The following is a 132158-nucleotide window of genomic DNA, read 5'->3' on the forward strand; positions in this document are numbered from 1 at the left end:
TTTACTAAACGGTGTCCCAACGAGAGTATACAATCTAAAATTTAAATAAATCTAATTGAGAAAATATCAACATTTGGCTTTAATCGTAAAGTCGACATGTGGGAAATATTTTTTATTAAATATACATCAGCAGTTTGTTTTCTTTCATAATTGGGGAGTCTTCCCGTAATAGCCAGTAGAGTTTCCAAAACTTAATTTCGAATTCATCTCTTTTTGCTTGAATGTGATATACCCAGGTCAAAATTCTACCTATGTGCTTAATCAGATATTTAACTTGATCTAATGATAAAGGCAATATGCACTGATTTCGATTAATTAACTTTTATTCTCCATTTTATAGCCATTACTCTATAAAGTTCAGGTTTTCTTGTAGATGATGGGATGCATATGCTGGGTCTGCATCAGTTGACAATATTGCGGTAACATCGGCAATAGTTGTAATAGTTGTTCTATCTTTGTTATCTACAGTGAATGATGTATACATAATGGCGGGTCCTAACACGCTTTCTTATGGGACACCTGGCTTCATGTATACAAATTCTAAACAATATCGAACTATGTGAGCACTAGATCAAACCCTGCCATTCCAGACTCTTTGTGGGGAGCTCGATGCGATCCTTGCAGCAAAAGGGCCATTTTTCATGAATAAACAGTCACATGAATAAGGTTCACCATGGACTTCTAGCCAACTCATTGGACAATGACAGTGTTAAGGATAGTGCAGATATAAAATGAAAGGGAATAGTGAAATCGGAGGGCATCAATATACTACTGACGTTAACCTACAAGACGACCGCTGACCAAAGAAAGGTAAAAACTTCCATTTGGAAAGATAAACAACAAAATTAAAGTTCAACGGCCATGAAATTTACTTAATGTTCACAGGAAATGATTATAAAAATAAATACAATACGACATAAATAAAAACTATTTCAAACATATTCACTTGAAATAATCTGTCTGTCAAATATTAATTTGTTCGTTGTTATTTATTAATAACAATTTCAAAGGTCTTTGATATTATAGGAAGTAGTCTATATAATTTTATCTTTGAAAGCCTTGGTTATTAAGATTAAGCTATTTTCCAATGAGAAAGCAAGTATTCACTTCTTAGAACTGCATTGAAGATAACCAGTAGGAACAAGATATTTGCGATAATAGTTATGTCTTGGATGCGTTTATTTTAAGGCGACATTTTATTATGGTTGAGGAACGTCCTATCCTTGAAGATTAAGTATAGAGAATAAAAGAGAGTAGGCGTGTTATTATCCTAATTTATTAATTTTAATCCTTTTGATGTTATAAAACATTAATGATTATTTATAATAAAATCATATAAATAGAGTCAATATTAATAACATATAATTATTATGTGTTTACAAAATACTAAGTTTAAATTCAGCAAATTGATAGAAATGTTTTCAATCTTATTTTTAATAATAAGTACAAATTTTATTGCCCCTTTCTCTTTATTTATATTGTTATTATTAGTATAGTGTATTAACGAACTAGAGACATCCAAGGCGTCTATTAGTCGCATTATTATATAAACATAAACATAAGTATAAAGGAATCTTTACCGTGATTCCAGTTCGATACACTTTAATATAAACAAAGGGGACATTCCCATCGATACTCCTATACCTTTATACCGAATTCAAGTCCTTATTATAAACACATAAAGATCGTTACATGATCGTAATCGATCATCTCATTCATATAAACAAATGCATAGGAATTTGTCTTATAATAAACAAAACCACCGAGGCCGATTCCCGTGGCGCTTACTCATCAATATAAACAAATGCATAGGAATTTGTCTTATAATAAACAAAACCACCGAGGCCGATTCCCGTGGCGCTTACTCATCAATATAAACAAACCCTACTCCCGATCACAACTCCCACCCCGTATTAATAAAAATTAACTTTGGAAGTAGAATAACTATTTAGAATTGTCTCATAAAAACCTAAGACGAGCATAGTCTGAGATGAATCTTAAATCGACCAAGTAACGAATAAAGTTATGTAAAAACAAACGAATTTCATTAAATTTCCAACTATTGACACTCCACAACGACAACACCAGACAATATTCCACTGTGTCCAGAATTCAATCCCTGGGACACGACAATATTACTAGTCCGTTGTTAAATATTATCAATTAACAACAACATATATAATGTTATGTTACAATGAATAATTTCCTGTACAAATTTAGTGTATTTTATAATATTCAAACCGGACTGTAGTGAACCCGGTCTATGCTGTATATAGATTTTCTGAAATACGAACATATTATATTATATTCTCTTTTGTTATGAAATTGATGCCAGTCGAAGCTGTCTCGGATAATTGACAATTTACCTGACTTCTCAATATTTCATGTAGCTGAAATGATTTGAAATATAATAATAAAAAAAATGAGGTCGACGTGTAATTTATTTGTGAATTTGAAATTTAATCTTATGACAGAATATCGAAAAGCATTGATGTCATTATTAATATTAATGAGAGCGCATTAATAAACATACCTATCAGGTTGCTTCTCGATCAAGTTTTATAATATCGAAGAGCGGATCAACATAAAACTGTAATAAAATTGAGTAAATTATGTACATTTATCTTTCAAACTGTGTTGTTATTTATATATTTTTTTTTAGAAAGACACAGATTTATTATTACAATATAAATAAATTATAAATAATTAATTGAGTTAAATTTAATAATTGTAATAAATAATAATAAACATTAATTGTTATACTCCTATTAAAGGATTTGGAAATATTTTTCGTTTTCCCGGAAAAACATTTATAACAATATTTTATTGTATATTTGTAACAATTTATAACTATTGATCATATGGATTTCCGCGATTTGAATGTAATATCAATATCTATATTAATTATGTAATTTACATTGGTTAATGTATTGATTTAATATTATTTACAAGAGAAGTGTATGGAATTATATTAGTTTTAAATTTTCATGTTCAATTAATCAGATAAAGAGCGTAATAACTTCAAATATTTGCTTTAATGATATTTTAAAAAGTCATCTCTAATTAACGCAACTAGCTGCTTGCTTTTGAAGATTGCTCAAAGGCAGAAACTAACCTCTTTGTGAAATAAAGGAAACTGGGTTATAATCGACACGAACAAAAGGACAAATCTTTTGTGAAGTATTTTACTACGGATTTACAACTATTTCATTCCACATCTTCAGAACTAAAATTTAGAAAAAATATGATGTACACGAGTAAAATCAAATGTATGTATAAGTTAAATCAAACATTATAACAAATTAACGTAATTATAGTGGTTGTGAGCTAAATAAATATAAATTAAAAATTGTAGTAAAATGTGTTTTTATATTAAAAAAAAATTATAATTAAAATTTGTTTTCCCTTTCTAAAATTATTTCGAATTGTTCATTTCTTTTTATTTATTTATTTTGCATAATAATTTGTATTTTCTTATTTATTTATATTTAGAGTTATTTAAGGGATATATAACGTGTATTGTCATAAGTAAATTATAACATAAAATGGAAAACATTTGAATATTAACACTTAATAAATTAGTAACTATATAATAGTAACTGTAAACGATCAAGTTCCTGACGTGCTAACAATGTTTCCTACAAACGCAATTTGTCCTTGCTCATGTGAAGAAGTTTGTAATCGTTGCCTCCTTTATGAAGCATCGTCAATTCCATAAACTACTGCAATTTAATGAAAACACGGTTATAATCGTCTCATGCTTTATACATGGCTGCAATGGGTTCATCAATACTGGTCGGGGAAGGGACTCTTTGTGTTTTAATGATTGAATGGTGTTAAAGAATCTCAAATCGAGGACATTGATATCGGTGTTTGGCGAACAGTTTCCTCACCATCAACACTACATTGGTTCTACCACCAATAGGCAATTTTTCATTTATCGTGGGAATTAATTTCTGAGTAATAGTTTGAATATAGACTTTTTGGGTAGTTCATTAAAAAAAATGTAAAATTGAATGATAATCCTAATTTCTCAGTTATTCATACAAGTAATATATATGACACAAAGTTAAAGTTCTTAAATCTAAAGTACTTAAATTGAGTTGAAAATATTTATATTTATATTTAAATAAGATGTATTGTATACATAATAAAGACATGTTGTTCTTTACCGAAGTCTTTTTATGATATTTTATATACACTTTGATAATAAATAGCCCATTAATATTTTCTTTCCGTGTATGTATTTTCTTTGATCTTTTATGTATAATACATTTTTATAAACCTTGGGTAGATTCAATAAGCCCGTAACTCATTGGATATGTAATCCCTACGGGTGTAGGCAATCTCAAAACAAAACTGGAGGTTGACAGCACTGTGGTATACAATGTACTATAGTAAATAATAATATGTGTGTTGCATAGTGCGCCCTTGGCTCTACAAGCGTACAGAATTGTTTGCTTTAAAATGTATAATTCGTTGTTTGATTTAAGAGAAATATAAATTCAAAAAAATACAAATATTCTATTTTATATTTCTTTATAAGTTTAAATATTTTTAAGAATTTTAGATTCATGTTATGTGTATTATTTTATATTGTTATCAGTTTATACTATAAATGTTTTTTTTTATGATTTTAACTTATTTATTATAAATTGATTTCTTTTATAGGGTAGTTCATCGTGTACACCGCATTTAAATTTCCTTTAATTTTTTGTATTTAAGTTGGCAATTAATGTTTGACATTTGTCGTCTGCTATTATTGAGGAACAACGTATTGTGATTGTTAAAATACATTACAAAGTTGGCCAAGTTTTGGGGACTGTTCGAAATATTTTTTAATTTTTTTCAATGTAAATCCTCGAGTTATTAATGAAAAACGATGAACCCATAGTATCAGTTTGTTGCGAATTATGGGCTGGAGGTGTAATTGGACCGTTATTTTTCTTAAGAATGATCTATCTTTTTGTGGAATCATGGACATCGAAGAAATGTGATTTTATGCCATACAGCAAGAGATACCATCAATTTGTGAAGATAACATTTTCATGATCGTGTGATTTTCTGAAATGATGACGCCTAGATCTTGCGACTTGACGCCTTGCGATTTTTTTTGGGGTTTTGTAAGGTCTATATTAGGGGTGGCCAAACTATGGCTCGCGAGCTCTTCAAGAGTCTTGTTGTGGCTCAACTAGCCATAACAAAACACAAATATTATATATATTTTATATTATGACTGAGATTTTTTAAAATTATTATAGCAAAAAGTTTAGGTGCGGGTCTTGCTGCAAAAATTCTGGCCACCCCTGGTCTATACTAACTAACCACAAATAATTCCTGAACTGAAAACAGAAATCCAGCGCGTTATTTCTGAAATTGAGCCAACTGCCTTGTAAAAAGACTTCGAAAATGTTATCAAAATGGTCAGGGTATGCCAGCACAGCCGAGGCGGCATTGTATTCTATAATTAATATCAACATGTCTACTATGTCTATAATAATTTACTGTGTTTCTTTGCAAAATTAAAACCGGCGTATTCGATGGGCCACCCTGTATATTGTTTAAAATTTGAATAGTTAAAATAAATAATTAGTACATTCTTTTCTGTACTGTGAAACATTCAGAATAGGAAAAAGACAGAAGTAGGTTGAAATTGAAATAAGGAATGGTACAGAGGAGAATATTTTTCGGAGTGTTTTTATAGTATTTGAAGTGAGAATCGTTACATCTCAAAACTCTTTGATAACCCATTTCAGACGTTCATGGATCATTGAACTTCGAAATAGATATGACTATAGAAAGAATTGGTAATTCTTGTTGAATGATTTAATTTTGTATTCACAAAAGGGTAACTTTCCTGAATTTCTATAAATAATTAATAGCATTTTTTTTGTTTCAATTTGGTTTCACAATTTTTATGAAGCAAAACTTACAATTATATTTTGTTCCAAACTGTAATTTCTATAGATAATTTATTCATTATACATTTTTTTTACAATTATCCAATATTTAATTTTGTTACTCACAGTCTCACAGACTCAACTTCAATCAATGCAAAGTAAATCCAAATATTGTGCATGACTGTTTTAATCTCTGTGGTTTTAAAATCCTCAGTTAGTGCGGTTTCAAACAGGATATTAGAGAAACTGATTACCTGCAGAATATTGCTAACAATATTAAAGAGAAAATATTTCAAATTAAATAAAGTAAAAATATAATTACATAGTTTCTGAATAAAAGAGACTACATTTCAGTTGCAGCAAAATACAAAGTTAAAATGAATGCGGATCAGAGATGGAGCCGTCACATTTCTAATTATTTGTGACAGCATCCACCGACATGAATGACATATGAAACTGTAACCGCTACAGACTGATGCTTTTACAACTGCAATATCATCAGTTATTTTTTTATATGAAACATTTATTACAAATGCAGTAAAGGAATGAATTAATATTACAAATTTCTTCTTTTATTTAAACATATTCAAAAAACACAATTTGGACAAAATTATAAACATTTTTTCTTGAAAATGTTGTGGACTTTAAACCTGCACAAATATATTAAATATATATAAAAAACAATGTCTACATTTTTTTTGGAATTTATTTTTATTTTGTTCAATTCAAATTTAGTTTAATTAAAAAAAAATCCGGAATGATTGAATGCGCACTATGCAAAGTATTGATAAATAATATATTGGCTACATTTTATACTTGCTATAATTATTTGTGTTATTGTATAAATATCGCAATTAATATTGATTTTATCAATAATAATCGATATGATATTTAAAACGCGTAACAAAGCAAAAAGTATTTGGATTGAAACCTGAGTAGTATGTCTTGTATATTTGATGTCCGCATTGAGTATAGTGCTTCACTTATTTGAGAACGAAAGTCTTTTATCGATAGTTTTCTGGAAAGCTCAAACATCATTTTAATTTCTAAGTAGGTACAAAAGATATAAGAATTGCGAAAGGTAGCGGTTCACTAAAAGCACGGAATTCGATTTGCAACATAGCCGTCTCCTAGAACGGTCGACTGTGGTGTAAAAAATGTGGTGTACGCTTCTTGGAATACCGAATTCCTCAACATGGGGGGCTTATTTTAATAGGCTTAATAGCTGCCTGTGCAAACTGTGCTTAAGCATATAAACTGCCTGGAATTAATGTGGAGCTGATGAAAAGATAAATTTACCACTAATTTTCATCTGCATCCCGGACGGAAATTGTTTGCTTGCATTTCTAAAACAAAGCTGCTCACTGCAGCAATTTTTTTCTTTTACTTTTTTTTCTCATGCCCATCATTTCTCTCCTTGCTATAAAGTACTTCGCATTTTAAAGAAAACGCTGACTACATGGTTACTCAAACTTAAATTACCACATCAATTATACTAAATTAAAAAGCATAGACCAGACTAATTAGTACTATTTATTATATTAAAAAATATATAAGAATGTTACTCAAATAATGTGTATGTTGTTTTGAATAAAACAAATGTTAAATCTTTAATTACTTATAATGGGGACGAAAAGTACTGGTCAATATCCTTTTGAAACACTTATATATTTTTATATTTGTGTTATTATATTTCACATTTTTATTTATAACTATATTTTTTGTTGTAAGCTAATGTTTTTATAAAACAAGTTTTCTGGCAAATGGCATGTGTGCATCATTATTAATAATTAATAAATTCAATAATTGTTATAAAAATATTAAAATATAGTGATCTAAGAAATTATTACTTAATAGTCTCTATAGAGACTAGTCTATTTGAGAGGTTTAGTTTTTTTTATGTATTTAGATCCTTGAATAATGGTGACGATAAACTATATATTACTGTATCTTGACTTATGACATATTTTATCAAATATCTTTGATATTTTATAAGAAGTTTACTTTATAAAATTACTAACACACTTTAGCTTAGGGTGACTAATAGCCATATACATATATTATATTTTCTTATACATTTTTTTACTAATGTTTAAACAGTTTTTAACAATTGTAAGAAATCTGTCTCACATTTTATTTTATAAAGTATGCATACATTATGTCACAATATCACATATTATTCTTAATTGCTTTAAGAATTATTAAAATAAGTATAAGAAAAGTATTGGTGATTAAAGTTTGTAATTGACCTAATATATTTCAGTCAAAAACTCAGTGGCGTGCATAGCCATAAATCTATTATACTAAATTAATAACCCATCGGTGGGCCATGTCATTGTCAACGTCTTAAAATATACCAGTTCTCGTTATCATAATTCTACCTGGTATCTAGGAACCACAATATGTTCAATGTCACCTGCGATTTTTTTTCAAAATTGCTTAGGCCTCATAGATTACTTAAAAATTCTTGCGCACAATTTGATATAGATTTATTAATAATAAACCATAAAAATAAGAGATAATCTTAAATACAATTACATTATTAATTGTTATAATTTATTGTTAACAACAATGTATTACCATTGTATTTGTTTTGACAACTAAATAAATATTCGAATAAGTTTGTTGGATTTTACAATAGTTACATTTGCAATAACAAACTATTTTGTGTTATTGGTGCGCAATAGATGATCGGGCCAGCAAAATAAATCGAGAGTGTTTGGAACGGAAATTTCTCACGTAAATTAGGATGCGCGATTCCAAATCGTTTCCGTCATCCATCAACTACCCGATTCCGCCCACGTCAATCCAAAAACAACTCCAGTAACTCACATTACATAACTAATGTATTTACTATGTTCTTTGTTATTTAATTTAACTAATATATCATCCATGATTTATATTAATAATCTTTAGTCATCATTTACGTTTTCTATTTTAACCAAATTCATAGTATTTAGATAATCTGCACCAAACATCATAAATTATAATTATACTCAATGATAACAATTATTATGTTATATAAGAAAATATGAAAAAAGATACGTATTATTTTATACAATTTTTGTACAAACTATTGGTTTGTCCAGAAAGTTCGTGCCGAATTTCACTAATTACCATTGACTATAAACTAAATACATCAGAACTCTGAAAAACAATGAACTTGTGTATATATTCTAAAGTGAGATTTCAACCGCCTTGAGAACTAAGTTTTATTCTGATCAAATGTAATTGACAACTAAATGTGTCAATTACCCTCATGAAGATGGAAGAAAACAAAGTGCATTTTAGGCTTTGATACTTTTCTATTACTGTAAATCCAAAAATGCTAGTAAATCAATAATTAAGATATATTCTGTTTACGGAAAAGTTTATTTAACTAAATGAGGAATATAATTCTCTAAATTTAGAGCTGATGATTTCAGCCTTAAAGTTCTACTAGTAATAATGATGAAATCAAGTTTTGATAAAAATTCTTATGTAATAATAGAAAATAGCAAAATGGAAATGAATCTCTTTATACAGTTTTCTTAGACTATTATTGTAATTGTTGAATTAGTTAGATAAACGGGATTTAACAGATTATATGTTGACGAGGAAAATAATAAACTGCCTCTAGGTATTTACACTTGGTGCCAAAAGAGCGAGGAATTCCTTGCCAATTTTCTCCAATTTACTCTTGGTGTTTGTGAGTAAGCAACGTTCGGTGCAAAAAAAAATAGAAGATTTCTAAGGTGTATTTATAAACGCAGAGTAAACCACAAAAAAAATAAATCAAAGAAAAATAGCTTCGCAGTGATTGAATGCAGAATAACATTAGTTTCGATTAATGCACACCTTCAAATGTGATTTATTATTTATTTTTTCTTTCACCAATAAATTCCACACTTTATTCTTTCAACTTATTTCAATTATTCCAATAATATTTTTATTGGCATCTTATTGTTGAAATGTCCAAAAACTATTCGAATTCATTTTAGTTTTATAAAATATTTTTCTAAGATTATTGTTGTTTTCTGAAACATTTTCTATTTTTGGGTAATCCTAGATTTTCTTATTTTTTTTATATACATTAGATATAGTAAACATCAGAATAGAAGTAGACGGTTACAACTGTTTCACCTCAATCACATGCCATGTATACATTTACTTTCACTATGTATCCAAGATACATTAATCGTTTTCAGGATTATTTCCAAAATTAAATTTTCTTTTATAAAATTATAATCTTTCATTTATAATTAGTTTCATTATTTACAAACTTAAATACAATATTTCCTCTATTTTCGAACAATTCGGTTCCCTAACAAAAATTCGAAGAAATAAATATATTAGAATGGTTTAGAAATGCCTTTTAGTATATGAAAATGTCCATTATTTAAAACAAACATTTTATTTGAAGTATTTTTAATCATTTTTGGAACAACTTTTGTTTCAAATAAACAATAATCTGAACTTTGAAAATGTATTATGTTTGACATCAGTATTCCATTAGAATATGAAAAAAATAACATTAAATCAACGATAAAAATGAAGAAATGTTACAAATATAACAATAAATCTGTTATTCTCATATTATGTTTCACAATTTCCATATTTTTTTTTACATATTCCAAATATAAATATTTATAATCATACATAAAATACATAGCAAATTCTTAGACATGTGATCTCCAAAATTATTCAGAGAGGGATAAAGTTATAGTACATTGGGGAGCAATTTAGGTAGACAAATGATGTAGGAGTAGTGAAGCTAGAAAAGTTATGGGTCACATGTAGAATCCCTATGCATTTTAATAGTTCTTTTAAAAAGCTCATTTTCAAACATGAAACTATATCTTGTTAGCTGTTACAGCTATTGTTTGCATTTATTATCATGGGTACGTTAAGTCTAATTATATTATAGAAATTAATGTTTATAAATTACACAATTTGCATTATAAAATGATTTTTTGTATGTTTGTATTTCAAACAATATTTACGAATATATTTACATTAAAATATTTATTAAATTATATGATATATATAATTTATTATTGCCAATTAATTGATATAAATATAAAATAATAATATTGCAATAGTCAAACAAAAATAAGCAGTTAACAAACTTTCGTATTACGAACATACCGGACAACGAACATTTTCGTATTTTTTTATGATTTGACACAAATCAAATGTTCGGAAATTTAATAAAAAGAAAAATAAAAAAAGGACACTATAATAACTTAATGAAGAGATGATACAGCAACCCTACTTCAAATATACAATAATTATTTATGCACTTGCAAACATTGATTTATTGATTATTAAAATCGGTTGGGTAAATCTTGCGGTTTAAACCTCTTCAGTCTTTGACGATGATCTACAGCAGTGATTCCCAAAGTGGTTTATATCGACCCCCAGGGGTCTATGACAACCTGCAAGGGGTCATGATAGTGTATCTCAACATACACTGATAGTACCTATTACTATCTATTATACTATCTTATAATATAAAGATATATACATTATTTATAAAAGTAATTATGAAGTAAAAAATGTATTATATATGTTTATAAAATTGTGTAAGTTGTAGGATGTAGGCATTTGCTTTGTGGTTGCAATACATTTTGAACTTGTAAAAACCTGCATATAATGATATACCAGTATCATCTTGTTACAAACATACGCAGTCTCAGAGCAAAGATCTTAATATCAGGTAAGTAGGGGGTCTACCCAAAACCGAAAAACATGACAAGGGGTCTACGACACAAAAAAGTTTGGGAACCTCTGATCTACAGTATGCATCAGCTCCGTAGCCAGTTAGTTTGGTTGATTCTCTAGCCGATTATAGTATCTTGTGCTAGCCTTTGCTATTATTATTTAATAGGACTGGAAGATAGGTCTGTCGACGCATAGTAAACGTCACATGCATCGACTTAGCCTAGTTGGCTATAGTTCTCCACAGTTTTCGATGTTAATAAGGCGATGCCAGGATTGCAGTGTCATCAGCGAACGTGGCCACAGTGACTTGTTGAGATGTAGGCAAGTCCGCCGTGAAAAGGAGATATATCAAGGGGCCCGAAACGCTTCCCTGAGGGACTCCAGAGCTGATCGGTCGTAGAGTAGTCATTTCGTCATTGTGTTTAACCTGAAAGTGCCCACCCGTTAAGTATGATTTAAAGATGGAATAGTATACGTGAGGAATCAATGAATCAATAATCATATAAAAAATATTTTGTTGAAGGACTTTGATCTATTAATTTAATTATTGGAATAAAAGCTTCCTTTGTATAGAACATACATCTAAAATTATAAAATATTAATTAAAATAAGTGCTGCATGAAACGTTTATTATTAATAAATTTGCTTTTCCATTTTCCTTTATTTGATTTAAAATCAATTTTTATTACTTAACTGAAAAAAAAATGCAATGAATATTTAATGTATTTGATAATTTTGATATAGTAAATTAGTATGTGCGATTGATCGGTGCATTATTTTTTATCCATATCTGCGGATGACGTCAAGTGTCACCATTCATACAATTCAATTTAATATTATAAAAGGCTTATATAAAATTGAAGATATTTATATAGGCATTGCTAACTTGAAAATGTGAACATCAAAAGTTTTTTTTTTGACAGAAACAAACATATGATGCATATACCCTACTTTCGAATCGAGTTCAATCTAACATCTCAACGGAAATAGAAAGTCAATTTTGTACAGATCATTGAAAAATATCTCAAAACTTCTTCTATATTTATATATTATACAACAACGTAAATTTACATTATATATTTATTATGTAATATACATAAATAGACAAGAAAAACTGAATTGGTAGATTCAAATAAATAGTCTAACATATGTTTTCATTATTTCATTATTCTTAATTGAATTTAAATTAAACCTTAAATATTTAGGGAAATTGTTATTCATCTAAACAATGTTATTTAAATTTAAAAACATAATTTGAAATTATTTTTTCTTTACTTGCTAGTTGTTTAATAATTATTATAGAAAGTGTAAAGTATCTAATTGACAAATATTTTTAGTATAACTTTTCTTTTATAAAAAATAATTGTTAACACATTTAGGATCAGATGACTATTATATTTCTTTAATCCAATGTTTGAGTCAATTTAAATTAATATTTGGATGCAACTGAATAAAGATCTGCAATAATGAATAAACATAATACAAATGCAATTTATTGCATGTAAGCTTAAAACAGCAGCAATTAAGGGAATAAACGAAGTGAATGTAGAACACAGTTCTTGCCAAAATATCCATAATTGACTGCGAGATCAAACGCGAGATCAAACAAACCATTTAAATTTCACACAGGTTCACGTTTCAGTCGATTCGAAGATGTTGGAAGCTGACATTACAAAGCTCACAAACAGATGTTGATAGTGGTTTATTAGATGTATCTAAGAAAGAGATAGTATAATTTATAGATGTTGAATAATAAATATTAATTTCAAATAGTGAATTCAGTAAATGTCAACATAGTTAATAAATGCAATTAATTAAAATCCATACAATGATTCTATTCCAAATTGTCATGAATTTTGTTCTTGTTAACTAAACTATCATTCGTGTTTTTCAAGTCATTTAAACTGTCATTTGTATCATTCATACTGCCAAGTATGACATAGATTATCCTTTGTACTGTTGTTACAATCAAATTAAAATGTATTAGAGCATTTGATAAATTAATGTTGTTGAAGGACAGAAGCAGATTGTAAATATTGATTTTATCATGATGTATTTACATTAAGATTCAATATATCAAAAAGTATGTTGTGCTTAAAAAAAATGATTTTAAAACCATTAATACCGACAAAGAATATATGTTTGCAAAAGTAGGTAGAATATGGTGGTTGACAGAGTGTTTTCAAGTTGAGCTCTTCTAGTTTGAGGTGGAGTTTCTGGTGGAGATTTGTGCTGTAAGAGGTTTGGCCTGTTTATATTTACCTTTCAAATGGATTAGAATTGTTGAAATTGTAACGTCAAACCTTCCTCTTAATTCACGTGTAGTTTGAGATGTTTCCACTGCAGTTTTCGGCTTACCATGTTGGTTTATTTTAAATATCAAAATTGCCAAATCTAAACTTCTCAAACCATCGACGTGCTGTGTGTTTATTAGCCTAATACTTCGTTGACACTTCGAGTTGTAAGCACTGCATTAGTTTAGCAATGGAACTTATATTCAAAAATAAAAATTAATCGAAAAAAGGCAATTTGACAGATAATCACAAACAAAAACGTGCATCTGAAAGAAGTATCTTCAAAAGAAAATAAATTAAATATCAAAGGTATAAAAGTTGCTACTTGAGGTACATTTCATACTTCCTTAGTTTATATTTACTTAGTATTATCAATAATAAATATATACCGCATTTTTATATTCTACTTGACAGCTTAACAGCAAATGTCCATATGACATGCACGATGAAAACATATTTATGTGAACACATTTTACAAGAAACCTGAGTAAAATGCAAGACGTTTTAAATTGGACGTTAACAATGGCACATGCTAGCAGTTTGGATATATGCCGAGCCGCGTGTCGTTTATTAGATTCAAAATAGTCACAAGTAAAAAGAGCAAAACTATTCAAGATGGTAAATATAGGTCAGTGTGCGGAGCTACTTCATCTCTTTCGTTTGATATTTCAACATATCCGACTTTCATATAAACATCAAAATACACAATTGAAAACAACTGTTCAACTGCTGATATTATTACACCAATATTTGTATAGTGCGAGTTATTGGTTCCGCCAATATTTCGAACTAATCGAAGACATATTTTATTTTAAATTTTCAAACCTGATTCAAATGAATACGGACTGATCGAAGCCGCACAATGCATCCACATTAAGGTTGTTGTGGGCCCTAAGCGCCAGTTAAGTAGATTCAAATTTAAATATGTTTGATGGATCCGTGATTGAATCCGTGATGAAGCGTGGGCTAGATAATTTTGATTTAAATGTTTTTATGGATAAATATTTATTTAGATGCTTTCCTCATCATTTCAATTAAATTCTAATTCAACTATTTTATATCTTTCGTAATCCTCCAAATGTCTTGTAGGCCTTAGGCCTATATGATAAGATGTCCCAAGCTGAATAACTAAATACTTGTTTTGATATATTCTCAGTATTACAAATTATGTTGAGATGCCTCTGCTTGATATTAGTGCTGTAATTGTTGATTTTAGTAATGTGCCACGTGATATATTGACTTATATGAGGATGTGTCACCTACGTAAGCGGAAGTCGGGCGAACAGTTTGCTAATTAATCTTATTTAGCAGGTAGTGAAGCTGTGCTAAAATAGCCGCAGGATGCTTTAAAGTAAAGTTTACCTAGAGGATGAAAATCCTGAGTCTTGGTGTATACCCGAAGTATTCTACAGTGAATGTAATTTCTCCATGTACAAAGCGTGTTAGTGTGAGATCATTAATTTTCCTACCGAAAATAAATGCTTTTGTGTCCGTTTGAGTGTATGTGCGCAGGAATCAGGCCATTTGAAATATTAATAAAGTCAACAAGAATAATTCCCACGACGTGCAATGCGATTAGTTCGTGTCTCATTACTTACAGCTCCTTTCACCGATACAACTATAAATTAATTTTCTTTTCGCTGCACATTCAGTTAAGAAAACCGTTACCATCTTCACTATAAAAAAACTCAGATTTGTTTAGCGGATAATACACATTCTTGTATTATAATTAACTGTTTCAAATTACTGCGACTAGTATAATTTATAGTTTAGATAATATACGTTTTTCAATTAAGTATAGTGGACATTCATTGAGGTTGTTTAAAGGTGGACAAATGACTTCCCCATTGTTGAAAGCATATATGTTAAACAATGGTGGCTAACTCGTATGAAAATTTAATTGTCGGTCAAGGATATGGCAGTATAGTTGACCTATATACATACAAGATGAGGTACGAATATAATTTTGATGAAAATAAACTTTTTTTTTGTAAATAATATTTTTTTATAAGAAACTAAAAATATATTTACAGAAATCCAATTATTTTTCATTAATCCTAATCTTTGGTTTTATTTTTTAACATCATTGTCCTTTAATATACATTAGTAAGATTACATTTGTAATAATGCTCAGTATTATAACATTATTATAAAACTGCAGATGCATCATGAGTTATTAACCGAAAAAAGTATTAGAATTATTAAGAAAATGCACTAGCTTGATACAGAAAATCTGTGGTTTATTGGTTCCGTCAATATCCCTGACTGTTGGTATTCGCACTAATCGAGGACTTTAAAACCGCATAAAGTAAACTGCACAAAACGAGACTTAACTCTACAGTAAAACTTTGTTTGTGCGGTAGTGCGGGAGTGCATAAAAAAAATCGCACAAAAAAAATTTGAATTTTTCATAAATTATTACATATAACAAATGACATAATATAATACATTAGAGAAACTTTTTTTGCGGTGCATAAAAAAAAATCGCACTTAGAAAATACGTCAAAGATTTACGAAAATAAGAAAGTGCATCCAATCAAAATAAATAATTAAATTGCACATGGAAACATTTAATTTATCATTGTATATATGGAGAAATTTTCAAAATGCATATACATAATTCACTGCTAGTCGTATTAATCCAAAACGAGCATCTTCTTGTGATGAATTGGTTCCAAATCGACTAACAGAATCGTTTGAGTAGATTGTACACTGAGAGAAAACATTACAATGACGCCGTTGGAATTTGTTGGATTTCATATACCGCATAAAAAAGGACCGCACAAAAACTGTATAAATTGAAAAACGTGTACTATTATTTTTTTATACAATTTAAATTGAATTTAGTTTGTTGTTTAAGTCATTTTTGTTTCTTTTTTTGTAAAAAAAAACTAATATCTGAGGGCTATGGACAGAGGCAAAAGTCCATACCAATCTCACTAGTTTTAAAAAGTTTTATATACTTATTTAAAGTTATAAAAATTGATTAAAATGAAAATGAAAAAAAATAGTTTGTTTTGTAATTTTCAAACCTTTAGCAGTGAATCGGGGACGATCTAAGGCGGTTTATGCGAGGTATTGCTGTGGTAAAAAAATGTATGCAGTATTACTATATCGCATAGTCCTGTTTAATAACATTTGCATCTTTACTATATAACACCGAACTGTTTGAGAAATTGAATTAATTTTGGATACATATTCGGAACAAATATTCGCTATTCACTATTCCTATACAACATTTATTGCCTTTTGCAATAACGTAATGAACTTCAAATATACTCTTACGTATTCCAAGTGTGAATACAAATTAGTAAAGTGTATTCAACAAGAGAAGTCTCATTTATTTTAGAATTTTAATGATCAAAAAAATATTTATAATAAAATGATAAGAATATACAATACTAACAAATTATTGAATCAATTATAATTTAAAATAATATATTATGCAAAATCTATGTCTGCAGATAGATTTTATTTGATTTTTTTTTCATATACTGTTTTGTAGAAAGTTTGGCGAATTGTAATGCTACGCTCAATATTGACACCAACTTTTGTAATATATTCTGATAAAGTTTCAACCAGGAAAATTACTTTAAAATGTTTGGTCTCGCGTCATTACAAGCTCGTTGTTAATTTATTCTAATAAGAGTTTAATTAACTAGTTTTTATATACAACACACACAATTAGGCCTATATTATAAAATAACCTATTTTAAATATTATCAATATTAATGTAATACTTTATATTTTATTTTATAAAATTATAAAACAAATTAAATAATATTTGGAAACTGTTAGGTTTTGTTATAATATTTTTGAAATATACACACGTTTTGTAATTATTATTACTCAATACAATTACAAATAAATAATTTAAATTCAATATTTTCCACCCGAAATATATTTGTGATGATATTTTGAAATTTAATCGAAAAACAAAAATAAGAATATACGTAATACCAACATAATAAAACAGTACGTTAATGGCCATGAAATTATTTACATGACCTAGAATAGAAACTCCAATAGTAGTAACATGATGTTAGGCTCAAGGTTCATGGGCATGTTAAATATTGAAAATATTATATAAATAATTATATTACAAGAAGTCTAGGTATAATTATTTTATTTTATACCTTAAATTTTTAATAGTATTAATAGTGATAATACTTAAACAATCAATATCTCCGAAAGATCAAAAATTGACAAAAAGTTATTGAAATTATTTTATGATTACATAAAATTCCTGCAACATTAACTATTCAAGTAAATTTTTTGTTTACTATATTTCTTTAATGAAGATGTATAACTCAACAGTATCCATCTGTATAGATTAGTATAATGTCATTTAATTAATTCTATGTTGTAATTCTTGAATTTTGCACTTTTTAAGTCTGTATGTTGGAATTACTAGTAGATATTCCGCTAGATTATTGGGATGTGATTGTAGTTTTCACAAAGTTATACACTTTTACATTTTCACAATTTTAATAAACTAAATTTAATACAAAACAAAAATTCAATTATTTTTATTCTTTTATAGTATTAATCTACTTAAATAACTTGAAGACATTTATTGACTTATTATATTCTATTATTCAAAAATTATGTTAACTGTAGAAAGATCAATTAATACTGTTGAGAAGCTACAAGTGTATTTTGAACCAAAAATTTCATTAATAGAGAAATGAAACCTGAATACCTAAATATGACTTACACTTTTGTTGGTATGAGATACAAAATTAGTGTGGTCCAAAATCACAATTTAAGAAAGGATTATACAAGACTGAACCTGAAGTAACAATTTCCCCAAATCTTCTAGTTGAAGTTTTTGACATTTTTATTATTTCTTAATAAAAAAATGAATTTAATTAAAATAATTGAGTAATTTACTAATAAACATTATAAGAAATGAAATAAAAATAGATTATATAAAAAAAAACAATAATTATAAATGTAAAAAGGCCTTTGCAGCAGCTAATTAATTTAAATTTATTATAATTTTAGGAATATGTTCATTGTAATATATAAATACATTGTTTTTATATGTATTTATTTAATTTATTTAAGACAAATAAAATGTTGCTTCTTTGATTCAATCAAGTAGAGCGCCAATTGTATGTATTTCTTTCTATTATTTTCTCTTCGATTGAATCCGACAATGCAGTGAAAGTGGCTACATAAATAGGTCAAACTACTAAAAGAATCCACCTTTACTTTTACAAATATTACACGTTTATTTGTACCACAATCCTATTTTTAGATCTATGTTGAATGAAATAAATATTGATTATTTTACACTTTAATTGATTATACAATACTTGCAAAGAGTCAAATTTTAAACATTAATGATGAAATTGAATAGCTACACCGATATAATCGGAAATAATGTAATAAAAAACACAAGTCTTAAAACATTTTTTTTAAATTTACATTGTGTTGCTACTTTTATACGTATTTAGTAAATTAATTTTAAACGAATCATTAATGTTTTTAAATGATTAGAATTGCATATGCATATGGCAATCAATGTTGTGATTGAAATTCGGAGCAAGAAATACCAAACGTAACCGAATTGGGTCTTGAATTATTGATATTGGAATTGGAGAGCGGATTGGAACAGAGATAGATACCATAATTACCGATCGACTAATCATTTACTGCTGCTGGATTTCCGTTTGAATTTACCCAAATATTAATTAACTGGCGTGCTGCGATTGGGGATTTCACTTTCTTTAGTTGGTGATGAATGTGAACCGAGAATCCTTCTTTTTTCTACTTCTTCCGTCCAATTTGGCAGGATCTCTGGGGAGCCTTGAGGTCAATACACACGGCATTAAATCCTAGCTCTTCTGAAAGTGGATTAAGCTGCTCAGATACTCAGGGACGCTCTAAGAATGTAAATTTCTCTCAAATAAGATTTATTAACTTAATCCATCTGCGCTCCATCAGTACGCAAGGGATTCGTCCCGCTATGTTCGCCTGTTTCCCTGTCGAATAATGTTTCCAACACAATTGTTGCGAAACGGAATTTAAGCTTATGATAACTATTGCGGATTCTAAATTTAAATACTTTATTCGCTATTAAACTTTTAACGATCATCTTTATGGCTTGATTTACAATTCTATTCATGCATTCTACATACTGAAATACATTTTATTGATTTTTTTTTTTAATTTAGTTTGATTATATAAAAATCAATTTAGATACTATCAAGAATTTAGCTTGCAACTTCATTTATTTTAAATTTTAAGTAAAAAAATATATAAATACAAATAAAATACTTGGATAAAAAAAAAATGTGCACGTTTTAACGATCGACTGTTTGCCTTGTGGATTATTTGTGGTCGTAAAATCAAGTTATTAATCCAAAAGTTAAAACATTTATTTGTAACTTAAATAAACTTAGTTATTTGCTTAGTTATTGTAAATAAAATAATTTAATTTTTTGAAAGAAGAAAGTTGCCGAAAATGGACCTCTTAAAAAAATATTTAAAATATATGTAAATTTTAGTAATTAAAGAGTGTAAATCAAATATTGCTTTTTATCTAATTAGAATTTTTTTCTTTGAACAATTGGCAATTTAATTGGATATATAGAATGTTCTAACAGTTATAATGAAGTGGATATAATTCTGATTGGTTTCAAATAAATTTAATACTTATCAATATCTTAATAAAAATGAAAGTAATTCTTATGTTTAAAATAATTATAGTTTAAAAAAGTTTCTAAGACGTAATAAAATAAAACTTTAGTTAAATATCTTGTATAATCCGGCTTTGATTTGTCTAGATTCACTATAGTCCGGTTTGAATGTTTAAAAACAAACTAAATAATAATTGATCCAAAAAATATTCGTAAAAGTTAGTATACTAATTTATGTGGTTTTAAAATACTCTATTTCAAACAGTTCCAGATATTGACAGAACCGATTACCCGGACTATGCGAGGTAATTCTGTACTTCCTAAAAAGAAGCTAAAGTTTTAGTAATAAAAGTCTATAAAAGTAATGACATTTTTGCTAAATATAAATCTAAATATATACTTTAGCTTTAATAAATGTTGCAAATGAAGATACTAAAGAATGAATTTATAACATTAGTGAAAAGCTAAACTTGAATTTACAAACGTTATCTTACAAGTATTGATTAAAATGCTTTTGAAATGCTAGTACTACCTATGGGTCAAAATGAACCATTTTTAATATTTCAAAAATACAACAAATTATATACAAAGATACCTGAATATATAGAACTTTACCAGTCGCTCTGACCCATCCGTAGTACTTACAGGTTAATTTATTCTTTTGGAAACAGTGATGTAGATCAATTTTAATAGCATCGTCAATACAATTTGATTTTTTTTTAAATGGACCTAAAAAAAATCAGAAATCTAATAATCGAATACATGAATGAAAAGTGGTATTTTAGAATTTTAATATCGTATTCATGAATCGCGTGCGTGAAAATTGCATTATTCAGAAATGTATTCACAATCTCTTATAATTAAAGCCCATCTAAAGCTGCGGGAAAAATAGCGCAAAAAAAGGTGACGCTCCATTAATAGAGGAAGCCCATTTTTTTTATTATTATTATGCAACGATTTCCATAAATCGGGAATTCTCGACACGGAAATCAAATATTTACGTTATTTCCTTCGCGCGATTCCTCGACACTATTGAGAATGTTTTTACTTCGATCCTTACGTAGCGCAGCATGTAGTGGAAAATATTCCGTATAATATAAATGCAAAAAAGGATACATTTAATATCCCTATCCTCGTTTGAATTTCAAATTTGAAACGCGGTAATAATAGAATCTTTTGAGGCTGAAGACCATTTTCAAGTTCAAACAACGCGGCGGCGAGTGCATAAAGCGATCGCGTGAAAAAATAAACTTTCACTGCCGTAAATATTTTGCATAATTTTAGACTAAGTTCATGCTTACAAACTGAACTAGAATCTAGACAGTTTAGAATTTATTTCTATAAATGTAAATAAGAAGTTCTCTTTTTATGTACTTTTAAAAAATGTTTGTGTAATTTTTTCAACTATTTTATTAATATTTAAAAGTTATACAACTATTATTTCCATAATTCAATTTAGTTTCATATTGACTTTTAATATTAAGTACATGAGAATCTAAGATTAATTGCTATTCAATGACTATTTTTCGAGAAATAAGACAACATAAATCAAGAATATATTTGATTTTTTTTTTCGAAAATAATCTATTTTATAATAATTTAAAATCATTTTTTTTATTCCGTAGAATTATGAACCAGAGCAAATTTTGGGTAACATTTCAGCAAGGAATTGGTGAAATACTATTAGCAATTGGGTCGTTGTACAACTACAAACAAATATTTTAGGTCGCACGGCTAAAAGATTGAGATACGCGGTCATGGACATGTCTATATGTCCATGACTTTAATGCAGTGATTCCCAATGTTTTTTTGTGCAATGTCCCACCAAAGCTTTTATAAAATTCTTATGTCCCCTATAATACGTCATATGGTTAAACTATGTGAAAAATGCGCCCTTTAAGAATTAAATTGCCCCTCTTTGGGGCGTGGGCCGCACGTAGGGAAACACTGCTTTAATGTCAACTATACGCATCATATACACAACTGTAGGACAGATAATCTAGAAGAACTAATTATCCATCTTAGTTTGTTTTGAATTCAGTTATAAATTCTTCTCTAAATAGTGTGGATAGAAGTACTCAAATATTAAGCAATATTCTTCTAAAAAATATTAGACTAAAGAATACTTTATAGTGTTATACAACGAACTATGTATTTTACAATTTATATAAATTGTTGTTTTTCAATGATTACCAGAAAATTCAAAGAAAATTGCATTCATTTTTCTATTCAGAACAATGTCGTAATACAAAATAATTATTTCCTCTTCCTTATATTATATTTATGGAAGAAAACACGAGTTAGGGCGTTCGCCACGAGTGGATTACCTAAATTGCAACCCTGATGGACGAAATCCATAAATTCTCGTGACAAAATCCTCGGGAAGTGTGCATATGTGCAAGCTGTCATATCAATTACGAAGAACGGTCGCATAAAATCGATTTACATCCGAATATAACTTGAAATTCACAAATACTATTTTGCACTGTCTATAATTATTTTATATTTAGTAATAATTTGTTTACTTATGGAATATACTTCAAAATAAATATATAATAATAATAAAGTGAGCAAAATTAAATTTTTAACATTAGAACAATTTTGTATAAAACAATGTTAATGTTATGAAATATATAAAATTGTGAAATTTTTATAAAAAAAAAATCTTATAGAATATTTTAAACCAATATTATGTAAAACTATATATAATAACAAAAAACTAGAATAATTTCAAAAATGAATTGATGACAAAATAAGTAATTTTTTTATTCTATCAAAACCAATTATTTTGACTATTTAAATTTGAAATTCATATAAACATTACCAATATTAATTTTTATCAAATATAAAACATTTTTTGTCTATATGGATTAATAAAATTGTCATTAATAACAACAATGATATGTCTATAAATTGAATCGTCGAAAAACGTTTAAATCGTTAAATTTATTTTTTTTAACTTACATAATTCCATGTTTCCAGAAGGTAATCTATCGAATACGAAATAATTAACTTTGCTTTGCGTCTGACAACTTTGATAGGTTCTGACAGGCTAATATTATTTCGTGATGTAATCAAATTAAAAGGACACCCTTGACGTTGATATAAAATAAATTGATTTTAAATGAACACGTGATAATTATAATCAATACCAAAAACAATTTTTAATTTATAAAATGATATTAATTTATAGCCTAGTAAGATTATTAACAAATTGAATTATATAGTTGTTTAATTTATTAGAACAAATGAAAATTATTATTATTATAAAGCAAAAATCTATTAAAAAATGAGATTATAATATAGTTCAAAATTTCAAAATAATATTTTTTGTGCCTTGCACTTCTTTCAGCTATGGAGAAACTGTTGGTATATCCTGGTAATTTTATTTCAAATTAGTTTTTTTGTGTTGTGTAATGCATGTAAATGAAATTTACAAAGTTCAACTACTAAAAGAGTTTCAGGAAGAGAAGTAATACGTGTTAAAAACAGGATAAGCCAGATATCATCATAACATTTAGACGAAAAATGTCGACCCAAATCAACCTCCACACAGGATGTTGTGTGGAATACACTTGAACGTGAATGCGTCCTGGCAGTTTCGGAAATATGTTACATAATTAATGAATGTCGTGAGAGACATGTAAGCGGTTTCATTTTAGATAATTTCAGTGATGTTTATATGTCTAGACACGCTATACTGATTTTTTTTTTAATATGATGAATTAAATAAGAAATTGATATTATAAGAAGTTTTATATACTTTCATAAATTTAATTATATTACATTATATAAAAATAATTCAAGAAATTATTTAATTGAAGGACAATGTGTAATTGAATACTACTTTTTTCTAAAATGCAGTATATTGATCCATATTCATATTACTAAAAGCATTAAGTGAGGTCCGCCATCAGTTTGAAGACAATTTGTAATTTAATATCGATACTTAGCACTATAAAGTTAGTTTGAGATATGAGAGGTCTTCCGGTATTTCGAAGTTATGACACATTATATAACTTTGAGCATATTTATCTTAAACAAATACGCGAATTTGGTTAATATAATTTATGTGTTTTCTAAATTAATCAAATTCAGTTATTGAAAAATATATTATTTCAAGTAAAAAAATATGAATAGCCTCTTTTTGCAAGAATCATGCAGAGGAGTAGTCGTGGTACTGTCGAATTATTACCGACTAAAACCATTCTACTTCATCATGAGTATTTTGGTCATTTTCAGCTTCTTTTCATAATCATCTTCCTTAATCGAGAGCACCCCTGATAATTATCTTGTTATGATGTCCTACTTCTCTTGACTCTTCAGCATTTCCCCAACGAACGCCTCTGTTTCTTACACTTCTCCAAGATTTGCTTCCGCTCATACATCATCTAAATAACGTCCTTTTTCATCCTCCTTCTTCTATATAAAGTTCAGGTACTTGTCGAAGCATCGATTTACGGTTCAGGTGGAAATTTGTTTCATCGTGTTTTCTGGAATTGGAGGATCCTATTTCTGGGATTATATGCCATCATGCAGATCATTATTGCTCCCCTACGCCAGATCATTGAACTTCTGTAGCTCTGCAACTTCATTGCTTCTTTCCATACAGGAGCAGCGTACAACGTTATAAACTATGCCACTACATCGAGCAAACTTTTCTTGCTTGAATTCGAACCACCGTTGTTTAGCATCAGTCTGGTTACAGCTATAGTTGCCTCTGCTGCTGCGATGGTCTCTGATGTGCTGGACAAAGGACAGTCTGCTATGGATGGATACCCCCGATAATTTATGATTTTCTTTGCTTGATTACTGTGCCCGATATTCTGAATTTTGTTGTTGACGTATAGCCTAGTGCGAGTAATCGATTTTCGTTGTTATTTTATTGAGAATCTAATTACATTCATTTATAAATGAAGTTAGATTAACTTCAATTAAATAATTTATAAAATATATTACAATAGTCTACAACAATTTCCAACAATTGTCTATAGCGAATTTCCTGACTGCTCAAATAGATTAGATAATTAATTAATATTTAATTAAATACTTAACGTAGTGTAATCTACAATTAATTAATTAAAATATGTAATGTGATGTTTTCAATTAATTGACATTTAAAATAAACAGAGCTTTCATTATCGAACCCCATAAAATAATCAACGAGTACTTAAATAATTAAATGAATACGAAACGTTATTTCCGATAAATGTTGCATCTGTATATATAGTGCATGATATTTTTAATAAATATTAAATATGAATTTTGTTTTGTTTACATTTAATTTAAATAAATTTCATAGCGCAATCGCTTTTCCATGTTTTGAAATGATTTAAAAAAATGTTTACCAGCGACATCTTCGATAAACACACTTGAAAAAAAAAATCAATATAGAAAAATACAGGTTATAAAGTGCTATAGACAGTGAAGTCTATCATATAGTTATAAATAACCCATATGTAATTATGTGTAAAAAAGTGGACTATCGATTGAACGAAAAGCATGGTTGGCATGAATTACTGATGGATTATAGGCTAAATTGTATTTGTGTTATGGAATTGATCTGATTGATTTTCGGTCAAATATAATATTAATTCCGAGTGACATTCACATATAATCATCATTATCCAAAACCAGACGAAATCATTCTAATTCCATTATTCAAGTCCGCAACATTGCTCATCGCATATGTCAATAGTATTGAAATTCTCTAAATCTTTAGATATATTTTCAGGTATATTAGTTTTCCTTCGATGTAGCAACAAGTGAGATTTATTTTACAGTATTATTTACAACAGTGGCGGTTCGTGTGTTAGCTACAGCTGCAGTCCATCCATAGTGGATGGACTGAAGTTTAACTAAAATCAACTTAATGTTACCGCTATTGTCTTATTTATTATATGTAATATACAAACTGTTTGAGCTGATAGATTTTCAGTTCAAGATACGTTGCTATTATATAAATAACTCAAAGTAACTTATGTGTTGTTATTATGCAAGATACATATTTTATTAGTTTAAATATTTCTTAGATCCTAAACAGTAGAGAAAAAATGGATAAAATTATAATGGAGTTTTCGGTTCAGAAGCACTAATAATTGTACAAAAGTGGACGTAATGCATTTTTTAAATAATTTGGGGCTGGTTGTATTGTATTGTAACTGCGACCATTGATAGTGTACATAGTTACACAACTATTGATGATGTATAATATATACTTATTGTAATAATTCTAATAAATTTGTGTAATCAGTGTAATTTTTTATCGTACAATTTAGAATCATAATATTGTAGCCCCAATATTTTGATTCAGTGCTACAAATTCTTACGATCCGCTATTGATGTACACGTATTTGTATATACTTATTACATTTATTGTGTCAATGCACATTTCTTATCGTGCTTTTTGGGCTTTTATCATCAACAGCTTTAAAATATTATAAATTGCTCATAGTTATTGCCATAATAAATATAGGTTTGTACTGCTTTATATTTTTTAACATGCTGCTGTGGCTGATACTTTACTCTTTAAAATCCTATGAACCGCCACTGAAGTACACATAATATACATAGATTTGTATAGGTGCACATTGCTTATCGTGCCAATTGGGCTCAAATCATTGCAGTCCAATATTTTACTTATAATGCTACAATACCAATGTTTTTAAAAAATCTGCTTTAATAAATACAACAATTTCCACCAATATCCCGGACTATTTCAAACCGGACTAATCGAGGAACTATATACATACAGAAAATTAACCACATATAAAGAGATTTGATTGTATAATAACTAGTATCTAGTCTCATATGAACCTAGTAACAAACTTAGAACCTATGCTTCTTAGCAACTGGAATTTAAACTAAGACCAACTTCACCTTTTAACTCCACTAGGAATCCATAACGACCTAACTACGAGAAATTCCACAGTGTCCCGAGCCATTACTATATTGATATATACATTATTATTAGTTTAAATTTATTATCTTGCTGAATAACTACAAAAAAATCTTACGAGTCGCTTCTGAACTGCACGTATTCATATATAGTTATTACTGTGTGACACATGGATTTGCAGCTGCGCAAATTTGTTAACATGCAAATTTGCAGAGATGTTTGAGCGCGTTAATTCAATATCCATAGCATTTATTACAATCGACGTTGGCTGGATTGAATTGGGATTTATTGTAAATATCGTCCTGACCTGCGATCGATAAGCCGCACGAGTCACACACACAGGATCACGTGAACTTTGATCCGATAATCAACTTAAACCCGTTGACACGATCGCACCTACAGCATTTGCATCGCAGTCTATTTTCGGAATCCAAATTAAGCCAATATTTAACACACCTATCTTCACGATTTATCAAACTCCTCCGGAGTACACATGTCTACGTACCTATTAGAAAGGGGAAAGCGAATAAAAAAAATAACGCACGTGCTTCTCTAGCTATCATCGCACAGACTGGAAATTAACTTGATTTTCCATACTCGGATCTGAACAATTTATAACAAAAGAGAAACGGTTCATTCGCGTGAGAACTGAAGAAGCAATATTATATTTCTGCACGTAAATCATATCGATTTTTTGTTATTCAAACATCATTTTATGAAAGATTTTTTATACTAAGAAAAATAGTATAAAATTTGTTTATAAATAAAAGAGATTATATGTAAATTAAAAGTCATTATTAAAAAAATAAAATAAATTATAATATCAAAAAAAGAAACCAGATAGCTAAAAAGTTAAGCTAAAATCATCAACTTTAAAATTACCTTAGAAATTATCTATGTATTAGGTTGTGTAATAAGTTTTGCGCTTTTTGTTTTTTTATTTTTTCCCCAGTTTTGTGTAGACTAAACTGAGTCTACATTTTAAACCATTTTTTAACTTTTGTATATATTAGAAATTAGAACAATGTTGTTAGTTAATTGTTTTTATTGTTAAAATTAATATTTATTTATATTAGGTAATTGGTAATTCTGCTCAGTCTTATATTTTGTTACAGTTTCAAAAGTATTTACTCGTTGCCAGCAATCGAGAGTTTGTATTTAAAAAAATATATAAATATATATATTAAAAAAAAAACTTTGGGCAAAAAGACTTTGTCCCTTTGTATATATATTATTTTTATGTATAGAATAAATTTTAGTTACTGTTGGTAAACTTTAGCATGCATGAAATTATAAGTTGTAAAATTCGCTTTTCCTTACAGATTCACTCCTTCAATATGCTACATATTTTAGGCAAGACTTCATATTTAATATCTCGCTTGCAATGTAAGCACATATATTGAGATGACATGGCTGCATAATATTTTCTTATTACATAATACCAGCAAAATAATATGGTATTTTTTTTGTAAATCTTATATGAATTGTTATTATATAATATAAAATGTTAAATAATTTGAAATAATTAAGTTTATGTTATCACTTCTTATGTTTATAAATTAAAAAAAAAAAGAAGAAAATAAATGATGGAATAATGATATATAAGAAATTATAAAGAATTTGTTTTATATAATATGAAAATAATAATAATTATCAAATATAAATACGTATTTATAACTTAAATTGACCAACATTTTATTATATTATTATTTGTTCATAATATACAAATTAATTTAATCTGAGTTTATCCTTTATCTTTTTAATAAATATTAGTAACCATATGTCTTTTATTAATTCAATTCATTAATTCTGATAATTAAAAAAATAGAAAAAAAAAATATATAACATAACTAATTTATTTGATTCAACAAAGAGCCTTGAAAATAGAATTTGAGCACATAAAGAAAAATCTGTATGATTTTAAATTGTAGTTATAGCTATTATATTAGAAGTCTGCACAAAAAGAATGAGCGATACATTAGTATGAATGGATTCAATGAACCAGAAAATTTTGCGAGATAAGTTGGTAAAGTGATGAATAGACAGTAATGAGAACACTCAATTCTTTGAAAAAGAGGTGATAGGAAGAAATATAGTTTCGATAAATATTGAGCTTTTCTTTTAAAGACAATTTTTCTTACTGAAAAATATTAAAAGTTCATTTTGAAGACTATAATAAATGCAAAGAAATATCATTTATTACTTTATTTTATTATATAAGTAAAAATGTTTATATATCGACTTGAATAATGACATTGCATACTATGTGTCTATGCACATTTGTGCTATGAAATAAGAAACAAAAAGAGACTAAAATGTTACTAACCCGGCGCATTCGCCATAAGACGAATACTTCACCTGGGCAAAAAGACTTTGTCGAAATTAGAATAAACAAAAATATAAAAAAAATACATATTCTAAGTTGTATTTTGAATATTTTTATCTAACATTATTACATATTTATAACAACAGAAGAAATTATATTAAATGTAATGAATAAGTGCCGGAAATGAGGTAAATATGATGAAAATAAATATAAGGCATCATAAAGAAGATTAATGGCATACTTACATAAACACAGTGCACACAGCTGTAGTTTCTTCCATGTAAACATGCAAATGCCACTGAAGAAAAAAAGTGTAAATGCATCGCAAATATCAATCACTCATTTTAAATGATATATTTCCTTGTGTGTAATTATCTTTGAATATTAATCATTAAAGTAAAGCTACATTAGATACGTATATACAATAGTATTAAGCGTATAGTTACAATTACAGTAACACATCAAATAGTACGGCTTCGATCAGTCCCCATTAATTGTACCTTAACCTTCCCACGTCACGGACTCAGGCCCAAGCCGGCTGAAGATTTGTATAATCTTGTTTTTTGTACACGGGCGCTGTCGTGTTACAATTATGATTCATAGCAAACATTATTCTGACAATAGCAGCTTTTAAGGAATTTTTAGTGTTATGGGAGTGTTCATTGACCTCTTCCCCAAAAAATCCAAGGGATTGAGAGTTAGTGACCTCATTGATTTCCCGAGATCGTGATCAATAGTTTGTTTGCAGTGAGTGGGGGATCGTAGAAAAATTGATGACAGAGTAATCTGGGATGTTTTTCTACACATAACCATACTGAATTCCTTGAGCAAATGCTGGCGTTCTAGTTTTGTCAGATCGTTTAGCATTTAAACACTTCCGATATGTTGCCATCTTTGTTCTCCAACTACTTACAAACTTACTAGTCATTTGGAGATCTGCCATTACTCTTAAATTACTAACATGGTACCTAGAATTTACTAGAATGCAGTACAACCATTAAAAAGGCTGTGATCAAATACCTTATGCACCCTGTAATATATTTCTTACATTAAACATATAAATCCACATGTTTTTTTTCAGTTAATATTATATATTAATAAAATTAGCCAAATATATTTATGCCCAACAACCTATTATGACAGATTTATTATGTAATTATTTTATCATTCATCCATCATCCATCCGAACCAGCTACAAAGGTCCAGGAAACGTACGTAACCTCGTAAAAGAGAAACGAAGGCTGAGGAAGATTTAGCAAACCACCCACCATCCGGATGATAAAACTCGCCTGAATAGAGCCAATAATCAACTCAGGAACTTATTAGAGAGCCAGAGCAACGAGGCGCTGCACGAGTATCTTGATGGTCTGTCTCCTACTAGAACTAGAACTAACAAACACTCACTGTGGAAGGACCAAGCATACGAAACAACTGAAACAGAGCGAGTCGCCTCTTCGACAACCGGATGGTAGCTGGGCGCGGAGTGACAAAGAGGCGGAGGTGTTTGTTGACCATATGACAAACGTGTTTCAACCTTTCCCGGCATGACTTGCAGGGGAAGAGGAAAACGAGATAATGGAATTTCTGGGGTCTCCATACCAAATGTCACTTCCCATTGCTCAATTTAATGTGAGGCAAGTTAAGCTAACTAAACTAGAGTTAAAGCTAAAAAAAGCGCCAGGATATGACCTGATTACAGCAGAGGTCTTGAGGCAGCTCCCCAGTATCGTCATTAAGGTAATAACGCTTATCTTCAACGCAATCCTGAGACTCGGTATATTTCGATCACAGAGGAAGGTAGTCCAAATCATACTCATCGCCAAACGTGGAAAACCGCCGCGTACGTTGGTTTTCCACGTCTTAATATATACCCATCATCTTCCTGCCGGTACTGTCTAAACTGTTCGAGAAGCTGTTGCTGCGAAGACTGAAGCCCTGGCTGTTGGATAGTCATCTCATTCAAGAACACCAGTTCGGATTTCGTGAACGACATGGTACTGCCGCTTTCTTCGATATCTCACAGGCGTTCGACCGAGTATGGCATGGAGGATTGCTATATAAAATTAAAAAGTGTCTCCCACATGAATATTACGTCATATTCAAATCGTACTTGACTGGGAGGCACTTCTACCAACTCCTCAGCACGCCAGTATAGCCACATTTGCTGATGACACCGTTGTTCTAGCATCCACCAAAACCGAACTACGGCCTCACAGATACTCCAGAGAAGTCTGAATAGCATAGAACATTGGTTCAGAAAGTGGAGAATGAAGGCTAATAAAACTAAGTCGGTTCATGTAACGTATACAATGCGTCGACGTTTGATGATGCGACAGGTTGATGATGCTAAGAATCTTGGCATGCATCTGAATCGTCGACTCACCTGGAAAAAAGCATATTACGATAAAAAGAAAACAGCTGGGACTGACAGTAAAAAGATTGCATTGGCTGATGGATTACAACTATTGGGATCTGCTTGTAATACAAATATTGACATCATACATCATAGTGGTTCCAGTCAAAAACGCTCAGAGCAATTGCCAATGCTCCCTGGTTCGAATACATTCATCAATACACTGGAGTCCGATTTGTGAAGGATGAGATAACGGAACTCAGCAGAAAATACTAACATCGACTGGAGGACCATCCAAACCATGTTTCCTTCATATTTTTATATGTAACTTATGTATTTATGGTTGTTCCAATATTAACATAAATTTTGTATAGAAAGCATTATTTTTATTATTTACATAATTTATATCATAACTTTATAATTTATTTTAATTGCTTAAAATTTTGTTGATTATATTCAATTTGGATTTTTTTTTCAATTACACAACTTATCTCGAAAAATTTTATATTTTCTCTAGTTTATAAAGAACCAAGTACTATAAAAATTCGTCGAAATATGATCGTTTTATGTTATAATAAAAATAGACCTCGAAAAGGGCTTTATGAAATATAAATAATAAAATTATTTATCGCATAATAATTTATTTCCGATCGTAAATTGTGCAAATATTTACTTCTACTAGTTATAATTAGCACCATTAAAATCGATTTGGGACTACAAAGAGCAGGGATAAAGTGTCGTATAATACCGTCGGTTCAACGAGAGTGGGAGACAGTTAATTGCAGCACATGGATGTGCGTTCCCTCAGTTACATAATAAGCTCTACTATTGTAAAAAAAAAACTTTGACTTTGACTGGTGGCTATATACCCATTAAATATTTAATGCCCCAATTCCCCACTTTTTCTCTCGTAGAAAATCAATCGAAGAAGAAATTTCGTCCATAAAATATATAAAAATGTTGCCTAATTCGTTCAGAAACCCATTAGGCAAATTCCCGTATAGAACTTTAATAATAATAAAAAAAATAAACGCGAATGACCTCTTTCCTTGATTTCCAAGAAAAACTAATCAAGTAATTAGACGCTCTGCGAAAGCAAACAATTTCCTGGCAGATTGTAATTGAGGTTGGGAATTGTTCAAGATTTCGATCTTTGTAACAATTGAAATGAAAATTACATAGATTAATCTAGTGAATTAGTATCATAAATAACGTGATAAAAATAACAATTTATACATGTTTGTGTTTGAACAAATGTGTATGGGAATGTGATTAATTAATTAATGGGAATCATTTTGTGGAACGTTGCAATGCGTAAACACTATATTTAATATTTGGTATGGTTGGAAATTTCGTTATAATATTGTGAAAGTGAAGCCGTTTCATACATGTAAAATGTATGCGCTTTTCACGAAAGTAGTTCATGCGATTTTCAGATAAGATTTATCTTGAGCAGAAGAGACGCAATTTGTTTGACTATGTTTCACGTAATAATTCATGCAAGGTATATAAACGTTGGACTTGCTCACGTCTCTAAATAGGAAATATGTTTTTTTTTCGATTGCAAAATTTAGTAACATTTTGTGCAAAACATGCTATGTTTTGTAAATTTAAAATGGAAAAGCTTAATATAATGGTGGTATTTTCATATTTTCAAACATTTTATTTTTAATTAACTCGAAAACTATAAAACATTTTTTATATTTTATGTCTATATATTTTCATATAATACTTTTTTTCCCAACTTTTGTATTTTTTTTTATTACAAATCAATTTTCTAATAACAAAGAAAGTTACAAGAAAATGATACTTGAAAATTAATAAATTTGTAAATTTTTTAATGGTAATCTTTATTTAAAATAATGATGATTAAGTTTTAATTTATAAATTGATGATTTAAAATTTTCTACTTATATGATTTTTCAATGTTCTTCTATGTTTAATAGAACCTATCAAAAACTAATGTTATTACACTCAAAATCATTATATGCTGATCAAATTATTAATGACATTTTGCATGCATTTAATCTGATCTAATACAGTCGTATGGTAATTTCATTAAAATCGTACTTTGAAACCATATTTATGTAAAATTTTAATGGAAATTACTAAGTTGATTTAATGAAAATGCTATTATTTTGCAGTAAGTATATAGGAACGAAATTCAATATTAATTAACTTTTGATGGAATTTATAATAGACAAATTTAAATACCTCATTAACAAGGGCTTATGTATATAAATTACGTAATGTTTATTTGAAACAGTGCGGCTAGTCATTGAGTTAAGTAAGTCTCTTATGTGCTATGATGTTCTTCTTTAACATAAAGTTCATTGATCAAAATGGAACATATATTATTGAATAAAGTACACGGCGCATGCTGATAATTCGGTTTCCAAATAAAACTAATATTTAAAAATACATTGGTTTACATAAATAATTTTGATTCCTGAATGATTATAATGAAGTTACTCTACTTCTTCTTCCACATTTTCCATTTACTCCATCAACTCACCTAAGGCCACGTGAACGTGAAGTATCATTTTCATTATATTTATTTTTGTGTGATACGAGGGGTTACTATACAAAATTATCATGACCGTTGCTGTATGTATTTTCTTTTGACGGTGGATCTGCCTACATCTCAACAAGTCACTATGGCCAACTTTTGCAGTCCTGGCATTGCACATTGGCCCAACAACTGCTTCACAAATGCTCCAAGCCATCCTTATTAACATCAAAGACTGGGATTTGTTATTGGGAAGAAAATCATGCATCTCGACAGAAAACAATGTGCTAGTGTATAATGTGCTTAAAACCGATATTGACCTACGGCATTAATATTTGAAGATCTGCCTGTAACACCAGCATTGATATTATACAGAGATTCCAGACAACAACTGGAGATATTACAATGGTTCTACACAAATGATGACATCCACAAGTAAACTAACATCAGTTTCGTTAAGCTAATACCAGCACAAGATACCACCACCGGCTAGAGAACCACCCAATGCAATTATCTACGGAATTGATGAATACAGCAAATCATCGCCGAACACTAAAAAGATTCAAACCGCAAGATTTACCCAACAGATTTAGATGCAACTAAAGAATCATTGCTCGTGACTGCATAAATATTTATTATATATGTGAAGTGGGTTGCTAGATCATCTCTTGATTATATCCAATTAATTGTCCTTTTTTTTCTTATTAATCCATTTGGGCTGTTATAATGACATGAAATTATATATATGTATATTAATTCTTATGTATAAAAGGATTTTGGATTTTCATCAAAACGTTAAAAATTTGTTCGACAATTGAGAGTGCACATAATAATAAAATAATCATGCGATTGGGATATGATAAAGATTGTTTTTTAACTAATTCTTATTTGTATAAAGATTTCAGTTTTTGAACAACCCTTAGGAATGAATTTATGATTTAAAATTTAAAAACTGTAATGAAATGAAAATTAGACTTGGAAAACTTTTAACTACTTTCCTTCTATAATAAATTTAGTTATTTTAAAGTGTATAGTATAATTAGCAAAGAGATAATATTAAAATCAATATTACAAAAACGCATTTACCATGTATAAACATGTTTGTAGATTTTATGTGAAGTTTATATTTAAATATCAACGATGTAGGATATTGTAGGAAATATTAACTGCTATCGCGACATTACAACTCTCATCAATCAACATTATGGTAGACTGAGGATGTTCCATTACATGAATTGCTAAGGCCTCTGTTTGGTATTATTACACAAGTGCTTCTCATTGTGTTCGACTTGCATATAAGAATAAATACTTGTATATAAGAATTACAAATAAATATATATAAATATGTATATTTATTATTTATATTTATATAATTGTAAAACAAATTAAATATTAAATAATGAAAAATAAAATTTTAATTATTTAAATTAAGCATTTTTAGTTTAAAAAAATATAAAGATACACATCAACAATACCACAAAACCACAAAATGAAATTACATTCTAAATTATGAATCCAAAGTTAATTGTTTCTTTTTTATTCATTCATTTAACTATTGCTTATACGAAGTTATTACTTTTAGTACTGTTATTTCATTTAAGAACGTTTTTAATATCAATTAAACAACTTTTTAAATCTTTGGTAGTTGATATTTTTTCGGCAGGAACTTAGTTAATTTCGTTTTTATTATTTTTTGTTTGTTACGACATTATAGTAGACTGAGGATGTTTCAATATATGAATTGTAAAAGACTGTACTTAGTATTTTTATACAAATGCTTTCCATTATGTACGACTTGATACTAAGAACGAATATTTAAGTACTACAAATATTTCAACACTTGCATATTTTATATTTATACATATAAATTGACTCTATATCGAAATCCAGAAAATCAAATTCCCAACATTCGAAATCTCAACACTAAGAAATAATCTAAAATTGCTATCAACCTAGGTCTTTCCCTTCGGAATTTATTTTAATTTATTTTTTATGTTATATTATATTTTTTTCATATAAATAAATGCAAGGGGGACGAATAATAATCAAAACCACCCCGATCGAATTCCGAGAAAACGCTTAAATATCATTATAAAGAAAGCCGTACTCCTAATCACAACACCCATAAATAATAATAGCTTTGCAAGTAGATCATTTTGATACTGGTTGATGGTTGTCGGGATTTCGAATGACACCGATATAAATTTCGTCTTCGTTGCGACGACTGATTTTTTTTTATCAAAACTTCATTATCAGAGGTAACGTTAACCGAGGTACGACTATATTTTATATTCTATTAGAAATATGGTAGACGTTATTAGAAATCTTTAAACATTTTTATTTTCCTTATTTTTGACCAAAGTTCTTCTTGTCCAAATATATTTATTAGTAAAAATCATTTTATTTTATAATTATACACATCCAAATTCATATATTATATTTCAGTTTGTTATTACTTGGTAAGAAATTTTACGCATATTTCATGAATTGGAGAACGATAAATCAATAACAACTATACAAAAAGCATTTGAGTCATGCAACATTTTTGACATGATCAAGTTTTAAATTATTTCGATGTGCAATGTATGCAATTGGATCGCTGCCAGATTACAATTCGTAATTTATTAAACGTTTTGAACATAAATTACATACACGTGATTCTGTTTCTCTGAAACAAGTATAATTCGCCCAGAGAATATTATTTTCAAAACCTTTAAACCTATTTATTAATTTTTCCACGTTAAACGTATATTTTGGTATACTATAAAAAAAACAATATAACAGTTGTATTAACATTAATAAGATATGTAAATCAAAAGAAATATGATATTCAAAATTGATTTCTGAATAATATTATAATAATTTTGATCTAATAATTCGATGGAATTTATAAAATTATTAATAGCATTTCAATTTAAAATTACGTTCGCAAATATCGTTGATCAAATAGATTTATATTTACCAGTTTTCGATGTTATCAATAAATTACATTTCAATAATCGTACGATTTATAACACTGTTTGGTTTTTCAAAAATAATAAACTTTAATTTAATAACATGAAGATTTTCAATTCTACATTTAATTCTAGATTTAAAGTTTATGTGTTTAGATGTCATTAATAGGTCTTTATGTTCCTATAGATTTTATTATTATATATATTTAACTAATACATTAAGACCTCGTTTAGCGTTTTAAAAACATAGCGCTAAACGAAACAGCGTTAAGGAGGTCATTTTAATAAATAGGGAAGCGGGAAAACGCGACCAAAAATAAACAAACTTTTAAGTTGTATTTATAGTAATTTGCATTATAATATATGTTTTATATAACACAAACATTTGTACACAGAAATATTAAGTTTTTTTTGTGATTAACGTCCTGGCTCTTCTAATATTTTTCATTTTTTGGAGATAAAATCGTCTAGAGTCATTTGTCACTTTCATTAAGCAAATGTTGGTAGCAGACGATCGCACCCATAACTCTTGTTCTTGCTTTTGAACTCCTGTTAAAATTTGGATTATTCGCTACAATTAGGTTATTTGTTAAGAAAATATGTAACAAGTTCTTTTAGTTTATCGTCTTGAAAAATACTATTTTCGCGTTCTTCAATTAATTGTTTTGCTAGTTCTTGAAGGTCGTCATTGATAAAGCCATCACCAGAAACATGCAGAAACTCCTTAATATCCTGCTCATCTATAACGTAAAGAAGCATAGATTCTGGGGAAGCATAGTGCTATGTGTTCAGAAATAATATACCAATTAATGAAATGCCGCAATAATTTGATTCCGGGTATATTTTTCAATTATTTTTAACAAACCGCTTTATAAATAATATAAGATACAGTTGCATTCGGGAAAACCGAGCTTCCTGGGAAATAGCATTAACATAAGAAGCCGCATGTTATTTACTACCCTCGTTTTCTCATAAACTATTTGAAAGAAACTTCTTATATAATATACAATATTTTAATACTACGTATTTTTATATCCTTCAATCTTAGAGATACTTAGAGAATCGTTCTTAGATACTAGCTTTTTAGGTATTACATACCCTAATAAATTCTTTTGTAAGTCAATAGATATATTATCTATTTATATCATTTTTTATTAATGTTTATATAATTATATTTACACATTTTTATTGGCCATAATTTGGATCTATTAACCTAAATCTTTCTGCATACGCCTATTGTAACAGTTCATTATTTTTTCTACGGTTTTGACTGTATAAATAAATTAATATTATATAAAAGGCTTATAGAAAACACCAAAAAAATATTTAAAATATATATGAGAAGGTTGATTTTATAGAAAAAACATGTTAATTAAATACAATAATTATATTAAAATAACGACTAGAATATAAGTTAATCCCACAAAGGTTTCATACAATTCAACTACAAACGTATTTAAATAAGAAGATTAGTTAATAATCCTATTTTCTGCAATTTATTACAATGCATATAATGATCATATTATATGAAATCCTACCCTCCAGAGAATACCGATGTACCAGTCATAAATAATCTCTCTAAATGAAAACATTTCTCCTCTCTCCCATTGAAAAATATACAATGTGAATGCTGCCACACCCAAAACTGTGAATGCCGGTATTAGTTGTAAACTCATTATTGGGAATCTCTGGTAAACGATAAAAACTTAAATCCTGGACATAAATCAAGATAACTGTTAACATGTGATATGTAGAACAATGAAGTGTTTTGCACTCCTACTTTCTGTTGTCGATTGTATTGAGGTTGGGTTGATTGTCGTGCAACTCTGAAAGATTGAAACAATTTGCAAATGATACGGGTATTCCGGAATATAAAATGGACCTTTATATTCCGGAATACCCGTATCATTTGCAAATTGTTTTTTCATAGTATTGAGTACAGCTTAAAAGGTTATAGTGTGTATTATATTTTGCTGATGATACTAAAGTTTTGTATAAAATTTTATAACTATTAATACCGTCAGACCTCGTCATTTTTCTTGTCTTTATTACTACCAAAGTTTTCTAAATATTTCTTTGAAAAACCATCAACATTTACATTCAATAAATTTCTTCATCTACATTTTCTTCATATCTAATTTCATAAATCTCAGTAAAACTATTGGAAATATTTTGCTTGATAACGAGAACTTCATTATATCAAAACTTTGTTATCAAAGGTAACTTTAATTCTTGTTATACAAACTGTGTAATTTATCATTTTTTCTACATTTAATTTAGATTGATTTTATTTTTCTATTATTACTATCAATTGATGCTATTAACATTGTTATTATTAATAATTACTTGTTAATATGATACTCAATAGAAAATTATTATGTAAAATGCAGTCAAAAATATGTACTTTATTATTAATTGATATGTAGTTGGCATTGTATTTTGTAGTTCGATCAATATTAAATAATAGATTTAAACCGCCAATACCATGCTTTATTACACATTAATAGGCAGAATCAAACATATATAGAATATGCATACTAGTAATTATGAGCCGTATAAAGCAGAAAAGCTCAAACCTTCTTAATATTTTATATACATTAATTTAATATTCTAGTTTTATATCTAATATAATGAAAAAATAAAATGTTTATAATTTAACATTTCATTTTATTATTATACTAGAACAATATACAATTATTATACACGAATAATTCTCATAGTGCGGGCAGTCAGTTATATCAATTTTCCGTACTGTTTGAAGCAGAGGAATAATCGAGCACTTTAAAACCGCATAGAAATAAATAGAACAAAAAACAGACCGTGTAGACAATAATGATAAATAAAAATAATTTTGTGTACTATTTTTTTAATGTATTTTTATTTTGTTTAATCCACTGATAGAAGCCGCACTATGCGAGGTATTTTTATATATAAAATACTTTTCTTTCTTATGTCTCATATATTCTACCTACTATAATTGTTACTGTTCATCCTACAAGATTCATAAGTAAAGGATATAAAAGTTATGATGTATATAATAATAGCACAGCCATCCAGTTTATTGGTAGCTCTATTAATACATATAAGTTAATCAACGACCTACATTTCTATTCCCTATTTCCATTATTTATTATTTAGAAATCATTTTTAAAATGAACAACATGTATAAAAATATAATAGATCTAAGTGTCTCATATATTAATTTAACGAAATGCGGACAAATCGATTTGTATTGTCTTTAAATTATAAAACATCATTTTTATACAACTACAAAAAATATTCATGAAACAGACTAAAATAATTTATTGAATTACTTTAAAGATAATAAAGATATTTATATTTAATTGATTTATTTATCAAAATCTTATAGAATAACTTATATGAACTATGAATAAGAACAAATTATTAAAATATAAATTTTTAAATATAAAAAGTGTATATACTTTCAGAAATATAATCATAAATTTCATTTTACAACAATCTTCTGATTTATAAAGTCGTTATTAAATTACTGCGGTTGTTTGGAATGCATTTGTGGAGAAATTCCAACATGGAAATACTTCAGTCATTCCAATCGTAAACAATGCGAACAATCGCCGACGCAACATGATATGTACATATGGGACATCAATCAATAAAATCTTATTACATTTCTATTAATAATTGAATTCATTTTCTATAGAGCGAACTTTGCTGAAAAGTTTTCAAAACAATATCAAACTAAATTTGTTGACAATTTCTTAGACAAAATATATATAAAAAAAAGAAAGGGTTATCAATATTTATGAGTTAATAAAAAATGTTTATTACATATATAAAAATACACACAAAGACCTAGAAAAATATTTAATGTTAATTGTAGATTTTTTTGTTTTCAATCGTCTTTGAAATATTTAAAATAAATTACTATAAATTAACCATTTGCGAACGGATATTTTTTAAGGTCGCATTTTTAACGGGTTTATGTTTAAGTACTGTGTATTATTATGTTGCGGCATTTGTTGGTAACACAAGTGTCCACTTTTCAAGACTTTTTTTTCATCCATCTATTCCACAGAAAACAATATCGGGTTTGTATGTGGTGCAGTGTCGTCGGCGAAAGTAGACGATATAATAAGTTCCCCGAAACACTACCCCGAGGTACACCGAAGAAAATCGGACGTAGCGATGTTATCACCTCATTCAGCTTAACCTGGTATACGCTTGGGAGGCACCTCAGTTTCTAGAGCAGCCCTTCTTGCCACACTCTGATAAAGGCCTGGGAGATGTGAAGGAAAGCGGTGAGGTAATATTTTTTTTCTCCTACCAATCACGTCTATTACCTGCTCCACGGTACCATGGAAAGCTAAATTGGTGATACGAATGTTGTTTTCCGTCAGCCAAGGTCTCAGTTTGCGTAAAAATAATTTTTCAAAAAGTTTCGACATAATTGGCAGGAAGCTGATGGGTCTTTAGAACTAACGTCAAAAGTTGTCCGTCTGAAAAATACTTCTCGCTTAGAACTATAATTCTATTACTGCGCCAGTGCAGTGACCTTGAATTCATTTTTGCACTATGTCACTTACCCTTTGGCTAGTTTGTTTTCTATTTATATTTAGAATGTTTCCTTTTCGCCAATAAATTATGATTATTATAACAATAATATTTATTAATTAAGAAAAAAATAAGTATAATTAAACTTTAATTAAGCGCGTTTTAATGAATAATTAATACTGTTTAATAAATCTGGTTTGATAAAACCATAATACTATATGGTGCGGTTTTATAATTAATTTCAAAAATAAATTGCACCAAATACCTCGTGAGGCGTAGACCAGTTTCATTATTTTTTTTTGTTATTTTGAAATTCTTGCATATATCGTTCCACTTTGATTTTACACGCAGATTCAGAGCACATTTAATTTCGTCGGCATGCAAATTAGGAATTCCACCTTATTAAATAAAACTGGCCTCCGGTTCTCGATATTCGGAATTTCACTACTCTTCCACGTCATAAAGGCTTTAAAATATAAATAGTCTGCACTTCGCCTAGTCAATTTGCATCCCAGATTAGTGATCCGTCACATTCAATAATTCATTGAATTATAAATGCTAATAGTTGAATATGCATTTCACTGCCTCTTGTTTTGCATATTATATTCACTGATTTAAAGCAAATAAGCCGCATAGATTTTTGTTAAATATGCATGCCATTTTTTAATATCATTTATAGAAATTGAAATATATTTATTAACGTTACACAAATGCACTAAAACATTTATGAAATTGTTTTTCTCATATATATTTATTTAAAACAAATATGTTTTATTTCGATATTAATATTTGCCAAAATTTCCACATATAAACTAATGTAATATACGACAATGCGTTGCATTTTGGAGTCATTTTTCTTACAATTTATTTTGCTTGTTAATCAAAATGCTCGTTATGCGAGGTGCTCGTTAAGCGAGGTTCCACTGTATTAAATTATTATTATTTGTACAATAATAAATATATGTTTATATTATGCTGACATACACTAATATAACTTAATTACGTCTATGTATGAAAAGAAAAGTAATAAAAACATTTAAAAAAATCTATAGTAAATAATTAATAAAATCTTTTTTTTATCAAAAAACTGTGAATATGATCGAAATATTTAAAGCAGAGAAAGTTCAGTAATAATAAATTATTAAATTTAAAAAAAAGAAACTAAGATTTGAATTATATATTGAATGACTATTTTAATTTATATGTAATAAAATTTCATAGAGATAATATAGCTATTTTTGTTATATTAGATCTAAACTCATTCAACTTATTCGAATGTATTTTTTACATAACCCATTTTTCTCATTTTTTGGTATTTATAGTTTATAATAAATGTGATTTATTCTTTACTATAAAAATGACATAAATCGTTAGTTTTGGTAAAGTTTAATTGGATTTTGTTTAATATATAAATTAAAATGCCATTTAATCCGTAAATACTGAGGATGGGTCAGAGTGACCCATATGATATCAATTTTCATTCGCATTCTCTTGTAATTTATAGGGGTTGATCTTCTAGCTATTCTAGTGCACCTTTCATTAGGAGCAAATCAGTACTTATTTTATTATAGAGTGAATTTTGGGTCAAAGTGGATTTCAAAGTGAAATAACTTTGGTTTCCCAAGTACCAAAACTGGGAAACTTTATAATTATTTAACTACGGATGCGCCTGAGTTACCGACCTGATAATTGTTTACATTCTACTGTATTTGTCTATATTTGTCTATAGCAAATACTTTCTTGAAATATCTTCAATATGAAATAATGTTGGATTCCCATGTACCAAAAAAACTTAATAAGTTTTCTATAATGAGACTAAAGTAGGTATGGATGCATTTGATGAACAATTTTTCAATATTTCATTCTATATTCAATATCGCTTGTATCAACAGTAGAGTTTATATATGAAACTTCACTATAGGAAAAGAAGAATTCTACGTATTCATTGATAAAACAAGTAGACAATGCGATGCAAGCAACAGATTCCCCGAAATCTTAGAATTCTAATTGCAAATATCATGCAGGTTAAAATGCCTGTTAAAGTTCAACCTAATGAACGTATTCCTACATCAAAAAGGAAGAGGTCTTTGTCCAAGCAAGAGCGTCAAGAAAACATCAATGTTTTGTGATATATGCAAAATATCAATTTGTTCTACTTACTCAAAAAAAGTTGCTTATATTCATTTGTCCGAAGTACTTATGGATTAAACCTGAAAATATACTCTGTTTTCTTTCGAGTATTTTATGTTAAAAGTTTGACAGATAACCAGAAATTCAACATAGTAGTATTTTCTTCTGGAGCTTTATTGATTAGAATAAAAACTCCATAAATTGAAATAAAAATTATATTTTATAATCGTTTTAGACTGAACTTAAATTTTGTTCATAATAAAGATTATGATATAATCTTCAATGGTGCGCATGCTACGTAATTAAACGTCGATTGATAATTATACGGTCATTTTTTTTTGTATTCACCACGGTTCAGTTCGAAATGTTTGCGCACAGTTCTATTAATAATTTAATGGGCAATTAGAAGTACTAAAAATAAGGTTCTAATGAGAAAGGATAGAGACGTGGAATTGGATCATAACAGAGCAGAAAACGCCGATATATCGATTCCCGTTGTAGTATGGAATAAAAAAAGGGCACGAATAAATATGTAAGCAAACATGCGGCTCGAATGGAATAATTTCAATGGAAGGCAGGTTTTCTATTTTATTCAGTACCAAATGCAATTTCTGTTGAAATTAATGCTTGCTTGATTTCACAGTCAATATACTGATATTTACATTTCGCAGATGTAAATGTAAACTCACAAATTATATAACTATTACGTATTGATCGTTTGAAAAATATTTATTTATAATTTATTATACTTAAATTATTATACTTAAACTCGTAATGCATTTTTTTTCTTTAAATTCAATATTTAAATATTTGCGATTTGTAGCTTCCAATATGAATTAACAAATTATGCAATTTTACCTTATATTCATATTTATTAATTTAGAAATGTTTCCATCATTTAATATTATATTTTGATTTCAGATTGTTTCGTCCAGTATATACTTCTAATTTATATAAAATAAATTGTATAACAATAATAATGGAATTAATTAATTCAATTGAATCTTAATTTTTAGGTACGATAGAAAAAAAAATGTAAAATTAAATTATCATGTAATTGCTTTAAGCTTTCCATTAGTCATAGAATTGTTAGGGCCTCAAGCTACTCCTTGTATTTACTAGATGAACTTGTAACCTCTCAGACAATTCCAGCTAAAAGTTTTTAGAGTGGTTTTAATGGTAATATTTTAGCTCAACAAGACATCTTTCAATGTTGATTTTCAAAATATATCTGTATTTTATTTACATTTTTGAAATTTAATTTATTGAAATTACACAATATAAAAATTGTATTTTATTTTTCTAAAAACATATAATATTTTCTTATATATTTTTATTAATAATTTATTTATTATTCAACAATTTAATAAATATTTGTATTAAATAAAAAAGTTTTATAAAGTTCTCTAAATCGTTAGGTATTTTATAATTCTAGTACTTAACGGAATTTTCTCTCTTATTATAAAATTGAAATGTATATATTTACCAAGTTAAAATGTAAATAATGTTGGAAATGAAGAATTAAAATTATAAATTATTACATATTTTTAATTATCCTTTTAATAAAGTGAAAAAAAATTTATATATAACTCCAGTTATAATATTCATTCAATACAAATTTCGTATTTGTTTTTTGATAGAATATTTTACAACAGATTTTTTTTTGTAATTTTAATCATTCACAATTTTGGCAACGAGTTGAAAACAGAAAACAAAATAAATAGGCATGGAGCGGAACGATTTTCCAGTTTTTTTTTTATAAAACATGAAGTTCAATTTTTAAGTCAAAAAACATATTATATTGACTTATAATATTATATTGTAAGTATATATTAATCTAAAATATCACAGCTTGAGTTATCCAGAACATCACCGCAAATAATTTATAATAATTACTTGAAAATAAATGTCTACGTAAGCAATCCACAATTGAACAATACAGCCCGAAATACTAAGAATCGACATAGAAAATGCAGTTTTATACAAAGTAGAAAATGGAGGTTACCAACGTGATATAATTTTTGCCAATTGATTTATGTCATTTTTGTGTTTAAATCAATAATTTAGAAGTTATAAGGTGAACAAACAAGTTCGCGACTTCTGTATCACCCTCTAGATGAAAATACCTATAGCACAGATTTGATATTTTAGAGTTAAAATTATCTATAGAAAGATAAAATAAATATAAGCAAAAATATCTCAATTTCTGCTATAGATAAAATTAGACATATTCTCAAAGTTTAGCATTTCAGTATGTATTTCATTGGTATGAAAAAACAATCCCTTTTATTTCACTGATATTTTATTAGGTACTTCATCATGTTTTAAGATACTCATAGTCATATTCATATTCAGTGTTATTTATTTCAGATTAATAATTAATAAATTAAATCAATACATTTATAAAACATTTAATCATATCGCATAAAGCGCATCGTTATTATTAATAGTATATAATGGACATATAAATGATTCATGATAAATTTATCTGTGTAGAAATATGAATATAACCAAAACCAATTTAATCCGTCGATGATCAGAAAAAATATATAAATATTTTTGTACAAAAAAACGCCCTTATGTAATTTATTTTTTAATTAGTTTTGTATAATAATTTAATTCTATATACTTTTTACTATTAATTTGATATAGTAACAAAGATTTTGAATATTAGTTTATTAAATGTAATGTAATTGAGAAATGTTAGAATAAATTGCAAATATTAAGAAGCGTGTGATTTTTTTTAAATATTTTATGTAATTATCTTTGTAGTGGTTACGTGATAATCTTTAAAAGGTATAAAAACTATTTAAAATAATTTAAAAACTAATAGAGCATTATGTGACCTCGGAGAAAATAAAAACGTTATTGGTGTTTCTTTTCTCTTTACTTCACTGCAATAAACCTAAGGGTTGTGAATTTGCAGTGTTTTAAAGTTGGTCGCCGGAGTTTGGAAATCATGCGGCATAATTACTGAAACGAATTCCCTGTTCGAGGGAAAACTCCCTTCGCCATTCTCGAGAAACAAAGAGAAATGGAATGAAGGAAAAAAAAATATGTAAGCGGCACTCCTATCCTCGTTCTCAAACTTCAGTGAGATTCCTTCGGAAACTTCGCAATTATTTTGGAGAAATTATGAATACATACAATTTCTCATCCCTCTGAATATGATATATATTAAGCAGAAACCTATAAAGAAAAAAAACAATAATTCCCTTAGGAATTGCATGAAATGAAAGCAGAACTGGAAAGTTTTTTTTTAATTTTATTTTTTATTATGAAATCCTGATTTTTCATTGTAATTCTAAAGAAATTACATCAAGATTGCATTTGTACAACACCATAAAATAGAAAAATCCTCGATCGTTAGCCCTTTGGCCAGTCTATAAATATATATTTATGTTAGAATTTATTTATGTATAGAATGTACTTTTTTTTCTTATGTATTGATGTTTGGCTAATAAATTATTATTATTATTAGAAAAATCCAACTGAAAAGACATTAGAAATTGACAGTTTTAATATTTCGTTTCCAAATATTTTATGTTTCGAAATTATTTCACCTTTTCACGGATTAAACTAAACCTATGAAATATATTGATCATTGGAATGAGTAATCTTTAAGGGTATAACTTTAAAAAAATATCTCACTTTTTCATTAACCTTATTGAAATCAAATGAATAAATTTAACAAATTTGTAGTTGCTAATAGTTCATCGCTTTGACACATGGTGACAGCTGTCATTTTTTGACGTATTAAAAACAACCAATTTTGGGTCGAGTCGCGTTTGAGATGGATATATTACTTGATGTAAAAAGTTTTATTCCAAAAAAGTAAATAATTTTACAAATAAATATATTTATTCAAAAACTATGAAATTGCAAAGTGTATTAAGAGTTTTAATTCAATATGCTTTTGTAGATTACAAGATTAACAGGTGTCACCAGCTACTCATCCCCGCGTTTTGCATTAATCCTATTTTTCAGTATTTTCAGTACTGGAAATAACAATGAAGATATTGATTTCCTTTCTATCGAGGGTAGTGATGGAACAAAAAAGACGCAATAGACACGGCTGGAATGGATTGTAAAGGGAGGGAATATAGAGACTGGTGGGAGTTGTGTACTCCACAGAGGAAGCACGTACTTCTCTTATAATTGGATTAGTCGTTTATATACAGCCGCATTTGATTTCAACTAATTTTCAATAATGAATGTTTTTAATGTTATTAAACTTACCCTAAAACTTCATTGAATTTACAAGGATTCCTCCCATTTCCAAAAGAGCATTTCCTAAAAAGAACATAATAATTCAATATTTAAATTAACAAATAAGATAAAAATATCAGAAAAAATATTTTATATTAATATCCGTATCGTTTTTGATGTATAAATCAAATAAAAATGGTTAAAAATTGTCGCAAAATTATTTTAAAAAAAGTCTAGAAGTAAAAATTAATAATATATTTTTTTTAATATATTGTATATATCTTTTTATAATAATAATAATTAATAATAATAATTTATTGGCCAAACATCAATAGATAAGAAAAAAAGTACATTCTATACATAAATAAATTCAAACATAAATATATATTAATTGACTGGCCTCTAGTTATGTTATGTTGTGTTATCAAACAATGTCGATCACCCATCATTGCTTAACTTTAGATAACTTTCAAATAATATATTTGTTTAAATAACTCATATTTAACATTATTGGATGAAAATAACAATAACAACCGTAAAATTATGCATACAAAAAATCAAATAAAAATAACCACAGGAATCATAGCATAAGATATTTCCTTTAATTGTATATAATAAAGGAATTGTATAATATAAGATGTATAATTTTAATAAAAGTAATATTTTTGCTATACGTATAAATAATTAGGGACAAAAACTGAAGGAGAATGAAAACAAACTGAAATAATGATATTTTTCAGTTATTTTCAACATGTTTGGAAAAATTATTGAATGGCACGTAAAGCAAACAATGCACATATTTTACATTTAAAATTTCATTTCTCGTTTGCAATTGAAATTTCAGTTTGATTTGAAATTTTATAATTTTATTTGAATTACTGAAAGCAATTATAAGTTTTCATAAAAATAAGAATAATATTTTTAAGTAAAATAAATGTTTCATAAATAATCAACAGTAAATTTGAAAATGAATATACTGAGATAGAACCACATAAAAACTTTTAAAGATATATTTGATTTGCCCCTATAAGAAATTTAAAACTTCAGTAAATAAACCAAAGTTTATAGCCGTTATTTATATTAAATTGGGGCGAAGGTTAAATCTTACATAATTTAATTATCAAAGGGAAGCGATGGGAACTTTACGAGTGTTTTAAAGGTCTTCACTATACGAGTTAATATGAGAAGTAAGAAAAACGTAAATGAAATTCAGCTTAGATCAAAAAACAAGAAGCTGTAAAATGTTTATTCTATGTCGACGATCAAGCACATCATTCGTTTAATTTAAATTGTTTGCTAAACGTTTATTAAACACATGTCGCATTTCGCAAATTGATCGGAATGTTGACAGTCTGCAACTGATATAGAAATAGTTTTGGAAAGTTGCAAAGCAAATAAGAGGAATTCTCTCCCGGGAGAAAATTTCTATGGCTATTTTAAACTTCGACAGAAAAACTTTTCTGTTCGCGGTCCACAAAAGGCATTCAAACAAACGTAAACTTCAAATACTCAATTCAAATAATAAATATAAAAGACAACATAAAGTTTCCAGTAAGTTTAACTTGAAAATATAATTAATGAATCATTAAATTTTGGAAAAAATAATATTGAAAAATCAATTACATTTCAAAGTAATTGATCAGGAATTGATATTGAATTTTGACCGGAACCTCGAAGAGACCAATATAATTTTCGAGAGAGTTGTCTAATTTGGACCGGAGCTTAGATTCTACCATGTCAGTGGTCTAAGTTTCAATCTTGACAAAATGTAATCCGCATAGATAAATATAGTGAGTGAAAGAAACAACGAGTATTTTTATTGAAATAATAATAAATTAATATACTGGTCCATTCTGGGAAACTAATAATTTTGAAAAAAACAATGGCAAATTTGAATTGAAATAGTACACTTTGATCTGAAGACAAGTATTAATTAATCCAGGTTGGACCACTAATATATTGGAGATATATGACGATTTGAACCAAAGCCTAGGTTGGACTACTGTTGTTTTGGGAGGAAAGTTGTTGATTTTAGACCGGAGCCTAGATTGGACCACTGTCATAACTTTGAATTGAAATATCAATCTTTTGTTTATACTGTGTACTGAAATGAGTGTAAACACCAAAAATACTTTTTCTAAAATTATACTTAAGAAAACTGAAATGAATCAAAATTTGTATTCTCATTAATTTTTTCTATAAACAATATTTTTTATTAAATAACATTTTTATGTGGTCCGAATTAGGCAAACCTCAATATATTTTTTTTATTATTTATATACAATTTTACACTTTTTTAGTTATTTTTGAAATTCAGTAATAATAACAGTAAATAGGTTAAGGATTTGTGTTAAATTATGTTAATTATAGAAGTGTTGTTACACAAATCGATGCTTTAATTGCAATCAGTTTGATTCAATTAAACTCGATGACACATCACGAACATCGAACATCGGAATTCGATTTAAATTTAACGAGTCTCATTAACGTCAGCTTTATAAATATTTCATCCTCAATATTTCAATAACAATAATGGGTTTAAAACTTCCAGTTTAATCCAGATATTAAACAAATACATTACATATCTGGTTTAAAATGACCAACTCTAAGCCAAAACCTTTCTATATACGTTTAAAAATAATACAAAGTTGAAACGCACTGAAACAATTTAACGTTGTGGCCTATTTAAGATCTGAAATTTGCGTCTTAAACCTGCAAACGAACACTCCTGAAATAGTTTTTAAAAAATGTATATATTTATAAGACGATTTTATTAATGCCATTAAAGTATTTCGGGATGTCACCACACTTTCCAAACTCTTAAATTAACGCGAATACTTAAACGAACTTCGTAAATTGGATTTCGCAATAATATCTCCCGAATCTAATTAGCAAACTGCGCGTAAATTGTTAGAAATCTAATTTGGAGAATATGAAATTATTAAATTATTTTCTGTAACTTAATGAATTACACTAAATGCATTACCTAAGTAAAATTTACGGACACATTTTTATGCAATTTATATATAAATTATATATATTAATTAATTTGCAATTTATTAAGGATGAATATAAATTATATTTATATATATTAGTAAAACTTAATTTTGTATTCAATAAAAATGAAGTGTTTTGTTAATGAAAGCGAAATGACTTTGATCAAGGAAAGTTTGTAAATTAAATATGAATGAAAAATCATGAAATCAGTATTTGTATTCTATTATTTTGATAATTTACAAAAGTAAAACTAGTTGAATTTAATTAATTCTATGGATTTTACAGAAATAGTCAAAATTAAGGTCCTTAAAGTGTAATTCTCTAGATTAAACAATCGAGTTTATTGTTTTGAGTGAATGTAAAAGTTTTATTCCGGTTCAAAAATAATACCCAAATCTCATTCATGTTAGAATATATGGAAGTGAGTGGTAATAAAATACTACGGATATAGTTTAGATTTAGGTATTCAAATTTATGAAAGGATTTGGACTATTAAAATAATAAGCTAAAAGTAATATATAGTGTATCTTTGGATTTTGAAAAACTCAATTGGCGAACATACAAAACAGTCTCGTTTTCTAAGCAGAATTTCAAATACCTCTCAGAATGTCGATCAAAATTGCAATTAGGAACTTGAGATGTAAATAACTTTCCTTCTCATATATACTTGCGTCATTAACTCCCTTCCTATATTAATTATTATAAAGGTTTCGGTTTTCGAACAACATTTGGAAATGAATTTCCACTGAACGCCAAATGATTTTTTCTATAATGTGCACGCCAGAAATAACCATTAGTTAAATAAATTGTTAATTTTATTAATGAAAGCAGAGATAGAGTTTATATAATAAAATTCATTTAAAACTGGAAGTACAAATATTGAGTGGCAGCGAAATTGGTTGAGACAAGACTTCAAATTTGTAAATGTTAATGAAATTATGATAATTTGACCCATTTTATAAAACTCCTACAGTATATTTATGTAGCTAAAATACATTGACCCAAATTTCAATACGTTCATAACTTTACAATAAGATAAAACAGAAAGGGTGAATATCAATTGTGTGGATTGATTGGTCGAAGGAAGTGAATTTTTCTTAAAAAAAAGACGTTTTTAAGTGGAAGCAGCAAAGATACTTCAAGGCAAGGCTTCTCAAAGATCCACTTTCGTAAAAGCTCTAGAGTATATATTATTTAACTAAGATTAAATTAACAATATTTTATGAAATATAAACTATATATTTTATATAATAAATTTCTTTAAATCCGTATTGCTAGATACCAAAGATATAATGTTCAGCAATACTTCGCACAATGCGGCTTTGATCAGTGCGGATTCACTATTACACGGTTTGGAAATTTCATAAAACAAACTAAATTTTAAGTAAGCAAAATAAAAATAATTCTAGAATATACAAAATTATGATTTTTAAACATAAATTACATTTTTATTTGTCTTTTATACAGTTTGTGCTAATAATGTTTATTTGTTTTTAAAGTCCTCGATTTATCTAGTTTCAAACGGTACGCAATATTGCTGTATATGTATATATTTAATGGTATAGATTACATACATATTTTATATGTAAATTTACACATAGGAATAGATTTATATTTAAATTATATTTTATTGTATACAAGACATATTTTTTTGTAAACATTGTTTCTTAATTTTTAGTGCGTCTTATATTGTATAATCTAATATAATATACAACTAATTTGTTTGACCTTTAAACTGGCAATTATATTTGACAAGATTATACATTATTAATTAAGCCCTTGACATATGTGCTTACATCGAATTTATAGAATATTCAATTCTAGATTTCAAAAGTAGATATTGAAATGTTAGTTGTATCGAAAATGTACAAACTTATTCATGCAGATATAGTTTCGTGCTTCAAAGAAATAATAATTTCCTGTCTTCTATATCCGTATCAAACGGAAACTTTTATCGAACGCACATACAAAAATTTAAACTTCATTTGCTCAACAAAAGAGCAGATATACCGTATTTCTATTGTTAACTATTGATTGAAATATAACGAATATCACCTAAATTAATATTTTATTATTTTAATTCATCCGAAAATAAAAATTGTATTTTTATGTTTCATAAATTAAAAAAAAAAAACATAATACATATATAAAACTATTATTTATTGCAATAAAAATCACATATTTTTTTTAATAATTTGCATACTGTACATAAATTAAAAATAAAAAGCTCGGTTTTCGAACATAATTTGAAGTACTGAAATATTGTTCGAAAACAGAAAAAAAATGTATTTATACATTTGCAACCGCATTTACATTTAAGTTTATCAAAAATATTTTTTTAAATAATAAAAATAGTTTCTATTGCAACAATAATAATACAATAAAAACATAATATGATAATAAAAATAAAATGTCAACTGCTGCAAAGGGCTTTTCTATCCTATTTTTAAATATATTAAAATACATTGTTATTTTTATTATGTCCAAAATTATAGAAACAAAGTAATTGTTCATTAACCTATTTCATCTTTATATCCCAAAAGTTACGAACGTTATGTTAATATATCAGAATTTTCACTATTTGCCTCTGTAGTACAATTTAGAAACCTTTGCATTAACCAAGCACTCACTGTATATATACTTATTTTATTTGAATTTAAAATTATACTGTTCCTCTACCTTTCTTTATAATTATATTTATTTAGATTAAAAGATAACATGTTATTCAAATTAAATTAATTCTCAAGCCGTAAGTACTTCGAAAGGGTCAGAATGACACATAATACTTGTTTTCATTCGCATTCTATTATAATTTAATTAACCATCTAGCTACTCTAGAATTTTCTAATGCACTTCTCAGTAAGAGCAAAAGAGTAGCAGGTAATTATTTTATTGTAGAGTGCTAAATATAGCAAATGCGTTCTTGAAATATCATCAATATTTGGATTTCAATGTGCAACCTAAAGATTCTGATTGCAAATATCATGCAGGTTAATATGTCTGTTGAAACACAACCTAATGAACAGATTTCTGCATCCAAAAGAAAGAGCTGTTTTTTTTGTCCAAGCAAGAGCGACAAGAAAACAGCAACATTTTGTGATATTTGCAAAAGACAAATTTGTTCTACTTGCAATTTGTTTACTGGCTGCTCGGCAGAAATTCACACATCTTAGATGAAAATAAGATCTTAATATTTAAAGTTGTAATAAAACCCATATGGACATACGGAATTCAATTATGAGGATCTGCATGTAACTCTACGATTGATGTGATCCAAATATTCCAATCAAAGTCGCTGAAAATGGTCACCGGTTCACCGTGGTATATCACCAATACAAAACTAGTTAAGGAAACTCAGCATTAATTACCGATACCGGTTGGATACCCTTTTGCTGTGGGCCTAACTAACACAGAGAACCAACGTCAAAGATTAAAGTGTTTCAAGCCCCAATAAACAGTTCGTGAGTGAGTGTCTTGATTGTGCCTTGATTACGTTAAGGTTGGTTACTGAACCAATCCCTTGACTTCTTTTATATTTTTTATTTGTTTTAATTGTCACAAGTTCTGTTTATTATTTTATGTAAAATAGATTGCTCAAATAAAAAAAAACTTGCACAAAAATGCCCAGACTATTTTGAAAAATATAATCTATTTTAAATGATGTTAAATTCATCATAACAAGAAGAATTAATCTGTGTTTGTTGTATAAATTAATAATTTGCTGTATTTTTTAATATTCATTAAACGAGTCTTTTTGACCCAAAGTTAATACTTGTGTTTAATTTATTTGTTTTTATTTGTAATATTACTTTTCCTTACCTTGAAATGTAATAGTCAATTAATGTGTTCAAAATAATAGAAATAAAATAACTATTAAAAAAAATTGAAGACTAATATGAATAAAACACATAAAAAAATGCCATGTAATAACCATAAGCACATTCTCTATATATTATTTACGCAGTTAAAAATGTCTGAAGGCACAAATTTTGGCGTACGAAATGGAATTAAACTTCATAAATAAGAGTGACTGCATAGACACTTTCTTTTTATTGTTATCTGCGATGTTCTCCCCCATTGAATTTTAGCTTTTACATCTTTTAAGTGGATTTTGTGTGTTGTAATAACGCAATATTTTAGTGGCAAAAGTTAAAGGACCTGAGAAAATTAGGAAACTCAATATCTGGTGGGTTCTTTGTGAGCTCGAACAAAACACATCAGAATTCGGCCTAAAATTCATTTTAAACGTGAGTTAATTCTCTGATTAAAAATAAAGCTTATTATGTGCTGGATTTATCATTGTTTAAGCATATAGTAGATTATAATTTCACATTAATTTTGTTAATAATCTTATTTTTATTTTATAGTAATAGTAAAATTCTAAAAACGGAATCAATACTCTCTCATATAAAGAAGAAACTTTTAGGAAATATTAAACAATTATGTTAAAGTAGCTTTTCGGATTATTACCAGGATGCAACAAAGAAATGCAGTATATTGTTAGATATTTAGTTCTAACTAAACTTAAAAAAATACACACCATCTACTCTCGTACTGTTTCTGAGAAACAGGAAAGTGAATAGAATGTATGTAACTTATATATAATTTAGGTAATTTGGTAAACATTTATTAATCATATTTGTAATTTAATCTTAATTTGATTTTGTTAAATATAAAAATACTGGAATTGAATAATTTATAAATATAATGAAGATAGATTATTTTTTAAGAAAAAATGTACGATAATAATAAAACTCTCAGACATTTTATGAGACAAATTTATTTGTAATTTCATTACAAACTTAAAGTCCTTAAATTAATAGGAAACTGTAATAAAGGTTTAAATTACATGAACATAGTTAATTTAAAAAAAAAAAATTCTTTGCATTTTTTTTTAAACACTTTAAAGTTAAGTTGCTTATATTTTTTTATTAAATTTCAGCAATATTTTCAAACAATAAATTATGTAGTACTTTTTGGTAAAGTCAAGCAATTTTAAGCTTAAATAAGTGAATTATAGTGACTTAGATTACAAATACGGATCAATTTTCATATATTATTTCAAATATTATTTTATATTGCTATGCAATTTTTATTACTTGAATGTAGGTTTGTACTCACTTGGTACTTCCAATTGCAAAACAAATGTTTTTTTTATATAATATAAAGATTACATTAGAGTGTCAATAAGGAATTTGTTCTGTTTCACGTCTCTTTATAATTTAAATAGACGACAAACGGTTAAAAATTATATATTTCCTCGATGATTGTACTGTGTTTAATATTAAAAATTATTTTTTGATAGCATTATATGGAAATGTATTGAAGATTCTCAAATAATTAATTAATTAGAAATTGTTAAAAAATGAATGGAATATAAAGGAATTTAAAGAAACTGAAATACGTGATTTATAAACCGGACTCGTTATTCGGAAAACGTACAATTCACGGATTTTTCGATTTTCTGAATTAAATTATATAAATTGTACTGTTTGAACCGGACTATAAAAGGTATAGCTGTATATATTCATAATAAAATATATAGAAAATTTGTTTTTCTCAATAATAAATAATGAAACAACAGACAATTGTTTTAATATATAATTAATTTCGACTATTTTATTACATTAATAAACTCAGATTATTATTATCGAAAATAACTTAAATGTTTTGTTGGAAAATGTGCAAGTAAATATTCGTGGATTTATGTTCTTTTAACACCGACCGAAATGGCACACTTATTTCACCGAATAAATAGACCAGAGCTAAATAATTACTAAAACTTGGAAAGAAAAATAATAGAACAAATTATCTATTTTTTTTTAGTAGGCCGTTTTACGTTTGGAAACCATCCAATTCGAAGCAATTAAGTTGCCAATTTACATACAATTTTTTTTTAATCTGCCGATAATGCTACGAAAATTGCAAATATATTGTAATATGCAATTTTCGTGGACTAAATAATATTTTACTTATAAAAAAAACTTTTTTTAGAAATGTATACTTTTTTTCGAGTATTTCATTTAACGACCATCTTTTTTCAAATAAAAATTCAAAAAATGCAAATAAAACAATATTGACCTTTACTCATTTTGTGTACGTACGTTTTATTATTTTTTTTATGAAATAATATTTACTGTAGTCGCATATATTTGAGCATTTCATTAAATAATAATAAATGTATAAATAATATTCACATCCCGTCGACAAAAAAAACCTTTCATTTAATACTTTATTGATACAAATAATGCGTAATTACATGCGTAAATTAACTGCATGTAATCTATTATGAATGATAACATATATATTTATATATATTTACTATGTAAAATAATTGTACTATGCGTATAGAACCAGAATTCAAATTTCATCAATTGAAATTTAGTACTACAATAAACATACATTAATGTACGCACTTTGAACTGAATTAATGTATTTTAATTCATTTTTAAATTATATCACCAAAAATAGTCTTTTCGTCAGATTTTTTTTTTTTTAAATATTTATCATCTTAATTTTAATCATTTTTAATTAATATAATTAAATTATTAATTTAAACTACATTAATAAATACAATCAACTTACATGCAAATTTAATGTGATTGTTATGTAATTCAGAACATGCTAAAACTAAAATTTATTGTATTCGAAGCGAAGTTTTGCGGTAAACTTTTTTTGGCGCGATACGTGTACTGCCGGAGCGTCGCGACGCTGGTGTTTTGCGCGGCGTCGGGGTGACTACTGAGCGCTCGCAGGCGTCGCGGCGCGCGTCCTCAGAACCCATCGTTTTCCGCCCATTCACTACCCCAATAAATTTCTTCCAACGGAAACCTCAAGCCACGAATGAAGGTACAAAGAGAGATAAAGAAAGGAAAATGCGGAAATCGGGGCGGTGTTTTTCATTCTGGCAAATCTTCAAGAGCAACAGAAATAAGTAAAAAAAATCGCATAGCATAGATTCAACATCTGCAAACTATTTATTTTCCGTTGATGAGATGCATATTTTTTAACTAAATGCACGGCGACATTTGCTGCACAAATGCTGACCGTTGCATAAAGCGTAAAATATTTAATCTGTTTATATATAGATTTTACTGGAATATGTTTCAACTGAAAGTGCACTTTTTTCTGTGTTTTATAATACTGATTCTATGAAATTTAGTAGTAAACTGTAAAATAGATATATATTTGTTTTTGTTTGTGTTTGCTGGAACGCAGTGTAGTGTCAAATGCAAACATGTGTCAATCTGATAATCAGATACACTTCGACCTAAAAAGACTATGTAGGTATACCTCTGTTATATTTATAGTAAGTAATCGTTACCTCTGTTTGCATAGCGTCCGACTATCTTCTGGTAGAAGACACCGGACAGGTAGAGTCCACATGGATTTGCTTCCGGAAGAACGTGTCGCTCAGCCCGGAAGTGCTGAATAATTATATAACGGATATTTTAAAGTGCTGCCTGACTCATAGCGTGGATTCCTACAAAATTCATTTGAACCGAACGAAAGGTACATTTAACTGGGAATGATACGTAATACGATGTGCAACCAGTTGTGTTGCAGGTGCGAAACTAATCAAGAAAGTCGCGAATAGAAGCAATTACACTGATTTAGCAATTCCACAAATTATAGGATTAATATGGTCAGCCTTGAGTGTAGTTCATCATTTTCACATACGGATAATCCCTGGAAATTCGTACACATCTTGGGCAAGAAGGTATCAACTTTAGTAAATATATTATTCCTAATTTATTAACGCTGAAACATATTTTTCTTGAAATATGATAAATCTTATTAATATTTTGGGTATTTATTAGAAAACATTACAAGAATGCTATCTCAATCTACGAAAAATTGCTACTAATGCTATTACCAAATCTATTCACTACAGTCATTCAAGCTCTGATCACGTTCTTCAACGAATCCAAAATTTGGGAATTGGAATCATTAATTGCGATTTTACTAAAAAAAGTTCTGGAGATCTCCAAAGACAATGAGAATGTAATCAAGAATTTAATAGGTGAATGTGCTTGTGTGCAATATGCAGATTGTTTAATTCATTTGATTTGATAAGATATTGTTGTAGAAAGCGATAACATCTTGGACGCTCGATGCGTGTTGAGAGTAATATACAGTTTACTTTGTTACATCGATTGGATGGAAATGGATGATTCAATGGTGCCAAGAATGTTGGACCTCTACAAGTTATGCACGGTGAACGAGTATTACTTCGATCTCCGTAGCGGTTACGAGGTGTGCCTGAGGACGCTGTTCAACAAGATGATGCGAAGGGATATTCTGAAGGCTGTAAATGGTCGATTGATGTAATATACCACAGGTGATTAATACCGTTGCAGATTCACATAATGCTTGAGTGGACGTTTACAATGGATACCAACGATACTGATGTTATTGAGTATGCTAGTCTCTTGGAATACGCTGCCAATTTACGAGACGACGCCGAGGAATATAATCACAGGATTACGGACGAAATTTTCCCACTCCTCCTCGAATTGATTTCCTCCGTTAATGTTTACTTAAATCTACTAGGATGTAGGGTCTTATTTTTTCTGCTCAATAGGAATAATAACATTATACAACTTATGCATCCAAGGTATGTATATACATTATACAGGTAATCCTCATTTTACGACCTAGTTCTGAACGAAACGATTGATAAGCGAGAAGCATGGACAGGTATATAGGCTCATTGTAAAATTATAAAAATATGCAACAAAATTCAAATGTATTCATAATACAGATTGAAAATTTATTGGTCGTAAAGTGAGGTGTACCTGTATACAGTATATAAATTAGTATTAGTAAGTACAGTAATGTACGTTCTTTTTGTTCGCACAAACGTACTGTTCATATGAATAGAAATTTTAATTTAATAATTCGTTCTTTAGGAAATTTCTACGTTAATATGGTCAGTTATGTAAATAATGTACATTAAATGAAAGTTTACTACATTACAGATTATGAAAAGAATTAGATATTTATTTATTCTTCTTAGTTAAAGTATATTGCATAAAGTATATTTTTGTTTTAAATTTTAGTTGTTACATTCAATTTGTTGAATTTAAGCCAAAACTGTTTTAGTTCAAATAGATGATGAAAACTAAATAAAACTACAATAATTTTATTAAATAATCTAAATAGATTTGGAACGTAAATATAAAAGCAAAATAAAGAAATGTTACCTCAGTTTAAATCGTGAAAGAAATTAAAAACAAGTACTTCTATTTTAGAATGAACAGATGTATAATTGTTTCAACAACATCTTACATGTGTTTATGCGTTCAATACTATAATTCGTGAATTTGATAAGCGTCGATTTCTTTATGAAATTTCTAAAATTATAATTTAATTTAAGCTTCATGAGTATTTCATTTTAAAAGAAAGCAGAAATACAGGCACGTTCAAGAAATGATTTTTATAAGAGCTTAAATATCAATAAACAATGTTCAATATTTGGACTTTCTACCTTTACCAAATTGGTTAACGTACATCACCGAGTATCAGTGACAGGTTTTCGCACAGGCGCAGGTGGCGACTCTTAAATCAAGTGGGCCTCACATCTTAAAATGGTAGTATTTGGGGATAACCCAAATACTGACCTTCGAGAACGGACACTCCACCTCTTTTCACCATTATTTAACTATTTAATAAAAAAAATATTTAAAATAGAAATATTTTGAAGGCTTCAATATTAACATGCGCCTGTGGCCTCAAGTGTTTAATCCGTTACTGCTGTTTATGTAATAACTTTGGTACTAAAGAGCTATTGTACAAATCCCAAATGATCAGAGGATAACTAAATATCACAATTAGTTTAAAAGTTATATGGACTGCGGAAAAGAATATAGTAACATTTCATATAATAATTAAAATTATTTCCGCTTTAGGCCATTTTTTAAAGATGTTATAGTGGATATAAACATAGGACAATACAGAGTGAGCGATAAAAGATTCCTGCAGCGGTACCACTCGCCCCTTCACAATAGTCTGATGAAAGCAGTAATAAACCACGGAAGCAGCAAGATCAATTTGGAATGCACCTTTGCGTGTATAGCCTTAATTATCGTCGAGGTGCCTTGCGGTTACACGGCCTCTGCGACTGTGTGCCTAGCTATGGCCCTACAGGAATACGCCCTAATGCTAGACTGTTGCCAGAAGTCATATAACATCCACGCTTGCGTCATGTTCATTATGACTTTAGTTTGTTACGTCCACAAAGCTCATGTACATGAACAAACACATTAATTGCCAATTGCCGATCATTCATCTATTTCCAGGTGTTTTACGATTACGTGAATACAATTTTATCGAGACGCGCCCAGGTCGCACCGTTTTTAAATCCGCCGTTAAGCGTCATCAATCGCAACGATTCAAACTATTTCAGTTATAAACAGGAATTGTTCTTCGAAGATTGGGAAGCGCGATACGGGCTTTGGAAGTGCTTCATAGCAAAAGAACAGGATTCCGAATAATTATACACGTTTTTTTTTAAATAAAATATATTTATTCAATAACCATGGCTTCGCCTTTAACAACTCTTTCATTGTCCAATTTCATGTTAGGATACAGTTTCACTTTGAGACTATCCGGGTCCCTTCCATAAAAGTCTGATCGCGGTTTAACCTTTGATTCTTGATTTGCAAATATGTCGAATAGTGATTTCTGGGAGTAAATGCTTCCTGATCCACGCGTGGATCGAGAAATTGGAGAGACTATACTTGCAAGAGGAGGGGGCGACATAGGGGAATCCGTTGTTGCTCTTATCACTGAGGCTCTTTGATGGTCAGGTTCTATAAAATAATGTTTATATAATCGCAATTCAAGTAATACAAAATTATCTCCTTACCTAATTGATCTAATTCCCTTAAAGCTTGATCTAGTTCAACTTTGTCACTCAGTTTATCTTCTGCACGGTATTTGTGGCAATCCTTCAAACAAATGTACACGGACGTGTGGTTCTCAGTGTGCTGATTACTCTTTAACAATGTTTCTAATTCTTTCCACATTATTTTGTACTGATCTTCCCGCTTTTGCCCTTTGATCCTTTGGCCCGCATTAGGTATAGGCAGAATCTCGTGTTTAGACTCCAAACTAAACAATTTGTAAACCACTTGTTTGCATTGTCGCACCTCCTCATCGTTCAGTTTATCTTTCGTGATTGCCGTCCACAAAGGATCAATGAACTAAACACAAATAAAATATTAATTATTTTGAATGTTAGGATTATTTAGGATTTAATACCCCTTTCAGATTGAAGATTAACGTTGAACTAATGGTTAAAGGCCAGTATTTAGTATGTCTGGTAAGACGCTCAACCATCTTACTAGTGGGCGGTTCATTTTGATATTGATTTTTTAATGGAAACAGCCTATTTTGTTTCATCAGGTCACCAAAATCTGTTATTCTGTAATCCGTTACTCGACCTCCACATCCTTCTGAAATCGACGGTGGATCCTCCAAAACAGATCTAAAAACAAATATATTAGTTTATCAATTTAATCCATCTTTTCGTTTGTACAAACGTACATGACGTTCATACGAACAAATATGTATTATATACATAATAATATTAAATATGTACGTTAAGTGAGCTCTAGTAGCTTTCAAGTCTTACCTAGCAGTGCAAAGTGTATGTATGAATATTTCACCACCATGTGCAGCCAATAGATGACTGGTAATTTTCCCGCCACTTTTCCTCGCCATCTCCAACATTACAGACCGACCATTTAACAGGAAATTGATTAAACAAAGAGATGGCCTTGAGTTTACATCAACTGGGGTTATCCTATGCATAGAAGTGCAATTCTGCATTTCTGATGCGCTGCAACTCCTTGGAGTGCACCATTTTAAAGTCACCTACAAAACATATTTAGAATTCGTTTTTTTTTCATATTTTTGATCATATTCAATTTACAGTTTCGTATTCCAATCCTTCTTTGATTGTCCTGATTCCAGCGACATCTGCGGCATTTCCTTTGAGCATCGCCGTATGTGCAACACTCGCATGGTATATTTCAACATCATAGTTTGCAGATGAACTCGCATTCTGCTCTTCTTTCATTGGAATACCAGTTACTGTAGTACTAGCTAAATTGTAATGTTGCAGAATTAAGGTACTCAATTTTAATGATATAAGTGTACATTTAACTGAATGCACTTCAGTTGTTAAAATTGGAGACCACTAAAACATATTTATATTAGGATTGGAAAAAAATATAAAAGCACTTTAATACTTACAACTTTTGGTGGATGATTATTTACATGTGATTCAATTGAAATTGGAAAAGTGTTTATAATAACTAAATGGCAGTGATCAATATGTATGCATCTAAAAAATATTATCTTAATAAATTGCATTAACGATTTTCTGTAATAATTACGTGTCATTAATTGCTGTTTTGTTGTGTTGTTGCAGTACATTGTGGAATATTTCTTCCAGTCTTTTCATACTGTCATCATCTCTAGCTGAGGTAATACAAACTACTCTGCAACGATTTATAAATTTAGTTGATCCATTGGCTGATGAATTGGCCATTTTCTCCACTTGCAACTCTGTTATTTCACTTAAGGCATCAATAGCTGTTCTTAAACCATGAATTATGGTAAATTCAGGAGTATTAACAGTTCTTGGTGGTGGAGGTACACCAATTAATGACATGCCATTCATAATCTACAAAATTAAAAATGTTCACTGATTGATTCCATAATGTATTAATTATTTACTTACATGATTTAAATTTTGTTGAGTTGTTACCCATGTGTTTAAGATGTGAGCAACTGCATCACTTGCAATAAATCGAATCTACAAAAATATTAGCAATAAATAAAATTCTTTATAGAAATGTCACTTATTAAATGCAATATTTAAGGCAAATTTGTATTTACCAATTTTCCTGTAGGAAATAGATCCCAAACTATGCGACAGTACTCTATAGAAGCTTCAACACTGCATGTCCAAAGAGATTTTGAGATTGGAGGCACTTGCAGAAAGCCAGGAGCCCTAGATTTTATGAAATCAAACTCAATGTGCTGTTCACTTGATATCCCAAAGTATGGGGTATGATCCAAAACAAACACAGTTTTGTGATTTGCAGGATATAAATTTGCATTTGGAAACATTTTGGTTTTGTTCTCTCAAACTGATGTATCGAAAGAAACAATTCAACAAAATTCGCTTCACTGAGGATTCACCATCATTCACCATCCTTTTATAGGTTATATTTACATCTTAATCATAAAACCATAATAAACTTTGCAGTGATACCACAACAAAATAGTATGTGTATTTGGTTGCCTAATATATATAGTTGTGTTTTGATGAAGAAGAAGAAGAAGAAAAAGCAGATGGTGACCCGACCAAAACGTGCACTAACAAAATTGCGCAGAACAAAAGCGCTTTTGTTATTGTGTTGAAGTAGATACAGGTAGATTATATTACCTCTACTTACATCAATTTATAGTTACAATCAATTTACATGAAACAGAGTTTTATTTGAAACGTTTAAAGGTATAATTGAAAACATACACACTATTATCAATTAAAGCAATTTATAATAAATATTTCTTTCTTATTGATCAATTGATATTATAAACTATGATAGGAATGATCTATGAGGTGAAATTACTTAATTTAAAATATCAAGACATTTTTGTATCAATTATATATTGTTAAATAAAATAAAAGTATTGAAAATATTAAATAATTAACAATATTTTAATATTTACGTATATTCAATGAAGAAGAATTTAGAGGAGAAGTTAAACTATTCCATACAAAGGAGGAATGTTCAGATTCTCTTTTAATTTTACTTCTCGATAGTTGTAAACTGCAGAAATAATAAATTTAAAATATTCACCATTAAATATTATTAGATTAATTATTATGAAAGGTATATCAAATAAACGCAATATTAAATGATGCAAGTCTAAATAGAAATATATTTATTTTAGGAATTTAGTGTTCATTATTAATATAATAGTAAAATTACAGAATATAATGTTGAACATTTTTACATGGTAAAAGGTTCGATCAACAAATCAAAGCAAAATCTAAAAAGAAATATATTTATTTTAAGATTATTTGAGGACATCGAACATCTCACAATACAATACAATGAGAGACGATCAACAAAACGTTTAAAAATTAACCAATATGTACACATGCTTGATATTGTTATGCCTGATAAATATTTCTGATATGAAATCAATTGTTTTAAGTTATTATATTTACAGAGTATATATTTAATTATACTGTTATCCTTTTGATTATCGTCTGTTTTATTGCGTTAGTCCTTCAGAAGTCCGACGTTGATGGCAAACTGCTTGCATTTAGCAGCAACTTCATCGTGGACGAGGCTGAAGCACATTGCAACGATGACGAGTCCAAGAAACAAGTACAGACAGCACGCAAAGAGTTGCATCTGCGAGCTCAGATCTGGACTCTGAGGAATCCTATCGCCTAAACCTATTGTCGTAAGTGCAATAAAACAGAAGTATGCGGAATCCAGGAAGCTCCAGCCGCTGGTTGTTGCGAAAGCTGCAGCGCCTAGGCATATGTATCCTACGAATATGAATATGACTAGGGATGATGGCACAGTAGGCACTGATGATGTCATGTGTGAGATTTGATTGGATACTGATTCAGGTCTATAGATCAGAGGGACTCTAGATGGAGTATCATGTATGCATGTCCTGCAATCAACATAATTTTAATAGTACATTTTATAGATATTTCGTGTGAAATTGAATACCCATGGTCATTTTCATCTCCTTCCTCGTTTTCATCGATATCTGAACTTGCTATTAGACCCATAGTGTTTCTCGTAGGAGTACCATGTGCATGCGCCGGGCACATCTGGGGATCGGCCAACATTTGTCTCACCTGCAATTGCCTGCATCTCCCACGGGTATGACTTGCTCGAACAGTTGCCAGCAACGTCTTCTTTTGGGGTTCTTCATGATGTTCGACAACATGCATTGGCTTATAACAATTATTTTGATTCGGGTTTGTAATCTGAATAACACATTCTAGAAACAAATATAGAATTAATATTTAGTAATAGTTATGTGTATTTCTTGATTTAAACTAGAGAAAGATGTTTAGAAAAAGTATCTTATTTTATCTATATTCAATGATATTTTTGACATTGTTTATAAAATAATTATAATTTAAACTACTAAAAGTTATTATATTATATTGTTCAAGGTCGAACGAGTAAGACATATTAAATGAATAATCAATACTATTTCTTAGTTTCATAAGCAGAGCCATCTAATCCATTAGTCACAGAGCCTAGGGTCTAATATGTTTTTGTGGACCTACGAAAGTTTTGGGAGCCCAAAAATAGGTTAAATCGGAATTCATATTTTTGATAAGTATCGATAAAGGTAGCAGAAAAAGAGTTATTAACATTAAGAAAACATTTATCTTGATATGAATCGTAATGTTTGTTATTAATTTACCTTCATGGGTTCTACAAGAAGCATGTTTCGTTTGATTGTTCGTTGGTGGTCGGTGGTAACCAACAATCGAATTATTTGGCACTTTATGCTTGCAGCAAAGCTTCGAATATCCTTTACGCGCGCCTCCGGCTAAGAGAGAACCAAGGGCGGAGAGGAGAACTAGCATAAGAGGTACACCTATTAGGGCGTAAACGATGGCAACCACTTTTCCGATTGCAGTCCTCGGAGATAATTTCCCATAGCCTAAGCAATAATATTCCGTTAGTTCGAACATAATTATATACGGCAGAAAGAGCAGCCGAAGGGCTCAAACTCCAAAACTTACCGATGGTTGTTAGGAGTGTTAAGGAATAAAGCAGAGCACCTCCGAACGTCCAATGAGGAGAATGGGCCGAACTTGGAGTGCCGTCTGTTCTGCCGGATTCAACGACCGCCCTTTCAAACCTCTTCAACTGCTCAGTCACCAGCTGAGTCCAATTCTTCTCGTACAAAACGTTTAGCCTCTCTGCGAAAATAAAAAAGAACATCCATCATTAGAACTTCGCACTTTTTATTTGCTAAACATAAACTTCTAGACTTCCCGATTCGGCCGGAAATATTAAGGCGTTTGATCGATGAGGGGAAAAAGACACGGCTCCCTCTTTTTTTTTATTCCGATAAAATTGCATTTTCTCGCGAAGTAATCGCGATCTGTTATTTCTTGCTTCAAGTCACGTAGAACTTTCCTTTTTCGTATGACATGCCAGGGATTTACCTTTTTTTCTTTTTCCACGGCTCCGACTGCCTTTTCCGTGCGTGCAAGATCCTAACATCCGATGGAAGGGCTTATAAAACATTTAGCACTAATGCCGCGTGGTATAAAATACAGACCCGAAAATAAGTCTGAACTTATCCAAGCGGGAATTAATATTTTTACGCACCGTAAAATTTCATATATTTTTATGACCTGTATACTTCAGATTTTTTAGCAAGGATATTATGGTAGGAAGATTTGCTTCAATTATCTGCTCGTTCGCTTATACATATTTTAAGACAACCTCTTATAAATATGTATATAGCATCAAAGAAACAAATATGATTAGGGTGTTTCTCTTTTGAAGAAGGTAAAACGAAAGTTTCCAATTTTAATTCGAGCAAATATTTATTTCCGGTTTATATGGAAATACTTCATCCCTGACGGCATCTCGAATGTATCACATTTTCATACACATTGCTTTTTTTTAAGTGAAACTTCAAAGAGCACGGAAATGGTAAACATTCGTACACAAATGAGTTTATTCCACTCTAGTAATATTCAAGAAAAGAAATAAACATTACGTGTAAATAAATTCAATGTTTTTTTTTATTATAAATGTAACTAACATATTACATATAGTTAATATTAATTTAAAAAATTTACTACGAATACATACATAATCCTAAGCTATGAAATTTCATGAAATATCATTTGGTCATTAATTCTTAGAATATTTATTTTATTTGACAGGTTCTTCAACCTGTGTTCCACAGAACCTTTGGGTTCCGGGAAATTTCTGAAGAAAGGTTCAAAAAGCAATAAAATATTGAATAAACCTGTTTTAGTTTATTATTTACAGAGATATTTACAGAGATTGCAGACGCTATAATATAATTTACAAAATAGTTGTAATAGTATAGCAAACTATTTCATACTTTAACTATTTCTAATAGGTACTTTCTTTAAATAACTGTTCTATTTATAAATTAGCAAATTTACTAGAAAACAAACTGATATTTCATTAATTTGTACAGAAAAAAATGTATACAAATATAAGATTTATTGGATATTACAGATTATACGAAAGGTACATTTGTACAACTTTATTGTACTTCATTTTAATGGATTCGAATAGGTTGAATAAAATATTAACACTATAAAAAATTAAAAATGTCTTCTTCGTGTTCAATGGTCATGTGACAAGAAAACATTTACGTATCCAAATGCTGCTATTCTTTGTACAAACATAAATGGATATTAAAGATGAAAGATCAAGTTAAACGTATTCGAAGAGTAAAGTAGCAATATTGGATTCACATAGAATATACAATAAGCACGAACTGTAGAGGAAAATACGAGAATTGGAATCATATGATGCAAAATAAAAGTATAGCAATGCGAAAGATACGGTTCAGAAATATGATACATCATTAAATGGATCTGCGAAAATATCAGATTTATGTGGATATTATAAAGAAAACCATGTACCAAGATTAAGTTATATGATAATCAAAATAAAATCATATTTTAACAATAGTAAAGACTAAAAAGGTACAACATCCTTGATCTCCCTTATAGATTTTAAAATTAGAAGAATGTTTTTAGTTATTTGTTTTTATTGTTGAAATTAATATTTATTTATATTATATTAGATATTTACAAGGTTTTAAATGGAAAACTATTTCGCTCAGTGGTATATTCTGTTGCAGGTCCAAAAATATTTACTCGTTGCCAGAGTTTGGCAGATTGTGAATAATATATTTATTAAAAAAAAATATTTAAAAAAAATCAAATTTAATTAGTGACATTAGTTTGTCAAATATTTACTGTTGTAATGTTCGCTCACGAAAAATTTAAATTTAATATATTTATTCATTAGAGTTTATACGAAAATTGATTTAAACCCGGTTTAACCGGTTTTCTAATTATCACTTAAAAATTCTAACAATATAAAATTTACATCATAGAAAAACGAATATCAATAAATAAGTATAAAATATTATTTTATTTCTTATTTTTATCTCAGAAAATATGATTCTAAAAAGGAAAGAATGTCTTCAGACTATTGCTCAAAAAACGGTTTTATAGTTGGAGAAACCCAGTTTTCGAATTTTAAAAGATTCTTAAAAAAAACGGGTTTTAAAAACCAACAAACCCTATTATTCATAGTAAATAGTGGCGTTTCCCTAAAATAAATAAGATATCTAGAAATTATAGAAATTTAAAAAAAATAGTCAATCAAAAGAACATTAGCCTTCCGCTATGAATTACATATTTTACAAATGATTTTTTAAAATTATGTAAATCTAGTGAAGAAAACAATTAAAAATTGAAAACATATAGACTGTATGACAGATAAATATATTTGTCAGGTGTAAGTTGTAATAGTTAGTATCTTACGAATACAAATATTTATTTTATAAACATAAATTATAAAATAATTTCAACATTTGATAACATATTTGATATTTTCCTTCTTTTTAGAAGTATTTATAATATTTGTGTAGTACTATTATTGATCAGAATATACATCAGAATAAAAATATGTTTTCATTTTGAAATTTCCAAAGTATCATTTCACAATGTCTCTACATCTTTTCATTTCATACAAATATGCACATTTAACGAGTTTTAAATCCCTCGTCGGAAGTAATGCTGTATATATTTTGCAAAAGAAACCGCAAAACCGATTTCCCTCCTGCATATTATTTCGCGGTTGTCAATCACAAAAAGCTTGGATGTGGGGTCCATTAATATTCAACGAGCAAAGCTTCGATTTGTGCAGAATCTTTCTCTCTCTTTCTCGCACATACGTTTATACGAACACGTACACCAACAGTCTTCTTTTTCTCTTATTCGGATGAATGGGTAAATAAAAATATGCACGTCGGTCTTGGCTCACACAGGAATTTATTAAATTATCCTCAATTCCCCGATTCCACCAAAGCTATTTCGCGTCGTTTTCTCCACACCTCGTCTTCTACTCTTTTTTTTCACATTCTTTTCTTTTTTGGAATACCAAAATCAATGCAACTCAGATCAATAATCTGCATATTAATGAATTAAAATTATTTATAATCAATAATGTAATTGTACTTGGATTACAATTACTACAGTATATATTCTAATCAAAACTTTGTAAGCTGTAAAGCTCAAGTAAATGCATTACTACTCCCATTAAAAGTTGTGTCGATAATAACATACATCTTTATAATATAATACGTGTATACAAGTTCCTGAGGTTTTGCATTTAATGAGCATTTGGAAATAGCAAAAACATAATTTAAACTACACTTAACTTTTTCGTTAATTGAATTCCCCGTGCACAACAAATTGATTGAATTATAATATATAATACTTCTTTTCTTTAGTTAAAATAAGGACATAACGTAGTAATACCTTGTTGAGTCGTTAGGATGCGTTCTTAACCCACGAACCAGCATTTAACAAAGTTACATTAACATATTGTAAATCGATACATTTACAGGTTTTTTAGGCATCGAGTAGAACGGATTATATCGAATTAGCGTTAATAGAGAAGCGCTAAGAGAGGTTCTGCAACTAAAATTAGAAAAATAATTATTTTATTAAAACTCGACATAGAAAACAAAATTAAGATCATACGTTCACTGAAATTAAATTCAAATATATATTTGTTGATAGCAAAATGTACGTTTTAGATCAGTTATTCTCAAAGTGGTCTATATTGACCCCAGGAGTCTATGAGAACCTGCATGGGGTCTACGTCAGCGAAAAAAAAAATTGGGGGTCCATGAAATGAAAATGGGGGTCCACGATACTGGATCTCAACATACACTCATAGTACCTATTTACTTACATTATACTATCTTAGAATATAAAGACATATACATTATTTATAAAAGTACCTATGAAGTAAAAACATTATTATATATGTTTATAAAATTGTGAAAGTTGTAGGATATGGGCATTCGCTTTGGGGTCGCAAAACATTTTGAACTTGTAAAAACCTGGAATATAGCGAATTATGGAATTTAGCGAGGAAATTTTTAATTTCCTTTCCATCGTAATACCTAGTGGTAATGGGGTTCAGCGCTGTTACCAATCTCCTAACAAAAAAACGCAACAGACTGCACATCATTAGCCGAGGAGATTTAAGATTAAACCTTACAGAATTGACGCCAAATGTTGATAATTTATTATTTTGTTAGTTTATTTTATGTTACGTATATTTTATATAAAAGATAATTTTTTTTATTTTGAGTAGTTTTAATTTAAATTCAATTAACAAATGTATAAAACTTAACATGTGTTTTTACTTTAAGTTTTTAACACTAAACTTCACTACAGTTAGAAATATATCTGTTCTGTTTCTGTTAAAATTAAAGTTAAAAATTTACAAAAATACAATATCAGGTAAGTAGGGCGAAAACATGGCAAGGGCTCTACGACACAAAAAAGTTTGGGAACCTCTGTTTTAGATCATCGAGTACGTTCTCGCCTAAACAAAGAGAATAAAAGTTTGTGAATGTATTTTGTAATTTTTAACGTTAACTCGTTTAAAAAAAAATAATATCATGGTCTCACTAAAATTAAATTGAAATATTCACGCTCATTCACGTTTATTGAATATCGAGTAAGTTCAGAATAACAAAGAGATATGTATGTACAAACACTGTAAATGCATATATGTTAATTATATATACTTTTTATAAATAGATTAGCTTACATCTTCTTAACGTACTACATATCGTGTACGTTGACTGGGCTGAATGAATAAGTGAAATTGTTAAAACTCTATTGATACAATTTTACCATCATATTACATTAAATTCAACTATAGTACGACACAATCAACATCACAGTCTCACTGAAATCAAATTCAAATATGTATATTATAGCTGTGTTTGACAGTTTGTTTGCTGAATAAAAATTTGTATTTTTTACCGTTCAATAAATTGTATACACTGACTGTGATGATTTTGTATGTAGAATTATTAAAACTCGTTGTAAAAAAAAAATATGGTCTCAATACAATCAAATTGAAAATTTGTATATTAAACCTGAATTTCACAGCAATGTGTACGTTCATTGAACATTGAGTATCTTCAGGTTAATAAAGACTAACTGTGTTCGGCAACAAAGTATAGGTTCATTGAATATAGAGTACGTTTAAGCGAACAAAGAGAAATGTATATATAAAAATTGTAAACACATATATTTATATATAACTTTCGCTTAGCGTACGCTACGCTGATTGGACCAATCAATAATATATCTAAATTTTTAAAGATGAAAATTACAAATCCTTTTAGGGAAGACTAAGAAAGCTATGATAATTATTGTGATAAAGACATAAGTATTTTAATATGAATATGTCTATAATAAATATCTGTAAATGCACATTTGAATTATTGTTAATATTATATATTAAATTTACTTAATGAAATATTATAATTATGCATGGAACCAGTGTGTTTAATTATTCTGATGGATGAAATAAAATTATGCATACGCCATTAATAATAATTATATAACACTTTAAATCGTATCAGATGTTACGTTGTTTATTATTACTTTTCGTTTTTAGTGCAGTCAAAATTTTCCAACGTTAATTATCTCCGATCTGTATTATCGTGCATCGTACCTAAATTTACAAATTGCCGAAAGCGGAAAATACGCGGATGCAAATCCGAGTCCATGATTGGCGCTGCAAATTGATTAACATTTCCGAACATCAATGCTCTTACATTGATGAAGATGCGATTAAGTGAGGAGATTCTACGAGCAGCCACTCTTTCAATCTCTCCACTTTTTTAAAATTCTATCCTCGATTCAATCCATTTCTTTATGTCATTTTTTCTCTCTCTCTGGATTCTTTCATTCTCTCTCGTCCCATTCTACTTACTTTTCCGTTCCAAATAATCCAATTGTGCACATCCACTACCAATTTAACTTTCCTAATCGAATTTAAAATAAACTAAGATATATCTAGTTTAACGTGCACTCGTTATCTATAATAAAATATGTGTTTCGTTAATATTTTTTTTATAATAGTTCAAATTACAATTTTATGAAATAATAAAAATTTATCTAAAATAAATTTTACTTTACTTAACTACATATTATAAATGTCACAGATATTATACAAACTGTATAACAGTTGAAAAGCTTAACTTGAAAGTTGTCCAAATTATTATGTACATACAATAAATATTGAAAATGATGTATCTTTATAGTATTTCAGATAATGTAACGTATATTTTAGCTGAATAACAGTTAAACATTTTTATTTAATTATTAATTATGCATAAAATATTATTAATATTATTTCCGAAAAGATTTACAGATATTTTAATTTAATCAGTCCGGATTCAATATAGTCCAGTTTGAAGATTTCAAAACAAACTCAATTATATTTTAGCAAAATAAGAATAAATTAAAAAAAAATACTACACAAAATTATTTCTATACCTAAAGTTTTAAAGTCCTCGATTAATCCGGTAAACAGTTCCGATAATATCCCGGACCATGCGATGTATTGCTGTATTTATCTATATCACAATTATTTATTTATTGGTATATAAATAAAAACGACTAAATTATTTCTTTTCGTGAGTATTTTTGTTGTAAAACAAAACATGTTATCTAAATCCTTTGTATGTGAACTTTAGCTGTTCCAATGAAGTTAGTTTAAGCGGATTTAGCTTGCATTACTTTTGTTTGATGCGGATATTAAATATTCAAGCAGGGGAATAGAACAGACTAGTCCTATTTTTGTATATAGGCATGCATTTTTATGATGACTTACAATAATGTATAAATAATAACAATACATTTTTAAATTAAAATCTAAAGATAGATTCATTATATTTTCATTATACTTTCGTTGATATTTGCTTTTTAAGTTATGTTTTATATCTGACCATAAGTTTAATATTCCTCCACATCAATATTTAAGATTTTCAACCCTAAAATTAACTTAATTAATTTGTATTAATATTGAACTTTCCCTTTATATCTTGTATTAATAATAATAAAATAATTATATTTACAGCATATTGATTTTATATGTTTTTTACATACAATAATTTTACGGTTTTATATACAATTTTTATCTTTTATAATCAATTCCATTTTGGGACTTATTGAAAAAATGTAATTTTAATGCTAGAATTTATGTTGGAAGTGTTTCATGAAAATTGTGTTATTTCATGAATCCCATGTATTCCCATACGAATCAAAATTTGAATACGTATTGTCTCAAATAATAATAATTTGTATAAATATGAATATTGAATTTTCTGTTTATATCTTATATTAATAATAAAATTATTATCATCATAATATTCAATATCCTAAGTAAATGCAGATATATAATACAATATGGAACGACGATATTATTTTATACTCAGCAACAACGGCTATTTGATGGAGACAACTTGAATGTTCTCTTATATATCAATTTTGAATTCAATTTGGTGATTTCTTCTCTAAGTTATTTTTTCGTTATACTGTTTAAAGCAGCACTAATTTAGGATTTTAAAACCATATAAAAATAACGAACATAATAAGAGATTTGACTCTATAGAGCAGCAATTTTCAAACTGTGACGCGGACTAATTTCAAAAGAGACGCGTAATGTAAATTTCAACAGTTATCTGAATCGCCAAAATTAGATTAAAAAAAACAATCATTTATTTATAAAAATAATTTTGCGTACTAATTTTATAGAGATTACTTTTTTGATCAATTAAAATTTATTTTCTTTCATAATTTTGGAACCGTACATAGTCCAACCATAGTCATTATATTTTGAAAAAAAAAAAGATTATTTTTTAGAAATAACAATATGAAAATATCATAATTTCAAATCAAATTATTTTAAAAGTTTATTTAAATTTTATAATAATTACTTGAGAAATTATATAAATAATCATATTTACATATTTCCTTCAATTTATGCTTTATTTTAGAGAATAAATTTAATCTATGATAACAAAATTCAAATTAGGAATTTTTTGGTAAAGAACGATTTGTATGTTTTTCTTTCAATATTTTTGAGAAATATATTTATTTTTAACATATTACTAAATAATTCTAAAATAACTCAATTATTATTATGATGTAACAAATTATTGTTGAAAATTCTCACCATGTTACGTAGAGTAAATGAAAGTATTTTTCGTTTGCCTTTCTGGTTAAGCTACGATATTAAAACCCACAGTGGAAAATGTGTGTAATATTAAGTTGGAAAATTATGTATGGAATTTTTTTCCTCCTTTTTGCCCGAAGCCAACTCGACGTAGGGGGCTGCCAGTTCCGTGAATGAAAGTATTATAATAAAACGTCGGCTTTCCGCATTTTTTCCCCTTACTTTGGTATTACGTATAAGTGTGAGTGTGTGCATACATGTATGACTTAAAGGAAATATTTTGATGCTGGTGATAAGATTGTGAATTCCTTGCGCAATTGTTTAATTATGCAAAAGGAGAGAAGGCGGGGGCTCCACCCAGGAATTTCTAATCTGAAAGTACTTTTCGGAGTCGACGATGTCCCACGTAATTTTCGTGCATTTTCCTTGCTGCCATCCGACCCCTTTCTGTTAAAATATTAAGATGCGGAAAAAAAATATATAGATATACGCTATGAGCACGGTATATATTGAAAAGAATCAATCATATTTTATTCACGCTCTGAAATCATGGTCCTGTCACTATCAGATATAAATATCGGAAATATATGTTTTTTTTTCAGCATCGGAGAGAAATCTCTCGTATATTGGAAAAAATTCCGAGAACGGCTGCAAATTTAACTAAAAACAAAAGTCTACGCTTAATCCATAAGCAGTTTGTAGGCACTATGAAATATGCAATTACGACAAAATTAAAATCATGCACAACGCGTTGCTCTTTATGTTCCGTATATAATATAATGGTTTTTACAGCATAATGATTTTATATGTATTTTTTATATAAAAGAATTTTACGATTTTATATACAAATTTTATTTTTTTGTAATGAATTCCATTTTGTCACAAATTTGTTTGTTTATTGAAAAAACGTAATTATACTTTTTAATGCTAGATTTTATGTTTGAAATGTTATTTCATTAATCCTTTATATTTCCATATTTCCATGGCATCAAATATTTTACTTTTTAGTATAAAATTAAAAAATATTATACGTATTTTCTCAAATACAACAATTTTCCTATTTCTACTTTGCTTATATTACCAAAAATTATTGTGACAATGTCATCATAGAATTTAAATTTGGTTTTTAAAACCGACGACACCTAAAAACCAAGGTCGTGACCTATCGGTTGGGAATTAGTGCATCATATGTGCCTCATTATATGTCTAAGGATTTTTAAGCAAATTTGCACAACTGTGGTTTTATAAATTTATATAATTATTACAATTAAATGGAAAGAATATACATGTAAAAAAATATATGAATTTGCGAATCTACATAATATAAAACAAATATACTAAAAAATATCGAAGAAATTAGAAAGAGAGGTCTTTATTGAAATATTCTATTGCTATTAGGTTTTGTATACTTCCTATAATGAAGTCCATGAAATATCTATTTGCATTAGTATTTACTTAATGTAAAACATTCTTGAAAATCTAAAATAATAGGAGATAGAACTACTTGTAACCTTCCTTCTAGTGTAATATCCGTCCAGTTTTGTGATTTTCCACATAAAATTGAAGATCAAACGTCTGATATTGGAATTAACTAATTGCATCTGTTTCTGAAGGAAAGTGTGGTTCAAATATTATGAAAATTATATGATGATATTTGGATGAATTCAACGAAAAGATGTTCACTCTTGTACAGGAAAGACTGTTATTATGTGCTGTAAATGATGAACATTCGTTAGTGATTACCTGAAATGGTTTAATTTCTCAAAACATTCTAATTTTATGGTGCTTGCCATAAAACTCCCTATATTTTTTAAATTACCTGCGTTACAGCAATTGTTTATTTATTATTGCATAAAGGTTTTATTTTGCATTTTTTCATTGTTGCAATAGATGTTATTAGTTAGTTACTGATAATTAAACAGTTCTAATTTGTTATTTTTATTGGTCCTAATTTGGGTCAAAATAATAACGACTAATATTTTTCTGTCCGATACATTTATGCAAATTAAATGATTTTCTACCATATTCACTGTCAAAAGTAAAATTAAGTTTAATATAATTATTCTTCAATTTATATAGAATAAATAGATTTAATTTAATTATAAATATTCTTCGTTGCATGTTATATGCATATGTCCAACTTTTTAATTTTATTGTTGTTGCAGATTATAAAGAATTTTAAAACATTCAGTGCAAGAACGGGTCTAAAAATACCGTGCACAATTTATTGTACAAACAGCTCCCAGTGGAAACACGATTAGAAACAATCATTTTTATGAACGGGATACAGTATGTATGGATGTCATCAACGATGAAATATTCATCGACCTGTTCGCAATGAAGAAGCTGTGGTGGCTGTACGACAAAGTGTCAACTTTGATCCATTTGTGTCCTCTCGTGGAAGTGCCTAAGTTGGGCATCTCTAGAATATCGCTAAAACGAATATTGAAACTTGATTTGAAGATGTTTCTGTACAATTCAATTGGCACAAAAATTGTTAGCACGGAATTCTGTACAATGCCTTAGATATGCCAATAAATTATGTGATCGAATTATTTCGAAAAATTCAGATTTCGCTTGGATCCTCGTTTTCCCGATATAACTTGATTACTTTTTGTGGGGAGGGCTTACCAGAATATACCACTAATAATAAACCAGCTTAAATAAAATATTCCTAAATAAATACAAATTTGGAGCCAGAAATACATTAGAAAGAGTTATTACGTGTCAACAAGAAAAAGAGATTTAAAAGAGATTATTTTCCACAGGTATATCAGAAAAATTCGAATAAACTATACTTTCATCGAAAACAAAAATCTAAAAAAAAATACACAAGTTATATCTATTTTACATCAGTGAGTGAAAGTTGGCCTACCTTGTAGAACAAAATTTATAAAGATCTTCAAAATATCAAAATTAAATGTCTAATTAAGTTTAAATAAATAAACCAGGATAAAGTGCATATGCATATTAATTTTGTGAAAATATATATTATTTTGGTTAATGACATAAAAGAAGAATTGTCCTAAATTTTTTATTTACTTTTAGTTTATGTAATTGTATTATAGTGCTGTTTTATATATTAACAATTTTATTTTTTTTAATGTACAATTTTGAGAAGGTCAGTTTTCCGAAAAATATTCAGTTTTATTGTTATCGGCAATAGATAGTTTTATTATTTTATTTCTCTTTTTATAATTGGTACAGGTTTTATTTTTTTAAGTTTTATTGCAGCCACCATAAAATTAGAAACTTTTGGGAAATTCTCGGAATTCAAGAAAGAAAATATTCATCCTTAATCCAGACATAATTAAAGTCTTTTCATCCTGTACAAGAGTAAACATCTGGTTTATTTTTTCTCTTTATCTTAATAAATATTTAAATTTATTACATTTTTATTATTGTAATGTAAATTTTAAAATAAATACAATAATAAATTTTATTTGAAGAATATAACTTACATTTTAGTTTACTATTTATTTTCAAGACCCGACCATTTCATGGAGTTTATATACTACTTTTTGTAACATAATATTCCTTTATATTTTTCTTGTTATGTAGTGTATTCGTAAAATATATCCTTCTCTCCAAAGTTTCAGCAGAAGCTATTATATTGCATGTCTCCGGTACATATTTCTCAACACCTGGTCAAACGCTTTTTTGTTGCAATACTCTAATAAACTGTATAACTTAACTAAATTTATTTGTTATATAACAACACATATATTATACTATTACATAACGTTTAATGTTTATTAATACATATTTATATTTTGATTATTGCAAATAAATGCTTATATTTAAAATAGAAGAAAGATAATAAAATACACCCCAAGTTTAAATTAATTACAGTATGTAATATATGATAGTAATATTATGTAATGCGGTAAACGTATACATAAAGTAAATTTTATGTGACAACTAAAGGGTAACTTTTCCGGATTATCTTTTTCTGTTTCCGGGAAATGGAAAATATTAATCTTAAATATTCAATCTATTTCAAAATTCCTAAACATTAAACATTAAATTGTAATTTATTTTTATGTTATATAAATTGGGACAATATATAATGTAAAATTTGTATTTAGAAATATATATAAACTAATTATTTATGTCTACAGAAAAAATATGATTATATGATATGATATATGATATTTTGTAATCTCAATAATTGGCTACTTCATATATAATAGGTAGATGATCCTCTTGTTGTACATGTTTGCATTTGAAACATTTACATAGTGTTATGGCGGGCTCTGTCGTAGGTGACTATTCTTGATTGGAGTAAATCCACTTTGTGTCAATATAACTTAATAGTTAATTATATTGTAGCATTATTAAATAATATTAATTGTTTTATAAACAAATATTTATAATTTAATATTATTTACACATTTTAGTGATTCCACTTTGGAACTAAGGTCTATCAACCTTTATGTATACCTAATAACTATATCTATTAATATAAATGTTAAAATAATTTTAAAATTGAAAGAAAAAATTAAAAAAAAAAATCAAATTTCACATGAGTTTTTTGAAGACAAATCTCACATTAACGTTCTTTTATATTTCATTCTAATACATGACATTGATAAGGTTACATTTATAGACAAATTTTTGTTGTGATCAATGGTTTGAGGAATTGAAACTTTTGTATTTTTATTATATGTTCGTTAATAATAATAATACCTTTAAACATTACAAATTATAATTAATATTAACTTTGTTAATTTGTTTTACTCTTTGTTAAAATAATAAATAATAAAATTAATTTATTTCATGATTGCGTAAATAAATATAAAGAATAATTTTTATTAATATTTAAAATATAATTGTTTTAAATAAAATATTGAATGACAGCGGAAATTCTGTTATTATTAATTTGAATGAACAACTGAAATGCAAAAAATACAAATGCATAAATCCAATTTAAAAAAAAAACAGAAAATGTGTATTAAAATATAAACTTGAAAATTGACTATTTATATTACAATGAAACCTTGCTTAATGAGCAAAATAAATTGTAACAGTCTCGGATTATGTACCTGCTACAAAACTTGTGTACAATATCATAGTTTATAGCGGACTATACTTTGCAAATATAGTTTGTGTTTGTTGTAAAAGCAAAACCATTATGTATTGTGTCCAGCCATTATATACATTATAGTATATAAAGAAACTATGTACGGTTTTTTTTATAAAAATAAATATAAAAAGTACAGGCGTAAACTCACTTGATTTGATTTGAATTAGAGAAAACCATAAAACACTAAACAACAGTTAAAAAAATGATGACGGGGGTGGATTGTCGGTTTATGTTAAACTATTATATTTTGATATATAATAGCAGGGTTTCTCAAAGTTTTTCACAAACACCTTGTTTATTTTATATTATAGGTAATATCACATAATCAATAAAATTAAAACAAAATGAGAAAAAATATTCATTGTTTATTTGGTAATTATTCTCATTCCAGGTTTTCAGGGAATACCTAATAACTTTTCGAGGAACATAGTTTGGGAAACCCAGTATTAAAGTAATATATTATATAGTATAATATATGTACAAATATTTCAATAATTAAGCATGAATGTTTCAATAACTTAGGAGCTAAAAGACAACGTAAAAATGCAACGCAAAACATTATTGCCTTTTTAAGAGCTTCAGGAGAAATCATGATTGTGAGATGGGAAATGAAGAAGATAATATCATTTTTAATAATACACAGCCAGCCAGCCATGAAGGCAGTTGAACAAAATATATTTTTTTAGAGATTTCATTAAGGATTCTTTTGTCTCCTATAAAAACACTATGTCACTGCAAAATATAGAACATCAAATAATATGTTTATATAGAGTGTTCCATAAGGGGGTGAACGATTTGTTTTTTTAATAAAATAATAAAGAATTGTAATAATTAATATTTAATATAAAAATATATTGATTTTTTCTATTTTTTTTTTCTCGCAATTTATGAAAATACAAAATAATTTTGTGTATTGTTTTTATAGAATTGGTATTTAATTTGATCAATTCAAATTTACTTTACTTTGAGATTTTCAAACCGTACGAGGCATTTCTGTATTTATAATTGTTAAAGAATCTTCAGAAATGATTTCTAATCTAGTATTGGTATTAATATATTAAATCTTAACGTTAAATATATACTTTTACAAAACATTATAAATCAAATGATTGATTTAATTAGTGAATTTTTAGAATTAAACGTTGTAAAACTAAAATCTTAGTATAAAGTAATAAATTTATCTTAATGCCTTTGATGTTTTTTTTAGAAATGGAACTGTAGATGACCTCGAAAATGTAATCATTTAAGAAAAGATGGAAATTGCAGAGTCATAATTTTGTTGTTACTATTTAAGGTTACGGAGAATTTTAGGATGTTGTATTATTTTTATTATGGTGTCTATACACTTACCATAATAAGCGAACGTGTATTCTGTCGTGTAATCAAATATTTGCACATTCTAAAATGCATTACAAGTGCACAAGATGTTTGTTTGCTAAGACTTTGTTAAAAAAAGTTGAACTTAAAAAGTCGTATCGAGTGCTAAGATTTGTTTGACATTTACATCTCATCGTATATTATCGTATAAATGATAAATTACCATTTCATCTAGAACTTTCTAACAAATCAACCAGGAGATAATTTATTTAATGATTTAAAGCTCCAATTGATATACGGTATTAAAACTGTACTAAAACTAACCTATCTTCATTATAATATACAGAGTACATACTGATGCATGAATATGACAATTTAATATCCTATACTTCTTACTATGCTATCAAAATGTAGATCCCGTTAAATCCAGTTAATGACAAATCGGTATGCGGTTTTGCTCATGGAATAGGTGCAGCGCGAATAGGTTTTGTTTCGTTGGAATAGTTGGTTTCAGGGTAAGAGGGTAGTTTATACGGCGCATACAGTGTAAGTGAACAATGGCAGGGGGGCCTAGATAACATAATTCATGGTTATTAACAAGGGGTCACCGAGGAATTGAACCCGCACTTCCTTGTGACACGATTTCGCCCTTAGGAATTGTACAATAAATTCCGTCCGCACACTTATACACATTTGCATTGCGTCACACTATGATAATATGTATATGTGAATATATCTAAACGCGCATACATATGTGGTATGTAAAACGGGAATTAATGTATATATAAAATATAAAATGCGATTCGGAAACGATGAAAAGTGTTTAGGGATGAAATGTGCATTAAATTGTACGTGTCTGGAATAAATGTTTCGCCAGTGACAAAAGAAAGACCGGGGTATGCAAAAAAAGAAATGTGGGTTGGGATGCAGAGAAAAATAGTAAAGCATACGGAAAGAGGAAGGTAAAACAACAGCGAAACACTGGGAACGGGTGGATACATGTGTGTGTTCTCTAAAATCGATATTGGTGTGGGTGCATATTTCCTTTCGAATCTCGAACCAAACTTCAATTCAGAATTTAATCAGACCTGTATTTTCTTACCTATTACTTCTTATTTTCTTAAATACTTTACTCAACGAACATTTTAGAAAATATTTCCTGCTGAAACATTTATTGAATTTTCTGAAAACTAATACTACCGTAAAGATTGTTCATATTAATTTTTTTTAAAGAAATTATTACACAATTTACTTTAATTAAATTTTAATTCGAATGAAGAAAAACATTATTTTACTTATTTTAAATATAGAATAATAAATACAAGAAATTGCATATATTTTTTCCACAGAAAGAAGAAAGATAACTTATTTTATAGACATATAAATATTTTTATCATTATACAATAAATAATGTAGTTATCATTTATTTTGGAAAGTTATAATTTTTTATATTGTTTGTTAGATATTATTAACTTTATCAATTTTTAATATTGATCAATAATGGTATTTATTTTTATCTAACGCATAACAAATACATAATTTGAAGTCAAATATACAAAGTAAATGATATGAGCAGTCACCAGACATTATAACATTGTACGTTTGAATGCATATTTGTAGATTACATAGGTCATCAATAATCATAGATGTATTGTGGAGTGTAAGGTAAACTGGTTAATTGAACTCTGATTGTACATGAATATTGACATACTATTAAGGAATTAAATTAGTTTAATAAGTAACTTCTTTCTAAAGAAGTACTATGTATTCACTGGTCTGCTCTCAACGATTCAAAGTCAAAAATGTTGATCTCAAATTGTCTGAATTAAGAACAATTAATAAAGGCATATTGTAAGAGATCTTAATTGTGCTTGGAGAAGTTTGTGGTAGTTCGTGATGACGGTTTGGCCTAATTAGTGAAAACTTTCAGGCAAAGACAATTTCGTCATTCTGCGGGGTGCATTAGGCGGCAATTTCGGTTCCATCTAGCGGTTGTACACGCAGCATTCGGAGCAGACATATCGCAAAATTAAATTTACGGTGCATATCAAAACCGTTTCGAACCATCAAAGGGTCGTTCCTGCGTGGAACTACCGAGACTAACTATAAATTTGAATCAGGAACCGGAACTACAATTTGGACGAATGTTTTTTGATGGGAAAAAATATCCAATTAGGGATTAGGGGGCCACCGGCGGTAAAACAACTTTATATCGTCTATAAAACTGTTGCTCCACCAGGACGGGAATTAAATACCAATTTTATGGCACATGATCACACTTTTTATATTTTCTTATGGGAAAATTTTTCTAATTCGCACGGAAATAAGTTTATTACACAGTTTATTAATCTAAAAAGACAAATATTTACAAAATTAAAAAAATACGAAAGATCTATGATCAATTGGCATTTGTAGCTTTATTTTAGTTCTTTATTTATATTACATTTTTTTTATAACCAACTTCATATGTATTCCATAAATATTTTACATTTATTATCAAAGATCATTTAAATTCGCTTACAGTTATCCATTACACCATGTGTTTACACTGCATAATAAAGTGGTATTCCCTTAAATAGAACAGAGCAATCTACAGGTGTAGTTATGAATACTGTCTATTAATTATTGAAGAGTATTTGAAGTATATGTAAGGAAATTCTATAGCAAAATTTGATTTTTTTATTTATTCAACATTAATTTCCAAATTTATACAAGATAATATTTTAATTTAAAATGTATGGTATTTAAAAAAGTTATTTTTTTATGCAAACAAAAGTTATAGTAAGAAATTTTGAAAAACAATTGATATAGTTGTTATTTTTTTATTATATGAAATTCTTTCTTATAAAATTAATTGAATTCTGTTGAAAGTTATGTGAATAATGGAGAATGGTTACCTTAAATGAGTTATTTTCTGTATCGAGTAGAGTAATTTATTTGAAGGATTAAGGAGATGGTTAAAGGGGTGTCTGATTTTGGTGAGCAGGGTTTCGGTACTGAGGAAGGATAAGGAAGCCACAGTCAAGGATCGAACACCAGAAGGATTTATTAATGAACATGTTAACGTTGATGAATCTTAAAATTTAAATGTTTGGAATTAAGTTTTAGATCGATGAGGATTCCATGGAATTTTCAAGAAGCTTTATAATTAGATTTTAAAAAGTATTTTAAGAAAATAATTTTTTTTGTTGTATTTTGAAATATTAAGAAATTTTGTTAAACTATATAAAAATATATTAGTCAGTTCAACAATATTTACATCTGCACAATTAATCTAAAAATATAAATTTTTCCATTATTAAAATTAAAATTGAATTTGCTTTGAAATTTTAAAACCGGACAGTAGTGAATCAGAATTGATCGAATTCGCACTATGTGAGGTATTGCTGTACTAGTAAAAAAAATATATAGATTTAATTAAATAAAAATAATATTACAGTATTCTCCAGTTTTTCTTAATTTTATTTAATTTCAGTGTAATTTTTTTATGACTGTATCTAAGTTTTCTTTCATAAATTAAAAGACTTCAAGTAGACTGCGTTACGAAATAGCGTTATTTAAAGAAACGCTAAACGCGGTCTTACTGTATTAGATATTATGCAAATATTATTCCAATCCATAAAAATATAATTGTACATAATAAGAATGAGATTTCATTGAGTAAAATGAATAAAGTAAAGCAAAATCTTATTATTGCATTTACATAATTGATTTTCTTATTAAATGATATTTCGCTATGCTTTTTGCATACATGATTTCGTTATCGTATGTTGATGTTATTATTATGTTGTTGGCGGTTAGTAAATGGTGAAGCGTGCAGTCAATTTGTTCAACTGTTGATGGTTTCGGTGGAGCAGAGGCACGCAAGAAGTCGATTTATCATAAAACGAAATCGAAAACAAATGGAATAAGTTTCATATAAAGGAAAATAATGCCTATACCCACTGAACAATGCGAAGAAAAATAGGCTAAAGTATATATACATACACACAGGAATCAAGCTTTATTATATTTACAAAACATATCATTTGATAAAGATTAGTATGTTTTTATATATATAAAGCGATAACCTGCACAACTATGTTAATTTCTTATTTTCTATGCATTCTTTTTTGTTATCATATTTTTTTGTTATCAAACCGCATTTTGTGCATAACATTGTAATTAAATTAATTTATTCAAAGGGCTTGAATTTGATTTTAATAACTATAATTTTATTCTTTTTTTTTATTTAATTCTGTATAAAACTTACCTACCATTATTTATATTATCAAATAAAACATATTTTATTAACAATAACTGCTATATGCACTGTTTGAGACCGTACTAATTGAAACTTTAAAACTACAAAATGAAAATAATCAGCATATAAAATATTTTTTTTGTAATTTATTTTGGATTAGCTCAACTTGTAGTTACTTATTTAATTGGAAATTTTCAATCCGAACTATAATAAATCCGCACTAACCGCACAATTCGAGACATTGCTACATTATGTATAGCTTACTATATAAAAATATTAGACTATTATTTTATATATTATCTAGTTAATATATAACAACTTGATCCGTTAATCAATAGTTCGGTCAATGAACAAATTGGACAAAGAACAAATCCGATTTTTATATTCGGATAACAAATACGTTACCAACGGATTGACGGAAGAACGTATTTGAAGGGATTATGTTTTTTAACTAAATACCTACTATATAGAATAATGCCAATCCAACCAAAAATATTATATTCTTAACCACTCGCGTGGCGTATGAGAAACTGCTTTAAATCTAACGTTAGTATAATTATATAATTGATTATATTGAGGGAAAAACATATTAGAAGGTTCTAAGCATCACTACTATTATTTGTCTCTAATTGTTTGTCTTGTTCATATTCTGGATCAAAAACTTTTTTTAACGATTATTAATTTTAATTTCATTATATATACTTAAATTACTAAAACTTACTAAAGTAAAATATTATAAAACCACTAATCGCGTGGCATTACTGTAAAATGGGGTGATGTGCTTTTACAAATCGTCAGTCAGTATGAAGAAGGTACATAAGTCGGGTTTTCCCCACATTTCTAGTTTTAAAAGTTATGGTTGGTGTGAACAAACTATCGTCTCACAGACGCTAGTGACGGATTCAAGCAATCCTATTTTATTACACACTTTATCTAAATTTCAATTTCTATTATATATAATAACTAGATAAAGTATAGAATAGTAAATTATTTCATATTTTAACTGTTTCTAAATAATATTCCATAAAATAACTATTTATTATATTGTAATTAAAATATTATTTGTAAATATAAATAGAAGCATAAATAGAAGAATAGTTTTCTTTAAAAACACTTTTATAGAAAGAAAATCTTTTTGAAATGATTAAAATTTAATTTAAATGTACATAATAAGAATGAGTCATTATTGCGATGAAGGTAACGAATAAGGAAGTTTCTCTGCTCAATATTTGTTTGCTCGGTTTGTTTGTACGTATATGAAAATGTCTGAATCGGTTGCAACTATTTGGAGCGTTCGAAACTAATTTAAATTAAGTCCAACTAATATGTAAAGTTGCGCATTCATTAAATTCCAATTAAAATTAAATCTCGGAAGAGCAACACAAAGAAATCTGCTCGACGTTAGCAAATGTTTCTGCAGAAACGCATTGTTGGAAATCCCACCTTGTTTTTATATGTCTATAATCTGGTATGGAATAAGTATGAACTCGAGTACGGATTTTCAGTTAAAACATTCTCTCCATGCACCTAACAAATCCTTTTTAATACTTATTAAGCTAAGAATGCTTGAGATGGATTCGTTTAAAGTTGAAAGGATTAATACATATTTAATTCGGTTTTGCATTTCATTACATTGAATATTTTATGAATGTAATTAATTAATTAACGCAATTAGTTTTACTTCTTATATACAGTATTTAAAGCTTTCTATTATTTATTGATAAATTGTAATAATTACATTTTAATTATGTATGTATATATGAATAAGATATTTATAAAACCTATTACCATAATATGCGAGGTATTGCTGTACAAATTAATGAATATATCTCAAGACTTTCTCAGCACTACTTGTAGCAATTGTCACTTATCCAACACGATTGCGATTGCACCTTTATAGTCAAATAATAATTGATATAATTATATTAGTATTATTTTGGAGACATAATCAATTAGTTATTCATAAAAAAATATATAAAATATGTTGATTCAATTTAAACTCATTTAAATTGTGTGTTTGTACTGACCAAAGTATAACATTTCTAATGGAAGGATGATGGTGAGCAATAAATTGTAAATGCAGCATAGTGATTGTGAGTGTGGATGATGTTCAAAGTGGCTTGAAATTCATGGCCTGACAGGTAATAGAACTTGCCAAGTTTCCAGCATGTAAACATATATTACATGATAATTTCGATTCGTGCTCTTGCTTTCCTATTCAGACCTCTCGAACGTAATATCGAGATGCTATTAAGTGTATTTTCCTTGCCTACCCTCCAACTAACCATCACTTTCCATATGCGAACATGGGTCAGGGTCGCAATTAGTATTTTTATTAAAATTAAAACATGTTTTTAATAACAATTTCATCAGATTTCAGTTAATTATAAAAAAGGGATAATAAGATTATTTTTTTTTGTAATTTTGTACAGTGGGATTATTATTTTTTGATAATACAAAAGCTCAAATATTTAGTTTAGTCTAGATCTTTACTCCTACTATACGAGGTATTATGATTTTTATTATATATCAGTAAAATTGTTAGCATAAGAAGTATATAGCATTTCTTATTTTCACTAAATAAACAGTTTTAGTATAAATTAGACAGAAATGTTTAGATCGATAGTCATTTGACCAGTCGATGTAAATAAATAAATAATTTATTAATTTAATTAAGTATTTACAGAACTTTTAGTAATAATTCCAAAATTATTCTGATAATAATAATTATCATAGCAAAAATATATTATCTTTCTAAAGATACAGATTCGTTACTAAAGAATTTTTATTTAATTTAATTATGTTCTTATTTATATATTAGCATAAAAGTAAATTCTTTTATTATAGCTGCAAATTATTTTGGAACAAACAATCTTACATACTTTCTATGTTTCATAGATTCTAGATAAAATTGTCGATTACAATTATTTCCATTCTTCTAAAATGTACTTTATAGAGGAACATATTAATGAATACAATGGTAATTCACTAAGTACCATTGGCGATGCCTAAATTATCAAATAGCAAAAAATAATGAATTTGTGAATATATTCTAAAAAGTGAGATTCCAACAGTCTTGAGACCTAAGTTTGATTCGGCTCAAATGAAACTGACACAATTTAGACTTTGATACTTTTCTAGTATTATAGAGACAAGATTGCCAATAATTAAGATATATTCTGCTTACGCAGAAGTTTCTTCAGATAAATGAACTGTAGGAATATAATTCAGCTTTAAAGTTTTGCTAGTAATAATGATTAAATCAAGATATTGATCAAAACGTGAATGAGCAGAGATATTAAAAATATCAAAAACAGATATCAACGAATGTTTTTGAAGTTTTTTTTTTACATAAATTGTTAACTGACAAAAATCACTACTTATAAAGAACTATAAGTAGTGATTGTTGAAGTCGGATAGAGTTGTATTTGTGTACCAGTAGTATTCACCAGACAATGCACTTTTCAATAAATTTCGTTTTTTTACAAAAATCTATTAACTGCAAGAACGATTAATTTTTCACACCCGAAGAAGTTATTTAAAAAAAAAACCTAATAAATTCTAAAAGGATGTAATGTTTAAATTGCGTGAGAGATGAAGAAAGGTTTATAGACCACCACCATTTTTGATAAAAATTTATATGTATTTATAAAAGTTTTGATTTATAATTTTTATAAAAAATCGGCACAATATTTCCGGACGAATTAATTATATCAATACAATTTTGAAAATATCCATTACATACAATATGTTTTGAACGCAAGAACACACTTTTATTCGAATTAGAATAGTAATGCATCATATAGTCTTGTCTATTACAAATATTTTTCGTTATTTAAGTCGAAAAAGTAGTAAATTTTCAAAAGTAAAGAATATTAATTACTATCAATATTTATATAATGTATGTATATTTATATTCAGTATCAGGTGATTTATTTTATAAATTTTCAGTTAATAGAGAAAATTGCTAGTAGTAAATAAAAAATTATCATGAGAATAATTATTATTAAAGATTATATTCGTATTTTTGTGAAGTGAAGGAAAGAAGTTCTCATGTAAATATTTTATACTTCGTTATTTAATTTTAACTTATATTGTTCTCTAGAGTTTTCTGATTATTTCGTTCATTTTAATAAAAGTGATCAAATCAACTTTGATGTATAAAGGGAGTTAATAGTGGTCCAATCTAGGCGCTAGTCAAAATTCGGCCAACCTACGCGTATGTGATAAGAAGTGTAAAATAAATAAAACAAATATGAGAGCACCTGATGTATGAGTTTTCACGTAAATATGTTTAGAACAGCGTTCCATTTTATGCTCGGTGATTTTATTTCCGTGCATGCTGCAAAGTGCAAAGGATTTGGTTTGACACGTGTCGGCGGTGTGGTTTTACGACATCGAAACAAGTCGATGTGTGTATCGATGCACGTCTTTCTTCATCCAGAAGGTTCTGCAAAATCCCATCCGTTTCGGTGCGTCAAAAGTGGATTGATAGCGTCATCAAGATCATACGTGTCTGTCGGCATTCGAATGGTATTTATTTGTAAAGCCAAACCTCGCATACGAGTTCCTAGCTGCATTTATGTGTTGTATATATATGTACATAGAGATATAATTTATGTATTCGCGATTCAGAATGTCCTTTTCGGAGGAGTTTCGCTCCGTCAGTTTGTAACGAATTAACAAGAAAGCGGGGCGACCAGTTTTGGCGGTGGACATAAATTCGGGGCGTCTGGATTATATATGCTCCAGTTCGGAAGGTAAATCCTTTATCCTCCAGGCTCACTTAACCCACCCTCCTTTTGCGATGAACCCGGAGCTCTCGGATCGAAGCAACAAGAAGTAATGAGAAAAAAACGCGACCACATAATCACACACACAAATCTGGCGATCGGGGAGCTTCTCCGGTTTCGATCCGAAATTCAACCTCATGTTTTTGCAATGTTCTGTTATTGTTTTGGTTAGCTCTGTTCACCCACAGTTGCCACTATTATTTTACAAAACATTATTAGTAATTCTCACATATAATAATAACATGTAATATTATTATTACAAAACAATCCTTTTAATTACAAATAAATTATAATATATAAATAATTTCTTCAAACAAAATGAAAAAAAAAATAGTTTGTCTAATTCAACATATTAAGAAAGAAAGATTAAGTATTTAAAAGATATAAAATATAAAATAGTGTAAACAATATATAATTAATTGACAAATAATAAATATTTTAAATTAAATACATTTTTTTTAATACAAAAATAGCTCTTTGTAGCATTTCAATTTGGTTTTATTTTTCTTATTATGTTATTTTGTTCAGTTTGTATTATATATACAATAAATATTATTATTTTTAATAATAATTGAAATAAATAAACATACTATAAAGTAAAACCTTTAAATGTTAAAAGGGCGTTATTACTAAATTTGAACATATAATTACGTTAATATACGGCAGAAATCGATAGCAGTTTCGTCAAAAGGACTAACATATTTTCGTATTACATTATAATTTTTAATATAGCTAAATAGTTATTTATTTAATTCATTATATATTGTAACTATAAATAATTGAATTGTTATTTATATAAATATATAATAGATAGACATTTATAATAATACTCATATAAAATTTCTATCTTTTGCTAATGTAATTATTTGTATAATTATTACAATAAACATTGTTATTATTATTAGATTGGCAATGAAATACAATAATGTATACAATATGCAATTAGGTCGAAACACAATTATTTTGTAAACGTACAATATCCGCGAATAGCAGTATCGAATATTGATATCAAATGCGCATACCAATATCGCTCGAAAACGAGTTTATGTAGGATGCAGAATATTAAATTTACATGAATCAAAATTAAAAAAAAAATATTGACATAAATCTATTAAGGTACGAACATTTAATTTAATGACACTAAATACATCTTATTTTACCGGAGTTTGAATACAAGAATAATAGTCGAGTCGAATAAGAAAATAAGAAAAATAATTGGCTTACAATGACAAAAGATGTTATACGGAGGGAAATAATAATATTCTTTTGTTAGTCTATTATTCCCTAACAATGCACGACGGAAATTTTATAAAATATATATGTGAATACATGATATAAAATTAAAATTTTATTATTATAATATTATATTATATTTTATATTATAATAATGATGATATTATTTATTGTTAATTCGAGAAGCGAAAAGTAACAACTTTTAATATATTTTAAAATGCAAGAAGTTTTAGTTATTAATGTCATTAAAAAAAATACATATATAGATTATATAATAGATCAATACCTCCTGATTCACTACAGTCCGCTTAAATGATCGATTTTCATTCGTTATATAGCCAAGTTCCTTTTTGTGCGGTTTATTTCTGTATGTATTTAGTTCTTCGAGTAGTCCGATTTCAAACAGATAAATAAATTGAATTTTATTTAAAATTCATATATGATTAATAAATATTAAATAAAAATTACAAATGAATAAGCATATTTAGTAACAAATTTACTTCAAATAATTTTATTTGAATAGATCAAAGAACGTTCATTTTTTTAGTAAACTGCAGCAATTTAAATAAAGTTCGATTTATTTCAGATTATTTTTTACTTTTGCTGTCACAATTTTTTTAATGTATTCAATATTTAAGAAATTTCATACATGTAGATGAATATATTTATTTCATATTTGCAATTCGATATAAGGTCGATTTGAATATATTATTTGGCGCGAAAAAAAGCATTATTTATTTATCATCGCGCGTGTGTTGTATGCAGGGAAAAGCGAGGTTTCACTGGATTTTGTCGCATTCCCTCGGGAGCTTTGCATCTCAGCCTCAACAAAAGGACACGCGTCGTCCAGGTAGCCATTGCTTTAAGGACCCTTTAAATTATGTATGCCGCGTTTCAGGCACGTGAAAATATTCATCCGACACGAGCATTCTCAAAAACGAACCCAATAACAGTAATTGCTTCTTAGGACAAGAGAAAGAGGAAGAGAGAGACCTATTCAATGCGGAACGTAGTGTGAAAAAGTCATGCATTGCGAGCATTTTTCTCAAATAGATACTTTGTTTTGGATATGATACTTCAACATCAGTTGAATCTGTTATTAAACTAATGATGTTATATTCAACTATGTTAATAATAGTGTATTATAATTCAAATTGACGTAAAGATTAAATAATATTAAAAAATTTGGAACAGTTATTCAAAAATATAATTTTGTAAAAATATAAATAATTATTATTTAGAGGAAGCAATTTATTGATAGTTCGAAAATAATTATTGATTTTTTTAATGTTCAAATTATTATTATATATTAATAATATAATATATATATATGTATATATATATATATATATAGTATAAATGTACTACATATTTACAACTAAATCATATTGGTTTTTAAACCAAGAAAATTATCAAAAAATTTCTTAACACTTCTATTATATTTAACTGTATTAATAAAATATTAGAAAAACTAATTATTAAGAAAAGCTTAATAACAAAATTATTTAAATACTATAATATTTATTTATTTAATTAATTAATTATAGAAATAATATATTTAGTATAAACTAATTCATTGCTGAAAATAGTATAAAAGATTAGACTATTACATATAGCAGAATTTCTCAAACTTTTCCTGCAAACACTTCGAAAATCCGGAAATGTACACGAAACACTTTTTTTATTTTGTAGAGTAGATAATAAAACATAATCTATTAAAAATATTCATTATTTATTTAATAATTATTTCTTTAAAAATTCACAACAAACTGAATTTTAATTGAAGAAAATAAAAATAAGTTCAAAAAAATAGTACTAAAAATATTTTAGTATACAAATTTTATAAGTATTTAATTCCTGGATTAGTGGATTTGAAACGCAAGATGAACTCAAATTATATTAAAAATAATATGTATTGCTGTGTTTTGGCAAAGGTTATAGTCAATTTTAGATCAAATATCCTAACTTATTAATTCGAATATGTCAATTGCTGGCTTCTATCAAAAAGTTGGATATTTTCCATTTAGTAGAACAATTTCTAATAGGAACTATGCTTTATGAAACATAATAAAAATTATATTCATACAAGAATCAACAATAAAAATTGTTATGGTATACTTATTTTTTTCAAGAGTTGATTAGTGATTATTCAACAATATATAAATGACACTGTAATTCCACACATGTCAATCTGATATGATCCATTAATAATATCAAGATATCTAGATTTATTTCAATTTATTTACAGAATATTGATTTTGATATAAAACAAAAAATATATACAGTTAAGGAACTTAATATTTATTCACAATATATTGGAACAACTCTAAATGAAAAATTATATTTTCAAAGTAAATTTATAATTAAATATTTAATTTATTTATTAATATAATACTTCGGTATATACATATACAAATTTTCTGTACAAATTTACCTCAATGTTATATTTTTATGTAACTTTTGCTATTTTAATTTCATTTCATAATTTGTTTATAATAAAATATCATAATTATAATGAATACCAAACGCAAATTAGCATTGACGAGATGTTATTTATATATATATTTTTAATAATTCATAGTGTATTTATTTCTTTTTATAATAAATTTTATTTATGTTATATTTAGTTCAATATATTATTATCGTTATATATATATTTATTTTAAATAATGAATATCTCTCTAAAATATTAATTTTCTTATGAATGAGCAAGTATTCACTATTTCATGTTATTTCTTTACTTGCTATTTAATTTTCACGGCTTCTCCTTGTGATTTGTATTTATTTTTGTAATTATTCCCAATTACATGCAATGATTGTCGAACATTTCCAAAGAATACTCTCATTGAGTTCCTGTCTCATCGGAAGTCGAGTGTTCTGTGCAGTTAATGAGAAATCGATCGATATATTTATCTAAATCCAAGCCATTAAAATGTGTTTCTTTGTTGCATGCAATAATACTTTCAGGAATATTCTCTGTATTTACGACTTTTCCGTTCGTGTATTTACATTTTCGATTCCCTTCGTTTATTTTAACTACGAAACAAGTTTATTCATTTAGTTCTATATATTTTTTTCTATATTTGTTTTATATAATTAGTTTTATTTCTTTAGATTTAGTTCAATTATGATTACTGTAATTTATAAATTGCTTTATTTATATATTAAAATATAAGTTTTTCCAAAATGTAAAAATATTTTCATATATTTAATATGTTGTAAGGATTCAAATTTATTTGTTTGGTAAATATGAATAAATATATAGCTTTGTTTTAAAATAGATAAATTGATTAGGTAACGAGGAATAAACGAAGCAACTTATCTTCAATGAAATATGAACATTAGAAACATTAACCTAATTAGATTTTGATTTCGCCTGGATTATCATTTGAATTTCTGCCCACATGGAATGCCATAAATTTAAACGGGGATCAAGATATGCGGGATGATTGCCAAAATTAATTTCGAACAAGCGAGATTATTAATTTCGCGTTTGTAATGCGACTCACAATAAACATTTCCCATATAAATGTTAAACATTAACATTTATTGTAAAACTTTATAATAACCATTCAAAGTTAAAAGTCTGTACCAGAATTTTCACATATTAATTATTATCATAAAATCTGTAAGTTTCCTAATACAACTGAATTAACTATTGCTTTTATGTTTTGAAAAGTAATGATGGTGTAAAGATTGAAACTTGTTATGAGTAAGACTTCTTATATGAAAAATGTATGTTGTGTCAAGAAATTTGGTTTTCAAACGTCAGGGTTTCCGAACTACAACTTTTCGAACTACTTGGTTCTTGATTAAAAATAAATAAGAAATTTCTTTTTAAATAAGTGATACAATATATAAGAGAATCGAAATAGAGTTTTCTTGATTTTAACATTAGTAGAATATCAGTTTTCACGCGCCTTCAGTTTCCGAAAAAAAGTTGTTTCTTTCAAGTGAAAAATAAAAAAATGTCTGTTTTGCATTTAGAGTAAAATTTAGTTTCTGTAACGTTCCCGAATATTTATTTAGTGTCCTAATAATTTTATTTATAATCTTTTCAATACAAACAATAAAAAAAATAACTACTGTTGACATTATATGGATAAACTTATGATAATGAATTTAATAATAATAATTTAAATCTATATACAAGATAGTTGTTTGCAACACTTAATACTATTTGTATAAGAGATTAATATGTGATTCCAGTCTATCTTTATATCTAACAAAATATTGGTATTGTATATGCTAGCATATCTATATGGATATCTACGTATATTTGTTTATTCTTGACGAACCACGGAGCCCTTAGGCATTTTCATTGGAATGATACGTTCATACTAGTTTCAGAATAAAAATAAGGATTCGTCGTTTTAATAAATATGAGAAATAAAATTAATTTTTCTTGAATTTAAAAAATTCACGAAAAAATAATGAATCAAAATAGAATTTAAACTAGAATTTTGGTTCTTGAATGTCTCGGTTCCAAAATAAAATTGTCGTTTTAATTTGAAAAAAATCAAAGAGAAACAAAATTTACTTTTGTAAAATTTGAAGTACTAATTCGGTTCTCGAACACCTAGGGTCCCATACAAAAAGGTTTCGTCGTTTTCAATTGTAAAATATGAGAAACAAAATTGACTTTTTTTAAATTTACAGTACAATTTGTGTTGCCAAATAATAAAAGAATTTGTCGTTTAAACTTGATAAATAACAGAAAGAAAAAGAACTTCTTTGAATTTTGGTCATCATTTGATAAATGAAACAAAAATGAACAAATTAAACATTTAAGGCAAAAACTACCAGATATCATATTTCCTGCAATAAATCTTATTGAAATTAATTATTTATATTTGTAGTATTTTCTTGTAATTGTTATAGATATGCAACAATTAAAGTATATAACAAATCATTAACAATATTAGCATTTGCATCTGAACGGAATAATAAAGTTTACAAAAAAATCACTGTCTTATATTATTATGATATACATTTTTCTCTCAACATTTCTGCAGTTCTCAAGTGGGATGGACGTGAGCTCTTCAAATGGGATTAAGTCCATGCCAGGAATGATAAATGAATGCCGATGATTCAATTTAAAAAAAAATACATCATAAATCAAATTGCAACAATTATTTCCATTGCATGCTTATGTAATTTTGTTTATTTGATAAATTGCCGGAGGCGAGTTCATAAAACTCCGACGTTGGTGGGATTGGCTAGAAAACATAAATTATGTTTCGGATTCGAGTCGGGGCAGGAGAGGCGAGGGATGAAATGCCATAAGCGCTGCAGGATCAAGTAAAAAGGAAACGCAATCTATTTAATGCGTCGAGAACGGTATAAAATACTGAGAAAATGTTGCTGGAGATGGCATGAATGTTTCATACTTTACGGCCTAGGTGTTAAAATTGATTTCACTTAACATGGAGCTTAATGCTCAAGTCTTCGGCAAATTAGCGGTGCGGTAAATGCATGTAGGCAGAAATTGAACGCTCCTAAGAGATTCCCACTCAAGATATCTGCCATTCAGTGGAAGAAGATTTCCCAGAGGGCGAACGTTCGCAAAATGACGAGCCTCATCCTCCTTCATCTCTCCTCTCTATTATTCCACGCAAAAGATTTTTAACCGGATTACATCACCTTATCAATTCCACCCCGTATTTTTTTTTTAATAACAACGTTTCCTTCCTTTCATTTCATACTCACTGTTGATGGCAACGTTAACCGTTAGAATATGGGCGTTAATTGGTGCCCATTAATTGGTTCACTAATTGGGCGCAGCCTGACGTTCCGTAACACCCCTTGAGGGAGGAAATGACGTCAAGAAATCGACAAATTTATTTTATTAATGTGGAAAAGGAAAACAAATCAGAAACGACCAAAAAACCCCTCGATTTCGATGGCTTGGGGACAATTGGAGAAGGTTCATTAGCCCATAAATTCCGCTGAGAGTTCTCGAGCGCCCTTCAAATTCAGACCTTTTCCTGCTGCACGTTTTTACCCCTCGACTAAGATAGAATCATCTCGAATTAACATACTTAAAATATAATAAACCCGCGCTTCCCTTTTCAACGGCATTACGTAATTAACACAGTATTACTTACATTTATTTCATGTACACTTTTATATTCTATGTTAAATCTATGTTAATACAATACAACATTTCTAAATCTTTAAAAATATTAATATTGGTTTGCTGCATAATTATCAGGCGTTTTTTAAACAATATGTATTATAAAGTTAGACCACTATCATACCTTGATATGTATTTATTTACAATTTATTAGAACCAACTGAGGTTGCTTAGATGTAAATCATGGACAGATCGAAAATGAAGTTTTTGTCTTCTGGCTGTTACAAATTAAATATTATAGTTGGGTTGGCCTAAAGTAGTTAGCAAAATATATCATTATATATTTATAAAGTAAACTTATGTACTAAAGGATTTTGCATAATATTTTTGAAAATAAGGTTTAACTGAAATATATTGATGTTTATAAAAGTTGGCTAAATTGGACCGGTCTAATTGACTCTCGATCTTATTTTTATACATTTGTTGTAGAATAAATTGTACGATTGAACTTCATCATTATTTATTAAATTTTCTTATTATTTGACACCCAAGAAAGTAAGTCGAAAAGTGATGACATGGTTATGAAAAAAAAGTAATTATGACATAAAAAAAAGCAGAAAATAAGTCAAGGCTATTTCAAAACATTAATTATGTTCTGAATTAATATAAAAAATGTCATTTAATTTTTTGTAATAAATTGTTTTACATTCTATATTCTGTAGTAAATTATTATTATCATTGTCATGCTTGAGAAAACAGAAATAACGAAAGTTATAATAAAGAAAAAAAAACTATAAACATTGTAAATCAGTTTTATTGTCTTTGTTAAGAAAATGACTTTCTCTTTGGGGAGGCGACCATCAATTAAACTGGAAGTTTATGTACTTCCAGTTGAAAAGGCGAAAATTTTTGCATAGACGCTCGTAAAAGTGGCAGATTTACACGCGTGCAAACCTACTTAGAATAAAATAGACTCCATTTACTTGTTAAATGTTTTTACCACGGACTTTCGCCCCTATTTATTTTGTCCTTCACAGTGTATCTTTTTTACGGGCGAAACACGGACGTAAATTCACATGAAAACGTAACCGGATTTTCACGTAAGCGCCATTATTTCAATTGATAATTGCTTTAATTTAGTTACAAAAGTATACATCTATTTTGTGTTACTATTCTTGTACTACAATACAAAATCCACATTTAAAGAAAATATATGACTTATTAAGAAATATTAATATATTTCCATCAAAGTTCGGTAATCATTAGTATTAAATTGGTAAAATCTTAATAATTAAAATATTTATTAATTTTTATGTAACCAAAGGGCTAACGACCTAAGACTTTATCAATGATTTATATTTATTTATTTAATAATATTTATTGAAATAGTTCAACCTAACATTTTCTTTATTTTTTAGAAATTCCTGAAATTCTCTAAACTTTGGTGAATGTATACAAAAGTTGATTTTTTTAATATGTTAGTTAGATTGCAAATTTTTATTAATTGCAATTTAGTACAAATGGAGTCAATAAAAATTGTTAAACAGTAAATAAAAAAATATCAGTTTAATAAATATAATAAATAGTAATTAAAAAAATATAAAAATTCAAATAGAATAACACTTACAAATAGAATGAAATATAGTTGTTGTTGTTACATAATATTTATTGTTTTATTTCTTTAACATTGAGATCGTCGTCGGTTAGTTGCAGTTGAGGCATTTCGGCAGATGATATCGATTGTGAATTAGCATGGCTGATTGCAAGTTTGTCGACTAATTACGCATCTAGATGCCATTCAGATTTTGAGTTGTGATGGCTATTGCAGGACGATTCATCATAATTAAACAATCCATCCCTGCATGAAATTCGACTCGGTCCATGTCGAATACAAAACCAGGCCTCTAACCCAAAACATATATGCACATACATAGAATAATGACTCGCCCACATCACTGTCCAGGACCTCCATTATTTTCTATACCAACTAGATCAAAAAAATATGAATAGTGAAATTGCATCATTTAATTTATGAATTGCATTAAATTTAAGAAGTACTTCAGACATTATTAATAATAGGAAACAACAGTTCCCTCAGTTGAATTTGCGATATTGTTTTTCTAATATTTTTAAAGTCATTGTATAATTATTGTAATAGTTTCAATAGTCATATTATTGAGTCAATTTAATACAATGAGAAAAGCCTTTGTGAAATAGCTTTCTTGCTGGAATGCGTGCTAGTACCTATTTGTAAGCTTATGTTGACTCTACACACGCTGGGAAAATGTGGAGCTTACATTAGATTATTTAAAGAGTTTGTTACCAGATTCTTATATATGCAAAAGTATAAGGAAATGTTCAAAACATTTTTCATTGCCTATTCGAAGGAAATAAGGTTGATTTTTATCAGAAATTCATCCTCGAAGATAAATTTCCAAAATTAAAACGACTGGAAATGTGCATTATAGCAGCATTTGTAAATACGTATTGCTGCGAATCGACCTTTTTCAAAAATAAATGTAGTAAAAACGAAGTGCCGCAGCAGGTTGCTTGATGAAAATACTACCAATCAACTGCGATGCGAATCGACTAAATTAGCAGTTCATATGAAAAAGATATCAAACAAAATGTTAGGTTGTGTAATAAGTTCCCGGGTTTTTTTATTTTATTTTTTCCCCGCACTTCTGTGTTTTGTTAGGTAAAGTATATACAGTGGAACCTCGCTTAACAAGTTTAATCCGTTCCAAAATTTTCGATTTTTTATTCGTGTACTGAAATACACATAATATGTGCACAGAAGTTTTAAAAATGATGTAGCAGGCGCGAAATCTGGGACTTACCTTCTCATCGTCGCTCGTTATGCAAAACGTCGCTCGTTAAGCGAAATGCTCTTTATGCGAGGTGCTTGTTAAGCGAGGTTCAACTGTATATGCATGCCCAAGTATTTTCTTGCTCTACATACCTATCTGCTTCAATATTTCGAATTAATTAATTTCGAATTATTTAACTTTAGGCAGCACGAAGTTCATTAATATTACAATTGGTAGCACAGGACTTTTTCAGTTGAAGGTCGCTTTTTTGACAGAACATGACAAGCTATGAAGCAATAAGTTACTTCAACAGCTGTTCCATATCGATGCTGAACTCGCGCGTGTACAGATATATGCTGATATGTTGCTTTCTAGTATACATTTTGCATAGTAATGTTCTTTGGTGTCGACTGATGCACAAAAGCCGTTAACAACTCCACATTGTTTTCTCAGCGATGAGATGTTTTGTTTATCTTGTTTGATGTTTACGTTCACGTTGGATCTTATGATGGTATATCTTGGGCGCAGTCGCCACATGGCTTAGCAAGTTCACGCCACATAATACTATTCCATTAAGTTTTAACGTTCGCTAAATTAATCCATAATATTTAAGAAGTTTATCCAACAATTATTATTATATTTATAAATTAGTTTACCAACTATTATTAATATTAGATTTATTAGGGCAGATAGACCTATGGTCAATAGCCTTTTGTATCGTTTAACTTTTTTGAAATTATATATATTTATTTTGTTCTTTTTATTTCTGTATATGTCGTAATGATGCAATTAACATTATTATTATTATTTTATTAGATTTATATAATTTACGGTTTAGTAGTGAAATATATATATAAAAGAAGTGACATTTTAAATTTGCAATCACCCAAAGTACAGATTATTAAATGCTGTCATTAGTTATGGGAAATTCCACGAACAAGACATAGAAATTGTAAAAAAGTACGTAAAAATATGAACTAACCGCCAAGATCATATGACACCGTTAGACTTCTTTGGAATTAGACTTATCTTAAAGATAGAGTGTACATCAATAAACCAAAAACTACTGAGGTCTTCATGGATGAAAATCGAGACAACATTTCCAAAATTTCACAGCAATTATATCAACACTTTATGGAAAATTGCATCAAAAGAGTGCTTGTTTTGCGATTATTTGTCAGATATTTTGTATCACACATTACCTCGATGTCTCTACTTTCTAATAAATATAAAGTATTGTTAATTATTAAATAAAAAATGTGTTTTATTAAAAAAATAAAATATCACTTCATTTTGGGACATCTTTTATTAATATGGAAACAAACTTTGTAAAAAGTTTCAATAAATTGAATTGTTGTCAAATATTGCTTTATCTATATTTTGGTAGGGGTCAGCAAATTGCGACTCGCACGGTACTTGAGACTCTTTGGGATTAATATGTGGCACTAAAAAAAAAATTAGCTCTACCATCTCAGATGTTTACCGACCTCTAGTGTAGGTTAATTTTGTATTTAATACCTAATTTAGCGGATAGCTTAGTATGTTAAATTTAGAACAATAATCCTGATTAATTTTCAAATAATTCATACATTTGAATATCTCAATTAATCAATGAAAATATTATTGTCTGTTATATATAAGACTTATAAAAGTTAAATTTATGTCTAACTACAAAAAAATAATGGGAAAAATGTATGTGGATTAGTGAAAATTGTTTAATCGAATTATATCCGACAGAGGATGCACTAGGACCGTAACTTAAAGAGCCATTTTGTCATCCTTTTGAGCCATATAATAAATGATACATAAATTAACCAACCCTTTTAGGAGTATTTAGAATAGAGAAAGATCATCAATTATTTCAGGTTTTTCTACGGTCGATTCCTCTATTATCTCTACTTTCAATAAACTAGTTACAAATAATTACCGGTAAGTACATAATTGCAAGTTTCAAAAAGATCCTTGTATTATTTTTATTCATATAGTTTTTGTTGATTTATACATTGTTATTAAATAAACAGAGGCAAATGTATGAAAATATAATTTACTTATAATATCATATTGCTATCAAATATGTTATCTCTTATGTATACTTACACAGTTCTTAATGCATTCTTAACATGCAAACTTGTATTTGAACAATGTGACATAATGAAGAATATTAATTGTCTCCAAATAAATTAATTTCATTTATTTATGTTATGATAGTATATACTATATGTAATTTCTTTAATTATAATTATATACTGAAGGTAAATCAGTTTGTTATAATTTGTTTATATTCTTTATCAGTCTTTTTTCTATTATTTGTGACTGTTTCCATAATTGTTATTAATAAACTATATTGTTCAATAAGTTAATTCGTACATAAATTGTATTAAAAATTATGCAAAATTAAATTTTACACAATAAATTTATATTTGTGTTAATCATTTAGTTCAATTTCAATACAATATTTACTAGTTATGATAACCACATTTATATTAAGTAATTCTATTTTCATTTATAAAAAATAATTGATTAATCTAAACTGAATGTAAAATCTATGCAAGAATTTCAAGTAACGAGTAACAATTATATATAAACATTTAAAATTAAACTAATTAAGGTGAGTAGTTATAACCACTGATTAGTATTTGCTAATAATAACAAACAAAAAGCAACCGACAATAACTTCTGAAAATCGTATGCTTTTGTATTTGTTTTTCGCTTTTTCTTTGTCGTTGCACTGAAATAATGATTTTGTATGTAAAATGTAAGCATGGAAAGGAAACGCAAGGACCGACATATAATTATGTTGGAAAGAGCTGGTTTGTATGGGATTCGAAATAAAAACTTTTGAAATGTGGGCCGCATTGCAACATAGTACGTATGTGTTGTGTGTTGTATGTGGATGTGCGCTTTTGTGTAGTGCAATTTTTCACAATTACTGCGATTTTATGGATGCAACCGGCGTGTTACAGAGGGAGGGGGTCCTTCCCTTTTCAGGAATGAGTTTCGTGTCGTCGCGCTATTTACGTCGAGATAATGTCGCACTTATTTCCCAAACTATCTTCTGACATACCCACATACAGATGCACGCACACACAGAAGCACAATCCTACACACTCACTCACTAGTCCTGCAGAAAGTCTCTCTGATTCATCTTAAAGGAAGGACGACACGTTCTTCCCATTTCAGCTTCTTCGACTTTTTTGTTCTCTTTCTGTTCTATTATCTGATATAAACTAATATCCATTTCGTTCTATTCAATTTAAAAAGGATGCAACAATATCTCTTCAAATTGTTAAATAGATACAGTATCCCAGATTTATAAACTTATGTATATACAGTAAAACGTAACGTTTAATAAGTTCCAGCGTTAAACGAAGTAAATGTCTTACGTAAAAATAACGTTGAGTGTAACGCGCAACAAAATCGTGTGCGATTTCCGTGATTCCAATTCTACCGAGTTATACTGAAACAGCGTTAACCAAAGCAGCGATAAGCGGGGTCTTACTGTACTTAATTATCAAGAAACTCAATATAAACGATTATATCTCAATAAATCTATTATCTAATATACAAATAATTTTATACATCTTTTTAAAGTTAAAAATAATCTTCTTATTATTTATTATTAAATGAACCACCTAAGTTAGTAGTGGTTGGTTTATATCTTAGTTGTTTAGTGCTTCTGATCGCTCTATTTGAAAAGTCCTTGTCGTGGTCAAATTTGTGGAGGCGCTTGGCTTCGCAGTCGAACGCCTTCTACTACTCCGCATTATTGCAATAAATGTAGTCCTTGTGGATTTATATAAAAAAGTTCATCTTCGTCTGATTTAGATTGATAACTTCTAGTAAATATTATATTTAAATTAAACAAATATTATTTATTATGTTAATGAAATATTTAGATTACTATTCTTATTACTACACCAAAACTTGCTAATTACGGTTTTTATATCTATAAATATTATGTCATTAATTGATGCTATAATGTTATTTTTTTATAATTATGTATGTTTCAAGGACATTATTACATTTACACTCAAATTATTATAGATATATTAAATTGTTATGATTATTGTTGTGTCTAACTCTTTTAAATTAATATATCAAAATAACGTAAAAAAACATTTAGAAGAAATGCAGAAGATGATGAATTTTCAGTGGAATATTTAGTAAACCCTGCGAGAAACGACAAAAAATATGTTAAAACTGAGTACGTTCCAAAAAGTTGGTAAATATTTCAAGTTATTAACCGTTATTTAATTAATTTAAATACTATACCTTTAAATAATAGATATCAAAACATTGCATAGTAAATCAAAAAATTGCATAAAAAATTGCTATTTATGCTATTCCAATTTGAAAAATGCTTTAATAGTTCTGTTAATACAGATTTAATTGAACTTTAGTTGAATATATTTAATCATATTGATTGGTCTTTCAAAATTTTTATGATACAGTACTCACCGGGCGGAGTACAGTATCATAAAAAAAAGTTGAAAATTATACAAAAAAATGCTTCCTATAGCTCATAGCTGTAGCTTGAAATGTTTAGTTTCTATTTTGGTTACATCAAAAAATATTATCCACAAAGAAAAAGTAAAATTACAAATATATACTGTAAAAATTTTCATCATTACGATTACGTATATTTTAAAAAATAAATTGATTAATAATAAATGAACTGTTAGGAAATGAAATTTCATTATAAAATAATGAAATTTATAGGCTAATGTATAAAATATGGTATCATTAAGTTTCCAAGTATATAATGAAATGTTTTTTTTTCGTAATGATAGATGTGACACCAAATTTATCAATGCAATAATGTAAGTCAACATTAATGTGGATATAAGTAGGGAGGAACGAAAAGTAGGACGTTTATTTATGAAATAGTGTTTATGGTGAAAGCAGGTCGAGCTGATATAAACAGACCCAGAACGAAGGCATAAATATCAATAAAATTGTATTGGATAAAACCCCATATATCTCACAATATAAGGACCAATATCTTCGTCTTCATTTCACATGACTTTAAACACATTTTTGTATGAGTCAATAAAACAATTTAATAAGAAAATATTGAGGATCTATGGTCGTTCTAACGATTCTTGTGTTTTTCTTTGTTTGATTCATGTTACATAATTTTGAGTTTCTTATGATAAAACTTGCAATAATTGATTTCTTTTAATAAATCGAGGAATTAAATATTATATAAATAAAGTTTTTTATATTTATCACCAACATAATTGGAAGTAAATAAATAGATAAATAAATTGTTTATGAATGTAATTTTTATTCTTACTAATGTGCGTCCAGATTCTAAGGCAATTGAACTGAGACTGATGTATATGATATGTGTTATCGATTTGCAAGGACTGTAATACAACACAGATACTGATGCAGTGATGCATGCTCTACAATTGGAATTTAAATCATTGAAATACCAGCTTTGGACGTATTCTGGGATTATTCAATTTGTATGCAGACGATGACGCTCTTTTTTCAGCTTTAAATCTAGGAAAAGGATATTTCTCACACATATAAATACGTTCATATTAGAATCCATTTTTTATATAACGATATCGTAATTTTTTCCAATAAATTATTGTTATTATTAAATTGAATAAATGATACATTTTCATGTTAATAAATTTTCACGTAGTAATAATTTAAAATATTTAGTGAAGAGTCTTCATGTAATTAAATCGAATTAATTAAATTAGTCTTGATTTTTTGTTTTAAATTTTAATTCTATGATAATCATCTTTTATAAAAGAATTTTATAAATTTGTTTTTAATTATGAATTTAATTACGTTTTGTCGTTATCGCATATTTAAAGCCTTTTTCTTTCAATTTAATTAATATAATTTTATAAAAAAATATCCTACCATTATCAAATATGTTCGTATAAATTAAATTAATATAATTATTATAATGTACATACATTATTAAATTATTTATGGTTTTAAACTATTACATAATAATAAACTAAAATATAAAACGTCCGATATAATAAAATAAACAGTTTTTCTGTGTAATAAAATAAAAGTGGAAACTGTTTACATGTCTGTCATTTTCAGATAGTACGAGAAAATGTCCGTCTGTGTTTGCTGAACGGCAAACAGTTGCATTTTTTCGAAGGACATATTTGAGAAGGGTATAGGTAAACATCTTTATTCTGAAGGTGAGGGATGAGGATAAACTTAGGTTCAGGGTGTTACCTCATGCAAATGCAGATAGAATGCAAATGACAGGTGTGTTTATCCATAGGGCACTAAATAAATACGAACGCGGAGAATTATCTTGCACAGCACAATGGATTGTATTAATTTATACGAGTCAGGATATAAAATGTCCTTGCAAAACGCAAAAAAATTATTCTTCTGTCATCCTGTTTTGTTGTGACCGTCCGCATATTTTATTAAAAATAAAAGTACACACATTGTAATAGATATTTACTGTAGCACATTTTTCATGTCGTGCATATGAATTATTGTGTAGGTTGAACTCTGACAGAAACAGAGTTCAACAAATATTTGAATTATAAATAATTTCGTTTTATTTGTTTTGTATAGTAATTCTAGAATTAATTTAAATGAAATCAATTATTTTATCTTCTATAAAGTATACCTTTTGTTTAAATAATATATATTTCATATCAGTATTTAAATAAAATTAAGAAATGTAGATATTAAGAAAAATGTATAAAAGCATATTTATATTTTGTAATAATTGTAAAATATAGCTGTACCCACTAGATTAAACAAAAATATGAAGATTCTTTATATTTATTTATTTGCAGAAAAACTATAATATTTTTAAATAAATTTTATTTTTATCATTTTGTTGAAACTATATGCATTTTGTACGTATTTTATTATTTACTATATGAAATTGTTTCTGAACTAAAAATAAGTTTAAATGGGTAGTTTCAAGACAGAAAATCTGTTTACAACTTGAGTAATAGGTTTTATTGTAAATGTCTGTAAATGGGTTTCTAAATTGAATAGTGAACTGTTAAATTATCTCAATTCAGTGATTTAATAGGAAATTAATTGCTTTCGCAATTGGCAACACTAAACTCTAATCCGTAACACACATGACTTCAGCTTCTAAGTGTATGATGTTGATGCACTATTCAGTTGATATAGAAATTCTTATATAATCCCAAAAGTGTAATATGTCCGCATTGAAATTTTGATAAATTATTATGGAATTCATGTAACATTACATAGGGGGAAATAAATGTTGTTACATAAGGTTCACTGATTACTGCAAGAAATTTAATTATTAAATATGTATATAAGATTTGAAGCAAAAAGGAAATACAAATATATACTGAGATTGTTTCAATTTTTCCAGATAGAAATGTTACTCAATAGTTTCAAAGCAAAAGACAGAATAATTAATGTTCAAATTAATTGGTTTTAAGCTTAGGTCTTATATGCTGCAATGAATTGAAGAAAGTATAAATTACGTTGATAAAGAGATTTAATTTACTTGGCGAAAACATAAATAAAATTATGGAAAGAGTATGGATTTTGTTTGGAGAAATCAAACGAGGTTGAAATGAGTTCGGAAATTAATTGTTGTGCCATCAAGTTTAAACAAAACTTGTTGAATAAATCAGGGTCGGGCGCGAAAGACACCGTTTTCAGAAAGGTAAATTGGAAACAGTTCCGTGGAAATTCAATTAGAAATTTAAAACGTAGAAATTGATTGTTGAAAGTTTTAAACGAAACTCGCGTCGCTGCGAAGGGAGTGGGGTTATTGTTTGGTATAGGTAGAGAGTTTTGGATTTGAAGATTGGATAAGCATATTAATTAATATTGGCCGCGGTTCAGGAATTGCCTATGTTTAAATTACGAGCGTAGTTCCAGCTAATCCTGCGGAACAAAAGGGGTGGGTGGATCCTTTGTGTTCCTGCAAATGCCCAGTAGGCCCAGCACACCTGTGGATGTTAATGGCCAACGACACCGCAAATCCCCGGTGCGATCGAAGCCATGAATAATTTCCACTGATATTTCCTTCGGGCTTTACAATTTTTTCCCTTGCTTTCCAACGCGCAGCACAAACAGGCACGGACACAAGTCCTTTCCATCGTTTTTCCCCCTTTTTCTTTTGCGAATCTATAGATTCCTGGATCCGTGCCAGGACCACGTGTCATGATGACTTACGGCTTCACAGTATATAGGCATTTTATGTCAATAATTCCACAACCTTTAGGGACCATTGTCTCCAGTTCTGCCCTGATTTATTCACGCGTCTTGCCTCGCGATCCAGAGCTCACCTGTCAGAAGCCAATTATGCATCCCTTGAAATCAACAACAACAACCATCGAATCCCAAAACTGATCGTAAATACATCAACGGCAGGACACGGATTCAAGATTTATTTGCATTTCACGAAATAATAATGTCACAATTATTACTCAACAATTAACTATTAAACCATACATCAAACATAATATAATTATCGGAATGTCAATTGAATGTTCATGGAATAGTGGAATTTAAAGAAAAAAAAACACAAAATACTTATTATTTGGCGGAAATGATCAGAATGTTGCCTATTGGCAAAAAATGATCGAGAACAGAGGATATTTTTGCAAAATTTGATTTTTGTTCGAGAATCGAATTTAAGTATTAATGTTTTTAGGCAAAATATATAATATCATTTGGTAATAATCAAATGTTTTGAAAAATTAAATAAAATCTGTTTGAAAATTTATTGTAACTGTATTTTTTAAAATAAAAAAATCAGTTACATATTTTGTCCGACAATACATTGGATTTTTTTATTTAGTAATCGAGTTTCAAATTCGAAATCTTTGTCCTATTTTATTGCATGTTCGTCGACTTAGACTAATATGCTATATGCCAATAATTGTATTTGTTAGTTTTTCTCTTAACTAGTAAATCGAATTGTAGGACTTTCAGTCATGTAAACTTATTTGTCTCTTAGGAGTTTTAATGCTTTTTAGATTTTATTTCTTACATGAAAGTAAGTAACAAATACTATTGTCGCTGCAATGTTATTTTGTTACACTATAAGTGTAAAGAAATAAAGCAAATATATTGAAACCATAATTGATTACATAGATAAGCGGTCGAGAAACTTTTTTACTACAAAATATATTTATTATGTCGACGCCGACATTACAAGTCATATTACAATTTGCAGACTATCTTCGGGGTACCATTAATTTTTCTGCATTATTTTTATTTCCATTAGAGTGAAAAATCCTTGTTTTAAAAAATCCAGGTTCTTGGAAAAGGCAACAACTGAATATTTTGATTGGTAAATGTTCTCATTACCCTCATGACTTTACTTCTTTACCGCTGATATAGATTAACGATAAAGATTTGAATATAGATTCAGAAGAATAAAGCCCTAGTATACGACATAACTTATATTTTTTTATAATGTGTAAATATTTAGAATGATAAAATTTACATTTAAGATTTTTACATTTTGTATGAAATATTATGCTAAAGATCATATTCGCGAATAATGCTCGGTGTACATTGAACTATATATATTGTATTATGGTAATCTTCCTATTCCCATTAATCTTCGTATACCCGAACTTTACCTTCCTTCGTTCAATCCCGAAACATGACAGTCTTAAATAAAGACATAATTCCTGGAATTACTAAATTATCCCATTCGAACTCTAATCAAAATCCGGGGACTTAACCCTTCCTGTAATTAAGTGTCATATTGTTTGATTGTATTGCATAACACTACAACTTAAAATAAAGTTTAAATTACTTGTACAATATTAAAATATAGGTTACACAAATTTAGTGTGTCAATATGTTAATTATCTTATTTTTTGAAAATATATAGAAATAATATAAATTTAAAAATAAGTAACAATCACCGGATTTAGTTTATTTATGAAAAAAAAACTAAAATCCGGTACTTGAATTTTAATGTTCACAAAAATATTGGATTTCTGGTTAATCATTAATGTAACCATGAAAAAATTTAGAAGTAATTATCTGTTGTAATCGGAAACGATAATTGAAAACGGATGACAACATCGTTATTATTAGTTTTAAAAAATTAATATCTATGTATTGATCTATAAATACACATTTTTAATTATTTTAAAAAACAGTTTATAATTTTTATTATTTTCAGTTTACTAAATGGAAGATTTGCAGAGACAATTTTATTAGTTACCTTATAAAATAAGTAAACACTAAGACGGCCGCAATCCGCAACCCGCAATAAATAAATTGAGACCCAGATAATTGACGTTTTACTGTATGACATAACATTTATAAATTGAAATAATAAAAAGCACCAAGATTATATTTTTTAACTTAAAGTTTGGAAACCACTGCCCTATATAATGTATGAAATATAATTGTAGTATTATTTTTTTTAGTCATATTTGTTTTTTAATTTATTGCTTCAAGAAGATCATGCTTCAACAATTAATGAAATTGGAAGAAGCAATAATCCTCAAACATCTTTGGTAACTCTTGGAAAGTTATTACAACTTGGTTACTTTCCAACCTAGTTACAATAATTTTCCACATCACCCATATAGCCCAGACGTTGGACCATCAGAATACAATATAGATGTTTTCAATACTCTTTGAATGGTAAAATTTTCGCCATTGATTCGCACTTGATTTAGTTTTTTGTGTTGGTAAGGATGTATACAAAACGTGTAAAATAATATACTAAAAAACTATATTAATTTGTTGCTGATCCTATACATTTAGGGATATTCTTTCTCAAATTTAGAATCAATATATCAATAATTTGTATTTTATATTTTTGTATTATTGACTATTGTAATAAATATTACTATGTTTATGATAGTTGGTACATAGTTTGATATACAAATTATAGAAGATGGGTCTATGCCATGTGTAAATGCACATGAATAAACTCTGGAATAAAGCTGGAAATAAAAGATACATTATTGCGTTACAAGTATGAAAATAGACACGTGCCAGTTTAGCATGGATAATAAGAATAAGGAAATGTAACATACGACATGAATGAAATAGGGGAATCGGTGTTGACGTTTGACGTTTAAAGTGAATTGTTTGGCGACTTTTATGTTATCGTTGCGTTGCATAGGATTTAGCGTGTCAGGTTTAAAATGTAATCACCCTCCCAACCCACCATAAAGAGATCACAAATAACGGTTTTTTATTTGTACTGAAAAGCATTTCACGATTGAATATTTATTATAAACTCGATATTGACGAGTCCTATTGACACAAACATATATGAACGACATCATCTTGTTTCGATGCAACTTCCAATACTCGATCTCAATTCCATTTTAGCAGAAAGATGCGGTGAAACGAAACACGAACTCCTACTTTCTTTCCATGGAAACATCGCATGGAATACACGTATACATGCATTTTTTGTTTTTTGTTCAGAGCTCGACCATCCCCGCTGACAAATCGATTCGTTTGATTGTTTGGAAATGGAACGCTGGTAGGATTTTAATTGAATGAATAGGAAATCGCGCTCTTCTGTTTGTTTGACACTAATGTCCGTTCAAGAATAGATAAAAAGATAAAAAATTCAATTACAAAAACTATTTTATTACTCTTTATACCGAAAAATATAAAATTTTATTATTACATTTTTATTATTACATTACATTCAAGTAAATAAATTTTATAAAATAAAATAAATTAATTCAGTAATAACAATTAGTACTTTTAAACACTTAAAGTACAAATATAATCAAGAACAGTATAAATTTAAGATAGGAGACACATATTTTTCAATTTCATGTTTTGACTCTCAAATTTGATTATAACATAATTGATAAATATATATTATAAGGTATCAACAAAAGTACCAGAAAAATACAAATGTACTAGTAAAAGTATCTAAATAAGTACCAATAAGATTACCAGGTACCTACCAAAGTAAGAGTAAAAGTATCTACATAAGTACCAAGGAGATTATCTGCACAAATGCAAGTAAATACTAATACCAGTGAATTTCTGTACACAAGTACCAGTAAAAGAACATTAATAAATACAAGTAAATTTACTTACACAAATACCAGTAAAATTACATGCAAAAGTACCAGTAAAAAAATCTGCACATGTAATAGTAGAAATACATTTACAATATCTATGCTAGTACAAATAGAATAGAACTAAAATGTATTGTTTGTATATAAATTCGTATAGTGGCTATTGATCGTAGTTTTAATAAATTCTAAATGCAACACAAGGCAAATGATGAAATTAAAATATAATGAACCTATGTTCATATTAAATAATTGTAATCAGTTAGCAATAATTTGGAGAAGGTAATAAGATTTTAAAATTGTTGTACCGTGTTTTTTCTTTATACGTTTTTGTATAAATTTTATCTATATGTATTGTTGATATAAGAGTATTTCATTTTATGCTTCTGCTTCTGCAATATCCCGTTAAAAGTTTGTATCTTCAGCATTTGCAGCACCCAGCTATTTGGTTGTATATATTTATGTATTCTTTTTCAGTTCGTTTAAGCTGTGAAAACTTGCTGATGCAAATGGAGCAATTAGTCAAATGGCAATCAGAACGGCAATCGGATGTTGAGATAAAGCGCGAGCGTTTCCTGTTACAGGAGTGGGGAAAATGGGCTACTCGGGACGAAAGTGGAGTTCGGGGATACGTCGAGGCGATAATGCGAAAAGATAACAATACTAAATTAAAGTCTCTGCATGATGCGGCCCTTAAGGAAGACATAAACAGTTTACGCTGTGTATTTCTTGCAGGGGACCCAACGAGGGGAACATTCTTGGATGAGATGTCTCGCGCAACTTGGTAATGTAAAGTTATTAGCGCCTCCGAGCACAGACTCACCCGCTCCTTGTCCTCATCCTTCTCATCCTCTTCGTCCTCCTCTAATGGCTTAATTTCATTTCCTCCTCCGCCAGCCCCAGACACGTCCAACGCACTCCATCGGTAATAAATATATGGTGAAAAAATATAAATATACCTCTGATCGAAACACAGCAAAAACAATTTTCACTTTTTCACGATTTTAAGTTCATTAAGGACAATATTTCCCGAACAAGTATTGTGAGTTTCTTAATTATAAAAAAAATCCACAAGTAAATTAAAGCAGACCATTGTCATCAGATTCATTTAAAATTCCTTAGAATATAAATCATTGTTTTCAAACTTTAGAATATTTACTTATTTTCTCTATAAGATTAAAAATAAATAATAAAATTATATAACTTCCTATACCATAAAAATGAATACACTATAAATTATTTTGATCGCCGGAAAGACGTATGAATCATGAGGTCGTGTTTTCTCATTTTTTGTACTTTTAGTAAATTTTATATTTCAATAAGTATAATTATATGTTGTAAGCAAAATTACGATGGTTCATGTGTTTTTTTTTATATAATATCTTTTTGTCTGTAATTATTTATATAATTATCACAATAGTTTCTGTTTAAATAACAGGTGCGCTGAATTGAATAATGGCATGTCCATACTATCCCCAATATATTTTACGTATTATTAAAGTTTACTTATATTTTGATTTGGTGAATCCTATTTATCGCTAATCTAAATAAACTCTTTAAACGCTAAATATAATAGAGTTAAATACTTATAAATAAATCTGAATAAAAGTGATTACTAAAATTTATATTGAAAAATAAAGCTATGTATCTTTAACATAGGGACAATTTGGAAATCATCCGATACTTTTATATTATTTCCCCAAGGCTAAAGAACTATATCAATAGGTCATGAAAAAGATTCTCTAAAGTGCATTCTCTGGATCAGTTTTCTAACGTAGGAAGCAACGATCGTTCGAATTTACAGTAACCCAATATTGAAAGCTTGTATGTTATATTTTATACTATCACTATCAAATATTGTCAATTAAATACTACCTTAGATTAATAGTGACTATAACTTATTAATAGTTTAGAATGTTGAAAGTTTATTTGCTCAAATGTATGTGATTATATTTACAACAAATATGCCAATTAATACTTCCAAATGATCTGCAATTTATACAAGTACATTTTTTTGTCTACATTTGACAAAAGTATTTAATATAAATTATAAGTTTTCACAAAGATAAGTAACTTAAATATTGATGTTTGTTAAGTAGATTTGTTGTAATATTTTAAAACTTTTAACATCAAAAGTTACAACGAAAACTAATTCCTCTATTTCATTATAATTAATTTTGAAAAATATTAAGGAACTACAAGTGAACAACAATACTGAAATGTATATAATTATGGCTACGCAGTGTAGTTGAAATTGCACAAAATAAAGCAAATACGCGAAAATAAGTTTTTTTTAATAATTTAAATGTTACTACTACATTGTTTGAAAACCTGTTTTTATAACTATGATCTAATATGTATAATATTAATAGTTACTTTACAACTTCTAATACCTTTCAGTAAGAAATTATACCCGACCTGCCTAGGTAGATTACTTTTCCTTAATTGGTAACAGATTTATAAATAACAAGACTTCTTATAAAAGTGAAGTAAAGTTTCATGCTGATAGACGTTGGAAGGATGACTGGTTATTTTGTCATTTCTAAGAAAATTATATTTTATAGTATACATTTAGAAATAATACGACTCTTTTTAAAAGTGAGGCAAAGTTTCTAGCTGATAGTGTTGACTGGTTCTTTTGTCAAGTCTAAGAAAATGACTCTATATAGTACAAATTTAGAAATTATACGATAGAAATTACATGGGTGACTGGTTCCTTTGTCAACTCTAAGAAAATGGTAATTTATAAAACAGATTTAAAACAATACGACTTTATAAAAATGAAGCAAAGTTTCTTGCTAATAGTAGCTAGATGGATGATCTTTTGTCAACTCTAAGAAAATAACACTTTATAGTTTAGTTGCAGACATAGTATGAATCCTTATAAAAGTGTAGAAAAGTTAGTTGCTCAAGGTGGTTAGATGGATGACTGTTTTTTGTTAACTCTAAAAAAATGACTCTTTATAGTACAGATTTAGAAATAATATGACTCCTCTTAAAAATGAAACGTTATAGAGGTTGCATGGATGACTGCTTCTTTTGTCAACTAATTTTATTTAATTTATTTATTTTCTCACAAACATACTTTTATATATTAATATTTTTCATTTAAATATTTCAAAACATTTTCTATCAACGTCAAAGTTGTCTCAAAACTAACAAAATTTGTATTAAAAATAGTGAATTTTTAATTCTTAATTCTGAAAAGCACCATCTAAAACTTCCCCGTATCCCCAGAGATGAGCTGTCCGCAGCTCGAGTAACGTTGGCAAAGCAGTAAATAACACGGACCGAGGCGACATTTACATGTTTATGTTTTAATAATATGATTTCGTAAATGGTTTTTGAATATGAAAGGATCTCATATTAAAGTTTCGTCGGAAGCTCTTTGAAATTAAAATCTCAGCCGGACATTCATTAAGTATACCGTGGGGCAGAGATTTAGCTGCCTCCGATGTTAGAATTTGATTGCATAAATAATATTTAAACGAACGCGAGACATCAGTGTGCACCGAAGGGGGTAGTTTTTTAAGGGTTCGCCCGAAATTCAATTCCTTTTTCGCATTATTGATTTTGTATTAAATACCGACGCAGGGCAACATTGCAATTGCTTGCAGCGTTTCTATAAAATTATTATTCATTGGGCCGAAAGATGCGCTCCAATTAAATTACTCTGGCATAAGGGAAAATAATTTACCAAATTTCGTTCGTTGCTGATGGGAAGTGGACGAAAATAAAAAAAAAAACAGTGAACGAACACACACAGAGAGATCCATTCGATTTGCAGCTTCGCTCCAAACGAGGTTTTGATTGAATAATGAATCGTTTTATATATTGTGAATAATTTTATTTGAAATATATCGAAAATAAATGCATTCGTGAATGAACACGAAAATATAAATAATGAAATTTTTATATGCACTATCTCGATTTAGTTTGAGTCGCTGAAGTGATAAAACGCGTGTTCGGTGCTCCGTCTTAGGTTTTTCTAAATAATTGTGGTAGTCGGTATTCCTGTACAGTTAAGAACAATAGTGAGTGAGAACAATCAGCGGTACTACTGGTAGGGCTAACCAGAATGGCTGACGAAGGTTCTTCGGACGGTGAAGAGCACGTTCCACCCGAGCCAGGAGAAAAAAGGAAGGGATCAAGAAAAAAAAAACAGAGATAAACATCCCAATTCAGGGGACAAAAAAAGCAAACACACGGCAAATCTAGCAAAAACAAGTGTGGAGAGTTGCAGTACAAGCAGCAGTAGCAACATGGATATAAACAAAATACATGCTGAGTTGGTGGAATACAAAGCAAAAATCGCCAGCTTAGAAAACATAATTAAGCAACAAGAATTGCTTAACGAACAAGGTTCATTGCTTTTGCAACAACAAAAACAACAATAGCAGAAACAAAAACAACAGAAGAAAAATAGCGCTAATGAGCCAACGGGACTACTAGTAAATAACCCGTATTCTGTTTTAGTTAGTCTGCCAAACGCCTCGGAAGAGTCCCAGCCGGAAGTCACACCAAATAATACAAAAAAACCTAAAAGCCACTGTCGTTTATCATCCCACACGTGAACGATATCAACAAACTAATCAAGGACTTTGATACCGCCGGGAAGAACGCGTACACGCTCAAATTGGTTGGGAAGAAATAGGTGAAGGTACAAGCGAATTGTACCAATGACTTTGAAAGGATTAGCGGGCTAATCAAAGAAAAACATATCCCATGACACTCCTACCAGAAAAAAACTGAACACTCCTTTCGGGTCGTATTAAGAGGTATGCATTCCTCATGCAATACCGAGGACATAAAGGAGTAAATTGAGTCTTTTGGTCATACTGTACGAAAAGTCAGTAATTTAAGGAGTAGCAAGGACTCGAGCAAAAAACTTCCTTCTTTGTTGAGCTGAAGCAGGCAGAAAACAACAAGGACATATATAATGCTGTGTTTCTGTTGCATCAAAAAATATCATTCGAAGCACCTATTAAGAGAAGGGAAGTACCGCAGCGCCTTCGGTGCCAATGCTATGGGCACACAAAGAACTACTGTTCTCGGTTGCTTAGAAATGCGGGCAAATGCGGGCAAAAGCAGCAAATCACCAAAGACACCAGCAAAATGTGTACTGTGCAAAGGCAACCACCAAGCGAACTATAAAGGGTGTACGTTTTACAAGGAGATCAAAGAGCGGACATTTCTCTCACCTAGACCCAAACAACAACAAATTCCGTTAACTCCAGCAACTACACCCGCTAACCCAACGACACCAGGGAAATCATATGCCCAAGCAGCAAAAAACTAAGTCGAACCTATACCCGTACATGATGTACAGCCATCCGCATCCAACCAATCAGAGAAGCTATATGATATGATGTTTCAACTCATGGATGGACACTATGTTCGCTCTCATCACTGAACTTGTCAAGAAGCTGAAATGATTTATCAACAACTGAATGCCAACGGCTTCACACAGCATATACAAGAGCTTATATGGTTTATAAAAACCCATAACTTGGATGTCATTTTGGTTTCTGAAACTCGATTCAGCGATAAAAGCCATGTCAACATCCCAAATTATATGCGACGGATATACCATCAGGATGGTACTGCAGATGCAGGAACGGCCCTGATAATAAGAAGCAGCATTAAGCACTACCCATTCTCGAACTTTCAGGAAGAGCACTTGCAGGCAACAAGCGTCGTGGTAGAGGATTGGTGAGGTGCAATTACCATATCTTCAATATATTGCCCACCGAAACACATCAACAAATTTGAGCAATTTGTCGAGTTCTTCGACATTCTGGGTAGTCGTTTCATTGCTGCTGGAGACTACAATGCGAAACATACCATGTGGGGCTCCAGGCTTATAACAACAAAAGGTCGAGAGCTACTGGAAGCGATGCAATCGCAAAACATCACGCATCTATCCGCCAAATCAACCTACTGGCCAACTGACAGGGCCAAACAACCCGACATACTGGATATCGGCATTGTAAAGGGTATGTCCAACAACTATCTTTCAATAGACACGAGTTTGGACCTATCATCCGACCATTTGCCAATACAGTGTCACAAACTGTCTTCGGAGATTCTGAAACGGGATAGACCACCAACCCTGAGTACGAATAGAACCAACTGGGACCAGTTCAGAGGATACCTTAAGACAGAGTTAAGGACGGATATTAGGCTGAAGTCGGAGGAAGACTTGGAAAATGCGGTCGAAGATCTCACCCGATCCATGCAAGCAGCTGCATGGAGCTCTACACCTACACCATCATACGTCCAGACCAGCTACAAGGGTCCACGAAACGTACGTAACCTCGTAAAAAAGAAACGAAGGCTAAGGAAGATTTGGCAAACCACCCACCATCCGGATGATAAAACTCGCTTGAATAGAGCCAATAAACAACTCAGGAACTTATTAGAGAGCCAGAGCAACGAGGCGCTGCACGAGTATCTTGGTAGTCTGTCTCCTACTGGAAGTAACGGATGGTAGCTGGGCGAGGAGTGACAAAGAGAAGGCGGAGGTGTTTGCTGACCATCTGACAAACGTGTTTCAACCTTTCCCGGCAGGACTTGCAGGGGAAGAGGAAAACGAGATAATGGAATTTCTGGAGTCTCCATACCAAATGTCACTTCCCATTGCTCAATTTAATGTGAGGCAGCTTAAGCTAGCTATACTAGAGTTAAAGCTAAAAAAGCGCCAGGATATGACCTGATTACAGCAGAGGTCTTGAGGCAGCTCCCCAGTATCGGCATTAGGGTAATAACGCTTATCTTCAACGCAATCCTGAGATTCGAATATTTCGTATTCGTATATTTCTATCACAGTGGAAGGTAGCCCAAATCATACTCATTGCCAAACCTGGAAAACCAACGGACGCGGCGTCTTCATATAGACCCATCAGCCTTCTTATATTGCTATATAAAATTAAAAAGTGTCTCCCACATGAATATTACGTCATATTCAAATCGTACTTGACTGGGAGGCACTTCCAGGTCAAGCACAAGGACGAAGTGACCTCGCTTCGCCCAATCGTCTCTGGTGTCCCGCAGGGAAGTTTTTCTGGATCCTTACTCTATTTGATGTTCACGGCTGATCTACCAACTCCTCAGCACGCCACTATAGCCACATTTGCTGATGACACCGTTGTTCTAGCATCCACCAAAACCGAACTACGGCCTCACAGATACTCCAGAGAAGTCTGAATAGCATAGAACATTGGTTCAGAAAGTGGAGAATGAAGGCTAATAAAACTAAGTCGGTGCATGTAACGTACACAATGCGTCGACAAACTTGTCCACCCGTTACACTGAATGGCAGTGCCCTACCACAGGCTGATGATGCCAAGTATCTTGGCATGCATCTGGATTGTCGTCTCACCTGGAAAAAGCATATTACGATGGGTAGATACTCATCCATCTCAGCGGAAAACAAAGTCTAAAATTATTAAGACGACAATAAAACCAATATGGACTACAAGTATGGGGATCTGCCTGTAACACAAGTATTGACATCATACAGCGGTTCCAATCAAAAACGCTCAGAGCAATTGCCAATGCTCTCTGGTTCTCGACATCCACCAATACACTAGAGTCCGATTTGTGAAGGATGAAATAATGGAACTCAGCAGCAAATACCAACATCGACTGGAGGACCATCCAAACCAACTTGCCTCAGAAGTTATATACACTGAATCTCATCAACAAAGATTAAAACGATTAAAACCACAGGATCTTCCTAATCGCTTTTAAGTTAGTGTTTGTGCCTAAATTGGCAATAAGACTTGTTTGTGTGTATACATTCGTGAATTTTTCTTTAATAAGCACTCTGTGGAGTTTGGTCGCTGGATCAATCTCGAATATATATTTTTAATTTTTTTGTTTTTACAATATGCCCAAAACTAGAGCATGTTATTTGTTTTTTTTATTGTAGATTGTATTGATAGATTGCTTTGTAAATAATAATAATAAAAAAAACTATCTCGTATAGTGCAGATTCGAACAATCTTGATTTACAATAATTCGGTCATAATAGTCAATACATGATATATGAATATTTAATTTTAACCATAAAAGTGGTAAAAAAAACTCGAACAATCTTGATTTACAATAATTCGGTCATGATAGTCAATACATGATATATGAATATTTAATTTTAACCATAAAAAAGACTTTAAATATTTATTTTATTGCGCCGGTTTTAATCCTGGTCAAGCCAGGCCCTTTGTGAGCCCTCTCGGTACTTGCAGCAATAGGGCCATTGTTCATCGCAGATGAACAGTCAAATGAATGAGGTTCAGCATATGGACCTTCAGCCAAGTCGATGGACAATGACAGTGTTAAGAATAGCAGTAGATTCACAGTCAAAGGAAATATTGGAATCGCAGAGCATCAATATACTGATGTTAGGAATATACGTGCTACGGACCACTATTATGCCGAACCACCAATAGAGGGCGATCCAAGGAATACTAGACGGAACCATCAACAGAGGGCACTCAAAGAATCAGCACTGCCAACTGCAGAAATCACATCGTCCTTTGAAAATACCGAAACTGTTGAAGAAGCTTAAAGCAGATCCAAGCGACAGATGTGGCCCGCATACCGAGCTTAACACATCGATAGCGCGCTCTGCCGAGTAAACTGCTTACTATCGAAGATAAATTAATACAAAGTTCCATACTTTTGTTGTTTGAATCGACATCCTGACTATATTTCTAACAACTGAAGTTAACCTACAAGACGACAGCCAACCTACAAATTAAAAATCATCATAATGGTAACTATCCACCGGGAAAGATTACCTACCTGATGTCAACCGCGATCTTAAATTTACTCAATGTTCACATTGATGAACAGATTGTGAAAAAAATAATTTTATTATATAATTAGTTATTCTGTAAAATAACATAGTTATTTGTATAACAATAATATATGAAATAAATAGACGGGAAAATTATAAATTGAGGAATTGCATAATAACTTAGTTATTTTGGCAAAAACAAAAATATTTTAGAATAAACATACATTATTGTTATTTGGTATAAACGACCTTACTCATTAAATTCGTATGATGACTAACATTAGTCTGGTTTCAAACAGGAAGAAATACCCACATTATATGAGATATTACTGTATTTAACTAGTTTATCTCCATTTTATAAGAAAATCAAAATAATCATTGGAAAACGTATGTAGTTTCTTTGGATTATTTACAGAAAATTTCTGAACTTCATGTATTATAATAATGTAAATATATAGTATAATAAAGATTATCTAAAAATAATATATGTTTTTACAAAGAAACACTATTATTTATTTGTTTAACAGAAATTATCATAAGTTATAATAAAGTAACAATCAATATAATTTATATTGTCGATTTTTAGTAAACTAAAAATATAAACAACAACACAAAAAAAAACTCAACGTTTCCGTGTAAAATTTGCCTGTATTTTTCATTAAATAATAAATGAAGCATACATTTATTATATGAGAGTTAAATAAATTACATAAACAATTTTAAATATATTCAGAAGATTAAGGTAAACAACTTAAAAAAGAAATATCTTTAAACAGCAACAGTTTTGTTATACCTCTCGTAACAAAAACAAAACTCATAATATGGTTATGAATTACATTAGAGATTCGGCCAGGCCGACGCAGCGCCTAATTGATCGACGAACTCAATTCGCACCAAATTACTGTACAATTAATTGGGCATAAAATATGACATTAAAATAATTTATTAAATATAGCAGCAATGCGTGAAATCCGCTGGAATTGCCTCCAATATTTTTTTGTATGTATCCTAATTATGTTTGTTTATCATTTATAATGAAAATGTGTCATTCATTTCGTAGCGATACGATTCATTCATACTTTGACATATTCATTTAGCATTTAACTACGTTAGAAATTACATCAATTAATTAATATGTTGATAAGGACATTGGCCCGTGTATTTACATTACGTAATTGTTTTGTTAAATCGCACTTCCATTTGGATCAACAGTAATAATTAATAGTCCTTTATCCACAGTTCACCGTATATTTGCACTATTCAAAACTACAATCCGAAACTGTATATATTTGTAGTTTTAATAGTCCTAAAAGTGAATTATGTAATTTATATTTATGAATTAACATGATTTGTTAATTAATATAAACTGTAGTTCTACCAATTTTTAGTTTCATCTTCAATTATATCAGTTTACAAGGAAACTTATGATTAGTAGTAAATATTAAAATTAATTAATTTTAAAATAATCTTTTAAAGTTCATGAGTTTTATAATTAGAGGATGAATTATAAATATTATCAATTTTATTGTCCTATTTACTTGTTTTTTTAAGATAAACGTTGATTTTGCTTTACCTCTAAAACGTATTTCCTTTGAAGTTTTGAAAAAGTCACGTAATATTTACATGAAACACATAATAAAATAAATTGTTATATACTTTAAAATACATATAAATTTCATGTAAGTAAATAATTTGTTAATATGAAATATTAACTTTCTTTTCTTTGAATATTTTTTCATCGTAATATTCATCGTCATACATTTTATAAACTTACTTTTCTCCAGACTTCTTTTTTTTCATTAGTAATTTATAATAATGATGGTGTAGTTCATTTACCTGAAACAAAATATTTAACATTAGTAACAATAAAATGTTTACATAAATTTATAAATAAATGAACTAATAGAAAAAAAATAATTAACTGTTACATAGATCGAATTGCCATAGATATTTCTGCCCATAATATTTATATTTTCCTTATATGTGTCACAGTAAAGATAAATAATATACTATTGGTAATTATAACAAAAATTAAATACTGCTTCAATATCTGGCATAGTTTCGAACAGTCCGAATTCACTATTGCCCAATTTATTTTTGTATGTATTTGTTTCTTCGATCAGTCCGTTTTCATTATGTGAATTATTACTATACAGTGAAACCTCGCTTAACGAGCAAAATGGATTGTAAGAAAAATGACATACATATTTATTTTTACAGAATTAATTTAATTTCGCATGTATGTATACGTATAGTTATGTGACATGTTTAATTTTCCGGACTTTATTAAATAAAATATTAAAAAACTTTGGATAAATGGGCCAGCCGCTTAGTCATGACAAAATGTACTAGTACCGATTAAACGGAATCGACTGTATTAGTAAAATTTCATCGCAATTTATATAACTTTGTGCAGTTACTTTTTATTTAATTATAAATGTATAAATAAATCATGATTGAATAAAATCGGTAAAATCGAACTCAAAACATGAACAATGAAAAATTTAATAAAAAAAAATAGAAATTATAGATAATTATTAATATTTTTATTTCAATACAATAAATCTTCAATACATCTTCATGAAATCTGCGCTTACATCCTCCGTTTCTTCGGCACATGTAATTCTGCATCCATACAAATTTTATTTTCCTTGCTTACATGTTGACTTTTGTTTCTCTGTATGATCTCGCGTTTCCTATTCTCATCCGGTTCCTGTCTTACATTGTTAGTGTAATTTTGCACTTGGTTTAGTCCGCTCACAATAATTGTCTTTTCCATTTCTTTGACAGTATTTAATATATTTTTAACATTGTCAATATCCATTATCGGCATTGACATCTTTTTTGATGTTTTTTGCGCTTCTTCGTTGGTTCCTTTCTCCAATTTTTTCACCGAACTAAGAATATCTTTCATTTCCACTGCATCCATACTAATTTTCACATTTTGGTATACATTATTCATTGATGCAATATCTTCTTTTTTTCTCTCTGCTTTCTCCATCCTTTTATATTCCTCCAATTGTTTTTTTATTTAACAAAATTTGTCTATCAATTTCTTGAATAGACTTTTGGAGTTCTTCATTTGAGGCAGTTACATAATTTGAAATATTTTCTTTCAAAACTAAAGCATCCAATTCCTCTTTACTTATACCTCGGTGCAGATGTTTCATACTCGAGTTGTATGATTGGAGACTCTGTCTCGCAATTGCTATTTGACTTTGAACTTCTTTCAGCGATTTCTCAATATCTTCAGAGTTCATAGTGTTGTTAAAGTCTTTACTATCCATAATATTGCTGGTATCTTGTTGTAATGAATTCACTACTTGAAATGTGATATATATTGAGAATAAATGCATTCGTGAACGAAGACGAAAATATAAATATTGAAATATTTTTTTTTTGAGTCCTATTAAATTTTTGTAGACAGTATCTCGCATAGTGCGGATTCGAACAATCTTGATTTACAATCTGGTCATGATATTCAATACATGATATATGAATATTCAATTTTAACCATAAAGGTGGTAAAAAAAACTTTAAATATTTATTAACCATTCGGCTATTAGTCGTCCAACCCACGATTTTGTGTACGCCGTTTAGTATCCTGTTCAACCCAGGCCTTTTGTGAGCCCTCACGGTGCTTGCAGCAATTGGGCCATCGTTCATCACAGATTGACAGTCATATTATTAAGGTTCAGCATATGGACCTTCAGCCAAGTCGATGGACAATGACAGTGTTAAGGATAGCTGCAGATTCACAGTAAAAGGAAATAGTGGAATCGCAGAGCATCAATATATTACTAAAGTTAACCTACAAGACGACAATTAACTTACAAATAAAATATCATAGTTACCATATCCATCAGGAAAGATTACCTACCTAATGTCAACCGTGATCTTAAATTTACTCAATGTTCACATTGATGAACAGATTGTAAATAAAATTACACGACATAAATAAAAAGATATAATATTAATTTAGTTAGATTACATTCAAGTGAAAATAAAGCTAGTAATAATAGTATTTAGTACATTTAAGAAGATGAAATCAGTAAAATCTTACAAAAAAGATATTTAGTAGGAATTACAGATCGTTGTATTAATTTCAGTAATTAATGATGACAAATGTATGTTACGCAAAGTATATTGACATATTTTTTTTAGATGAAATAATTATACGGGAAAATTATAAATTGAGGAATTACATAATAACTTAGTTATTTTTGTCAGAAACTTTATTTAACTAATTTATCTCCATTTTATAAAAAGAAATTCAGAATAATCATTGAAATAACTTATTTAGTTTCATTTTTTATAACAAGAAAACTTCTGAATTTCATTGATGCAGTCATAAAGATTATCTAAAAATAATATGTGTTTGTACAAAAAAGCACTATTATTTATTTGTTTAATAGAAATTATCATATATTATAACAAAGTAACAATCAAAATAATTTATATTGTCGATTTTTAGTAAACTAAAAATAAAAACAACAGCAATAAAATTGTTTTCCGTAAATAAGTATTATATATTTTAATAATTATTTATTAAAAAAAAACTAAACGTTTTCATGTGAAATTTGCCTGTATTTTTCATTAAATAATAAATGAATCATGCATTTATTATATGAGAGTTGAATAAATTACATAAATATTTTTAAATATATTCAGAGGATTCAGGTAAACAACTTAAAAAGGAAATATCTTTAAACATAAAATATTAAAAAATTAAATATTTATTTAAAAAGTAAACGTAATAATTTTGGAAGGAGATAGAATATGCCTTTAAATGACAGAGAATTATTTACAATTGTAAAAAAACAAGAAAAGTAATTCAGATTAATTGCATTTAAAGATCGCATAAATAAATGGAAAGAAAAGAGGAGGATTAGCTCAAATATTTTGGAGCACAAACATTAATATATTTAAATGTAAATATGTCTAATAAATATCTAAAAATTTTATAGTTACATTTTTTTTCAATAATACAATTATTCCATAATAAATTAATTCATATTTTCAGTTCCCATTGTGATATATGAGGGGTCTATCAAATGTACCCTAAGTAAGAGTTAATTCATTTGTTTATGAAAAAAAAAACAAAAGTTGTTTATCCATTTGTTAAAGTCTAAGGAAATTTCATATCAAATTTCAAGAAGATCAGGAAGAGCTCTCTGGCATCAATGAAATTCGCCCATTACCTTTTTCTTCAGACTATTCAGTTCAATTGAAGAGATCGTTAATGCAGTTAATGTCGAACTTGAAAAGCCCCAAAAAGCCGATTTTGAGGAATTTTTTGAAAGGAGGCTCTACCGACTTAAGATATCTATTGAAATAAATAGAAATTTAAAAATGATGAAATTTTATTTTTTCAGCCAACTTAGCAAAGTTTTGTTAGACCTCTCATAACAAAAACAAAATTAGACATTAGAGATTCGACAAAGCCGACGCAGCGCTTAATCTACGAACTCAATTTGCACCAAATTACTGTACAATTAATTGGGCATAAAATATGACATTAAAATAATTAATTAAATATAGCAGCAATGCGTGAAATCCGCTGGAATTGCCTCCAATATTTTTTTTGTATGTATCCTAATTATGTTTGTTTATCATTTTCATTATTCAGTGTCATTCATTCCGCAGCGATACGATTCATTCACACTTTAACATTTTCAATTAGCATTTAACTACGTTAGAAATTACAGCAATTAATTCATATGTTGATAAGGACATTGGCCCGTGTGTTTACATTACGTAATTGTTTTGTTAAATCGCACTTCCATTTGGATCAATAGTAATAATTAATAGTCCTTTATCCACAGTTCACCGTATATTTGCACTATTCAAAACTACAATCCGAAACTGTACGTATTTGCAGTTGTAATAGTGCTAAAAGTGAATTATGTAAATTATATTTATGAATTAACATGATTTGTTAATTAATATAAACTCTAGTTTTACCAATTTTTAGTTTCATCCGCAATTGTATCAGTTTACAAGGAAACTTATAATTAGTAATAAATATTAAAATTAATTAATTTTAAAATAATCTTTTAAAGTTCATGAGTTTTGTAATTAGAGGATGAATTATAAATATTATCAATTGTATTGTCCTGTTTACTTGTTTTTTTTTTAAATATTGTTATAAATATACAAATGAAAATTATAAGCTTTTTTAATTATTTAAAAAGTTAAGACTGACCAAAAGTCAAATAATTACCAAAACTTTATATTTTTATATAATATCATTTTAAACAAAATTTATTGTATAATAACATACATATATTTATTAAAAACATAAACTATTTATTTTAAATAAATACAAAGTAGACAGTAGTATACATACAAATATTTACAATAATTATGCTTTTGGTTATTGTGCTATATAATTAGGGGTTTCCATTCGTTTGCTATGTTGTTTGGTTCTGGCAGATAGATTAAGCCAAATCCAGGCTTATTATAATTAATATCACTAATATGTATATTGCATTCCCTATATTATAATTTAAAACCAATATTTATAAACAAATATCAACAATATTTATATATCCATAAATAATAATTTATAATATTTTTTTCTTTAATATAAACTGTTAATACGTATAAATGAATTGCATAATGCGGGTAATAAATTCTGTTTGAAACCGCACTAACGGAGCAATTTAAAACCGCATAAAAGTGAACAACACAAAAAGAGACTGAACTGAATGGATGGAAATGATTGTGTAATAATTTATAATTTATTATTATTGTATTTAATAAAAATTTTGTTTGTTTTTATATTTTAAAACCGTACTATAGCATTAATCAAATCCGTACTACGCGAGTTATTGTTGGTTATTATTTAAACTATTACATGTTCATATTTTATATATATTTTTCAGTTTTTTCTGATAGATAAACGTTGATTTTCGTGAAAATGTTTATGAGATGCTTTACCTCTAAAACGTATTTCCTTTGAAGTTTTGAGAAAGTCATGTAATATTTACATAATTCACATAATAAAATAAATTGTTATATACTTTAAAATGTATATAACTGTCATGTAGGTAAATTGTTAAAATGAAATATTAACTTTCTTTTCTTGGAACATTTTTTTCATCGTAATATTTATCGACGTACATTTTTTAAACTTACTTTTCTCCAGACTTCTTTTTGTTCATTAATAATTTACAATAATGATAGTGTAGTTCATTTACCTGAAAAAAAATAATATTAGTAACAATAAAATGTTTACATAAAGTTATAAATGAATGAACTAATAAAAAAAAACATTATAAATTAACTGCTATGTAGATCGAATTACCATAGATCTTTCCGCCCATAATATATATATTTTCATTACATGTGTCCATAGTAAAGGTAAATGATATACTATTGGTAATTATAACCAAAATTAAATACTGCTTCAATATCTGGCAAAGTTTCGAACAATACGAATTTACTATTTTCCGATTTATTTTTGTATGTATTTGTTTCTTTGATCAGTCCGTTTTCACTATGTGAATTATTACTGTACAGTGGAACCTCGCTTAAAAAGCAAAATAGATTTAAGAAAAATGACTCGCTTAACGAGCGACGTTTCTCATAACGAGTGACAATGAGAAGAGAAGTCCCAGATTGCGCGCCTGCTACATCATTTTTAAAACTTGTGTACACATATTATGTGTATTTTTGAATATGTTTCACTATACGACTTAATTAATTGTTTAATATCAATTTTGATATGTTTTTATAGATATATTATAATAAATCAATATTAATAATTACATACTTTTTTTTTAAATTATTATTTACAAAGCAATCTATCTACAATAAAAAAAGAAAATCAGATAAAATGCTCTGAGCGTTTTTGACTGGAACCGCTATATGATGTCAATACTGCTGTATTACAAGCAGATCCCAATAGTTGCAATCCATAAATCCATATCGGTTTTATTATCGTAAATATATATTAAAACTTTGTTTTAGATGGATGAAATGAGATGGATGAGTATCTACCCATCAGCCAATGCAAATTTTTTACTGTCAGTCCCAGCTGTTTTCTTTTTGTCGTAATATGCTTTTTCCAGGTGAGTCGACGATCCAGGTGCATGCCAAGATACTTAGCCTCATCAGCCGGTGGTAGGGCACTGCCATTCAGTGTAACGAGTGGACAAGTTTGTCGACGCATTGTGTACGTTACATTCACCGACTTTGTTTCATTAGCGCTAATTCTCCACTTTCTGAACCAATGTTCTATGCTTTGGATTATCTGTGAGGCCGTAGTTCGGTTTTGGTGGGATGCTAGAACAGCCGTGAAGATCAAATAAAGTAAATGTCCAGAAACACTTCCCTGCGGGACACCAGAGAGGATTGGGCGAAGCGAGGTCACTTCGTCCTTGTGCTTGACCTGGAAGTACCTCCCAGTCAAGTACGGTTTGAATATGACGTAATATTCATGTGGGAAACACTTTTTAATTTTATATAGCAATCCTCCATGCCATACTCGGTCGAACGCCTGTGAGATATCGAGGAAAGCGGCAGTGCCATGTCGTTCACGAAATCCGAACTGGTGTTCTTGAATGAGATGACTATCCAACAGCCAGGGCTTCAGTCTTCGCAGCAACAACTTCTCGAACAGTTTAGACAGTACCGGCAGGAAGATGATGGGTCTATATTAAGACGTTGGTTTTCCACGTTTGGCGATGAGTATGATTTGGGCTACCTTCCACAGTGATGGAAATATACCGAGTCTCAGGATTGCGTTGAAGATAAGCGATATTACCCTAATGCCGATACTGGGGAGCTGCCTCAAGACCTCTGCTGTAATCATATCCTGGCGCTTTTTTAGCTTTAACTCTAGTATAGCTAGCTTAACCTGCCTCACATTAAATTGAGCAATGGGAAGTGACATTTGGTATGGAGACCCCAGAAATTCCATTATCCCGTTTCCTTCTTCCCCTGCAAGTCCTGCACGGAAAGGTTGGAACACGTTTGTCATATGGTTAGCAAACATCTCCGCCTTCTATTTATCACTCCTCACCCAGTTACGATCCGGTTGTCGAAGAAGCGACTCTCTCTGTCTCTGTTGTTTCGTGTGCTTGTTCGCCACAGTGAGTGTTCGTTAGTTCCAGTAGGAGACAGACCAAGATATTCGTGCAGCGTCTCGTTGCTCTGGCTCTCTAATAAGTTCCTGAGTTGTTTATTGACTCTATTCAGACGAGTGGGTGTTTTGCCAAATCTTCCTCAGCCTTCGTTTCTCTTTTACGAGGTTACGTACGTTTGCTGGACCTTTGTAGCTGGTTCGGATGGATGATGGTGAAGGTGTAGAACTCCATGCAGCTGCTTGCATGGATCGGGTGAGATCTTCGACCGCATTTTCCAAGTCTTCCTCCGACTTCAGCCTAATATCCGTCCTTAACACCGTCTCAAGGTATACTCTGAACTGGTCCCAGTTGGTTCTATTCGTACTCAGGTTTGGTGGTCTATCCCGTTTCAGAATCTCCGAAGACAGTGTCACAAGTATTGGCGAATGGTCGGATGATAGGTCCAAACTCGTGTCTATGGAAAGATAGTTGTTGGAGATACCCTTCACAATGCCGATATCCAGTACGTCGGGTTGTTTGGCCCTGTCAGTTGGCCAGTAGGTTGGTTTACCGGCGGATAGATGTGTGAGGTTTCGCTATTGCATAGCTTTCAGTAGCTCTCGACCTTTTGTTGTTGTAAGTCTGGAGCCCCACATGGTATGCTTCGCATAGTATCCAGCAGAGATGAAGCGACTACCGAGAATGTCGAAGAACTCGACAAATTGCTCAAGTTTGTTGTTGTGTTTCGGTGGTTAGAATGGTTAGAATTTATTATGTTAGCTTACATACATATTACATGGTGTGATACAAAAAAAAAAATTCAGACTGTTATGGGCTTCAGCCTCTTTCAGCCTCTTAATTACATAAAGTTTTACAAAACAAAAAAAACAAAAA

General features: G+C 28.7%; 4 protein-coding genes and 1 long non-coding RNA gene across 5 annotated transcripts; 1 reads left to right on the top strand and 4 right to left on the bottom strand.

Moving 5' to 3' along the window:
* Positions 1–11610: 11610 nt before the first annotated feature.
* LOC108556855 lies at positions 11611–58260 on the bottom strand. Its single transcript, XR_001890840.1, has 3 exons — positions 58039–58260; positions 48487–48540; positions 11611–12030 (listed from the first exon to the last, which is right to left on the bottom strand). It is a non-coding gene; the product is annotated as an uncharacterized LOC108556855 (long non-coding RNA).
* A 430-nt stretch (positions 58261–58690) lies between these two features.
* Positions 58691–61949, top strand: LOC108556851. The gene is made up of 8 exons (XM_017913134.1): positions 58691–58736; positions 58792–58965; positions 59020–59173; positions 59274–59476; positions 59543–59763; positions 59814–60070; positions 61365–61701; positions 61755–61949. The coding sequence occupies exons 1-8, from the start codon at positions 58691–58693 to the stop codon at positions 61947–61949; spliced, it is 1587 nt and encodes a 528-aa protein (XP_017768623.1).
* Positions 61950–61980: 31 nt separating this feature from the next.
* LOC108556852 (protein asunder homolog) lies at positions 61981–64724 on the bottom strand. Its single transcript, XM_017913135.1, has 9 exons — positions 64363–64724; positions 64205–64279; positions 63858–64147; positions 63715–63805; positions 63392–63658; positions 63092–63333; positions 62719–62944; positions 62324–62660; positions 61981–62267 (listed from the first exon to the last, which is right to left on the bottom strand). Exons 1-9 carry the CDS (start codon positions 64594–64596, stop codon positions 61981–61983), a joined length of 2049 nt encoding a protein of 682 aa, XP_017768624.1. The 5' UTR covers positions 64597–64724.
* An 845-nt stretch (positions 64725–65569) lies between these two features.
* LOC108556854 (potassium channel subfamily K member 10-like) lies at positions 65570–67502 on the bottom strand. The gene is made up of 4 exons (XM_017913137.1): positions 67265–67502; positions 66940–67182; positions 66228–66504; positions 65570–66168 (listed from the first exon to the last, which is right to left on the bottom strand). The coding sequence occupies exons 1-4, from the start codon at positions 67464–67466 to the stop codon at positions 65763–65765; spliced, it is 1128 nt and encodes a 375-aa protein (XP_017768626.1). The 5' UTR covers positions 67467–67502; the 3' UTR covers positions 65570–65762.
* A 62648-nt stretch (positions 67503–130150) lies between these two features.
* Positions 130151–131194, bottom strand: LOC108556853 (RNA-directed DNA polymerase from mobile element jockey-like). The gene is made up of 2 exons (XM_017913136.1): positions 130863–131194; positions 130151–130793 (listed from the first exon to the last, which is right to left on the bottom strand). Exons 1-2 carry the CDS (start codon positions 131192–131194, stop codon positions 130151–130153), a joined length of 975 nt encoding a protein of 324 aa, XP_017768625.1.
* Positions 131195–132158: the final 964 nt, after the last annotated feature.

The sequence above is a fragment of the Nicrophorus vespilloides genome, unplaced genomic scaffold, assembly GCF_001412225.1.
Source record: "Nicrophorus vespilloides isolate i.1.1-1 unplaced genomic scaffold, Nicve_v1.0, whole genome shotgun sequence".
NCBI classification, from domain to species: domain Eukaryota; kingdom Metazoa; phylum Arthropoda; class Insecta; order Coleoptera; family Silphidae; genus Nicrophorus; species Nicrophorus vespilloides.

What these genes read in the sequence shown, in the direction of transcription:
- LOC108556851 (XM_017913134.1), top strand. Translation starts at nt 58,691, where the DNA reads ATGTGTCAATCTGATAATCAGATACACTTCGACCTAAAAAGACTAT. An exon ending in TGTAATCAAGAATTTAATAG is followed by an intron (nt 59,477 to 59,542) that starts GTGAATGTGCTT and finishes ATATTGTTGTAG; the next exon opens with AAAGCGATAACATCTTGGAC. An exon ending in GTTACGTCCACAAAGCTCAT is followed by an intron (nt 61,702 to 61,754) that starts GTACATGAACAA and finishes ATCTATTTCCAG; the next exon opens with GTGTTTTACGATTACGTGAA.
- LOC108556852 (XM_017913135.1), bottom strand. Translation starts at nt 64,596, where the DNA reads ATGTTTCCAAATGCAAATTTATATCCTGCAAATCACAAAACTGTGTTT. An exon ending in CTCAACAAAATTTAAATCAT is followed by an intron (nt 64,148 to 64,204) that starts GTAAGTAAATAA and finishes TTAATTTTGTAG; the next exon opens with ATTATGAATGGCATGTCATT. An exon ending in TAATCTTCAATCTGAAAGGG is followed by an intron (nt 62,661 to 62,718) that starts GTATTAAATCCT and finishes ATTTGTGTTTAG; the next exon opens with TTCATTGATCCTTTGTGGAC.
- LOC108556854 (XM_017913137.1), bottom strand. Translation starts at nt 67,466, where the DNA reads ATGTTCTTTTTTATTTTCGCAGAGAGGCTAAACGTTTTGTACGAGAAG. An exon ending in AACACTCCTAACAACCATCG is followed by an intron (nt 67,183 to 67,264) that starts GTAAGTTTTGGA and finishes ATTATTGCTTAG; the next exon opens with GCTATGGGAAATTATCTCCG. An exon ending in GGAGATGAAAATGACCATGG is followed by an intron (nt 66,169 to 66,227) that starts GTATTCAATTTC and finishes TGTTGATTGCAG; the next exon opens with GACATGCATACATGATACTC.
- LOC108556853 (XM_017913136.1), bottom strand. Translation starts at nt 131,194, where the DNA reads ATGTTTGCTAACCATATGACAAACGTGTTCCAACCTTTCCGTGCAGGA. An exon ending in GCCAAACGTGGAAAACCAAC is followed by an intron (nt 130,794 to 130,862) that starts GTCTTAATATAG and finishes GTTGCTGCGAAG; the next exon opens with ACTGAAGCCCTGGCTGTTGG.